This window comes from Cyprinodon tularosa, unplaced genomic scaffold, assembly GCF_016077235.1.
Source record: "Cyprinodon tularosa strain WSP-4 unplaced genomic scaffold, ASM1607723v1 ctg666, whole genome shotgun sequence".
NCBI classification, from domain to species: Eukaryota; Metazoa; Chordata; class Actinopteri; order Cyprinodontiformes; family Cyprinodontidae; genus Cyprinodon; species Cyprinodon tularosa.
This window is the reverse complement of record NW_024039414.1, coordinates 355,406-499,584: the sequence shown is the minus strand read 5'-3', so window position 1 is coordinate 499,584 and position 144,179 is coordinate 355,406. Positions and strand designations below refer to the sequence as shown.

General features: G+C 38.8%; 5 protein-coding genes and 1 pseudogene across 6 annotated transcripts; 4 read left to right on the top strand and 2 right to left on the bottom strand.

Annotated features, from left to right (window-relative positions):
* Positions 1-9,812: 9,812 nt before the first annotated feature.
* Positions 9,813-41,946, top strand: LOC119771343 (F-box/WD repeat-containing protein 7-like). The gene is made up of 13 exons (XM_038267211.1): positions 9,813-10,070; positions 20,399-20,481; positions 21,784-21,919; positions 22,708-22,842; positions 22,928-23,051; positions 27,587-27,723; positions 27,804-27,917; positions 33,969-34,150; positions 34,618-34,843; positions 34,931-34,997; positions 37,260-37,403; positions 37,555-37,704; positions 41,120-41,946. The coding sequence occupies exons 1-13, from the start codon at positions 10,032-10,034 to the stop codon at positions 41,257-41,259; spliced, it is 1,677 nt and encodes a 558-aa protein (XP_038123139.1). The 5' UTR covers positions 9,813-10,031; the 3' UTR covers positions 41,260-41,946.
* Positions 41,947-56,392: 14,446 nt separating this feature from the next.
* On the top strand, positions 56,393-71,737 carry LOC119771345 (tripartite motif-containing protein 16-like). The gene is made up of 2 exons (XM_038267213.1): positions 56,393-56,873; positions 70,331-71,737. The coding sequence occupies exons 1-2, from the start codon at positions 56,403-56,405 to the stop codon at positions 71,540-71,542; spliced, it is 1,683 nt and encodes a 560-aa protein (XP_038123141.1). The 5' UTR covers positions 56,393-56,402; the 3' UTR covers positions 71,543-71,737.
* Positions 71,738-75,185: 3,448 nt separating this feature from the next.
* On the top strand, positions 75,186-76,939 carry LOC119771342 (annotated as a pseudogene).
* A 4,039-nt stretch (positions 76,940-80,978) lies between these two features.
* anapc10 (anaphase promoting complex subunit 10) lies at positions 80,979-84,801 on the bottom strand. Of its 2 annotated transcripts, none has more exons than XM_038267223.1 (6): positions 84,642-84,801; positions 84,213-84,328; positions 84,045-84,135; positions 82,468-82,588; positions 82,326-82,379; positions 80,979-81,407 (listed from the first exon to the last, which is right to left on the bottom strand). In XM_038267223.1, exons 2-6 carry the CDS (start codon positions 84,325-84,327, stop codon positions 81,228-81,230), a joined length of 561 nt encoding a protein of 186 aa, XP_038123151.1. In that variant the 5' UTR covers position 84,328; positions 84,642-84,801; the 3' UTR covers positions 80,979-81,227. The 2 variants fall into 2 exon arrangements, with proteins under 2 accessions (XP_038123151.1, XP_038123152.1); XM_038267224.1 differs by having other exon boundaries at positions 82,326-82,376.
* abce1 (ATP-binding cassette, sub-family E (OABP), member 1) lies at positions 84,799-96,115 on the top strand. The gene is made up of 19 exons (XM_038267222.1): positions 84,799-84,956; positions 88,523-88,658; positions 88,733-88,818; positions 88,892-88,989; positions 89,446-89,563; positions 91,996-92,133; positions 92,207-92,276; positions 92,353-92,449; positions 92,535-92,624; positions 92,699-92,820; positions 93,213-93,337; positions 93,622-93,718; positions 93,832-93,891; positions 93,964-94,022; positions 94,103-94,213; positions 95,040-95,182; positions 95,339-95,461; positions 95,536-95,647; positions 95,730-96,115. Exons 2-19 carry the CDS (start codon positions 88,556-88,558, stop codon positions 95,775-95,777), a joined length of 1,800 nt encoding a protein of 599 aa, XP_038123150.1. The 5' UTR covers positions 84,799-84,956; positions 88,523-88,555; the 3' UTR covers positions 95,778-96,115.
* A 2,721-nt stretch (positions 96,116-98,836) lies between these two features.
* Positions 98,837-124,269, bottom strand: otud4 (OTU deubiquitinase 4). Its single transcript, XM_038267228.1, has 20 exons — positions 123,841-124,269; positions 123,486-123,569; positions 117,297-117,347; positions 117,169-117,215; positions 114,441-114,513; positions 113,985-114,066; positions 113,148-113,304; positions 112,755-112,897; positions 111,671-111,735; positions 111,481-111,578; positions 111,313-111,407; positions 110,739-110,904; positions 107,429-107,564; positions 107,173-107,235; positions 106,433-107,027; positions 105,328-105,909; positions 102,390-102,430; positions 101,638-102,304; positions 101,457-101,560; positions 98,837-99,288 (listed from the first exon to the last, which is right to left on the bottom strand). Exons 1-20 carry the CDS (start codon positions 123,979-123,981, stop codon positions 98,896-98,898), a joined length of 3,783 nt encoding a protein of 1,260 aa, XP_038123156.1. The 5' UTR covers positions 123,982-124,269; the 3' UTR covers positions 98,837-98,895.
* Between the last annotated feature and the right edge of the window lie 19,910 nt (positions 124,270-144,179).

Sequence of the window (144,179 nt, the reverse complement as noted above, 5' to 3'; positions counted from 1 at the left end):
GTTACTTGACCCTCAATTTGAATGACCTATTAATTGGCTATTATTTCCAGTTATAGTTATTTATTATATTCATTTTACAATTCTGGTAAAATTGCACAACTTGTACTGAACTCTTGCCGGGTTTTCTGGTGTTTATTATTTCAGAGCTTTTCACAACATCTATTTTCAGCCATTGTAGAAATGTGTTTTATTTGTTTCAGCATTTATTGATGCAATCTGTGACGTTTGGATTTAATTAACAGAAGCTTTAAATCCAGCATCTGCTGTAATCTGGTATTTTGGTTCATTAATCCGGCCTTAAACATATTTGCAAACACTGTTAAAATCTCTCAGAAGCTGCTGACCCCTAAAGGTCTCGCTGTCGACTGTGCTTAAATAAAGAAGCATGGAGTGAGCTCCCAGTAACTGACTGTGAGAATTTCCTCAGCTCCTACTGTAGTCCACTCAGAACATCTCCAGAGATGAAACATCATCTCCTGAAAATCAATCTTTCACACATTCCTGTGATCCTCTCAGCCTCGGCCGCTCTTTATTGATTCTGCACACACTTGTAGGATAATCCAGCCAACACACACATATCTGCACATGCCTTTGAAGTGTAAATGTGAAAGTCTTTGACTTTCAGTTTCCTGTCTCCTGTATGAATAAAACACAAAAAACAGACACGTGTTTTCCAGGTTGTTTTTTTCCTGCTAAAAGATTTCATAATTCAGACTTTCAGTGGAGTTTTCTTACACGTCAATTCACAGCTGGAGATTCTTTTCTTGAGATGTAACCTCACACTGTGAGAACAATGTCACACTCCAAACCGTGGAAAACCTACTGTTGGGTAGATGATAGATGCTTTATGAATAGATTTTTAGAATCAAACAACGAGGAATAAAATATGAAGCAGACTGCTATCCTCCTCAATGCTTCACAGGACCAGTTACAGTTAAAAATCCCACAGAGGATTTCTGTGACATTTCAACTTTAGCATCCACTCCCATTTGGTCGTGTGAAAACATGTTTAATAGGCGAGTGGAAGAAGAAGGTAGGAAAGTTCACCTTGACGGTTCAAAATGATTAGGATAATCTCGTATTTCACACTTCCAGATGTCAGGCAGGAAAGGTAAAAGGGTCTGATTTGGATGTAATTTGGGTCTCATGCAGACCACTGATTAGTATGGAAATGATTTCGTTTGCAAGAAGCTCATATCTCAGGCCCCGTCCACACGAAGTCAAAACGAACACGAAACGCTAATATTTTCCAGATTGTTTGTCGTAAAGACGGAGACGTAAAATAAATGTGATCGTCCACACGAATGCATGAAAACGCTGCAAAATGTATGCCAGGCCTGTAAGTGGCGCTGTGGTGCCAAAGCAAAAATAGGCGACGAAATGTTGGGCATGCGCACTAATATTTATACATGGTTGCCCTGCGGGTCCATTTTCGTGGTTCAGTCAAATTCAGGTGCTGAACTATGTCGTCTATATTGCTCTGTTCTTCCTGAAGATATTCCAGAAGAAGAAGATTCTGTTGTAAGCCCGACAGCAGGGTGAGTAGCATTAGCAGCAACGGTGCCATTGTTGTTGTGATACTGTGTCGCGCATGCGTGTTTAGAGGCGACGCTATGACGCATGCGTGTAAAAAAAAAAATGCGGTTAGAGCTTAAAGATGGAAACGCGAAAACGGCGTTTCAAAATCTTCCCACTCTGAAGGCTGAATAAAAAAAAGATCGTTTACAGACCCCCGAAACGCCGGCTTCGTATGGATGAGAGGCTGGTTTGGTGAAAAATTTGTGCGTTTAGGCCAGGGTTCGACTTCGTGTGGACGGGGCCTAAAGTAGGTACAGATAAAACTGGTAAACATTCAGCAGTAAAAAAACAAAAAACAACAGCCTTACTAGTGCCCAGCTGAGACTACAGCTGCTCTGGTCAAGAGTTCAGTAAAAGTGAGAAACTTCACACCTTCATTTGGCCTGGTTTCCTTCCAGATAACATCATGAATTTGCAATGGATTGTTTTGATGCAAGTAAGAAAAAAAAAGCACGAAGGAGAATATCTCATGAAGTTTTATTCCACATTTTCACAACTCTACGTAACCCCACGAGACTTTTTTAAACTTTTAGTCCTCAGATTTGTGCTCCCGCATTGATTTTCTTCTTCTACTCACACATGCTGCTCATTCATCTCATTCCTTCTCCTTGCTTTTCATACACCGATATGGGTGCAGGTTCACACTGCAAGTGAACCCCAGTCTAGATTAGGTGTCCTCAGACCGACAGCTGTAATCCTTCCAGGGGCAAGTTCCCTGGTCTGTTACAGGATGAGGGATGGGTTTACACCTGTGTGATTGGCACGGGAAATAGCGCCCTTAAGGTCTCTTATAATAGCTCTGTATAATGTTTTAATGAGGCTGAAAGGTTGGCTACTGGTTCAGAAGTCATCATCTGTATGATGAATCTAAAAACCTTTAATTAAACCAACATTGGGACGTTATAAATAAACTCAATGAAATGCATCTGTATGAACTGTGAAAACCCCCGGGCTGTAAGGATAGTTTTACAGATTACATTGGTAATTAAATATTTTTTTAAAAGCATTGAATTGGATCCTAATCAGGATCAGTCCATTCAGTTGTTAGACACATATATTTTTTTTATTTACAAAGGAGCTGTGGCAAAAAATACACCAAATTCAACATGATGCTATACTATGTCCTCAGCATTGTTGGGTTTTTTTGTTCAAACACAATAATAGAAATGAAAAAAACAGTAATATTTAATCCTGACATCTTTGTCAAGAAGAGAATACAAATGTTGTATTCTAACGATCAATCAGCCAGCTTATCTAAAATATGCGAAGAAACATTTAAACAGGATGCAAAATATTTCTTATTTAGTGAAGTTTTTGGTTAAATAATCCTACAAATGAAGTGTCTAAAACATTTGTTTCCAAAATATTTTTCTTTTTATACACTGCTTTTCTGCTCTTATTTTGAGACACGGTATTTAGGTGTAATTATACACTGCAAAAAATTTGAATCTCAATGAGTCATTTTTTCTTAAAATAAGTGCATTTTTTCTTGAATTAATGAGGTAAGTGTAACACTTTGTCAATGGAACAAGACAATTTACATTTAAAATAAGAAAAAAAGGATTACATTGTCTTATTTCAAGTGCATATTATCTAATTATCTAATTTTAAGAGTAAAAATACAAATTCCATTGGCAAATCATCTTATTTTTCTAGATTGTTTTTGCAGTGTACATTAAAGATCTTTGGATCCTTTCAACTTTCAGATATGTATTTATCTGAAAGGATGAATAAAACATTGTTTTGTAAGTTTAAAGTCCTAATAATGTTCTAAAGGCGCTTCGGGTGTTCACAGTAAGAAATAAATGTCCTTATATGTTTCACAGCCACCACTCATCCCTCAGCTGACTGCTCTTCTTTACATTTTTAATGGAAGCCGTAATATCTGCAGCCCCCAAACAACACACCTTCTGTAGTGGAATATTCCTCCATAACATCTACACACACTGACACTCTCTAAATGAAGGAAGGAGTCTGTTTTAATGCAGAGCAGCAGGTTTTACAAGGCCATCAGGGAAAGAGACGCTGGGGGGGTGAATGCCAGAGTTTGGGGGGGAGGGTTGGGGCGGTGGGGGGGTGACAACCTTCAAAGCTTTAAACCAGCTGCAGGGAAAAGAGATGAAGAGGAGATGCAGACTGGTACTTACTGTCATCTAAAGATGTTTTTTTTTAATCCAGCACACAGCTCAGTGTTCTCTCTGTTATTTCAGGCTCACTCCATGATAGTTGGCTCTGATAAAGAAGATCTATTTGGGATCTATGACATCTGCGGAAGGACGTCATTTGGTTTTCATTTTCAGAAGCCTTCTCAAAAGTTTTTTTTTTTTTAGGTCAACATTGAAGGAGAAGCTAACATCTGATTTAGTTTTATGAAAAGGGACACTTTTTGGTTTTGTTGTTTGTTTTTGCAAAGAATGCATCCGATTCTTTTGTAAATAATGGTAAATATTTTAGGAAATAACGCACACAACTCGAACAGATAATGTTTTAAACTGATTAGTACCAATTAAGAAGAAGCGTTATTGTTATCGTACAGAATCCAAAACCAAAAACCTCCTTCTCACATCTAAAGCCTTAAATAACCAAGCTCCATCTTATATTAGAGATCTGATCATTCATTATGTCACCAACATAACCTTTCACTCTCAATCTGCAGGTTTAATAGAGGTTCCTAAATGTCTAGAAGTACAATGGGAGAAAGATCTTTTAGTGATCAGGCTCCTCTCCTGTGGAACCAACAACCAGTTTTAGTCTGTAAGGCAGACACCCTGTCTACGTTTAAGTCTATGCTTAAAACACTCCATTATCCTTAGCTACAGTATCTCCATAATTATGCTGCTATACACTTAGGGCCGGATCTATCAAAGGTTTGCGTGTATTAAAACGTGAGCTAAAAAATGTACAAACTGATCTATCAACAGCGTGCTAAAAGGATTTGGTCTTTAAAACGTGCTAAATAGCGCCTCTTATCCATTTAGTACTTTTTCTGCAATGAATATGCAATTTGGGGCGTTTACACGCAAAAGTGCGTCTTGTGGGAGGAGAACATGTAAATATATTAATTTAGCACTCGCAAAGTGATTTATTAAACCTGAAAGCAATTTTGCTAATGGTATCTGACTCTATATTTAACACGTTTCAAAAGAAGGTGCAAATGTATGCGCACACATGGCAGCGGTTATTGTCGCAAGAAGGAGACATCGAAATGAAGCAAGGAGACGCAGAGAACGATTTTTTTCACTCCGTGTGAATATTTTTGCAATGAACGAGGAAACGACCATCCAAACAGATCGTTTATCCAGCATTGCCATTTTGGAGCTGTTGGGGGAACTCCGAATGGATTTGGAGCCAGCCACATGGAGGACCCACGCAATACCAGATATCACAAAACTCCTTGCAACATTGCACTTTTTTGCATCTGGGTCATTCCAGCGTACGGTTGCAGCGAGAGCTGGGATCTCCCAATCTCGTTTTTTCCAAAGTGCTGTCCGACGGGGTCGGGGTTCTCCCCCTGCGCCTGTGGAGCAACGTGCCAATGCTGCGGGGATGCGTACACGTAGTAATCTCATCCACAGTCACTTCTTGTGAGCCATTTGGTATGTGCATTTTTCTACAGGCCAATACAAAACACCTGTTTTTTTTTTTTTTTTTCTTTTTACTGCAGTGAAGTAGAAATTCAGCCACATACCACCTTAGGGAATATATATATATATATAGCCTATATATATATATATATATATATATATATATATATATATATATATATATATATATATATATATATATATATTTTTTTTTTTTTTTTTTTTTTTTTTTTTTTTTTTTTGGGGGGGGGGGGGGGGGTCACTGTAAGATTTTAATTTCTTAATGCACTAGTTTGTACAAACTACTTTGCCACAAACCACAACACGTGCAAAACCATCATTTAAATAGGGCGTCATCAACATTTTGCACCTTCCACCAGTTACGCAATCACTCTTGTTAAATCACCCCCAAATCATGGTTCAGCCCCTCGCGCAAAATTCTAGTTTGCGAGCGCAAATTACTGCACGCAAAATTGGATCTTGATAAATCCGGCCCTTAGACTGCTGGAGGACATAGTGACCAGTTTAAATTTTTGCTTCATTCTATCTCAATCCTGCCAATAAATAGAAAAGTTTGAACCAGTCCGGAACTATGATATGATTTAATCATCATTATAGAGTGTCTTGAGAACACATGTGTTGGTGCTATATAAATAAGGGGGAGAAAGATCTTTTAGTGATCAGGCTCCTCTCCTGTGGAACCAGCAACCAGTTATAGTCTGTGAGGCAGACAGCCTGTCTACGTTTAAGTCTATGCTTAAAACACTCCATTGTCCTTAGCTACAGTATCTCCATAATTATGCTGCTATACGCTTAGACTGCTGGAGGACATAGTGACCCCTTTTCATATTTTTGCTTCATTCTATTTTAATCCTGCCAATATATAGAAAAGGTTGAACCAGTCTGGGAGTATATGATTTAGTCATCATTGTAGAGTGTCTTGAAACTACGGAAGAGGATTAGGGCCACTAAAAAACAAAGCAAAAAGTTAACTGATTTTTTACTTTTTTTTATTTCAGTATAGTATGGGAAAAAAAGTCAGAATTTTGACTTTAATCTCAGAATTCTGACTTACATCTCAGAATTCTGACTTTAATCTCAGAATTCTGACTTTAATCTCAGAATTCTGACTTACATCTCAGAATTCTGACTTTAATCTCAGAATTCTGACTTTAATCTCAGAATTCTGACTTTTTTCTCAAAATTCTGACTTTTTTATTGTCAATTTTTTCCAGTGGCCCTAATCCTCTTCCGTATGAAACACATGTGTTGGTGCTATATAAATAAATAAACTGAATTGAATTGAATAAAAAATTGCTTCTTCCCCTGCAACAGTGTTTCTACAGTCATGGAGAGAAAGTGCGTTGTTGAGGGCATGTATGACTCTGAGTCTGCCAATGGCAGGGCTGGTGAGATGAGAGTGTAGTAAACAATTGTGAGAGTAGAGACCCCAAACAGTCTTCAATCGAGGGGCCCACATCCTTCAAAATCAGGCCCTGCCTATACTTCTACATATTGTTTTGACTATATAAACTGAAACCTAAGTCAGATAAAATCAGATTCAAAGCAGAAACACATATTGTATTGTACTATTATTGTGAAACACATTCAGGCAATGAGGGTTTAAGAGATTGAGATTCTGTCAGACATTAAATCCGATCTATAATCTGCCAGTTTGGATCATAATGCTCCTCATTTGACAGTCATATTTCAAGAGTGCAAACCACCTAGCTATTACTGGGAGCCAGTATTTCCTCCCATTGGAGTTCATCCACCATAAAACTGCAGTTGCCGAGCTTTCCTGCAAACAAGCAAACACTTGAAAGACTAACAAGGAGAACGTTAAGCTTTTAATCTTTGGCAAAGTTATGACGACCGGTTTTGCATTCATGTGGACTTTAGATTTTGATTAGAGCTTTTACAAACTCCCGGAGATGGAAGCGTCTTTTGTGAAGTTCTCTCTGTTTGGATTTGGTCGTAGACATCGAAAACATAAAGACCCTGTGTCTCTTGTGCCTTATTCAAACATCTATAGTGTGAAGTGGGATTATTGGTCATTTTCAAGCAGCTTCCACAATGGCGCACCTAGGCTGTTTGGATTACGCATGACTGTGCAGGTGCCTCAAGTCCTCCAGATGTCGGGTTTATTTTGCAGTTCCCTTTTTGTGTCGTGGTGGGGGATAAGATGGGGAGGCCCCAGTCTGAACTGAAGCCATGTTTTGCTCCGGTCCAGCGAGCTCAGACCTGCGGGTAGAAACAGAAAGGGGAGGGGGGGTAAGACAGGCTGAACAGGTGAGGCTGAAAGGCCTCTTGGATGTTTAGTCTCAGCAGGCTAACCTGAAGGTTTGACCTGCCAAATTACTCCCCCATCCACCTCTTCCGCCCCCTCCCGCTTCCCTAGTTTGTCTGTAGGAGTTTCAGCGTGTGAACCCTCAGGTCAGTCATCTGTGAGAACACTGCAACATCCAGGCCTCCCCTGCTGGGTGTTGCTCAGACTGTTTGTGTGGGTTAATTTATGGACCTGCAGTTAAACCTGCTGGTTTGGCCTTTCGTCTTTCATAGTGGTGGATGCTGGACAGTTGGGAACTCTAACACCTTTACAATACAAATTTAGATTTGCATTAAAACATAATTATTCTGCTTTGTGGTTTTTAACAGATTTGAAAAAAATCTAAAAGTAAATTGATGGTGTAACCTCTTTTATTAAGAGATATAAGTCGCTTTACTTTAAAGAAGTTACAGAAACACAAACAAAAATTTGTGTTTTCTTTCAAATTGATGTGTTCACTGTCTCTCACAGAGAAGGGAAATTCCCAAACCATCACACTACCTCTTCTGGCCCATCCTTTAATAATACTCCAGGTATACTCCCCAGGTAAGAACTAGTGAAGTAAAAAGAAAACATCATCTTTTCCAGGCCTATTTTGGTTCTGGTGCTGTCACAAAAAGTCCCAACAATAATAAACCCAGACTTCATTTCCAACTTCTTCCATCTGTCCAAACACTCTCAATCCTCCAATATTTCGTTTTTTTTTTTTTTTTTTTTTTTTTTTTTTTTACAAATTTAGCCAATCACAGTTGTTGTTTTTTTTAAAATCTAAATTAGCCTTTTTCGAGGTTACAAAGAAAAGCAGTTGTGTAGAAATTTTCCTCATGTTGGTTTTCAACAAAAATGACATCACTGTCACCTTTCTTTCAAAACCAATGTGCACTTTGTCACCAATTTTAGCCCCAGGAGCTCATGTGTGTGATGATACCACAAGGCCAGCCCTGTGACTAGTTCACTAGTAGGTTAACATGATTAATGACACCTGTAGTCCACTTTCTAGATACGTCTTGATCAGGCTCGGACTGGCAATCTGTGAAACCGAGCATTTGGCCCCAACACTTACTCTCCGGCCGAAGCTCCTACCTGTGACAGTAAATAACTCAAGGAGCTTAAGAAGTAAAACATTGTTAACTACCTAAATGATGCATGCAGTATTTATAGCCCTTCCTTGTCATGCACATCCTGGTGACGGTTGGCATATGCTGTAATGTTCTGTTTCTTCAAACTGTAGAATCCTTGCAACAAACCAAATTATAATAAAACTAAAATAAAACTACCATGTCCGTCTTATATTTGGTGAATTTATGTTTGAATACTTTGCAAAAATTATGTTTTGGTGCATAATGGGGTTTTGCATCCAAAGGCAACATAGCATTGTTGCCAGGTTGGGATGTTTCCCCATCCGGCAGTTTAGGATGGCCGTCTATGGGTAAAAATGTTTTTCTTTAGATTCATGGCCTGAGAGATCAATAGGCTTTGGTTCAAATTGGGCGAGATTTCATATGTCTAGGGGGTTTACGAGCATTTTTTGGGTCTGGAAAACGTGAGTCAGTGACATCTGGCATCCCTGCTGGACGTTATGCTGCAGCAGTCCGTGTTAATAACCAAAGCCAGTAAAACCGCGTTATAGAAGTCTCTGTGATGATTTTGTGTGATGCTTGAAGATAGATTCGGTTAATCCACAATGTGTATCCCTATTGTTATCTTTTTTTCTGGGAGCAGCGAAAATCGAAATGACAGGGCCAAAAATCGTTTCCAATCTGACCCTGGTCTCGATGCTCTAATCACAGCTCTCAATTTAAGACTGCCCTACCAAACTTTCTTCCTTCCACTCAACTTTTCATTAATCTCACTGCATAACAAGCCAGCTCCTTTTAACAACGATCTTTCTCCATCTATTATTTCTGTTTCACATAAGAAAACATTTTGAAAAGTTGTTAATTTGCTGTCAAATTTTCTGAATTTTGAGTTTTCTCATGTAATAAATTATATGCATTTTGTATAATCTGTTATTTTGCATTTAGAGTTATATTCCAATCTATTGAGATTTCATTTTATCTGGGAAGAAAATAAAAAATGTATTTAGTAAATTGCTATAAATCTCTAAGATGAATAGAAAGCCAATAGTAAAGTAAACATTTAGTCAACCATGATGTCATCTAAAGGTAAATATATGAGTAAAGTGTTTTCTATGTTCATTGCTCAAGTATAACCCTGCATTACACACACACACACACACACACGGTCCGTGCACGCGGCTCCACCCCTCTGTAGCACGCGGCAGAGGGAGGCATGTCCCTGCGTGTTCCTGTCGGAGGTCAAGCCACATAGATCCAGAACAGAGAGAGAGAGAGAGCAGGGCTCTCCGTGGATCCTGAAGCAGCAGCAGCCACAGCTCGAGCTGAGCTCTGCGTGGACTCTCATCAGCCCACCGATCCCGCTGATGGATCAGTGACGTGTCCGACCGTGGATCTGCGTGTTTCACTGTTTGTCTGTGTATTTCTGCGTGTTTCCCGGCTCATCGGTCCGGTTCTGCGGCCATGGGTTTCTACGGCACCCTGAAGCTCATCTTCTACAAGGTGAGAGTCTGTTATCGATCGGAGGGGGCAGTGCTTTGGCCGCGTGTCAATTCAGGGAACTAGAAGGTTGTCCGGCTCGTGCACCGGCCGGATGACGAGGCGTTTCTGCTTCTGACAGTGCGGCGCGTGCACGTGGTGGTGTCCGCGTGCACGTGACTGGACCACTGCGGAACCAGGAGAGAGAGAGAGAGAGAGAGAGAGAGAGAGGTTGTGGCTTCATGCAGCCTGCCCGATGCTCTGAGTCACTGATTACTGGCTATCATCTTCTGATTGGACCTTACAGGACACCGTAACCACCGGGTCCAATTGATCAGATGTGCTGCATCAATTAAAAACCATCAGTTCAATTAATGATATCAGCTCTGAACATCAGTATATAGGAAACTATCATCATCTCCTTTTATATCACAAGATGATGCGTTCAAAGTTTTGAGAAAATGTGTATTTCATATTAATTAATCCTTTTAAACTCTAAATAAAAATAATGAACCATTTAAACTTAACTTCTTGCTTTCCTGAATAAATGGGGTTAATTATGGAACATCTACTGACACTGTTAACCCTTCCTGTTAGATTGGAGTGATCAGAAAAATATATATTTAAAAAGAATATCACATTTCTTTATCAGATTTAATTTGTGTATAACTAATAGAAACATCATCAAAGCTGTATACTTGTGGCTTTGATTTATGAGCAAAATGTTAAAAAGAGGATCAATATTTTACTCAATATTCTTTGTAACTGTAGCCGATATCCATGATTTTATATAAATGCTTTTCTTTTCTGTTATTTTCCTATTTTTATTACTTTTCTTTTGAATATTTTTTGATTACTTAAACCTGTTCTAACCTTTCAAGTATATGTATGTAGAGTCCTACTCTATTTCAAACCATTTAAAAAGGGACTAGCTGTACCTTTCTGTCTTGTTAACATCATTAGAAAGGATGGAGGTAAAATTTTTGAGATTAAGTCCCGATTAGGCTAAATTTATAACTTCATTTACCCATCAGAAAAGGTAATGAGAAGGGAGAAAATAGCTCTGAGTAGTTTAGTTTGATTGTTTGGATCCAATTTCTTTCATTTTCTGGAACATTTTGTCTTAAAGTAAAACAAAAATACATTTAAAAAAGTAATTAAAGCAAAGCTGCTCTTTAAAACCTGAAGCTTCGACATTAAATCTTAAGAAAAGACTATTTTTCTGCTCTTCTCTGAAAATAACATGTAGATCCAATGGATTTGTTCTGTCAAGAGGGATATCTCTGCTACTATTTGGATTGTTTTTGGTCAATATTCTGGAAAAATTCAGCTGTAATAGAACTTATTTCTCAGCTAAAAATGGTAACTTTGCTACCAAATGAAATTTCTTTGTGCTTCTAACTTAACTTTACCTCTAAAATGTTATGGTTCAACTAAAAAAATCAATTTAATCATAAAGAACTCAATTATTTTTGATAAAATGCATCGGGGAAACATAAATAGAACTCATAGAAATATGTTTAAAGCACAGTAAGGCTCTTTAAAGCTTTAGAGCATAGTTAAAATGTCAATATTCAGCCTTTTCTCTCATATAAAGACACAAAGGAAAGAGCTATGCCTCCTGATTCAAACAGAAGAACATAAAACGTGGAATAAACCCTTCAATTTATAGCTTCAAAGATTCCAGATTTAAGCCATCCCTGCAGATAAAATTAATATCTCAAATTGCAGCTGCAGCACTTTGCATCGTTTCAGTCTAACATCAGAAAAAATGTCCACTGTGTCCAATTAGGCTCGAATATTTTTCATGCATTTATCATCCCAGATAATACGCTTTAATCCTATAAAACAAAGTTTTTACAAATGAAACTCAGCATAGCCTTTTTGCCCCACCCATCTGCTTAACCGCTTAACACAGGTTGAGAATAATATAAAATCTAATTTAAATCTTATTGCCTTTTCTAAGAGCTTTGATCTACGCGATTAAAGCTGTAAAGTGCAGGTTTTTCTTGCTGTAGGAGGATTATTACAAGATAGAGCCGCTGTAATCGTGATATTTCCAGGTAAATGTCTCATCATACCCCCAAACTGCAGGAATACAAGTGTTTGAAATAATGAAAAAGATGCTTTATTACAGGCTTCTATCTCCAGCTCTGACTTAGCGCCTGGTCATACTATCGTCTCTGAGATGAAAGACTCAAATCTGAACTCTGCTGCGTGGAAACCCTGCAAATTACAGCATCTATAATCTGCTCGGTTTAGGTCAAACCTCACAAAGATGAACTGGATTCAGGCGACATGTGATTATCTGTTGCTTGTTAGTCTCTGCTGATGCAAACCACCAGATTAAACTCTTGCAAACATGCTGTTTGCACAGAAATGCAAAGAAAAATGGAGATCAGCTCACTGTAAGTTGGTAAAATCCTGTTATAAGGACTAAACATGATCAAATAGAAATAAATCATATAGATGTAATAAACACTATTGAAAACTGTAGAGAAGAATCTGAATTAATCTGAATTTTATCAGCAAAATAAAGCCATGCAGCTGTTTTTTTAAGTTTAAAAAGCTGCAGAAGTTAAGATTAAAGCTTTGGAAATATGAGTTTTTCCCTCAGGAATTGGGGTTTTAGAGAGTTCAGCTGATGTAATCTTCACGGCTTAGATCCTGTATGAAGTACAAAGCATCACAACTCTTTCTTTTATCTGCTGCTCATTGATCTTTACAAAAACCTGCAAGTGATAACCTTAAGGTGAGATGCATTAAATGTAAAAACATGGCTGTCCCCCCGGTTTTATATAAGCCTAGTCTTCTGAAAACTGACAAAATCAGTTACATTTGCATTCAATTTAATCTTGAAATACTTTGTTGATACCAAAACTTTAACATAAAAAAATATGCTTTGGAAAATTAGTTATTCTTGCTGGAAAAAAGGGAAAAAAAAAAAAAAAAAAAAAATCTGCTTCTCGACTGAAAAGGGCAAACTGCTGAGCTTCAATAACTTAAAGGGAAAATATGAAAATAAAGATTATTATGAGAAAGAGATAAAAACCAACGGAAGTAAAATAATAGAGATATTTCATAAGGCCTATGAGGGGAATACATTACGAATTATTTCAGCACTGTACCAGGGACTGATAACAGGCAGGAAGACATCTACCATGTACGTTAAAGTAAAATGGGAGGACGAATTGAAGGAACACATAAGCAGGGAGGAATGGTTTTAAATTTGTAAAATACAATGCACAGTAGGGGTGTGCAAAATAATCGTCATGATGATGCATCGTGATTCTAATTTTTGTGATCTACTGCATCGATTCTTGATGCCAAGTATCGATTATTAATTAAAAAAAAATTAATAAACAAAATTGCATGAATGGTTGGCGAACATCAGCCAAAAACAAGTGGAATACAACTTCCAGTCCAGTAGATGTCGCTGCGGATGTGTTGACGCACGCTGCCTTGTGTCACAAGCATTTCCGGCTGCGCCAAGTCATTCAGAAACAAAACATGGAGGAGAAAATATTGCAATGCATCGCAATAATTCAAGTATCGTGATCCATCATGATAGAATCGCATCGTGGCCTCTGAATCGTGATTCGAATTGAATCGTGACTTCTTTGGCGATACCCACCCCTAATGCACAGCCACCTGCTCTCGTGTGTGGAGGGAATTTAATTGGAAAAACATGATTAGATTTTGTATGACACCAAAGATCAGGACCAGGATGTTATCCAGTTCACAGCCATGCTGGAGACTCTGTGGCCAGACTGATGAAGGCAACACGCACATATTCTGGTCTTGTCAAAAGCTAACCACATACTGACATAATGTTTGCCTTATTTTGAAAAACATATTGGGTTATGGAATACCCACATCATGTAAAACACTTTATCTAGGATGCCTCACACACGATGTGATTCAAAAGGATGATGAATACCTGCTAAAAATATTACTTTCAGCATAAAGGAAAACCATCACAAATCTATGGTATAGACAAGACTCCCCCGCGGTGGAGCAGTGGATGAGCATTGGGGAAGAGATTTTTGTAATGGAGAAAATCACACATAGACTGAGATTGCAGGAGGACAAGATTGATGTTAAATGGGAAAAATGGAGCGACTACAGAGGAGGAGAATACCATTCTTGTTATGGATGCACGATGTTGGGATTTTGGCCGATATCGATATGCCGATATTTTAAAGGAATAGTACACCCAAAACATGATTAGCCTTCATTTTCTACTCACCCCCATGCTGAACAACACTCTGTAGTACTTTTTTGATATCTCAAATGCATCTGGAGATCTGGGAGGCTTCTTGCTGTCTGCTGACATTCAAATAATGGAGGTCTATGGCGCCTGAGGCAGAAAGGTCCATAAAAGTCCACAAAAACGTGTCAATATTCCTCCATACTGCTCGTCCAATGTATTCCAAGTGTCCTGAGTTGGTAGCATCCAGAATTTACTCGAAACGAAGTCATTTAGAATGTTTTTAGAGCATAAACAGTAGTGTATAGGATTTCCTGAAAGCGCGCACATGCGCGCTCACGAGTCTATGGAAACCGCGGCAGACCAAACCAGATGAAAGTGCGCATTCAGCTCGGCAAAGAACTCATGCTCTTCCTCAACACTGAAGTCCTCAGACATTTTTCTTTCGTTGTTTCTTTCTTTGCACATTTCTTCTTCTACGCTTGCATTATCGTCAGAGCAGACGCTGAATGCGCACTTTCATCTGGTTTGGTCTGCCGGCTTCTGTAGCGTCATGAACGCGCCGGCGCGCGCTTTCAGGAAATCCTATACACTACTGTTTATGCTCTAAAAACATTCTAAATGACTTTGTTTCGAGTAAATTCTGGATGCTACCCACTCAGGACACTTGGAATACATTGGAAGAGCAGTATGGAGGAATATTGACACGTTTTTTGTGGACTTTTATGGACCTTTCTGTCTCGGGCACCATAGACCTCCATTATTTGAATGTCAGCAGACAGCAAGAAGCCTCCCAGATCTCCAGATGCATTTGAGATATCAAAAAAGTACTCCAAAGTGTTGTTCAGCATGGGGGTGAGTAGAAAATGAAGGCTAATCATGTTTTGCGTGTACTATTCCTTTAAAACTCATGTAGCCGATAACCGATATCGATACCGATGTTAAAGCTGGACAAAAATAAGTAGTCATTGAAAATAGCAGTTTTGTTATCCATTTCTGACACTTTGAAAAATAATATACTCAAATATATTTTCATATGCTGATATCAAATAGATTTTTAAAAATTCGGTATCGATCTATTTTACTTTCAAAATCTCGTGAAATTTCATCGTTCTGTTACAAACTCTCGTGATATTTTGCAAATTCTTGTGAGATTTTGTTAGTAAAATAGATCGATACCGCGTCAATATATCAACATATAAAAATATGGCAAAATCTCGTGAATTTTCGGGGGATTTCGTAGCATAACGATGACATATAGCAATATTTCATTAGTAAAAGAGATTGATATGGTGTTTTTAAATGGCAATATATCAGCATATGAAGATATTGTGATATTTTAATGTATCAATATTTTTTCCCTCGTCTTCAGAAGTTTTTAAGTCTGTAAAAAATAAGTTTTTGAGGAAGAAGAAGTAGTATTTTTTTTTTTTTTTAGACTTTAGAAACTCAGATCTGATCAAATATCGGGTTAAAAAATATCGGTGGGGTGGCCGATGTCCGATATTCAGTTTTAAGGCCGATACCGATAGGGGGCCGATTATATCGTGCATCCCTAATTCTTGTATCCAGATAAATATGGACACGGTTCTCCAACATTGTATATGAAGTTGAATGTATTGTTGCCTCTCCACTGTGTGTGTTCAGAAATGTTCAATAAAAAATAAGTATAAACAAAAAAACTGCTTCTCATGGAATTAGTCAATATCTGTTCAATAGGACAACTGGGCCTTTAGGATCCCAATATTTAGATGATGGAGGGAAGTGATGCCGCTCATTGATGGGGCCTGTAATGCTTAGATTGGCTTTTTAAATCAACAAAATGCCTAAAAATTAGTGTTGCGCCGATGCCATTTTTTGGCTCCGATACTGATACCCGATACCTGGCTGTGCAGTATCGGCCGATACCGATACCATAATAACGTAAAATAATTGCCATCACGGCTTTGTCAAGCTACTGCCTACCTTTGTGAAGCAGGAAAAAATCTAATACAAAGTGAATCCAGTAGAACGTTTTATTGCCTACCTGGAATGGGTGACAATAGTTGAATAAACTTATGGCTCTCAAAATGGTATCGGTGCTCTATTTGTTGGTACTCACTGATAGCGATACCAGCATTTTAGGGCAGTATCGGCGCCCCGTCCGATACTGGTATCGGTATCGGTGCAACACTACTAAAAATTAAAAATAGTTGTAGCAATTTATGATTTTTCATTATTATTGCTTTAAATCCCAAAATAGTGTAGCTTTAGAAATTGAAATCAGACAGAGATCAAACTATTTACTCATGATTGGCTCTTATGATTCATTTTCAGATCAGCAAAATTAAAAAAAAATTGTTTTTTTAACCTCTTTTTCCTAAATCTATAAACAAATAAACACAAATAAAAGTCTGATGAATGTTAGGGGAGCAACCTTTGATCCATACTCTTGTATCTTCTATCTTTCATCTATCTATCTACCACTTCTATCAGTAAACATGGCTGCTCATTTCTCTTCTCACAACATATATTTAGCAAACCAGGAATCTTAAAAAGCCTTGACTGATGCATCTCTAATTCTAAGAGATAAGGCAGCACTAATCTAGAGAAATGACTCAAAATCTGACGGTTTTATCTTCATACTGTAGGAATAATGTTGGTTTAACAGCAGCAGGGACATTAGGATGTGGTGCATGTTTGTAGTTGAATGAAAGGCCTGCCTGTCGACTCGGTTCGCAGTGAGGTCGCTGCATAACCTGGACTGATAACTGTGGGCTCTCTCTGCAGAGAGGCTTCAGCTCTGGCAGCACCAGAGTTAAAACATCAGGACTGGGTTATTCTGGTTTTAACAGGAAACGCATTCTTTTGGTTTTTACCACAAAGTCAAGTTTTTTTTTCTTTTTTTTTTAGCAGAATTGCCACAGATGTGACATCTGTTGCTGAAAGCCAGAGAGTCTGGGAATAAAAAGCAGATCCTGAATGAAATATATTCGTGTGCGTTTAGCCGCCTGTTAGCTCTATTTTAAAGCAGCGCTGCACCGGCGACATTCCTCCGATTTTCTGCATTCCTGCGTTCATTCACTGGCTGAGAGAGAGAGACTCTCAGAGGAGGGAGACGGCAGGCTGAGTCAGACCTCCGGGTGGCTGTGTTTGTGTGTTCCCCCTCTCAGCGTGGGTGTCTCCAGCAGAAACGGTTTATCTGCAGCTCCCTGTTACCTCTGGACTCTGCAGCAGCTGTTCTGGTCTTTTTGTTTCTGAAACCCACAGATGTTTACAGAAACTGGCCAACTTCTTCCACTACAGATTTCCCCCTGCAATGTGTTAAATTCTTAAAATCGACCCTGGAATTAGTGCTTGTATCCTGCTTCTTGCACCTCCATCTCTGACCTTGGGGCTATTTAATGCAAATATTTCATTAAAGTCCCTTTTTTTTACCTGCACAGTCAAATACACTGTGGTGTTTTCTTTATTTACTAAGCTACAGAAGCCCTCTGAACTGACCTTACTATGTGTGAACTGGTGGTGCCACCCTAGGATGCATCAAACATGTGTGATAACTGTCTTTTAAATCTCTGTGGGTTTACTTAAAGGACTCTGTGGGTCATTTTGAGTAAAAAACGCTTCAGACTTTGACTAGGACACTCCCAAACCTTGAGGGAAGGTTTGTTTAGGAGCCATTCAAAGGCAGCATAGTGCTTTAGCTTTGGATTTTTATTATTATCTTCTTTATTTTGGGATTGTAACTTTGCAATTTCCAATGACATTTTCCCAACGTTTAATCTCCCCCCTTAGGGAGCGTTGAGCTGCCATTGTGCAGCCCCAGGGGAGCTTAGAGTGGCAGTCTGTTGGAGTTAAAGCAGGGAGCTTACAGTTTCCCAGGATGCAAGCTTCCTGCTCTAACCACTAGACCATAACTCCCCCCCCCCCCCTCTGCCAGATAACCAAGTGTGCTTTATTTTTAGAGATGCACTATTAAAGGCTTGGTGTTCTCCTTCATGGTTCTATCAACCAAGACTGTTGATCAAGGTCCTGAAGAATTAAACCAGACCAAGAGTGGAAGTTTGTTGTTTTATGAACTTTTGCAGAAGGAGGTCAGGATGCAAAGCTTCCAAAATGTTCTGATGGATGTCCACGGTTCTTTGAATTCCTTAAAGTTGTTGTTTTTTGAGCTCTTTTAAGCAACTTCATGCTGCAAGACCTGTTCTGTTTAAAGGATTCATACTAGCAGACATTAATCAGGCGAATGTACTCTAAAGGGAAGCTTGATTAGATTTTTACACATCATCAGGCCAGTTCAGGTAGTTCTTATTTTAAAAAATCCTTGTTTGAATTTGAAGACATCTTTGTTCATATTTAACTTTTTTTGTCATAGAATAAAATTTGTTTATTGATCAGAAACATTATGGTTGGTCAAACAAAAGTAAGAAAAAATTTAATATGGTTAAAAAAAAATGCGGTTATTAAAAAAAACATTTAAAATGAAGGTTAAAAAAATATTTGGACACTATTGAATCATATATTTATTAGGGATGGTCACGGTTTTCGGTATATGTTGATTGTTAGCATGACTTGTTGGTCATATTGCTGTTAGCATAAACAAAACGTGTTGCACAATGCTTGCACACTGTTGCACTTTTCTCCACAACTTTCTTTCCGCCGTCATCGTAGGTCACTCTAAATGCAAAGCGCTCCCATACAGCAGACCTATAAAGTGCTGCTGGCGCGTCTTCCAACTCCTGTTCTTTCCCACTCGCCATTCCCACACAATTCTCCACAACAACTGATTTTTTCCCCTGCTACATCCGGCTAAGCTGCTTTGCTTCTTCTTCTTCTTGTTTACTACTGGTAGTTGGGTTTGGTCGCAGTACCGCCACCTTCTGCTCTGGAGTGTAAACGCTTAGCCTATGATAAAAAGGAGCAGCGCATGAACCGAACGCAACACACGCGAATCGAACCGAGACAGTCCAACCGAACGGTTCAGATGGTTTTCATAAACCGTTCCATCCCTAATATCAATCAGTCTTGTTGAAAGTTTGCAAATGCCCAAAGAAATCTATTTGCTTTGATTGGTGGAGGTTGGATCACGTAGGGGACATTTCCTGAAGAGCTAATTATGCAATCATTTAGTTTCATGTTACTAACATTTGATATGTTCCTGTTTGGCTGTGACCCCATCATGGAGATCAGCTGTGCTGCTGCCATCAACACCTTTGTTTATAGATCCTGGAGATCGGCCTGTTTTTCCAGTGTAGTCCTGTTTCTCTGACTGTGACTGGCTGGATGTGCTCTCTTAATCCTCTGATATGGGAACTGGCTCGGAGCTCGTCTGCCTGGCTGTGTGTTTCCTGGACAGGGAAACACACAGCTTGCTTTTTGTGTCTCTGCTTCTGTCTCCTTGAACCCCAGTCGGCCTCAGCAGATGGCCGCTCACACTGAACCTGATTCTGCTGGAAGTTTCTTCCTGTTAAAAGGGAGTTTTTCCTCTCCTCTGTCGCTACAAGCATGCTTAGTGTAGGGGATTGCCTTCAAGTTGATGCAATCAACTGGTTTTCCTTAGATAGAAAACTTTGAATCAATTTCACTGGATGATGTAGTGAAACGTAAAGTGCCCTGAGATGACATGTGTTGTGAATTGGCGCTATAGAAATAAACTGAATTAATATAAATACCCAAGAAAATATTTAACACTCAACAAAATTGGGATAAAAAAAATCCTAAGTGATTGAAGGCATTCAAAATATATTTTATGAACACGAGAAATTCACCTTTTTCAACCTCAACATTCTATTGAACTTTCTCAATAGAATCACAGATGATTGTTAAATAGATAAATAATCCAGTATGAAAATATTCTAGGGTTTTCTGAGGTATTCTTTCGGTGTGAAATTAACCTATAATTCTAAAAATTACAATGGTAAATATGTGACAAACTTTGCACTGAAACCTTATTAGTAGAGTTGTGTCCAGATACAGCGTCTGAGTGTCGACATTGATTTAAATGATCTGATACAGAAATATCACCTCAGAAAATTGGTAATAAATTCAATTTTTGATGTTATTCTTCATTTTGTGTGATAAACATATGATATTGTTACCATTTTTTACAACCTGCTGAGTTTTTCTGAGTTGTTTTCTCAGACTTTGTGTTTGTTAACTTCAGATGAAGAGGAAGCTGGATCATGGTCCAGATGGCCGACCGTTCCCCTCAGGAAAGAAGCACTGCAAGGGAAACGGATACCTCAGGTAACGCAGCTGATAGGGAAGGGCTTTATCACCTCAACCTATCCACAAAAAGATGGGATCTACTGTAAGATATTGTCTTCTCATCAAACTATGAAGTTTATTCTCTGAGTTTTTAAAGTTACCAATAGTCTTTATTACGGTGGCCCTGAAGTGCAAACTGCAACTAGTTGCGCTTTGCTTTATGTAGTTGCGCTTTTAGATTTGTAGTTGCAGTTTGCACTTCAGGGCCACCGTACTTTATCTTTGATTTCATCAGATTTTGTTTTGTTACAGCCACCAAATCTTTATTATAAACCAAGGAGTAAATATTTGTGGAGTTACCAAAGAAAAGTTTCCTTTTCTGAACAATCAGACCAGTGTGGTGTTCATTTGGATTCATCCCCATGATCAATTCCCTTCAGAAGCCTCCTTATTATTAAATAAAGTTTGCACATGTAATTATGTCTCAGACCGTCTTCTTAAACTGAGAGGCGGGGCAGGAAGAACATCCATCAGAGACGCAGCAAAGAAGCTCCTGATGATTATAGAGAAGCAGCAGAGATTCAAAGCTTAGTTGGTCGAATCTAACAAGTTTAGAGAACCCTCAGGTTATTGCACTTCATACATGTTGCAGGAAGGGAAGCTAACGTTCTAACGGTTCTGTTTGCAGTTTGCAACAAGCCACTTCAGAAAGTGACCCATAATAACCCTCCGTAAAGCATGGAAGTGGCAGCATCATGCTGTGGGATTGCTTTTTGTCTGCCGGACAGGATGTGAACAATTCTAGAAAAAGACACACACCTGTCTGAGGCGGTTAAAGTTTTAAGACTCAGATTTCCTCATTTAAACTCATTTATGTGTTAGAATGGCCTAGTAAAATTCCAGATCTATGGGAAAAATTAAAAACGAAGGGAAATAGACACTTTCCATCCAATCCAATCTAGACTAGAGCTAGTTTGCAATGAAAAATCAAATAAATATCCACTTATTAGACGTGCAAAAGCGGCTAAAGATATCACTCAGTTCTTGCAGCTGAAACTGCAATGAAATGTAAGTTTTTGATTCGGGGACAGCTGAACACAAATGCACAACACACTTTTCACAGTTAAATTTTTTTTCTTTTTAAAAGACAACTTCCTTCTTTTACTTCTTCACAATCATGCAGTACTAATTGTTAATCTCTCATATACAATCCTGATTGAATAAACTGAATTTTGTTCTATTTTGATCGGGAAAGAAAGCTTGATGAAGTTTTAGACACTACAAGATGCTGTAAATCATACATGGGCATCATAATGTATTTATTTTTTTTTAACCCTGCAGTCCCTCCAGTCTGGCTCAGGCCACGCCCACGACGTTCGGGGACCTGCGGCTGGCGAATGGCCATTCAGCTCAGCGGCGACGGGTCAACTCCGGCCCGCCTCCTTCTGGACTGCAAGACTGGCTTCTTACTTTTCAGGTTTAAGTCCTGATTTATTATTTTTCTACTACATTTAGCATCAGTTAAATGATCAGGAAGCTTAATATTTTTTTAAACAAGCAGATTTAAAACACTTGGTTTGGTCATTTTCACCTCTGTGGATTAAAAGCTCTGATTAAATACTGAAATCAATCCACCCTTTGTTGCTTACGTCATGTTTCCAAACAGTCGCACTTTCTTGTCATCTTTTAATCAACAGTTCTGAAGGCTTTCTGAAGGTCTTTCCCTTTTTCTTTTTCTTTTTTTTTCTTTGGGCTGTAGCTGCATGGTGGATGACTCACTCGGCTTTGAGCTGAGACTCCACCTCTCCTGTCCTGCAGCACTGCAAAATGCATCCACATTTCTTCATTATCTGCATTCTCTTTTTCGGCGTAACTTTGTGTGCGCCTTCCGCTCGGTGCACGCAAACAGAGAAGCATCTGGGTAGTGCCTGCAAGTTGTCCTGATGCAACTACTAAAGAAAAACATGAAGACAAAAAACTCACATAAAAGGACTCATCTGCACACAGAGTAAATGAAAAAAAAAAACCTATGGACCCTTTATTATGTAGCTTCAAGAAGAAGATCAAACAAGTTCAGATACAAATATAATGAACCAATAGCAAAGAAATGAAAGACAGCTGAACAAAGAAAATAGTAATTCACTAATGGATATAAGCAAATAGAAAAGACTTATTAGTAAATTGAAAAAAGGATTCAAACAAAAGAAGTCCTTAAACTGACTCTGACCATCATCCCTTTCTCTCCTCCTTTCTGTCTGTCTGCAGACGTGGAGCGGCCCAGAGAGGCTCTTGGCTCTGGATGAGCTGATTGACCGCTGTGAGACCAGCCAGGTGAAGCACATGATGCAGGTCATCGAGCCTCAGTTCCAGAGAGACTTCATATCTCTGCTGCCCAAAGAGGTACAGCCTCGGAAACGGGAGCAGGATTCCTCAGACTCTGTGACAGAACGCGCTGTTTTATTGCTGTTTTTGCTTGTGTCTGCAGCTGGCCCTGTACGTGCTCACCTTCCTCGCTCCGAGCGACCTGCTGCAGGCCGCGCAGACCTGCAGGTACTGGAGGATTTTGGCTGAGGACAACCTGCTGTGGAGGGAGAAATGCCGCGAGGAAGGTAAACACTTCAGACTAGACTTAAACCTCATTACATTGATTTTATTTGCTCTCTAACCTAATTGCATTATTTTCTTGTTATATTCTTCTTTTTAAGGGATTTTAATTAAAACAAAAATGCTAGTTTTTCTTTAGAACTAGAGACGCACCGATCCAGTTTTCTGATCCAATCCGATACCAGTACCTTTGCTCAGCATATTGACCGATATTTGATATCGATTGAATTTAACTGCTGAATTAATGAATCATGTCTTGCCATGTGAGTGAAAGCTTTAGCTTTGAAATAAACATAGTTAAATGAAAGGTAGCAAATAAGCACAAATATAAAGGGTTTTTTTATTATTATTAATTAACAAATAAGCATGAAAAAGATAGAAATAACAGTTCTATGTAAAGTGCACTGGATTGGATCTTATTAGTCAAAGTCAGGGCCGATATCTGATCAACGTATCGGATCGGTGCATGTCTAGTTAAAACCTCACCTCTTCTTCAGAAATTTTCCAGTCTAATTTCTTTTTTCACTATTTAAACCACCTTATAAATGATTCATCTGTAAAAAGATGAAAATTCCAATTGAAAATAGTGTTATTTCTGAGGCTTTAACTCTTTATTTTGTATTTATGTATTATTATCATGAAAAGAAATAGTTTCAAATCCTTTTTTATGAATTCCTGAACCATAATAGGAATAAATTTAAAATAATTCCAAATGATGAAAACGATTATCTTAAAACGATGATCTAAAAAACTGTAAAATCATTAGCCTTTGCCAGATGTACTTATAGTAAATGGAATATTTTCCTAAAACAGTCTTGGCAGAGTTTAGTAAAATGCAGATAGAAATGCACCGTAAACAAACGCATTCATAGCCTTTAGAAGGGAAGTAAAGTGGTTTATTTAAACGTACACATTTACTGTAAAGCAGCGTTAATGCGGTCTGTTTTCATGTGTCCTCAAAGCAAAGCAACTAGTATGTTTTTTCAAAGGATAAAACCAAAAAAGCATGACATCAGTGTGAAAAAAGCAAACTTTCTAGATGTAAAATGCTTTCCAACCTGGGGGTAACATGCTAATACAGCAATCCATCACTCCCATTTCATTCAGCGCAATGCAGTGGATGAGTGTGTGCGTTAGTGTGTGTGTGTGAGTGGCTGCTGGGCGTTCAGCCAGTCAGCCGAGATTCACTGCCAGCGCTCAGCAGCCATACCAATGAGGCTACCTAACATTAGCGCCACACCACAGCCATACTAATGAAGCCAGCGCTAACTACAGCCTACCAGCTTCATAAATAAGGCTAATTATTAACCCTCACACCATACCACTGGGAACACTGGTGCTGTTTTCAGGAAGTCAGTGAGAATACAAATGCAGCTAGCCTTCATTAGCACCATTCCATTTACATACTAATGGAGCAACTTTTCATGTACCGCTCCAGAGCTAACTAACTAAACTAAATCTACAGCAGATGGTGTTTTGCTCAAAGCATTTACAACAAAAACACATTAAATCAGGAAAAAATTAGCTTAAATGTTTGCAAAAAACAAAATCTTAATCCCAACATCAAAGCTTTAAAAGCTAGCGTCATCAATAAAGCTGCTAATGAAGCGTTGGAGTTGTATTATTAGAAAAATTAAAGTGCAGGGAATTATCAAGTGCAGGTTCTTCCATCCACATGTTTGTGAAAAATTATGATAAATACAAGTTTAATTAATGTTAAGTCAGATAACAGGCTTTTTAATGCTTGGCTTTAAGGTTAAAGTCGTAGGGAAGTCATATTTAAATGTCAAAATGTACTCTTTATAAGACCATATTGTCCCAAAAGTTAGAAAATTTCCTTTTTCTTTTGTCCTATCCAATTTTTTTTTTCTTGCTCTCTTATGCAGGCCAGTTAGTTATACGTCAGCTTGTACACCTAAATTCGGCCAATCATATATTTTAAGGAAATTAGTACCTAAAGTGAACCTCATGCCAACAATTAACTAAAATTAGGTAATTATCCAGATCATGTGTGAGTTTTAGCTATTGTATAAGTCATAATTAAAGTCGTAGGGAAGTCATATTGAAATGTAAAATCATTCTGGCTTAAACATGTATAGAAATGTACTTTTTATCCCACGATATTGTCCCAAAAGTTAGAAAATTTGTATTTTCAAAATAATCCTGTCTTAAAATCTGTGTTTTCTCTTCCGTAATCTTATGCAGGCCAGTTAGTTATATGTCAGCTTGTACACCTAAATTCAGCCAATCATATATCAGCGGTCATCTGTCAATCAAACTTTTTCAGTCATAGCATCTTGACTCATATCTCGCAGCTAATATACGCAACGGTTGAAAAAAGAATTAGGAATAATTTCCTTTCCCATTGAGTTCCGTCCCAGTGTTCACGGGGATGGACGTCTGTGTCTTCAGCAGGCGTAGAGCTAACAGAACTGGCAGCGTTGCGAGGCAAGGGCTCAAACATGTACGGCTGGAAGCCTTCTACACCAAACCAAGCTTCTTCGTCCCGCTTTCCTCCTCTATATAAAAAATGTATGACGAAGGAGACTCATCCACGACCTCAGACATTAAACTCTCCTCCTCTTGCATGTTTCCGCTGTCCATAGCGTTCCTTGACAGTGTCGTTTCTAAGTCACCAATTTGGTGCTACTTGGTCCCAATGGAATTTCCCATTGGGAACCTGCTAGCATTAAGCTAACTGGTTAGCAAGATGCTTCCGAGAGACTGGCCACAACCAAACATGCTTGTGAACCTTCCGCCACAACAATCCCGCCCCATTGATAAACGACCAATCTCATTCACTTTATTCACTCGTGTAAAGTCGGGCACCTCTCAGGAGAATTAGTAACTGCAACGGTTGGAAAGGCTGCTACCCTACGACAGTTATTAGCTTACCTCTAGACTAGCTAGGATGTCTCCAATCCTGAATAGGCCGAATTTGTAGACCAGTTATGTGACAGCATTTGACTTTACAAGCTCCAGTCTAATATTTTTATGTATTAATTTGTTCTCCTGTGTATAGAGACACTTCTACTGTGCATACTGTAGGGTGAGCAGATGTCAGTTAGAATAACAAAGCACTGATCACGTTCGTGACCAACGTCCGCAACATACTCCTAAAATAAAAACCTAAAGCCAGATCATCTATTAAATTAGATTCAACAACATAAAAAAAAGCTTATTAAAGTATTTTGTAATAAATCAATTCATAGATTTTGATATTTTTGTTGAAAATGAATTTTGTTGGACATTTAAAATGTATGTTTTGACTTCAGTCGTTTGATTAGTCATTTTCCAAATTGTGCTTCAGAAGACTTATAACACTGTTATTAAACATTCAGAGGATGACTAAAAAGCCCAGCGGTGGTCTTTCAGCTGCAACCTTTCAGAAGTCGGGCAGCTTTAATCAGAGGTTGGAGCCTAAAGAAGTTTTTTTTTTTATGTGTGAATGAAAAAATTAGTGCTGTCAATCGATTAAATTTTTTTAATCGCGATTAATCGCATCAATGCCTGAGTTAACTCGCGATTAATCGCATTTTAATCGTGCCAATGTTCTTTTTTTTAAATGAGAACAGGTCACAGATACTGATTTATGCCATAGAAAACATATGGCAAGAAGATGGGGAGGCATGTAGCAAAAAATAACAAATATGTAGCCAAAAAAAAGGCCCTGAAAACAGGCTGATGTAAAAGACAGTCTTTACAGTTAATACAGTCTTTTGAACAAAGACAAGCATTTTACCCTACTGCTATAAAATGTAGTACAGTTAACATTAGATGTTAATTAACCAAGATAATAATGAACAATTTTCAATCAATACATCAAAATCAATAGACCGACATCACTAGATGGAGGTAGTCTATGAAAGTTACTTTTCAGACTCTTAACAAAAATGAGAACACACACACACCCACACACAGACACACCCACCCACACACACGATACCGACCTGTGACAGCAAGAGTGCCGTAGCAGATTCCATTTCCCCTCAGTAATCTGTTTTCTCAGCGTATTTCAGGTTGCTACTAGTTACCAGACACTCAACTTGTTTGTTGGTGGTGGGGCTTAAAGAAAAGGCACTAGCGTCACCCAGTGTATGAGCGTCTTTTTTCCTTGAGGAGCTCCGCTCTGGAAGCCTATGAGAAATGCATAGACTGGGGGAAAATAGCCCCGCCTTCTCGCAGGCTGCAGCGGGATGTATTTGGAAAATTTTACCATAAAACCACATAGCGTTAATCTCACGTTAAAAAAATTATCGCCGTTAAAATGGCCTCGCGTTAACGCGATAATAACGCGATAATTTTGACAGCACTAGAAAAAATGCTTTAAATAAGGGAAGTTTAGATGATTCCTGGAGATGAAAAGACAGAAAATGACTGAACTGGCTGTCACTTAACATAGTACACATAATACATCCCTGTTTGAAGGACTCAGCTGAAACAATTTGTGTTTCTTTTCTCTGGAGTCACTATGGTATATCTTCTATAGTAACATTACAGCCATAAGACCTTGATTTATCGTTTTATTTCCTCTCCTTAGGTATATCAGACAGAATGCCATACCATCGCAGAGACTGTGTGCATCCCGACGCTTCATTCAGCCCTTGGAAATCTGCCTACATTAGACAGCATCGCATAGAGACCAACTGGAGGAAGGGGGACAGGAGGGAACCCATGGTACCTTTCAGCACAGCTCACATCACAGAGTTTTATAAGCGCCAATTAAGCGAGGGGCTGACTCTCCCATGTTTTTATAGGTGCTAAAAGGTCACGATGACCATGTGATCACTTGCCTCCAGTTCAGCGGAGACCTGATCGTCAGCGGTTCAGATGACAACACGCTCAAAGTGTGGTCGGCCATCACTGGAAAGGTAGGATGGGATGAATAAAAGCTTTACTGCAGCTTCATTTTCAGCCCGAATCAATGCATCTGTTTGGGATAATTGCTGAGGCCCTCTATGGCCTTAATGAGGCAGGTTTCACTGAGCAGAACAGAAGAAAGTGGAGGCAGACGGACCAGTCGTGTTGGTCCGGGTGTGTCTCTGAAATGCTGTTCAAACACCATCTGCAAGCACACAAACACAGAGTAGCTCACACACAGCCTGCAGCGCCGTTGGTTCAATGCACAGCTTATATAGGATGTGTGTTAAAGGTGAACAGAGAGTTAACAGTGATCATCTGTGTTTGCTCAAAGTCACATGCTGTTTCTTTGTACCGTCTCATCCTGCAGCAAACACCTGCATAACCTTAAACACACACAGACATGAAATAAATATATTCTGAGCCCGTTTTCACTTCGCCTCAAAAGCAATGAAAGATTTAAAAGAAACAGAAATAACTGAGCTGAGCTCCTCTACCTTAAGGTAACTCACTTTAGTATAGACATTCTCCATCTATAGGTATATAGTGTCACTCTCAATAGTAGGAGTTAGGTACATACTGATCACTGGTATGAAACTTTACATTTTTTGTTAGATTTATGAGTTTAATACATCCAAATTCTCCCTATCTTCTTGTATCTATGGATTAAAGTTATTCCAATGAAGTGAAAAATACCAGGATGGACCAAGTTGATTACCGTAAGCTGTATGTAACAAACTGTACCTCAGAGCAACCCCTCCTCTGTAGTATCTCTTTTAATAGGCGACTGTACGCCGTCTCCTTTTTATCTTTTTTAGATCAGTGAATGCATTATACAAAATATCCAATACATGGTGCTGGAAAAAAAGAAAGAAAGAAACACTCTTTTGTGTAGAAGTCGGTCCTGGGGGAGGAAAGTAAAAAATGAGATAGATCTAAAGTAGTAGGAAGCTGTTAAAAAAAATGAGGCTGATATAACACTGAGACTTTCCGTAAAAGTTTAGAAAACAATCCACTGGATTTGGTTTCCAAGGTTTGACGACGTTTCGCTTCCCGTCCTGGAAGCTTTCTCAATTTAGATGTGACAGAGAAAGGCTCTCTTTTAACTTTTTATCTATTTGCTTTGTTAAAAATACGACATTGTTGGCAGGGCTGTAGAAATGCACAAGTTAATATAACTACCAACATTCTCTAGGGCTGTGGTTAAAGTGGGAGCCGCCAGGGGGCGCTAGTGGGAGCGCAGGTAGATGAGAAAACAAATCTTTATCGTGAAACATATATCATTATCTATTAAATACGTATTGTAATTAATATATCATATTAGCATGAAAAATGAGAAGATGTAAAATAAAACTCTTCTTCTGTCTAAGGACTCTAGTCTGACGACTAACCCACTGAGGCTAACGGGGTACTTAAAGGTATTTTGGAGGATTTCCACTTTAAAAAAATGCTAGATTCATGAGCCCATTTCTCCTCGTGCACACCGTGTTTAAAATGTGCTCTTCTCATAGCTCATACAAGCCTACTGTGTCCACTTACAGCAGACTTTATAGTAAGGTGACCAGATTTCTACAATCTAATCTGGGGACATTTCCAGCTCATGGATAAAAATAAATACATTTTATTAAAAATTAAAATAGGAAATTGGGACAGTGATGTTTTCATCCATTTTTTAAATATTTGTTAATATTTTAAAAAAAAATCAAGTATGAAATCTAGGAATCCGCCTCTTCCATATCCTAAGATAAATAATATCAATCAATCAATAGTGTTTATTAGTACCATCTGGTCATAAAGTCTTCTCTATCTTCTTCCCTTTTTGCGCCATATTTGTTATTGGTCGGGACAGCGGGCTGCTGTGACAGAAATATTTGGTACTGACACTCAAAGGTTAATGCTAACTCTGCTAACCATGCTAAAGCAGTTTAAAAACTCCAAATATTATCGTTTCAAATGAACGAAACATTGTTTAACACTGTGTGCTTTCTTATTCCCAGTGTTGCTGCTAATATAACTAATAAGTACTCACAGCGAAAAGCTAATATTTCTGACTTTGATCTTAAAGCAGGAAATATAAACGGCGGGGCCGGGGTCCCGATCCAGCACTAAAATGGTGGTATCGGTATTGGCGTGTACCAACAAATAAGGCGGTATCGGTATATACCATTTTGAGAGCCAAAACTTTATTCAACTATTGTCGCCCATTCTGGGTAGGGAATAAAAAAGTTCTACTGGATTCACTTTGTATCGGTCTTTTTCCTGCTTCACAAAGCTTGACAAAACCATGATGGCAATTATTTTACATCTAAGTAGTACACTGCAAAAACGATCTAGAAATAAGTTAAAATTTCTTAAATTAAGTGTATTCACCCTTAATTTGAGTAGGTAAAGGAGGTAGTTTGCCAATGGAATGAATATCTTTACTCCTATAATAAGATAATTAGATAATATGCACTTGAAATAAGACAATGCAATTGTGTTTTCTTATTTTAAGTGTAAATTGTCTTGTTCCATTGGCAAATGGTCTCTTTTACCTCCTCGATTCAATAACAAATGCACTTATTTTATGAAAAAAAAGACTTATCTAGATTTAGATTTTTTGCCGTGCAGTTTTTCATATATACACACACACATATTCATTTCAAACAGATGGTATCGGTATGGTATCGGTATCGGCCGATACTGCGCAGCCAGGTATCGAGTATCGGTATTGGGACCAAAAAAAACCCTCATAAACTAGCCAAAATTGGTATCTCTAAATCTGTTAAAGCTTTACAAAAAACAAAGAACTAAATTTTGACCCTAAAATTTAGGTTAGTACTTTTCTATTTTGTAGGATAAAAATAATAAGTGTATTTTCTAATATTATTTTAACATCATTACTAACAGCATATTTTATTGTATATGAATGAGCTGTTTTTAAATAAAAGGAAAAATTCATGTTATACCTTGAAGTTCATAGGAATAGAATTTGAGTCCCATGACTTGTTGGTGATAGTATTTATTTAAATCATGGAAAGTCCCTGTCAAGATAAGCCATGTCGTTAGAGGGTGGGGACTGGTTTATGGATCCCAACAATTCCAAAAATGTGCAAAACATATTTCAAAACAACCATAAAGTCAGATCAGTATCATTTGGTTTCCCCCGCCATCAGGACAGGTGAGAGTTCAGAGTTTATTCTCCCGTTTCAGTTCAAAGTTCACATGTTGAAATAATAACAGCTGTCCGTTGTGATGCTTTTAAGGTTGAAATGTTTTTTTGAACAGATTTCTGCTGCTGAGGCCTCCTTAAAAACTCCCGTTATAGAATTATTAAAGCGATGCCTAGATATGAACATTTAGTTAAAGGAAAACCAACAGGTATGCTTTCTGGTTTCGGTTGAACATTCCTCCAGGTGACACACCTGCTCCCTGTCCAGGCCTGCCACTGTGTACACATTAATTACCCATGTTGTGAGGACCTTCCCACCTTTTTTGGAAGCAACCATCAATCTATAGATACTTAGATTTTAAAGGTCAGCATTTTGGGTATGGATTCAAAATGATTCAAAGTTGGTTTAATGAACTCCAGTCCAGTGGGTGATGGAATCTGAAGTGAGTCTGCAGTGTTTTGGTTTTTGTTGCCGGTGGAAACAGACACGCCTTCATTTGTAGCCCGAAGTGACGAAGAGCTGCACGCTTCATCATCGGGGCTTCAAGCATCGTCTCCTTTTTTAAACAAACAGCAGAATCAGAACGTGACGAGTGAAGGCCGACGTGACCTCCTATGTCTCTCCCCCCCCCCCCTCTGTTGCCATGGCGACCCCCACCACAACACTCATGAGATAAAAGCCGGTTCTATCTGTCCTCACGTCCTTCGACTGCGGCTATGAAAATAAAATAAATATTGACACAAACTCGCAGGTTTGAGGAGAATGTGGCAAGACGAATACTCACAGAGGCGGGACATTTTTTTTTCTTTTCTCAGTCTGTTTTTTTATATATTTTGTGGAGGTCAAGTTCATTTTGATACTTTTTTACCTTATCTTCTTCTGTTCTTTTCAGTATATTTTAATTATGTTCAATATGTTTGCCTTCTGTCTGTATAAAATGCTTCAAATCAGTGCTCCTTTTACACCTGCTATGCAGCAAAAAAAAAATTATTACAGGTCAATTTAAACAATGATGAAGACAGTATCTTGATAAATATAAATTACTCTTTATAATAAAATTTTTGACTAATAATTAGGCTCATGGTCATATGTTGTCTGCAGGGTTCACCTCTGTCCTATATCTCTGTGTAACAGCTTTATAGGAAACCAACAGAGATCTAATGTTGCTTATAGTGTGTAATATGTTACGTTCTGTAGAATGAAGTTTTAAAAAAATTACCTGTGAAATTAAACTTAAAAAGCAAAAAAATAAAAAAGTTAAAAAGTTAATGTAAAAAGTCTATGAGCTACGTTTAACAGTAAAAAGAAAAATGAATTTATAATTGATAAGTTAATGTAGCATTAATGTTCAAAGGGTTATGTTGTAAATTCAATTTTTTTCTTTAATATTTTTCTATTTTTTAAAGTTTTCACAATTATTTTCTTGAAGCACTCTCTCTGTATATATATATATTAGGTCTGTCAAACTATTTAAAATAATTTAATCGCGATTAATCGCATAATATCAACAGTTAACTCAAGATTAATCGCAAATTAATCGCATATTTTATCTTTTTATTTTATTTATTTTATTTGGGCATTTTAAAAAATGCAAATGTGCAATAATGTAAAAAAACTTGCTTATACAATAAGTTTTTTTTTATTATTATTTTTTTAAAGCACTTTTAAAAAACTAGAATAAAAATATCCTGGTTTAAATTCCGGCCAATAATTATTCAAAAATTGTAAAAAAATTACAAAACTACAGAACAGTAAACAGTACTTCAAAGAACTCCATAAAATTACGTTTTTTCTCAAACATAGGACAAAAATAAAGATGTACTGTTAAAATAAAGTGCACATTCCGTTATGAAATTCAGACTTAATTCAAATAAAATGAAGTTACTCACAAAATAATAAATAAATCAAACGAATTTACAATAACTGGGCTTTGCAGTCATCTCAACAACATAACATTTTACATGTAGAACATTTTCAAAATGCTTTAATATTCCTTTGGTCTGAACAGGAATTGCAGCAGCAGTGCATTCCACATGACTTAATTAATTTCTTTGTCTTGTTGGCACTAAGCCAGTGAGACGCTCGTTTCTTCTGGACAACATAGACATAGGACTTAGGTTTTGTCAAGACAGCCTTCTGGGATAACTTTAAAATGAAACGTATCATTCAGGATACCTTGTCTGCTGGCCATTTTTGCTCATTCAAAGCACAGGTCTGTTATGCTGCGGTCTCTCCCAAAACTTAGCGTTCCTGAAGCTATGGAAAGCGCCGAGGGTGAATTTTGATGCGCGATTAACGTGCGTTAAAAAAAATGTCAGCGTTATAGTCTAAAGCAGTTAACGCGTTAATAACGCTTTAAAACTGACAGCCCTAATATATATAAATATATATAACATACTGCTGGAGATAGGCACCAGCCCCCCTCGCGACCCCACTTGGGACAAGCGTGTAAAGAAAATGGATGGATGGATGGATATATATAACATTATTATTATTATTTTTATTTTTTATTTTATTTATTTATTTTTTTACCAGATTAGGGAAAGTGACTGTTGTTGGTGATTACACTGACCTTTTTTTTAAGGTTATTTTTTTGTCAATGATTTTGGTTTATAATAAGTATTTCACTGCCCTATAAAGTGTTAGAGTGGCTCAGAGTATCTTTGAGTCAAATTATATTTTCAATCTACAGAAACATGAAGAGGTTGATAATTAATTCAGATACCTTCACCAACTTCAAAAAAGAAATATTTCAATTAAAACATTTTTTTACAGAATAAAGGTTTAATTTCTCATTAAAGGCTGCATTTTATAAAAGACTGTTAAAAAGCATAAATGTTGGCTTTGCTTCTAAACGTGGTTTTAAAGATGGATCATTTCCTCTAACGTCGTCTCATCCCTGCCACTCAGTGTCTGCGCACGTTGACGGGTCACACCGGTGGCGTGTGGTGCAGTCAGATGACCGGCACCACTGTGATCAGCGGCTCCACTGACCGGACGCTTCGGGTGTGGGACGCCGAGAGCGGGGAGTGCGTGCATGCTTTGTACGGGCACACGTCCACCGTGCGTTGCATGCACCTACACGGCAACAGGTAAGTGACGCACATGCGGGAACATCTCGTCCCCATGACAACCACAGGGTCCCTAAAAGACTCGCTCTCACACACAGACACAGGACTGTGGAGCTGCTTCCTATCTCCATGGTAACCTGCTGATGCAGGTTTTTTCTTTTTGTCGTAGCATCATTTATCATGGTCCTGCATGCAGGAGGACACTTAAAGCAAGCAGAGCACAGCAAGAGGCGAATATATGAGCATAAAAACATGGAGTCATCAATTATGTATTATAACTCTGTGAAAATGAAGAAGAAAGCAGACACTGCACCAATAAACACAGAAACATTTACAGTTTGTATGTATTTAGATTTTACCTCATATCCACCTAAAAGAGTTTAGAAGCTTAAAAGCTTAGAAATGATTTTAAAGAGCCTCTATTTTCTGTTAAGAAACACAATCTTATTGGCTAAAGCTGCAGTGATGTCATGTCTCTTCTCTGACAGGATTGTGTCGGGCTCCCGGGACACGACGCTACGCATGTGGGACGTGTCGACGGGCCAATGCGAGCACGTGCTGACGGGCCACGTGGCGGCGGTGCGCTGCGTCCAGTACGACGGGCGCCGCGTGGTGTCAGGCGGCTACGACTACATGGTGAAGGTTTGGGACCCCGAAGCTGAGGTGTGCCTGCACACCCTCCAGGGACACACCAATAGAGTGTACTCTCTGCAGGTAAACATAAATACGCCCATTAAGGCCTATTGATCTCACTCTTTTGCCTTTAAAGCAACTACATCTGATTCCTCTCTTTCTATGCAGTTTGATGGCGTCTTTGTAGTGAGCGGCTCGTTGGACACGTCAATCAGAGTCTGGGATGTGGAGACCGGTAAATACACATTTACTGTACCTTGTATTTATGCTCAATTTAGTCAGGAGTTAAAATTCTTTTGGGCCGAACTGCACATGCAGAATCATGAAAGAAGTGAAGAAAAACAAAACATCCGTTAGCAGAAGATGGTGGAAGGTTCATGCTGTAAGGACTGTTTTATACAGGGACGGGGGAATTTAAAGACCTATTGAGATAAATGAAAAACAATCTTCTTAGAAGCTGCAAAAGGTAAAGCAACTTTATTAAAAAAATAATAATAATTGAACTTGATTGATCTCACACTGGTGAAATTTACCTCTGCATTTAACCCTCCCGTTGGGGAGCAGTGGGCTGCCATTGTGCGGTTATGCAGGCTGTGGGGATCAAACTGGGTACTTGCATCCGTCTCAGAGCACAAGTGCACTGCAACTCAGGACAAAGATACTTTGAAGTGCTTTACATGAATGAAACAGTAAAATAGAAGGAAAATAAAAGCAAGTAAAGATAAAAAAAAAATGATAAAAGCAGGTAGCAAAGCAAATAAAACAATTGGACCATAAACGTAAACCAAAGATACCTCAGATAACACTTCAACAGTCAAAGGCAGCTCTAAATAAATAGGTTTTTGTCTGGTCTAAGCACCTAAAACATCCTACATACATACAGGGAAAGAAAGAAGGCACATAGATAATTAATTTAGTTTTACTCGCGAGGAGAATAGGAAGAGACTGCGGAGTTTAAAAATCTCCAACCCACTCTGCCGGTCTTCAGCTTTCTCCTCGCTATTTATTAAAGTCAGAGGGGGGAGTCCCTAGTTACACAAGATGAGGTTGCACTAAAGGAATAGGAAACAAGAAATACAATTCAATTTGCAGCCTAAGTAAAGCGGTCAAATGGTCCTGGTTTCGTTAAGCTTGAGCAATACTTCCTGATAGTTGACCTACACTGCTTGTGCAACACCTCTCTAGAACAGTAATATGTCACACATTATACCTCATAAGAACAAACATTACGTATCTTATACATGATTATTCCAACAGTTTTTAACTTTGACTTAAAGCTACAGTGTGTAATAATTACAGGGATATACAGTCAGAAATGTAATATATTATACATAACTATGTTATTTATCATCATCTACGAGCTCAGCCTCTTAACCTTAATATTTGCGTTGCCTTAGAATTCGTTATTTATAATTACGTAGGAGCGGGTCTCGCAGCCATGGAGGCAGACATCTTTGCGCTACGGCAGCGCAGAGCCAACAAACTAGCGATTGCGAGATCGCCCATTACGCTCTAAAGTAACTACGGCAAGTTGAGAGAGATGAACTGAGACGGTACTGAACAATAGATGGCAGTATTAAAATTATCTATGTAAACAAACCTCATCACTTGAGAAGGTAGGTGATGCGGACATCGTGGAAGACATTTTGTCCCGTAACGCTCGCCGTACTGTTGGGGGGGAGAAGCGGTGAGGGGGAGATGTTCATGTTGCTGCGGTCTGCAGTCTGACCGCTAGATGTCGCTGAAAATTACACACTGTAGCTTTAAAAGAACTCAGGCTTTAAGCAATTTCCCAGTCTTTTGGGAGTTTGTTCCAGATAAGTGGAGCCTAGAAACTAAATTTTGCATGTTTGGTTCTAGTTCTGGGTAGACAGAGTAGACTTGAACTAGAACACCTGAGTTGAAACTGGACTCTAGGCTCACCCTTTAGGTTTTAACTCAACACACATCAGGGTGTTAGAAAGTCTAGATCTAAATCCATTGAAAAATCGGTGGTAAAACTTTAACATTGATCTTCACACAAGTTTTCCAAATAATATAAGCAACATTCAGTCTCTAGATGTCTAGAGTTTATAGAGGGATAACTTCAAACAGTTGTGGCTATGATTGCATAGAAGTGAGGTACTATTAGGTACTGACTTAGGAAGGAATTACATATGCTTCTCTGATTTTTATTAGTAAAAGCATCAAAACTAATATTTTTCTTTCACTTCACTGTAAATCACATACAAGGTCAACAAAATACATTCCCTTCTGCGGTTAGAGTGTGACCATAAGTGAATAATTACCATTACGTGCTATAAAAATGTTATCAACTGGTGGAGTTTTCAGCTGGTTTAAGTCCTAGAGGTAATTTATCAGATATGTTAAACCAAGACACCCTCAAATGTCAACTTAACAAACCAGAGTTAGTAAATTTTCTTCATATGTAGTGAGTTTTGATTCCCTTTAGGATAAAATGGTGTCATGCTAAAATTAACTTGAATTGTGTGTTTAGGTGCCTGCGTCCACACTCTGACTGGCCACCAGTCGCTGACGAGTGGGATGGAGCTACGGGACAACATCCTGGTGTCTGGGAACGCCGACTCCACCGTACGAGTGTGGGACGTCCGAACAGGACAGTGTCTCCACACATTGCAAGGTGAGGCTTTAAATCTGGGCTGAATGTAAAAAAACAAAAACAATGATAAAACAGACATTTGTTGTGATCAAAGCCAGATGTCAGCGGGATTTGAAGCTGACGTATCACCAGTGTTGGACGCACGTTTTTGACTTTTTGTTCTGGTTTTAAGGTCCCAATAAGCACCAGTCTGCAGTGACGTGCCTGCAGTTCTGCAGAGGTTTAGTTCTGTCCAGCTCCGATGATGGGACCGTCAAGCTGTGGGACCTGCGAACCGGAGCCTGGCTGCGGGACGTGGTGGCGCTGCAGAGCAGGGGATCAGGTCAGGAATAAACATTTTACCAAAACAAGTCAGAATATATTAGCATTAAACAATGGATGTATAAATGGAGTCAAAATGACATGTTGAGATGCAGCAGTAGATATCTGCTGTGGCTCCGTCACTCTGTGGCATATCAGCAAATTTAAATTCATTAATGCAGGAGTTTAAACTAGCAGGGATGAATTAGACAATGATTCTGTGTTATTCTGATGTTAATCTGACAGTACAATACTTTGCAAATCACAGTTTTTGTTGTTTTTTGTATTTAATTAGGTTGTTGACATGGCATATATTGGTCTTAATGAGCTCAGATTCCATTAAAAGCCATTCTTTTCTTTGGCTCAGTTTAGAGTTTTGACTTAGAGTAATCCTGCCTTTTAGAGCTTATTGTTTTGGGTTGTCCAAAAATAACTGATTCTCAAATGTAATAGAAAGTTGTGTGTTTGCACCTTCATGCTTTCTCTCCCAGACTCTTATCTGAGAAGAGATCACTCAGAACAAGCACTTAAAATACCTCTTTCCAATATACAGCATATGGATTAAATGACGATGTGACATGACGGCATTATTTAACAGAGTTTATATTACTCAGACCAGAGAAATAGCTGAGGTTAGAATGTTTACCATCAGGCTAATGGTTAAAAGAGGCAGTTTAACACATCATGACATCATAGACATGTTGTATGTGAGTGGAGAAACATCCCTGGCCAACACAAGCAAGGCTCAGAGACAACTAAGTCGTCGGAGCCAGTTCAGAGATACATTATTCTCTCAAAAAATGCCCTTTATGAAAATCAGTTTATGAATTTGATTTTAAATAAATACAGATTATCAGAAACCAGCCTTACAATCCCTAAAAGATTTCTGATATCTACCAAAAAAAAAGAATTTCTGCAACGGAAAGAAAGTCATTTGCTTTATATTTTTAAAGCTTTAAATTTGAGCTTTAAGTTTAATCTGCTTAATTTTTTTTGTTTTTTGAGTTTTGGGGGGGGAGTTTTTTGTTTTTACGGCACTAGAGTTTGGGTTTTTTTCGACAGTAGACTGACAGGAGAGGGGTTATTTATTTTTTTTTGTTTATTTATTATTAGGATCCCCATTAGCTGAGCTTTACACCCAGCTACTCTTCCTGGGGTCCACATCATTAAATGACAGTATACAATGCAAATTCATAAACATGTTTGACAGATGACAAATATCATATAAATATTAATAGGACTGAACATTCATAGAAAAGGGGAAAGTTGCAATTTAAAATTTTATGAGGTTACAATAAATTAGAATATGAAACTATTTCATTTATAGATAAGTTGCTCCTAAAAACTTCTTAAGTTAAAGTTTAAAAGCAAATTTATGTACAATTTTAATGAGAATTAATGGCGATGAGTTCCATTCTTTCATTGTTCTGTAATTAAAGGTGCATTTGAGAAAATTAGTTTTTCGCCCTGGAAATAACAAATCGTCCTTCAGCTGCATGTCTCGTGGCATAACCATGAGAGTCCAAATTATTCTTAAATTGAACAAACAGAAATAGTGGACTCTGGAGTTTTAAGATTTTCCACGTTGAGAATAATAGTGAAGCTAGAGCCCTGTCATGAACCTTTAGCCAGCTTAGATTTGAATGCATGGTATTTATACTGGTCCTGTAAGAACAATTTAATGCACCACGGGCAACTTAATTCATTATTAAATGTTTTCTTTTTGCATTTGACCATATTGTTTGACAGTAGTCAAGTTGAGAAATTATTAATGTTCTTACTCTAAGTTTAGTCAAATCGTCCGGCAAAAATTTGCTACATCTTCTCAATATAGCTGAAGCTCTGCCCATGTTCTTTACAACAGCTTCAGTGTGTCTTTACCAAGACACCAAGTTATGAGAGAGTGGGAGCATGGATGAAGATCGACTCAAACCCGTGTCGGCCGCGTCGAGGACTAAGGCATACATACATACCCGTACATGGGTCGTGCGTGCTGACCACTGCGCCACCTGCACACCTATGGGAGAATTATCCTGCCATAATGCAAGAGCACATAATTTCAATTTGAGAAACGAACTTCATCTTCTTGCTCTCAAAACTTATAATGCTCACACTCAAAACATGCGCTCTCTCTCAAATATTTTCTCTTCTCTCTCAAATATTTGTTTCTTCTCTCAGATTTAATGCTTCTTGCACAGATATTTTCTCCTCTCGCTTGCCTCCTTCTCTTCGCGCACAAACCGCGCTCTGCACGGGTCTCAGTTATGCTCGCAAACCCGTAGGCTCTGCTTGCGGATTTTTTTTTTGCTCTCTCTCAGATTGGATCGGATCGTCGCCTAGCAACCTTTCCAGCCAATAGAACGACAGCCCCAGAAAGGGTGCGCTTGTCTAACTCTACTGATGTGCCTGTGATAAACCTTACCGACAATAAAATGGCTTTTTAATTTAAAAGCTATCCATTTTCAGACGTGACGTGATGTGAACAGAAAACTCCCGCCTCAGAGTTGCTTGTCAGAAAAAAAAAAAAAAAGTTTGCTAATCAGGGCAGATGCTAATTCTGCCTCCAGCAGAAATTAAGTTACTTTTCATTGGTGATTATTGAATCGCCCTTTATTATTTCCTTTGTTATTTTTCTGATTGTTGTTGTTTTTCAGGTTCTTATTTTAATAGCTTTTAAATTAAAAAGCCAATTTATTGTCTGTAAGGTTTATCTCAGGCACACTCAGTAGAGTTAGACAAGCGCACCCTTTCCGAGGCTGTCACTCCATTGGCTGGAAAGGTTGCTAGGCGACGATCCGATCCAATCTGAGAGAGAGCAAAAAAAATCCGCAAGCAGAGCCTACGGGTTTGCGAGCATAACTGAGACTCGAGCAGAGCGCGGTTTGTGCGCGAAGAGAAGGAGGCAAGCGAGAGGAGAAAATATCTGTGCAAGAAGCATTAAATCTGAGAGAAGAAACAAAGATTTGAGAGAGAAGAGAAAATATTTGAGAGAGAGCGCATGTTTTGAGTGTGAGCATTATAAGTTTTGAGTGCAAAAAGATGAAATTCTTTTCTCAAATTGAAATTATGTGCTCTTGCATTATGGCAGGATAATTCTCCCATACAAGCCCTTTATCTGCTTCTTACAATCACGGCTTATTTGAATCATGTATGAAGATCGATTGTAAACATTTGATTAAAACGTAGGAAGGCGTGAAGTAAAGTGAAAGCTTCGATGGTTTATGCTTTGATGGTGTAGAGCACAATAACATCTGCAAAGAAACAGATATAATGAGCAATCTAAGGGTTAAATAATGATCCCTGAGGAATATCTGCAAGTATTTAAGGTTTATTTAAAAATATGCCCCACATTCCAGCAGAACCTACCTAAATAATAACTTTAAAAACCACTTTAAACCTTAACACTTATGTTTTATCTGTTCTACGTTGTTCCTCAGGTGGGGTGGTGTGGCGGATCAGGGCGTCTGACACCAGGCTGGTGTGCGCTGCAGGAAGCAGGAACGGCACCGAGGAGACCAAGCTGCTGGTGTTGGACTTTGACCTGGAAGACAGGAAGAAGGACACGGATTTAAAATGAGAGAGAAAAGGAAGTGGGCGTTATTTTTTAACAGCCACGCTACGGACACAAAGCGCATTTCTTTTGTTGTTGTTGACCAAAGTCCCGACTGAACCGATCAGTCACCTGTGAATGTTACAACATGAGCTGATTGGCCGACAGAGACAGACGGACAAAAAAAACCTGCTGCTGTTTTTGATTAATCAAAAAGTGACTCAAACCATTTGTGATGCTCAGAATAATGGATGTAATATATGAATGTTTGACAGATTTATTTCAGAAAGAAAGCTCGAAGTTTTGAATGTAGCCATTTGAAGAGAAGCTACGAGGGCATTCAGACGAGGGCGTTGGCTCCTTTTCTTTTGCTGCTGTACCAATGAGCTGATGATGCCGTTCAAACTAACCAAACCGAAAAACTCAAGCGATGGAGGAGAGCGATTTTTGTTTTTTTTCCCCACTCATATTTAGTCAGTGTTGGTTTCAAAGTGGTGTTATTTCAGGTTGCTTTCTGCCGCTGTCTGTACTCAGCCTGTTCTGGTTCAGAACTGTTACATGTTCAGAAAACAAGCTGCTGTTTGTTCCAATCATGCAAAGTGGGATAACTAACCCCCGAAAAAAAACACAACCAGAGCCTCACATCTGCAACAGCTGGAGCACTTAAAACATTTGTCAGAAATAATGCAGTGAAATGACTTTGAGCTGCAGCAGTTTGGCAGGTCTGGCTAATCCATCAGCTGCTAAAAATAGAAGGAAAGAAAGAAAACAGAACTTCTAGTAAAGGATGATTTTACCTGATGAGTAGTGTAAAGCAGTTATTTATTACAGACCTTAATTATGCTGGGTTATTGCACACTTCATCTTTTTCCTATCTTCCAAACTATGTCAGTCAGTCATAACTTTTTTTGATGATAAATCTGGAAAAAAATATAAAAATTAAGATAGGTACAAGTCCGATTAAAGTTAAGGAAGTTTTTTTTTTAAATGTTCTACAAAAAAAACTAAAATAAAATTAATAAAAAATTCACAAAATGATTTAAAAGGAGCGTTTAAGGAGTGAGAATCCATCCATCTTTAGAGCTCCACAACTCAGCCATACTTAATAGAGACACCATTAGGATCAATACGTCTCTAATCGCCTTTTTTCATAACTTCTATGGTTCTTAAGCAGTTGCACTTTAACTCAAAAGTTTTTATGTCTTAAACCTTTAATCTGTGAAATAACTCATAACAATACTTTTATCTTCTAATGTAGGACTTAGTTTTCTGTCAAATCACCTCCTTGTGCTGATTTTACAAGCCTTAAGTTAACACTTTTTTTATACAGCAGTTTGTTTTTTAAGAAATTTAAGTTTTTTCTGTTTCTAATGCTTATTTACCTGACTGCCAAAGGTGCTTTTTTTTTTTTTTTTTTACAATTGGTACAATTGAAAACAGGTTCTAGATTGTCATTCTTACAAAAAAATTTTTATAATTATTTATTATTTAGAGTATTTATTATTACATTTATTAAGCTTTCTCACTGAGAAGCCCCAGCACATGTGCAATATGGATTAAATCAGTAGAAATTACTTCCCAAACTCATAAAATCAAGACTAGCAACCAGTTTTAAGACCCACAGAGGACTATTATGTGAACAATATCTTCCAACTAGTGGTGGATGGGGGAATTACACATTAATAAAATCATATAAATCATAGCAACTGTTAATGCCAATGTAGAACTCTAGCTCCTCCTCTTGCCTGTTGCTCCCCAAAAAGGCATTTATCAGCTTAGTAATTAGATATTACATTATTGCTTCATTTTTTTTTCTCAACATTTTTAAGTAACAGTTGAGTTTGGGCAAAAGTACACTTGGAAAAATAATATATTTACCTTCAAAAAAGTTTTGCTTTTTCAAATGTTTGACTTTAGAGTACATACGATGTGTATGTATGTATATATATATATATATATATATATATATATATATATATATATATATATATATATATATATATATATATATATATATATATATATATAGGCCTATATCCATAAATAGAGATTCTGTAAATGTTACAGAATAAAGGATAAAGGCCGGTCATTTTTTATCTCCTTTTTTAGGAGGATAGGGAAAAATAAAATCATAATTGAAATTGAAAAAAATTGCGTTGTTGTACCACAAAAATCCTGTGCAGCAGCAAACCTTCGAATTGCTGCTGATTTATTTTATTCAGCCTGATAAGCTTGTTGTTAAATATAACAAACAAAGAGGCAGGATAGTGGTACATTTTATGAAAACAGATGGCATTTATCACCTTGTGCCTTTTTTTTTTCTTTCCCTTTTTGTAGCCAAACCCACATTCCTTACTGGATAGAAAGGAAGAAAAAAACAAAATACGCAGCAATAAATTTTCATCTACTTCTTCAGTTAAATATTTATCAAATTTTTACAGTTTTACCCCAAACTGGTTACTTAGAAATAGGACATAGGGTTACATATTTTGCACAACCATTTGTACCTTTTTTCTGTCTTAATAGTTCTTGCTTAATGTTCTAAACATTACCAATATTTTTATCCGGTTATTAAAGCATTGAACAGCAGATGTAATGCAGGACACTGTTTTCAGTAGAAATACAAACATTTAGCAGCAGAGAGGCAGATTATCTGCTTTCATATCTGCCGCTTTATTTTTATGGAACTACAGATACATTACATTTACTTCTCTTCTTTAGAAGCAAAAGTTAACTAAATTGTGTTATATGCAAGACTAACAAAATTAATCTTTTTATTCACAAAACCACACTTTGGAACGGAATGTAATCACCCATGCATTCAGGGAGCTTGGTTTATTTATTTGTTGTTTTGTAATTCTGCATTAATGATGTCCTTTTTGTGTATTTATTTATGTTTGCACTGCTAAGACCTAATTAGATCTGTCTATATGTTTATCCCTAGATTATAAACTAAATCCCAGTAAACCAGATTTAACTTTAATCTAATGAACCCAAGAGAACACTTTATACATTTAGCATCACCTCAGCCTGAATTGGTTTAAAATGCAAATATATTTCCTGACAGTGGTTCAATGATTTATATGCAGGCTTCTAAATAAATACATGTGGCTTCAGTTTCTAGACTTTGCCACTTTATTTCTATTTTTTCATTTACAGGAAGCATACAGAGAGAAAAACTGATTCTGAAAAACGAAATATTTCTAACATGGGTACTTTAGGTCTCATGGTTAATTTCAGTTTTATGGTGTAAAATACTCTTCTTTCTGTAATTATCATGTTTCCCCTCGGCTATTGAAACACATAAAAAAAAGGATAAATAATTGAAACCGGTTGCTTGCTGCAGACATTAATTCAATAAGCCGGTGTTGCCAGGCAACTCTTCCAGCCAGTGAGCAGAGTTTGGACTGTATCTTCCCCCAGCAACAAGTGGTATTTCAGGCAGGAGGGTTGACCTTTTGCAGGTGTGAGGCTCTCTGACGAACATAATCTGTGAAATAGTGTACATAAAGAGAGGATGTACATAATGAACTTTTTTATAATGGAAAAAAAAGAGAAAATATTGTCCTGGTTGAATGAAATAAAAAGTACTGGATGAATGAATATGGATCAATAAACATGAGTTTTCTAAAACAGACTGCTGCTCTTTACTATGCTTATATACTCTCATACAGTAGATCTTATTACACAAATATATAAGTCCAGCATGTGTGATTAATAATATTTCAGGTTTTACTTTTCATCCAATTATATTATCTACAAATTAAGATCCTATTACAAGCTGTCTAATTCCATTACAGAAGAAAACAGTGAAATTTAGTTAATCAAATGGCAATTAGTAAAAGGCCAATTATATAATGAAGTCCAACTGACAGCATGAGGCAACAGTAGAGAGGAAGTATTCCCTTTAGACAAGAAGAACCCTCCAGCAGAACTTGATTCAGTCTAATTCGACATTTTTAGCAACTAGCTACAACTTCAAAACCTAATAAATAGACACAGAAAGGAAAAAAAAAATTACATTCACTATAGCAGTTTCTATGGGGCTAACAGAGTTAAAGGCACCAATAGCTGGTAGCTTTAAACACAAATTATTTTCATCCAATTGGTTTTTCATTCTTTATAATTTAAATATTTCAAACTTTCAAGGTAAATAATTGATAAAAAGACACACTGCAAAAACAATCTAGAAATGAGTAAAAAAAAGTCTTAAATTAAGTACATTAACTTAATTTGAGCAGGAAAATAAGATGATTTGCCAATGGAATTTGTATTTTTACTCTTAAAATTAGATAATTAGATCATATGCACTTGAAATAAGACAATGTAATTGTTTTTTCTTATTTTAAATGTAAATTGTCTTGTGTTACACTTACCACATTAATTCAAGAAAAAATGCACTTATTTCATTGAGATTCAAATTTTTTGCAGTGCAAAGAAAATGACTCTTCTTAATTTTGAACATCTGTGACTGAAAGGATCTGGGCTCATAAATGTAACAGCAGGGATGGTGGAAGCAGACTTTGTGGCTTTGGGCCCCCATCAAGCACAATGAGCCCCAAAAAGAACTTAAATCACACAGAACAGGCTAATTAGAGGTTGTAAATAAAGTTATTTCTCCACGGATGCTTATGAAGACAAGATGAAACTGCCCTTTCCTCTAAATCTACAGCTGGTGGCAGCTTTAGAAAGCAATTATTTCATTTTTATTCTCTGTTATTTCTTCCCATTATTCCTTTCTCATTATTTTTCTTAAAATTTAATGCTTGACAAGAACACATTTTGACACATTTCTTATATGAAGGGAAATTTGTAAATTTTTATAAAAATATAATGAATAACTTAATGTTATTAAAGAGACCTTTTATTAAAGTAACATGTCATATTGATGAATTACACAGATACCAATGTTTTCAGTTTGCTTTTCTTTGTTATGTTTTACAGAGAATAGAAAACATGACACTTAAGTTCAATATATTACATAGGACCGATGAAAAAGCTAAAGAACAGTATTTAAAACTGCAAACTTAAAGACACCATAAAAAAAGCAGATAGGTGGCTCTGTAGTTGGCGGGCCTGCTTCAAATTCTTGAGCCAATGTTGCTTGTTTTATAAACTGCAAAGTGGTCCTGCATCAAACTTAACACTTGCATTCAGGAGACTATAAATGTTTGAGTCTATTTGTCTTTTACAAACAACACTGCTCCTTGAGAATCTCTAATTTTACCAGGATTTATTGTATAAAATATGCATAATATAGTTAGAGGGAAATGTTGGCAGCTTAGTGAGGACACTTAAGAAAAGAAGTGCATCAGTAGTCACAATGACAGTGAAGTGCTGTCTGAATAGTGCTGGTACTGTATTAAGGAAGGGGTTTGGAAGAGAAGAATAATCCTATCTATTGTTTGCTTAGCATAGTAACCTACCAACTGTCACATCCACTAAATCGTTTAAATATAAAAAAAAAAGACTTTTCTGAATTTTTTGTGCTTTTTTGCATAATATAATTATGAATCTTTTTATCAGGAGCTGTATTGTTTCCTACAATCTTTTATGTAACAGGATTGTGAGGGACTGAGGTAAGAAGCCTGAGGAGTCACCGGGATCAATTCAAAAATAGGGTTTTCAAGTTTGTTCTAAAAAGCAATCTTAAAAAAAATACATGGGTTCAAGAGTCATAAAAGACACCAACCAAAATCACAAAATTTAAGTCAAGCAAACTGTGCTCAAACTAACTGACTGCATAACCAAACACAACTTACCTAACAAAGAAATGGCAAACAACGGCATATATACCCAGGCTGACCAGACCTCAGCAGGAAAATTAGCGCTTAATTTTGATAGATATGCATGAACAGGAATAAAGAATATGGCTGTTTCCCCCCCAGGGCTGAAACTGGTGGTGGAGTGGAGATAGATGAAGTTGGTCAGTCTGTGTCCATGATGAGCAAGCATGAAGAAACAGTGGATAGGAAAAATTCCCCATTGGGATGAAACCTTTATTTATTGATAAAAATAATATTTTAAGTAGCAGTCAATATGGATTTAGAGCCAAAAACTCGACATCAATGGCTCTTATGGAACTGATAGAACAAATAACAAATGTAATTGATCAAAAACAATATTGCGCCAGTATTTACGTTGATCTAAAGAAAGCATTCGACACGAATGACCATAGAATTTTACTCAAAAAACGTATTAAATACGGGATTAGAGGGCCGGCATTACAGTGGATCTCGAGTTATTTGGAAAAAAGAAATCAGTTTGTACAAGTACATGATACTAGATCCGAATTTTGTGAAATTACATATGGAGTTCCACAGGGTTCAGTACTTGGACCAAAGTTGTTCATCCTATATGTTAATGACTTGGTAAATGTGTCAGGGTTTTTCAAATGTGTCCTATTTGCGGATGATACCACTTTTTTTTGTCAAGGTACAGATATAGAATGGATGTTAGAAAAAATGCAAACAGAATTTATGCAAATACAAAAATGGTTCAAACTTAATAAATTATCTTTAAATTAAATTTGGATAAAACAAATTATATATTATTTACAAGGAGACAAAGAACTGTTAATATTCCATTTAAAGTTGATGGTGTAGAGATTTTTAGAGTTAGTGAGGTGAAGTTCTTGGGTGTTATTATTGACGAGAGATTAACATGGAAATCCTACTTGAATTATTTAAGAACAAAAATAGCCAAATCAATTGCAGTGCTTTATAAAGTAAGGGATTTTCTGAACGATCATTCACTGTATGTGTTGTATAATGTATTAATTGTTCCACACTTGGTCTATTGTGTTGAGGTATGGGGAAAGGCATGTTATACTAGTACAAAATCTGTTTTTGTTTTGCAAAAAAGGGCTATAAGAGTTATTACTCGAAAAAATGGCAAATACCCATCCAATATATTGTTTTGTAAATTGAGGTTATTGAAATTCTATGATTTAGTTGATTATAATATTTTGTTAGTTATGTATAAGACACACCTAAATACATTACCCTCAAACATCCAAAAAATCTTTGCAAAGAGAGAGAGCAGTTATAACCTTAAGGGGACAAATCTGCCTTAAGATTTTTAAGAAACCCAAATTCAGAACCGGTTTGAAAGAAGGATGTACCTCGATACAAGGAGTCAAACTGTGGAACGAACTACAAAATGATGTTAAAAATGCCAAATCACTGCACATGTTTAAGAGAATGTTAAAGACTGGATTCTTGAAGAAGTATGAAATAGTATAAAGTGAGCTCATACTATCGTTGTTTAGTTGAGATTGACGACTGACTTTGTTTTTGTTGCAGAAGATAACCATTTTTTTCCCTGTTTAGTTTCAGAGCTGAGAAAAAAGGGGCAGATATTATAAGATTTTTTTCTTCTTTCTGCTGCCTTTCATTTCATTTTTTTTTTAAATTTTGAAATACATATGTAGTATGTTTTTGTGTGTATATATGTATGTAATGTATACAGATGGATATGTAGGTATGTATGGATGGAGGTGTATTTTTATTTTTTAGTATATCAAAAATTTGATAGGCTGTTTTTTTTTTTGGTATTCAATGAAATGAATGAATAAAAATAAAAAATAAAAAAAACGCAGCAAGAGTCCAGGAGGAATTACACTCTGATGAAGCTTTAGCTACGATGGTGGAGGACGGGATCGAGCGAATCCGCCACCTGCGCACAGGAGAGAAACAAGTGATCGGAGGCCTTTTAAGATGAACTTTGGATGCTGACTGGCTTTCGTGGAGGCGTGGTTTAAAGCTGATTGGCTGCGTCGCAGGTGGATGTAAGAGAGCAATCAGTTTCTTCAGTTGAACTTCCACCTAGGCTCCATTAAAACTAATCAAACAATCACAAATTACTAAACAGCAGTACAGTTAGGTCTGGAAAGAAACTAATTTACATCTACGAAAAAAATGAAAACAAACCAACTGCAAAAGAAATCCTAAATGAAATGCAAAAAAGAGAAAAATAAGGAAAATTCAAATTCCCCACCTCACAAAATAAAACAAAAATGTCTTACTTCATACTTTGTATTACAGGTTCTATTTTACACACCTTCATATGATTTTGGTTTTATAATGGAGAGCTTCAGTGTTTCTCTACATTTGTGTAACTTTTCTTGTTGGAAGGATGTAGTGCCAACTTAACAAACATCCCCCATGTGCATTTCTTTCAAATAATAAATTATTTTCTGTCCAAAGTTCCTTTCCTGCTCTGGACAGTGTTCTTAATGTTAACCCGATGAAAGGTGAAGGAAAAGGAGCTTCGGCTTCAAATATAACGATACAGAATCAGCCTCTTTTGAGACGGAGTTATAGAAAAAAACTACAGCTAGTCAATCTGATTGATATAAATCCCTTAGAAAAATACCTTTTGATTTTAAAACATCATCCAAGGTTTTCTTTGCATTTTATTCTGAAATCATACAGAAAATACAAAAAAAATTAGACTGAAACAAACGGTTGGATAAGTACTTAAATAAACGTTAACTTAATTCAATTGTAAAAATGTAATCAAGCAGTATGTGGAATTTTATTGAGAGATTTTCATTTTAAAATAACTAAAATTTTGAAGTAAATTTTTAATAAAAAATGCAAAAAGATTTGAATGTATTCATTTTACACTAGAATGAAGTTCAGCTCTAAGCCTTCGTCTTCCCACGCATTTCCTGTCTGAATCTCAGAGCAGAGCTTGGTGTTTTGGTACGTGGGAGTTGGTGGGAGAGTGGAGCGGATAAGTTACGCAACAAGAACTGGGCTCAGAGTCCAGAACAAGAAGCAAAGACGTAGGAGGTGTGTGTATGTTTCTCTAAGCTTCATTAATAAAACAAAGCCCAAATCCCAAACATCCTCCTGCTCTTGCTTCTTAGTATTCGACATGTGTGCATTGTTTTCCTCCTGCTTTCTGCAAACACTTAGATGGTTCTTTTATGAGCTTTTACATATGAAATATACAAAACACGATGCATCATGGTAAACCAGAAGAAGGAAAAGAAAAACAAGAATAAAAAAGGCTCTGACAATAAAAGAAATAGAGAATGGAGGGATAAGTAATACTAAAAGAAAAGGGAATAAAACAATGTATATGGTTAAAGAAAACTAAAATCAAATTTAAGTATAATTAAAAAAAGTTAATTCAAGTGAATAAAGCACAAATGAAGTGAGTGAGGAGATAAAGGAGAAATCGGATATAATTAGTAACTTCATAGTAGATGAGTTCTGCTGTTTTTGTTTATCATCCAGCTCACTTCTTTCCTCTGGAGTCCATGTTTCCATGTGAGTTACTGTTGCTACCCGACAGGATTCTGTATTGTGCTGTCAAACCTCCTGGGTCATGGATCAGAGATGTTTTAGAGATGTTAGAACAACATGATTATTCTCAAACATGCTCACAGAAACACATGGACTTTAGAGGTATACTGAGAAATAAAAGGTTTAAGCTTGAAATGGACAGAACCTTATATATCTGTGGACAGAAATGGAGCACATATATAAATCATGAATAACAAGGGAAAAAGCATTACATGTATGGATTTAATTAGTATGATTTATTCTCTCTACAGTTTTCACTATTGCATTGTTAGCACCACGTAAAGGAGATTAACTACAGAGCAATACAAAAGCACTTTTTTACGTAGTTTGAGTGACCCGGGTTTCCCTAAATATTAAAGACCAGGGGACACAGAAGAAATATCGCGGTAAGGTTGCAGATAAGTTTTATGGGAGTTTTTTAATATCTCTCACTGCCCTGTTCAGTCCATGTTGTGAAGTGAAAAAAATGACCAAGATGTGATAACCACTGGTAGCTCAATTCACTGCCGACAGTGGATAATCGGTTGCAGTGCCATACAGTGAGAAAAATAAGTATTTGAACACTGTATTTTGAACCAAGACAGTTATAGTACTGGAGCTGATGATTAGGTGGCCAGTTTTGCTATTCTTTGTTTCTGTAATGTTATATTTCCCAGCCTACAGTATAACAGCATCTATTAAGACCCTTCTACACCAGTTCTTCAGATAGGAAAACAATATAAATCAGCATGTGCAATATTTGCTACATTTATGCTTAAATAAGTCTCCCCGAATATAAGTCATAAAAAAAAACTCTTCCTCACCCACCGCCTTTTTCTACCAGAGGCCTGGGAGCTTGAGGGTTCTGCGCAGTATCTTTGCTGTTCCTAGAACTGCACTCTTCTGGACCAGAGATGTCTGATCTATTTCCAGGGATCTGCTGTAACCAATCTTCAAGTTTGGGGGTCGCTGCCCCAAGTGCCCCAATGACCACAGGTACCACTGATGCCTTGACCTTCCAGGTTTTCTCCAGCTCTTTTCTGACCCCCTGGTATTTCGCTAGTTTTTCACGTTCTTTTTTCCTGATGTTGCAGTCACTTGGTATTTCTAGTGTCAACGCAATGGCTTTCCTTTGATATATATATATATATTAGGGCTGCAACAACGAACGTTGGCAACGAATTTCATCATCGATTAGTTGTGTCGCGCGATTAATGCTGCCGTCATCATCACTGCCACTTGATTGAAACGGGGGAAGAAAAGAAAATACGGCAGAGCGAGCCAGCGCCGCAGGTGAGCAAAGGCTGTTTTCAAAAGGCAGAAACGTCAACTGTTCTAATGACCGATACCGCAAATGCAAGCTGCGTCTCAATTCGCAGACAGCCTGCGCTTTGTAAAGCGAAAAAAGTTGTAACATGCAACTTTTGTAAAAACAAATTAACATGGCACGGAAGCACCACTGTTATGATCCAGCACCTGAAAAGAAAACACGTTGGAGCCTTCGATGGCAGTGAAGATAGCTGATCAGCAGGTTGAGCGACCATGTTTGTTTCGTTTTAAAGTGGGGAAACGTAACGTTAGTTTCTCAGGTAGCTCATCTGATGCTTTCCTTACCGTGTTAGTAGGTTACAGACAGTGATAAGGTTGGCTACTTAGTTTACTTTTAATTTCATTTGAATTAGCTTAAGCAGCGTTTATATTTTCTTTATAAATAAATTAACTTGCAAATTATGAGGGCAAGGCTTTTAAAGTTTAAATCTTCTGGCAAAGATAAAGCAAAGAAGATCCTGCAATTTATGGAAGTAAATCAGAATAAAATCCAGCAAGATCAGTAATATGTCAATTAATTATATGCCACATTCCCATGTAAATATCTGTCTTTGGAGGATGTGTTTTTTAGCACCCCTAGTTCTCTTATTTCTATTCCAAATACAATTTATAATTTGAATCACAGGGCTATTTTTATCTCTATGGTTCAGTATTTTCTCAAGTAGGAACTTTAACTGTTATACTTTCCTGTCTTAAAAGGCAGAACTCTTCTAGTCTAAAAAAAACTCATTTGTTGAAATGGGGGGACGTATTGTTTGAACCCCTTAGGGGCTTTTAAAAAAAAAATGCCTGTCTTTTTTTGCGCTTTATGAAATAAAGTAGCCTATATTTAGTGGATGTACAGCTACATTTCTCATGTAAGTTTGCGTAGTTTTAACACAAACATTTATTTTTCATATTGCACCAGTACAGTTAATGAGCAACCTGTACTTGTGTGCTTGTTTGTTCTGTCTGACATGTTTATTTTGGAATAAAGAGGTTAATATAAAAAAATGTTTTGTCCGATTCATCGATTAATCGGAAAATAATCGGCCGATTCATAGATTTTTAAAATAATCGTTAGTTGCAGCCCTAATATATATATATATATATATATATATATATATATATATATATATATATATATATATATATATATATATATAAAACTGTTTTCTCACCCCTCGTGGGGTGGTATGTGTCATCCTCAAGCTCGGGTCCTCTGGGAGTTTGAGGGTTCTGCGCAGTATCTTAGCTGTTCCTAGGACTGCGCTCTTCTGGACAGAGACCTCTGATGTTTTACCTGGGATCTGCTGTAGCCACTCTCCCAGTTTGGGGGTCACAGCCCCCAGTGCTCCAATTACCACTGGCACCACTGCTGCTCTTACTTTCCACATCTTTTCTAGCTCCTCTTTCAGCCCTTGGTATTTCTCAAGCTTCTCGTGTTCTTTCTTCTTGATGTTGCTGTCGCTTGGGATTGCCACATCTATCACTACTGCCTTCTTCTGCTGTTTGTCGATCAACACGATGTCTGGTTGGTTAGCCATCACCTGTTTGTCAGTCTGGATCTTGAAGTCCCATAGGATCTTAGCTCGGTCATTCTCAACTACCTTAGGAGGTGTCTTCCATTTTGACCTTGGGACTTCCAGCCCATACTCATGGTAGATGTTCCTGTACACTATGTATGTAGAGAACTAGCAACACCATCAACAAAATCATAATCCTGTGAAGTGGAATAAGCTAAATAAAAGGGAATATCTTAGGTATGCTAATCGTGGAATTGTTGTTTCATTGTGCTACGGTCACAAAGAATGTGGTGCCTAACCCAAATGATCAAATAAATGTGTTCCAAACTGACAGAGATGCCCCACATTTAGCAGAACTTCTAGAATCATGAGATAAACTGTGATTTTCTGTCAGAAATTATTCCCATGGAAGTTTGTGGAGGAGGAAAACCTCCTGAGCCAAGATTAACCTTATCTCTTTAGCTAAATGGATCTTCTTACCCACTTCTTGGAACATTGCTGGGGCATTTCTCAAACCAAAAGGCATATGCAGATATTCATAATGACAAGAAGGAATATTAGAAGCAGTTTTCCATTCATCTCCTTTTGTGAGACTAGTCAGATTGTAAGCCTTATTAAGAACTTGTTTGGGGAGAAAATGCACCATGAATAAGATCAAAAGCAGGGTTAATGCAGGGAAAGACAGTATGGATTCTTAACAGTTGTACTGTAAAGACCCTGTAAAAAAAAATCTAGGCCTAGTAAAAGATAATGCCAGCATCAATGCATTTCCTCAGGTCTTTGTTTTCCAAAAAAGAGAGAGAATAATGCCACTCTGGGATGTGACATACCTGGAAGCAGGTGTGTCCGCAGCCATATTATCAGTGAGAAGGAAGGCTGGAGCCTGAATCGTATTAATCACCTCCTTAAAGTAATAGAATTCAGCAAGGATTTTAGACAGTTTTGTGTAGGTATAATCGACTGAGCATATTTAAGGCCAACTTATTCATTCATTAGCCTATCAGTCAAAATGTGAGCTATCTTTCTTAAGCCAGGTGGTATGTGGCTTTATTCATTGAAAACTGCATTTAATAAATGGCAGTAAACAATCTTAGGCCAGATCAGTAACATTTGAAGGGAGAAGGAACTGTTGGTGCTTGGCAGAATCTAGTGGATGAGCTATAGAAATAAAGCCACTAACCTTATTAAAATAATCACTATTGGGGATGTTGAGCTTTGGTTGCTTAATGTAGTGGTGTGGTGACAGCAGATTGAGATTATTGTAGACCTGAGATTGTAGACCGGTCGGCAGGAATATGTGGAGAAAAAAAACCTGGTCAGTGCACAGGAAGCAAAGAGGAACAGAGGGAGGCAGATTTAGACTGACAGCTCCAGGGGACTGTCAGGAGGTGTCAGTCAAGAAGTAGAAACAAGGTTGATGTCCAGAGATCAGAAGCCAGGGGAATATCTGACCTGGGAAAGCAGAATAAGGAAACCCAATAGGAAGAGACGTAATCGATATCATGCAGGCTGAAAAATAACGCTGGATATTTTCCCAGATGATGGTTTTTGATAATCTGGCACTGTTTTTCAACCAGAGACCACTCTATAAAGCAGGACAACAGTTGCAGTGAATGAGCCATGATTAGAGTGCAGGATGAGGGGTATCATTAGGCAATACTAGGCATTTACTTTGGGTCCCCAAGTTCCTAGGGGCCCCATAAAACTCTGGTTACGTGTATGGTAAATTCAACTATTCCTTATTTGTGCACAATAATAGGAATAGGCTAAGATGCCATGAGAAGATGCCATGAGAAGAAGGCTTATAATATTAAGTGTGTCCCTTCAGTGTCCACCATATTGGATCAGTCCATTTGCTGCACATGTTCAGAAAAGTCCAAACAGACAGCAGCAAACCATTTGAAAACAAACGGTGCGAAGAGCAGTGTTGCTAACTTACCGCTTTTGTCGCTATATTTAGCGACTTTTCAGACTCCTATAGCAATATTATTTTTAAAAAGCTCCTAGCGCCAAATCTAGCAACTTTGTTCTGCTACTGGAGACTTGGAGACAACATCTAAAAGCAGCAAACTCTGCTCTCCAGAGCAAGTAGATTGGTAACCCCGCCTCCTGCTCTCCTCTATCTTGTCTGCTGTCATGATTCATGCAGCTATTATTTCATGCAAATATAAAATGGAGAACAGATAAGAAGATCATGGTTTATCTACAGTAAAAAGAAGGACTTTGTTATTTACTTTTGGTGTGGCCTTTTTGGAATCACAAGAAGGAGCAAGCCAAGTGAGCTTAGTGCTTGAATAAATATTTCATTAATTCCTTTTGAGACAGCATGAAAAAAGTCAGCTGAGTAGAAAAGATAGAGAGGAAAACAACCTGCAAAGGGACAAGAAGAGAGGGACAAAACATAAAACAAATAATCTATGTCTATTCTATTAAGTTTTCTGTATCTGTATAATAGATCTGTTTTTTTATGTGTTGTCTTCTCAGTTCAGAGGGCCGCCTGCCTGTCTTGGCTTAGGGCCCCAAACTTACTAAATCTACCCCTGAGTGCATGCAAGGCAGATGCAGGTAGAAACAATGACCCAAGTTGATCCAGCAAGACAGGAGCATATTGACCTGAATAATGGAAAACAAAACTTTATTTAAACATTCTTGTGACGTGAAACTTGCTAATCAGTACCCTTTTAATAAATAGTTCCAGGATACACAGTCAGTATCTTGATTGTTGTTTTTATGTTACTCTGCAACACCTGCAAATTATTTAGCAAGTGGAAATATGATTAATATAAAAATAATGGCGGATTAGTAAGTGATGTTGGCTTGTTGTTGTTTTGGTCTGCATGTATGATCATACAGAGAGAGAGGGAAATGTTCCGTCCTTTCTGTTGCTAAGTTTTGAAGCTCCTCCTTCTTCTTCATATGAAACACAGAAAGCTCAACCTTTGAACGTCAGGGTGCTGCCTTCAATGGCTATTTAAAGCTAATCATAAAACTAGTTCCAGGTATACGGAAGTAAATCTCATAGTTGTTACTCAGAGCTAAAATGGCAGGGAGAGGAGTTAAGCTGGAAATAACAAACTTCTCTTGTGCCATCTGTTCTGATTTATTTAAGGATCCGGTGACTATTCCCTGTGGACACAGCTACTGTATGAACTGCATTACAGATCACTGGGATGTAGAGGATCAGAGGAGGATCTACAGCTGCCCTCAGTGCAGGAAAGAGTTCAGCCCGAGGCCTGTCCTGGTAAAAAACTCCAAGTTAGAAGTTTTAGTCGAAAAGTTTAAATATGCTGGAAACCTATCTGCTGATCACTGCTATGCTGGACCTCAAGATGTGGCCTGTGATGTCTGCACTGGAAGGAAATTGAGAGCTGTCAAGTCCTGTCTGGTCTGTTTGGCTTCTTATTGTGAGAACCACCTCCAACCTCATTACAGTGCTCCACCATTAAAGAGACACAATCTGGTCAACCCCTCCAAGAAGCTCCAGGAGAACATCTGCTCTCATCATGATGATGTGATGAAGATCTTCTGTCGTACTGATCAGCAGTGTATCTGAAACGGCTGCTACGGTAAACAAAAAAGCAAGCCCGAAAGCGGCTGCCACAGAAAACAGAGAAAGCAAGCCCGAAAGCGGCTGCCACAGAAAACAAAAAAGCAAGCTCGGAAACGGCTGCCGTAGTAATTAACAAGCTAGTCGGAGTCGGCTAACACCGAGGCACCAGCAACAGGGAGTCACGGTGAGAACGCGTCCCCGTTCGCCGTCGATAAGAGAAAAAAACTTACCAGACGAAGAAACCCAGCTGTATATAATGAAGAGCTTGCCCTGGTTTCTCTGAGAGGTTTCCTGCATGTGGGTCAGATCACTGAAAAAGATCATGACAGAGCTAATTGATGTGCAATTTTACTAGCAGATTATGAATATATTAACTAGAAATAGAAGTTACAGTTAAATATATTTAGTTAACCATCAATATGAAACTTACACCTCTTTGGATTCAGAATTGCTTAATTCATGAAATACTATCAGCCGAATGTGACAAAATGTGTATGTGAGTCGAAATGTTAACCCATAAATGTTGAACAGCTCTCCAACTTTTTAAATTTACCTGTGGTTTCAAACCTATGGTTTTAATTAACCACTCTATAAGTTGTTCTTTAAACTGATTATCAAAAAATACAGAAAAGGGGCAACGTAAAGGATTAAAAGAAAAGTGAAATTGTTTGTAATTCAAAGAGCCATCATGAGGGGGCAGAGGGTCTCCAGAGGGTCTCCAAATGGGGAAATGGGGAAATTAAATGTGGTTGCACTTTGCACGAGTAATTACACATGAAGGAGACCAGGTTTTTGAACCTAAGAAATCTGTGAACTACCTGCTCTGAAACGTTTTAAATGAGGCTCTTTAAAGGGAAACAATAAAGACAATAACCAGCTGCAGTTTAATAACCAGTACATAGATTTTGGTAGGTGGTAAAATTTTTAACAGTTAAATTATTTCAAACCAACTTCACTTAGCAGCTGCAATTATTAAAACAAAAAGGTTTATCAAGTAGGATTGTGTTGTAGCTAGATTTTCTTGAGTAGCAGCTTTTTGTCAAGGTGCCCTAAAAAGTCTTAAATGTGTTATTTATAAACAGTGACCTTTGTCATTTTTAGAGGCCCACCAAGGGACGCCAATAACGTTGTGCAATTTCACCAGCAGATTATTAATATCTTATTTATTGAGGTTATAGTTAGATAATATGACAATAAAATCATGGGTAAAACCAAGTAATTATCTTCAATAAAATGATTATAACTGATACATTTCACAATTACCAGGTGTTATTAACCTCTCAGCTTTATGGCTTGACGTCTTCAACCGGCTGTTTAAATTCAAGATGTCTTTATCATTAGTAAATGTTATATATGTTGCTTTATTAATTCAGCAGAGTTATTAACCCCCCAAACCCAAGATTGGCAGCAGTGACTATTGACAGCTCCAGCATCGGACTAAAAAAAGTCTATACCGAAGACAAAAAAACGGTGAAGTTAAGCAATGCCTCACTCAAAGTCTTGATCTGCTGATTAAAGAAGAAAGCAGAGTGCAGAGTTAATAAAGAAGGTGTGACCAGAACAAACACCAGAAGCTACACACTATGTGCCTTATTCATCAACTTATAAAAGGATTTTAAGGAAATTGGTACCAAAAGTGCACCTCATGCCAAGGAACAATTCATTAAAATTTGGTAATTATCCAGATCATGTGTGAGTTTTCGCTATTGGTATAAGTCACAATTAAAGTAGTAGGAAAGTCATGCTTAAATGTCAAATCATTCAGGCTTAAACATGTGCATAAATGTACTCTTTATCAGACGATATTGCCCCAAAAGTTTGAAAAAATCTGTGGGGGGGTTTTCGTTATCTTATGCAGGCCAATTAGTTATACGTCAGCTTGTACACCTAAATTCGGCCAATCATATATCAACCTACATCTGTCAATCAAATTTTTACGGTCATATCATCTTGATTCATATGTTGCAGCTAATATACCCAACGGTTGAAATAAGAATCCTTTCCCATCGAGTTCCATCCCAGTGTTCACGGGGATGGACGTCTGTGTCTTGGGCAGGCGTAGAGCTAACAGAACTGGAAGCGTTGCGAGGCAAGGGCTCAAACATGTACGGCTGTAAGCCTTCTAGACCAAACCAAGCTTCTGCCGCCCTGGCGTCCTCTTCCACAACATCTTCATCCCCGCTTTCCTTCTCTAAATAAAAAATGTATGACGGAGGAGACTCATCCACGACCTCTGACACAAAACTCTCCTCCTCTTGCATGTTTCCTCTGTCCATAGCGTTCCTTGACAGTGTCGATGCTAAGTCACCAATTTAGTGCTACTCGGTCCCAATGGAATTTCTCATTGGGAACCTACTAGCACTAAGTTGCTAACTGGTTAGCGAGATGCTTCCGACAAACCAGCCACTACCAAACTTGCTTGCAAACCTTCCGCCACAACAACAACAATCCCACCCCCATTATAAACGCCCTCACTTTATTCACTCATGTAAAGTCCGGCACCACTCGGGAGAATTCGGAAATGCAACAGTTGGAACAACTGTTTCCCTACGACTTAAAAGGACACAGGTTCGAGTGCCTTTTCTAGTTATTGTTATTGTTTAAACAAATAAAACTGAGTTTAAGAGTGAGTTATGTCTGTCAAAGTGAGCATGGGGGGAAAAAATTGTTTAAAGCTCTAGTAGAAAAGTTTAAAAATACTGGACATCAACTTATGCCAGCTGATCACTGCTATGCTGGACCTGAAAATGTGTCCTGTGATCTCTGCACTGTGAGTAAAAGGAAAGCTGTAAAGTCATGTCCGGTCTGTGTGGCTTCTTATTGTGAGAATCACCTCCAACCTCATTATGATGCTCCACCTTTAAAGGAACATAATCTTGTGAAACCCCAGCCCCAGGAAAACATCATTATGATGTCTCTACTTTAAAGAAACGCTGGCTGGTGAATCCCTCTGAGAAGCTCCAGGAGACCATCTGCTCTCATCACAATGAGGTGATCTGATCTGATCAACAGTGTATCTGTTATCTCTGCACTATGGATGAACATAAAGGCGGTGAATCAGTCTCAGATGCATCAGAAAGCACTGAGAAGGGGCTGCTGCTCAAAGCATTCCTGTTTTATGTCCATCCAGTATACACACAGACGCCTGCTCCACCTCTTGAGTGTAACCCATGTTTTATCCTTATGCATGGCAAGCTTTTAGCTCTGTGCTCTGTTCATGAGGGCTTGGTTCATCTCATCCAACCTCAGCTTTTGCTGAACATCTTTATACCATTGTGTTGTGGTCGTAAAAAACATCCAGAGCCATGCTTTTAGTGAGATGAAACTATTGATGATGGTATGTGTTTTACAGTTATTACATTAACAGGATAAACAAACAACCCCAGCTGATTATCTAATAACCCTTTGTTATATCATGCCTCCTCCCTCTCATCTGCTGACCAGCAGTTGCTGCTATAGGGATGGAGCCATCGTGGATGTGAGGAGTACTGGTTTAAGAGAGGAGTAAAGGAGGCCATTTTAGTTTAGAAGAAACCATATATTATTGAATAGTAATGGAGAACTTAGGGTCATTGTTTTAAAAAGCTGTCATTGCTAGCATGACTCACTCTTCTAAAACTGTGCTTCCTAAGCGCTGTGTTATTATATGGTTGATGTTTGAAGACCCCAGGAAGAGTAAGAGGATGCAAATAAACATAATAACAATCAATCAGCTTTTATTTTCAGCAATAACTGGTCGATTAACTCAAAATGGAATATGTCAGGATGAGGTGTATTTAGGCTGCACCTGCTGACACAGTGATGACCTATCTTTGCCAGCCCGTCACACTAGATCAGGGGTCACCAATTCAAAATCAGCAGGGTCCGAATAAAGAAAATCAACAACCAGTAAAGGTCCGGAGACATTTTAAATTATAATCTGTTATTTTTTATTTGTTATTTGAGTTTTTACAGTTCTAGTGGTTCGTTTTTTCACAGTAGGCTGACAGGAAAGCACGGGTCGCCCACGTCGAGGACTAAGGCCTCCGTACATGGGTCATGCACACTAACCACTGCGCCACCTGCACGCCCATAATCCGTTACTTTAAACAGCATGTTTTTTTTGTGTCACGTGTTGCCTGGTCCCGGATGCTCTGGAAGGCTTTACCATACAAACAAGAGAAGTTAGACACTGGCATGGAACAACATGCAGTAATTTATAAATGTTTAGATCAGGTTGGGTCCGGATTAGCCAGCAAGTGGGTCTGGATCCGGACCAAGGTCTGCTAATCCATGACCTCTGCAGTAGAGTGTTCTCCATATTAAAGCAGAGTCATTCACACAGTACAAACACTTGTTGGCTGAGACTTAAAAGTAGACAAGGTGTCTGCCTCATGGACTAAAATTGGTGGTTATTTCCACAGGAGAGAAGCCTCATAACTAGACACTTGGTCTGCTCCCAGCTCCTATCCCTTCATCTTTTAAGGCCTCAAAAGTAAGAAATGTATTTGGGGTAGGAAAGGAGTTCCTGATTGCTGTGCTAAATTCAACCTTCAGCCTTACAGTCGTCATCATGTGGCAAACATGGATGAGAATTGGGACGACAGCCTTATGGAAAACAACTACAAAAAAACTAAGGTTACTAATATGTAGTGAATGGATGAAGCTCTCTGTTTTAAAACCCAGGACAGATGAAAGTGAGGACATTTATTTCTCACACAGAGTGCACTTGACAAAATTATGTATTTTTGTTCAACTGTGAGAGTTGGGCTCTACCTATAAAGTCTGTCACACAAAGGATTGTGGGCAACTATAATTACAGGGAGCGGTTAGGGGCATCAGAAGGTCCCTGGGCTGAATTAGTTGATACTAGAAAGCATAGAAATCTTCCTGGTCCTGGCTCTGTCCCTAACTGTCAGCACTTATTTTGGCACTTATTATGACACTTGAGGTATTCACAATGATTTAATCAGTGCCAAGTGTGTCCTTGTCTCTCTTGATTGACAACCTGTAAGACACGTTCCAAAAGATATTAGATGTCTTTATTCCTTATTGCTCCTTTAAAATGTTGTTGCAGACCCACCATCTGCCACTGCCCACTTGGCCTGGATTGCATTTTTCCATCCTGCCCAGTTTAATTCATCTTCATCTTTTACTAATTTTAAACAAGCTCTACTAAAATGGCCAAATGATCTGATTGCACATCACCCAGGAAGAAACAATCATGCTGCTTTCTAGGCACTCTTTAACAACCAATTGTTTTCTCACCTACATCTGAATCTAACACCATGAAGATCTTAGGGATCCAGAAAACTGTTCTGTAAGCACCAGTATTGTTTGTTGCTTAATACAGATGTTAGCTAAATCTGCAAAATAAAATAAAATAGACACAAGTGGAGCATGCTTTCAAGATTAACTTTCCTTTCAATAAAAAATATTACTTGATTGGTCAACTTGATTGCTTTAGACTTGACTGCGTCACTTCTTCTTTTGATGATACCAAATGAAGTTAACTGATCTGTTTTATTTGCTCTAAGCTAATAAAACTTCAAGCAGGGAGGTAATATGCATCTGTGTATTATGATCTTTAACAACAAAGGAATTTTTTTTACCACAAAAACAGGAAGAACTACACTGAGTCTTTACTCACCACTTGCAAATGACCTTGTTGATACAAATGACACAAATACAAGCTAGGACACTTTAAGAAATTGGTATAAGAGATTATATTTTAGGTTACAGGTTAGAAGAAAAGCTTTGGGTTGGTGTTTTTAACATTTCTGGGGTGCGTAAGGAGAATTAACAATAAAAATATCTAAATTATTTCCAGCTGTTCCTTTTGTGTGTTGTAAACAGCTACTGTATGCAAAGAAGCTCTGTAGAGCTTTAAGTATGGATAAGTACTTTGCTTCTCTGTGTTCCCACTAAGCTGGATTCAAACTCCAGTGTGATTCAATAAGGAGCCACAATAATTGGTAGTGACCGACCCAGTTACCTCAGAAACCAGACCTGTCAGACTAAACCTCCTCTGTGGTTGCTGGTGGTGTTTGTGTGCAGCTGTTTGGCTTCTCTGGCTCCCTCTAGTGGCCAAAATGCAAGAATCAGACATGCTAGTAGTTTACTGCCACTCTGGCATGGAGTCCAAAGAAATAACTTACAAAGACATCCACTTATCTTCTCCCGCTTTTTTTCATCACAGTTCCAGTGGAGATGGCGCCTCTCTCAGGCCTTATATGGACATAAGGCTGGGTACAGTCTATCACAACACATAGACACACAACCATCTACAGACACACTCAAACTAAAGCACAATTAAGAAAAGCCAAATACCTTGACATGTTGTTGGACAGTGGGAGGAAGCCGAAGTATCTGAAGAAAACCCATGCATGCACGATGAGAACATGTAAACTCCACACACAAGTCCCCGGGCCAGGAATCAAACCTGGAACCTTTTCTGCCCTGGGACTGTCTTGCTGCAAGGCAACAGAGCAACAAACTGCACCACAATGTAGCACATTTTCAAATAAACGTAGTATTATTATGTTTTCATTTCAAAATGACAAACTTTATTGTAATATTTAACAGTCTGGATCAGTTGTTCTTGACTCTGAATTGAATATATATATATATATATATATATATATATATATATATACTATCTGTGGTGGCTTTTACTTAAAAACAGCTCTCTATAGTGCCGGCTGGAGGAAAAAGTTGTCATATATTTTTTGTAATGTACTACTTTAAGGGCGTGGATGAGTCCATAGAGACGTTAGCTGCCCATATCCTGATCTTTTATCTTAACAACCAAAGATCAAGGTCAACCTTGATCTTTTCTGAAGAGCTGAAAGCTTTTTCGTTATTTGAACCTCTCCTGTTTTGTACATGAGCCAAATCACTATAATGATGGAAAAAATACATCTTGACAATGTTATCATAATATTATTATTGAGCCTACACATTTAGCTTTATTTAAATGCCATCCACATCCTGTTGATAACTTTAGATTCTTCTATCCTGTTTTAATAATTAAACTGTGTTGATATTCTTTACTTGTGGTATTCCTTGCATTTTAAAAATATCTGTATGGTAGAATTGTATTACAAGCTCTGATTAAAAATAAACTCAAATGTAAAAAAGACAAAACAAAACAAGAATTTAAAAAACAGCTAATATCCAAACCTTCATTATAATAAATATAGCATCAGGTTCTGTACTTCTACTTGCTGCTATGTGTTTTCTTTTTTATTTCCATCCAGTACACATGCAGCAGCCTGCTCCACCATGCCCTGTGTATACCTCATGTTTTATGCTCCCAATGCTCACTATGAGCTGATATGTTATGTATGCTGAGCTTGTGGTATTGTGCTCTGTTTATGTCGGCTTGTTTCATCTCCTCCATTCTTTAAACTCCCTTAGGTCACAAATAAACCACTACGCAGGCTGATACATATACACATATATATATATGTGTGTGTTTGCCATACATCAATAAACAGCATAAAATACAGCGTACTCTGTGTGAGGAAGAATATTCAGGTTTTGTATGAATGTCTCTGGAGCTTTGAGCTGAACATCCATTGTGTTATGGTTGTAAAAAACAGGCAGTGCCACGCTTTAAGGTTGATGAAACTGGTCTCATATTAGAGTGCATTTAAGAGCTATTATATTAAGAAAATCATCTCACCAATCATCTAACCAATCTGAATTGTGAATCTGACTCTAAAGGGAAGAAAGTAAATTATTTAACCCAGTTTGATTAAAGATTTCTGTCATTTTCTTGCCTAACCTGGTTTATATATATATATATATATATATATATATATATATATATATATATATATATATATTACTACAGTGTGTCTTACCATTATGAAAGCAAAACTAAACTGTTAGATGATCCTCTTACTTAGAGAACATTTTAATCCCATTATTTAATTGGAGCCAGACGGAGATTTACCATTAGGCAATACTAGGCTGTTAACAAGGGCCCCAAGTTCCTGAGGGCCCCATAAAACTCTGTTTACATGTAGGGTTAATACAACTATTCCTTATTTGTGCACATTTGTTATCTTTTCGATAAAAATCCTTTCACTAAAGTGCCATCATAATGTTAATACTATTAAGTGTGTAACAGCCCATGCTTTGAAGAACATCTGTCCTATCTACAGAAATCTTTCTGAATTGGGTAGCTTGATTGGTTTAGGTTTGGCTCTGCATCACTTCTTCTTTTGAGGATATCAAATGAAGTTAACTGATCTGTTTTATTAGTTCTAAGCTAATAAAGCTGCAAGAATAGAATAGAATAGAATAGAAAATCCTTTTATTGTCCCACAATGGGGAAATGTTGGTGTTGCAGCAGCAAAAAGATTATAGCAAAAGTGGTCTCACAAGTATGGACCTTAGAAAAGTGTATTGCATAAAAGTGAAGAGTTAAGAAAAAAAATTTATTAAAATACTGTAGTGTTAAGTGTTTTAACAATATAAATACTTTGTATGTGGAGAATAAATAACCAATATACAGATGTGGACCTTTTTACAGAAATTGATATTTGAAAATAGCAGCAACATCAGAGATGTGCAAAATGACAGCAACAGACTAAGTTAGAAACTGTGTAAAATCAGCATGACTTATTGAGATAGTTGGCAACAGTGGTGGTTATAGAGTCTTACAGCTGCTGGGAGGAAGGATCTGTGATAACGCTCCCTGGTGCTGCCACGGTCTTGGTTCTGTTAAGTTTTCCTTTGAGTATTCAGTTTTACTTTACTCCATGTTTTCTAGTATTATTGGTTTAATTCCTATTTTGTTGTGTTTTCGGAATATATATTTGAGTTCTTAGGTTTCTTTGTAGCCCTGTTGTGTTGGTCTCTTTCTTCCTAGCTCCCTTCTAGAAGCCTCTGTTCACACCTGCTCCCAATCAGCTCATTAGTCCTGCCATTGTTCAGTCAGCCATAAATACTCTCCCTGCGCAGTTCTTCAGTCTGATTCCTCCTCTTTCTTCATCTTTCCCCAGCTCCTCGTGCTTGTTTTCCCTGATGTCTCCATGGTTCTGGTTTGTTTTATATTTTTAAGTCGGAATTTTTAATTCTTCCCTCTGTTACCTGTGAACACTCAATTAAAACCCAAATGCAGAGGCCTCCCTGCCTCTGCATTTGGGTCCTCAAAACCTAAACCAAACCCTGACAGAAAGAAAACTTAACAGAACCAAGGCGGCGACAGGTGCATTTAGGGTGCAGCAGTCTGTCATCATAGTTCACCTCTGCAATGAGATGGCATTCATCCAGGGTCACTGGTTGGCATGGGTGGTGTTTTTTGTGATGCTGACAACCTCAATGCATTTGTTGGCTAGATAAAGTCAAACGGACACATTTTTCGCAACGTGCCAAAAATGCTATTTAAAGCTCTCTTTAACTATTCATAGCAGTAAGGCAACACCTTATAGGGTATCAATTTCCTTTGATATTTCATGTTACGTTTTGTCAAGTGAAACCACAAACTCAATTCCTTTTACTGGGATAAGTAGCAAAGACCTAAAAACTTGAACTTTCTGGTCCACATGCTTTAAAAATTAACATCACGCTTCTGCCCGAACACTTTATGCCTACAGTGAAACATTAATTTCTTCTTTTACTCAGTTCTTTTATAGACAGTCAAACTCTTAAGTCATTAAAGCCCAAAGCTTGTTCTATTTAACCACATAAAAAGTTATACAGTGCTGGATCCATTCTGCAGAAGTGAAAAATAGAATACTTTTCTGCTTGAGCATGCACAAAGGTATAATAGCACTATTCTGCAACTGTGTAATAGTCTGGACCTGAAACGCAATGCACTCTATTTAGCCACCTGCAAATATCATGAGCAGGCCTGCCTTTGCACACACTAATACTATTCACAGGCAAATGCCACAAAGGTGTGTGTTGATTCAGGCACGTACCTCTTGCATCTGACCTAATACAGCTAAAGAATTTTGCATACTGTCTTCTATCTCAATGGTGATGTGAATACAAAGATAAGTTACATGAAATACCATAACACTCGCAAATTGTGGACACACAGACTAAACAGTGCATGCCTTATATAATTAGAGTTAAAGAGAATAATGCAAAATCCTTCAGTCTAAGCCTATAGCAGCATAACTATAGAGATAGCTCAGGATAATCTGAGCCACTCTAACTATAAGCTTTATCAAAAAGGAAAGTTTTAAGCCTAGCCTTAAAAGTAGACAGGGTGTCTGCCTCACGGACTAAAACTGGTAGTTGGTTCCACAGGAGAGGAGCCTGAGAACTAAAAGATCTGCCTCCCATTCTACTTTTAGAAATTCTAGGAACCACTAGTAAACCTGCAGATTGAGAGCAAAGCGCTTTATTACAAACATAAGGAATGACCAGATGTCTGATAAATGACAGAGCTTGGTAATTTAGGGCTTTTTATGTGAGAATGATCATTTTAAATGTTAGTTTGTCAAGTGAAACAGGAAGTCAATAAGGAAAAGTTAAGATAGGAGATATATGGTTTAATCTCTCTTAAAAAAAAAAAAAGGTTACTCTAACTATGCTTCAGTTTTTATTATAGAATGCTTCAGTTTACTTTTGTTTTGTTTTTATAGTTCTTCTCTGGAAAGATGTAGTCCCAGATTGAGAAGCCCCATCCATGTGCGAGCCATCCTGAAGCCTGAAGGCTGTCTGATTGTGAGGGGTGTGACCAGAGGTGTCAAGTGACGAAGTAAACTTTTTAAGTATCTATACTTTACTCCATTACTTATTTGTTCTCCTACTTCTGACTCCTACTCATTACATTTTCACACAAGTATCTGTACTTTCTATTCCTAACATTTTTAAAACAAACGTTACTCGTTACTCTTGGCTTCGGTTTAAAGCAGAGGGCCAGATTAGCGGTCCGGATCCGGAACCCACCTGCTGGCTAAGATTTATCCTCGGAGCTTGAGGAGAGCATGCGCGATATTATCATTAAATTCATAGGAGCAAAACATGCAGGAATGAACACTTAATTTAATATGACAGATTAAAAAACTCCCCATCAGCACCCAGCATATGTGCAGTTGCTAATGCAGATGAGAAATCTGCATCCTGGTCTGTTGAAGTACCAATAGTTTGCATCCAATCTTTTAAATAAACGGTGTTAGTTTTTTGAAATGTATAAGAATTTGTCATGTTTGGTTTAAGGTTTCTAACCCACATGCAGAACACACGGACTCAAGGGAAAAAGTTCAAAGGTTTATTGAAACAACACAGAGAATAAAGAACTGATCCAAGGGGTTATTAGATCCAGGACTGGTCACGACTGGGATCACTGCAGAGGGGGACAGAGTGGTTAGCTGAAGTCCAGGTAATTTGCAGAGTTAGAGAGTGCAGGTCTGTACCTGATCTGGAGTTGAGCAGAGCGGCAGAGAGGGGGAACCAGGAGGGTCCAGAGGCTGTTGGCAGGCTGAGGGCTTGGCGGAGGCAGAGCTTGGTTTGAGAGTTTGCAGGTAACAGGTTTGAGTTTCCCTTTTAGATTCTTCTGAGAGCGGGCAGGCAGGTCTTTGACAGGTTTGATTCTCCAGGGTTCTTCAGAGATCAGTCTGACAGATTTCCAGCAGAGAAACTCTTTCAGGTTTCAGGCAGGTTCAACCTGGGAAGCAGAGAGGACAAAAACAGATTAGGTTCAGGCTTTCTGGGAGTCAGAGATTCAGACAGGCAGGTTGGCTCAGGCTTGCTAACCATAACTGGCAAACACTCTGGCGTCGGAGTGATGTCCTCTGCCTCCTTATATACTGGTCTCCTGATGAGCAAAACGAGCCGCAGGTGGTGAAGTTAGCTCCAGCTCCAGGAGACCTAGAACGCCCTCTGGTGGAGAAAGGTGGACAGACCTCCAGATCCCAACAGAATTATGCTCTAATTTGTAGTAACCGATCTGTTGTTACTATAATTTAATTTGACAAACCACATCTTCTCACCATTCTTTTCCCTGTTTGGTGCGATTGCAATAGCGGATCTTAACCTGGCCGGACCAGTTCAGGTGTTTTAAAAAATATGTGAATCAGGGAATTGTCTCTATACCAAACTGAAAGATTGTTGTTCTCTACTTCAAAAAACACTTTAGATTTTAAAATGGAAAAAAAGGTTCACATTTTTTTTTTTATTCAATGTATAACATGGATGCATAAACACCTCCAGTGTTAAATTCTGTTTAAAGTAACAGATCATTAAATATGTCTCCGGACCTTTACTGGTTGATGATTTTCTTTATTCGGATCCCACTGATTTCTAATTGGTTTATTTCACATCATTGGTGTCATCCACATCTAGTGAAAACTAGTGTCAATGGATTGGTTAGCTATTCGTCAAATTTGTGCCGACACCAAAGGAAATCAACAGAAGAAGGTGAATTGTCTACGCCATGCTACAATGTCGGATTCAGAAAAAGATGTTGAAATGTCTGAAAGGTCGGGCACAGGCGAGAGCGTATCGGGAGACGGAGACCAACAAGACCTCCCTCATTCTTGGCCCTATCTCAAAGAATTTTTAGAAATAGTCAAAAAATTGAGTTTTCAATTCATATAGTGGCATCTGGCTGTTTTTTTAAAGGTTACTTTATACTTTTATACTTTAAGTAGTTTTTGGAGCGCATACTTTTTTCACTTTTGAGTAAAAAGTATGTTCTCTACTTCTACTTATGTAACAAATGTGTGTACTTTTGACACCACTGGGTGTGACCATCAAGTGTGTCCTGGTGCTCACAATGGCCAACCCATTCCAGGAGTCACATGCCTTCCTTGTTTAGGCTACATCACATCAGTTAGGACAACTGAGCAGATATCACAGCCCCTCCTTCTTTTTATAATGAAACATGGAAAGCTCCACCTGTCAACATCAAAGTCCCATAACTTTGAGATCAAGGCCATGTAGACTTAAAGGAAGGAGGAAGTTTAACTCACACAGTCATTGTTATTAAGAGCTGAAGTGGCGCAGACAGCAGGTGAGCAGGACCAAACAAACTTATCTTGATCCATCTGTTTGGACCTACTTAAGGATTGAGTGACTATTCCCTGTGGAAACGGCTACTGCAGGAACTGTATTAAAGACCACTGGGGGCAGAGGACAGGAGGAAGATCCAAAGTGCCCCTCATTGCAGGAAAGAGTTCAGAACAAGACCTGTCCTGGAGAAAAACATCATGTTAGCTGAGACAATGGAGGATCCAAAAAAGACTGGAGAGAGATTTACACCAGCTGATCACCGCTATTCTGGACCTAAAGATGTGGCCTGGGATGTCTGCACTGGGAGGAAGAGGAAAGCTGTCAAGTTCTGTCTGGTCTGTATGGCTTCTTATTGTGAGAATCACATTCAACCTCACTATGATGCTCCACCTTTAAAGAAACACAAGCTCCTTGGCCCCACCAAGAATCTCAAGGAGAACATCTGCTCTCGTCATGATGAGGTGATGAAGATCTTCTGCCGTACTGATCAGCAGTGTATCTGTTATCTCTGCTTAATGGATGAACATAAAGGCCATGAAACAGTCCCAGCTGCAGCAGGAAGGACTGAGAAGCAGAAGGAGCTCCAGGAGAGACAACAACAAATCCAGCAGAGAATCCAGGACCAAGAGAAAGATGTGAAGCTGCTTCAACAGGAGGTGGAGGCCATCAATGGCTCTGCTGATAAAGCAGTGGAGGACAGTGAGAAGATCTTCACTGATCTGATCCGTCAGATCCAGAAAAGAAGCTCTGATGTGAAGCAGCAGATCAGATCCCAGCAGGAAACTGAAGTGAGTCGAGTCAAAGAGCTTCAGAAGAAGCTGGAGCAGGAGATCACTGAGCTGAAGAGGAAAGATGCTGAGCTGGAGAAGCTCTCAATCACAGAGGATCACAACCAGTTTCTCCAGAACTACCCCTCACTGTCAGCACTCAGTGAGTCTACACACTCATCCAGCATAAATATTCGTCCTCTGAGATACTTTGAGGATGTGACAGCAGCTGTGTCAGAGCTCAGAGAGAAACTACAGGACATCCTGAGAGAAGGATGGACAAACATCTCAGTGGCAGTATCTGATGTGGATGTCCTGCTGTTGACACCAGAACCAAAGACCAGAGAAGACTTTTCAGAATATTTTCGATACATCAGTCTGGATCAGAACACAGCACACATGAACCTGTTGCTGTCTGACGACGACAGAAGAGCGACTTTAGTGAAAAGAAAGCGTACATATATTAACCATCCATACAGATTCAATTATTGGATTCAGGTCCTGAGTAGAGAGAGTCTGACTGGGCGTTGCTACTGGGAGGTGGAGTGGAGTGGCAGAGGTGTTGAAGTAGCTGTTTCATACCAGAACATCAGCAGAGTAGGTAACTCATATGAATGTGCCTTTGGATGCAATCCCAATTCCTGGGCTTTAAGATGTGATGGTAAAAGTTACACATACAGATTTAACAAAGTCCAAATCAAAGTATCAGGTCCAGTTTCCTCCAGAATAGGAGTTTATCTGGATCACAGAGCAGGTATTCTGTCTTTCTACAGCGTCTCTGAAACCATGACTCTCCTCTATAGAGTCCAGACCACATTCACTCAGCCTCTATATGCTGGGATTCAGTTCTTTTACTACTACTTTTTCTATCTAAGAGGGGACACGGCTAAGTTTATCATACTGTAACAGCGACATATTAAGCAGGAACGGGTAGCTACTGCGTACCAGTAAAAGACCTAGGGGTGCCATGCAGACCAGCTATTTTGTGCCACCAAATTCAGCTTACAGCTACCAGTTTAAGAAGACAGATGTGCACAGGTGCTTGGTTCCAGGTACTCAGATTCACTTCCATACAGAAAGCCCATATTCTTATCTTCAGGTAACACAGAGTACATGTCAGATTATATAATACTACTTCAGCAATAGTATCTAGGTGTTACTTTATTGTATGTCTCGTACCATGTCTGTTGGTTGTGCTGTTCTTTTTACTTCTCTTTGCAGGTGATGAAGCAGACTGAAAATGTTTTATTGTTATCTCCCTTTTATCTCCTCTTTTTTTCATCTTTTCTCCTTTTTTTCTGTTTTTCCCCTTCTGTTATATTTACATTGCACTTTCCATGTGATCTGTAAAACTCCCTGCATAATTATAATAAAGCTATTTATATGCATAAATCAAGCAGAACAATATGGCAATAGCCGTACTGCTCCTCTTGTAAAAAGTAAAATCTGTTGGGCTCTTTTTGGCATCAAGACAATTATTCTTATTGCCACATTGCCAGACAGGACACTGTTAAAAAAAAAAAAAAAAAAAAAAAGGCAGGTGTGTAGTGTATAAATCTCACACACGCACTTTCAACTCTGACTCTTCTTCGCCGGCTTTGCTCATATGCGTATTCATCTTTCCTTTTGCTTAGCCTAGTGTTGCTTCTGCCACACCTAGGTGGAGCTCTGCTTGCTCTCTAAACAAATGTTTGCACAGCTGTCTCTGACCCTGTGACTTGATAACCTTTATGTGGCTGAAAAACACCATCTGCCAAGCATAAGAAGGGCTTTTGTCTACGTTTCAGGATGTTAGTTCCTCCGAAAAGAGAGGCAGTACTTTCTTTAATTTATAACAAAGAAATCTCTACATTTTAGCAAAATTAGATATTTAATTATCTCACTCTTTACTTTTGGATAAAGATCAAAATGAAGAGGCACATAGATCTCTTTTGAAATTTCACACTCAGTTATTTTGTTTCTATCTATTCAATTAGGATGTGAATAATTGTATTTCCATAATGATGTGGTCTCTATTTCTGTATAATATTTGTAACTTTTTTTTCAATTAAGTTTTGGGTTGTAATGTCATTTTAAGGGAGGATATCTGGGTTTGTTTGTTTTTTTTATTTCAAATCCCTATGAGGTAAATAAAAAAAAGTTGATATCATGGGTGAAACTCTCATAGGTTCCATTTTTGTTAATCAAAAGTTAAAAAAAAAACTGCTTATCTTTTTCATGTCTTTCTTTACACTCATACTGCAAGTGCTACTTTAGCTAGACCAGCTAATCAGATCCATAATTCACTGTTTTTGGAAGATATGCAGAAAGATATGCCAAAAGAAGACAAAACGTAGAGCTCAGCTGGGTAGACACAAGAGGGTGCTGGAGAAGGAGAAAAAGCATCATCTTCATATGAGAGCAAGTCATAAGAAAGGTTGAAACCACTGCACCAACAAAACCAAGGGTTGACACAATGGGAAAAGGGGCTCTAGAGATAGGGAGAGGCTCGGAATAGAGCCGCTTCTCCCCCTAATCCCCCTATTCAATACACGAGTGAATAAAGTGAATGTGATTGGTCGTTTATCAAGGGGGAGGGATTGTTGTAGTGGAAAGTTTGCAAGCATGTTTGGTTGTGGCCGGTTTGTCGGATGCATCTTGCTAACCAGTTAGCAACTTAGTGCTAGTAGGTTCCCAATGGGAAATTCCATTGGGACCAAGTAGCACTAAATTGGTGACTTAGAAACGACACTGTCAAGGAACGCTATGGACAGAGGAAACTTGCAAGAGGAGGAGAGTTTTGTGTCGGAGGTCGTGGATGAGTCTCCTCCGTCATACATTTTTTATTTAGAGGAAATCGGGAACGAAGATGTTGTGGAAGAGGACGCCAGGGCGGCAGAAGCTTGGTTTGGTGTAGAAGGCTTACAACCGTACATGTTTGAGCCCTTGCCTCGCAACGCTGCCAGTTCTGTTAGCTCTACGCCTGCTGAAGACACAGACGTCCATCCCCGTGAACACTGAGACGACATTATTTCTTATTTCAACCGTTGCGTATATTAGCTGCGACATATGAATCAAGGTGCTATGACCGAAAAAATTTGTTTGACAGATGACTGTTAATATATGATTGGCCGAATTTAGGTGCACAAGCTGACGTATAACTAACTGGCCTGCATAAGATAACAGAAAAGAAAACACAGATTTTAAGACAGGATTTTGTTTAGATAGAAATTTCCTAACTTTTAGGACAATATGGTCTGATAAAGAGTACATTTATATACATGTTTAAGCCAGAATGATTTGAAATCTAAATATGACCTCCCTACAACTTTAGGCTAACCAGATGCTAGTACTAATGGGAATCCCAACCAGAGGCGTAACCAGAAATTGTTTATAAGGGTGGGCAGGCAATAACCAATGTACACTGAGGGGGGGCTGCAAGCGGATAGGCACCAGAACCTCAGGGTCAATCTACACTGTTCCAAGAAAAAAATTAACGAGCAAAACATCCCTATTTTCTAAATAAAGACTAACTATACTTTCCTACAGCCTTTGCTAACAAATAGACGAATATATTTATACATCCATAATTTCTAGATAAAAGGTATAGTGAATAAAACTCAGTTTTGAGTTCTGAGTCATACTGTAAATCAGTCATCATTGTCATTACTTACCTACTTGTATCAATAAACATCCTGCATAAAATTGATGTTTAAAGGCACTAATATCTACATAAATTGATTATTTGCTAAGTTTTTATTAAAATCATTATTTATCTTTGATTTCACTGAAGACTCCTAGATGATTTGCAGAGACACATCATTTTCTCTTTACCCCATAAAACACAAAATCTAGTTCTGAAAAGAGCACTAATTCTGTATTTATCATCTTTACTGTTAGTATATAGATGTGTATATTTAACCACAAAAAATAAAATGTTTTGAATATTCCAGTTGATAGTATTACTGCTGCCACCATCTGTATGAGAGGTAAAAAAAAATGGCAACCCTTAGCCAATCTGTGGCCTCAGCTGATCTCAGTTTGGCTAGAGTACCCAAAACTGGCAAACACTCTGGCGTCGAGGTAGTGACAGCCCGCTGCTCAAATATTCCTCCGGTGATAACCCAACGAGCCGCAGGTGTGAGAGGAGGCCCAAACGAGGAGAGGGCACCATCTAGTGGTAAAAAGGGAGAACAAAAGAAAACACAAAAACACCCACACAAACTGAAATCTTTACACAACCCACAGGGTTTAGGGAGGCATTACTCTGATAAGTGTATTTTCAAAATTATTATTGAAAAAAAACCTTCTATACTGGAAAGTATTTTGTGTTTTATTTTATTTAATAAACCGGTTAAAGCAAGTAAATTAAACACACCTCACATGACCTCTTTCATCTTTTAATAACTCCTGTTTGAGGTGTTAAAGGCTGGCACCTCCCTCAACTATGTAGGCATTTTTCTGTTGTTTCCTATTTAGTCACAAGTGGTTATGTGGGCGTGACTATTATCTGTACAACAGCTGACATTCCATGCATAACATACAGTAACTAGTTTCTGTTGTAAGTAACTGGGACTTACACCGTCATTCTTACTCAGAGGTAAAATGTCTCACGGAGGGTTTCAGTTGGACCAAAAATATATTTGCTGCTCGATATGTTTGGATCTACTGAAGGATCCAACAACTATTCGCTGCGGACACACCTACTGTATGGACTGTATTAAAGACCACTGGAATGGAGAAGATCAGAGGAGGATCTACAGCTGCCCTCAGTGCAGGAAGAGCTTTAGACCAAAGCCTGTACTTGTGAAAAACATCATGTTATCAGAGTTGTTGGAGGATCTGAAGACGACTGGACTCCAAGCTGCTCCAGCTGATCACTGGTATGCTGGACCTGAAGATGTGGCCTGTGATGTCTGCACTGGAAGGAAGATGAAAGCTGTAAAGTCCTGTTTGTCCTGCCATGCGTCTTACTGTAGAGATCACCTCCATCATCATTATGATGCTACACCATCAAAGAAGCACAAGCTGGTGGACCCCAATAAGAAGCTCCAGGAGATCACCTGCTCTCATCATGATGAGCTAATTAAGATTTTCTGTCGTACTGATAAGCAGTGCATCTGTTTTCTCTGTTTAAATGATAAACATAAAGGCCATGCAGCAGTCCAAGCTGAAGTAGAAATGACTGAGAAGCAGAAGGAGCTCCATGAGAGACGATAACAAATCCAGCAGAGAATCCAGGACCAAGAGAAAGATGTGAAGCTGCTTCAACAGGAGGTGGAGGCCATCAATGGCTCTGCTGATAAAGCAGTAGAGGACAATGAGAAGATCCTTGGTTCAGTGATCCGTCTCATCCAGAAAAGAAGCTCTGATGTGAAGCAGCAGATCAGATCCCAACAGAAAACCAAAGTGAGTCGAGTTAAAAAGCTTCAGAAGAAGCTGGAGAAGGAGATCACTGATCTAAAGAGGAAAGATGCTGAGCTGGAAGAGCTCTCATGCATAGAGGATCACACCCAGTTTCTCCAGAACTACCCCTCACTGTCAGCACTCAGTGAGTCTACACACTCATCCAGCATCAATATTGATCCTCTGAGATACTTTGAGGATGTGACAGCAGCTGTGTCAGAGCTCAAAGAGAAACTGCAGGACATCCTGAGAGACACATGGACAAACATATCAGCGAGAGTCGCTGAAGTTGAAGGTTTGTCTTCAGAACCAAAGACGAGAGCTGAATTCTTAAAATATTCAAGTAGAATCACACTACATCCAAACACAGCAAACACATATGTGTTATTATCTGAGGGAAAGAGAAAAGTAACATTAATGAACCAACGACAGCGTTATCCCGATCACCCAGAAAGATTCACAGATTGGCTTCAGGTTCTGAGCAGAGAGAGTCTGACTAGACGTTGTTACTGGGAGGTGGAGTGGCAAGGAAGAGGAATCGATGTAGCGGTTTCATACAAAAATATAAGTAGAGAAGGGAAATCAAATAAATGTGCCTTTGGATTCAACGAAAACTCCTGGTCAATATCATCACAAAAAAGAGGTTATACTCTTTGGCATAATAGTGAAGACACACCACTGCCAGGTCCAGTTTCCTCCAGAATAGGAGTGTATCTGGATCACAGAGCAGGTATTCTGTCTTTCTACAGCGTCTCTGAAACCATGACTCTCCTCCATAGAGTCCAGACCACATTCACTCAGCCTCTATATGCTGGGATTCAGTTCTTTTACTACCAGTTTTCTTATGAAGGTGGAGACACTGCTGAATTCATTAAACTGAAATAGGTTTTGTTTTACTTAAAGCTCCAGATTGTAAAAATACAGGGATTTTCTTACAGAACTGTAATATATTATACAAGTACCGGTATTTGATTTATTATAGGCTACGAACTAAAGGTCTTAATCTTTGCATTGCCTTAGAAATGGCCATTTATAATTACATAGGAGCAGGTCTCACATTTATGGAGGCTGACATCTTTGCATTAAGGCAGCACAGAGTTGACAAACTAGTACCTGTAGAGGTGGCTATTACGCTTAAATGTGACAGCAGTAAGTTGGACTAAAATAAATCTTTATCCTAAAGTAAAGAAAACTATCTTTAAAAATATGTAAACAAACCTCACCCTCACTTGACAAGATACAGACTTTGCTGACGCCAGTTTTCACCATCGCATGTCCCTGAAGATTACACTTTATAGCTTTAAAGTGGCAAATAATATTTTTTTGGCGTGAAGTCATGATTGTGCAATGCACTATTTTTTTTGTTTGATGGTAATTATAACTACCTCTCCTTTTTTTCTTTGACGCTAGTCTCTGGTGCTTCCTGTTTGCTTGCATTCTTTTGCCACAACTACTAGTTGGGATAAAATGACGATGTATTACTGAAGTGAAGCATTTTGCTACCTTCTATTAATGAAACAACAGAGGCGAGTTAAAATCTAAGGAGTAAACCAGCTGGAAATATTTGAATTCTTCTACAAATGTTGTTTATTCCACTTCAACAACAAAAAATAAAATAAAAAAACATAAAATATTCCATCTGAAACAATCAAAGGTGAGAACAAGCCTCACTCTAAGGGGTCTTCTCTAAAGCCTCCTGAGGAGGAGTCAGCCACTGGGCCATAAAACCCTTATATTGGACAGTGGAGGAGATTTAGCATGTTTGCAACAAGAAAAACTCTAAAGTAATGATCTCTATGGTGTCTGATATCTAATATGTACATAGGACTCAGGTCTGTTGGGTGTGTACTGGGGGCTTTTGAGGTAGCTGTACTTACTTTTTCCCTTGAAGAACTACTTAACCCTAAATCAACCTTTTTTCTAATAAACTGTATAAACAAATGTCTTATAGTCCTGTCAACATGTCTGGCGCATTGTTTTGACACTTTACTGCACATTTGTTGAAATCCTGCTTCTGTGCCTCAAACCTTGATGTCCTCTTCAGGATAGAAAGGTGTTATGGTTGTACTTTAATGAACCTCATGACCTGAATGATTTGACCAGTTAAAAACCCATATCTAATCCTCTCATCTAAAATTTTTGAGAAAATATTACCTACCGGTAATCAAGTGTGTTACCGCTTACGCAGTAGAGATTTTTGAAAAGCTTCATTTAGGTTTTAGAGCTTATCATAGCACTGAAATAGCACTGCTGAATGTTACTAATGATATTCAATTTACCTGAGATGTAACACTGGAATTGTCTGGAATTTATTTTAGTAATGCATTTGATACAGTCGATAAAATTATTCTTGTAAAAAGGCAGGAATGTGCTGAAGGAGGGCTCATCCAAGAGGACTGGACTCTCCCAACTTAATGACTACAAGTAACAAAGTACAAATACTTCTTTACCTTACATAAGTAGACATATTGTGTCCATCTATACTTTACTGGAGTATTTATTTTACTTTTTACTTCTATTCCTTTCATTTTTTTTATCTCTGATTTCTATTCCACATATTTTAAAAAATTGACTTGTTATTTCTATTTCATTTAAGATCATTCTCGTTATGGCCTGTTGGTATTTTAAAAAAATATAGATACCATCAAAAACATTTGTTTCATTCAGACATTTTTCTCTCTGGTTAGACTCAACTTGTTGTTTGCCACAAATAAAAAGATAGTTTTTCAAGATGATGCAAAGTTAAATGTGACACTGTTTCCATGATTTATAAAACTAAGAAAATGAAGTGTAAGGAAGTTATCATCCAGTATTGTAGAAAGATTTTCCTTTAATGGGGTTTTGCAGTAATCTGTATGAGGTTTAAGGCATATGTCCTTAACATTCCTTTTCCTGCATTTCTTTTTTATACTTTAGGTAGTTTTACAAATGTTACTTTTAAACTTTTACTTGAGTAAAAAAAGCTTAAGTTGATACTCCAACTACAGAAGTTATTTAAATTTAAACATTAGGATTTATACTTCTACTTGAGTAATAAACATTAATGCTTTTGACACCTCTGCAAACTGTGTGATCTGATTAAAATTGTTTCTGTAAAGTGTCTTGAGAAACTCAACTGAAATATCTTCTTATAAAAATTTGCTACAGTTATGAACTTGTTGTTGAATCTAATCTAATCTAATCTAATCTTGTTACTTGTCATGGTTTTAGGGCCATTGATGCTTCAGAGTACAAACAATTAAACTAGTAACATTTATAAATCGATCTCAACAAATTAAGCTTAATGATATTAAATGAATTAATTTATTTAATTTGTTTTATTTCTTTTTTCTTTGTTACTTAAATTGATGTTAAGTATAAAATAACTTACAGTAATGAAATGGATTTACCTTGTCAAAAATGGTGTATTATTATACCAGTAATAAGTTTAAAGGAACACTGGAAAAGAGAGCATAGCAGCACAAACTAAAATGACACTAGCAAACAGAAAAACAAATGCAGAGTAAAAATGAGATGAATGCTGAATAGCAGGAGCTAGCAGCACAAACTGCATGCTGTATGGATTGATTATCTTAAAATATGAAGTGGGACCAGAACCAACCTTTGGTCATGAGGAGAGGCGCCATCTGGTGTATCCTGGTAATCCCAATGGTCAGTCTTTGACAGGAGCCACATAAACACTCCTTTATTATGATGTATCAGTTTAGAAATTTCAGCAGGTTTCATAGATCTTCCTGGTTCTATTTTATGAAACAAAGAAAGCTCAATGTCCCCTACCTTTCTTATTAGGGCCATTCAAAGGTGTGGTTGCTGAAAGGGCTCAAACTAGTTTCAGGTAGGAAGAAGTGTAACTAACACAGCTGCTGGTACTAAGAGCTGAAATGGCAAAGAGAGTTCAGCTGGACCCAACAAAATTCTCTTGTTCTTTAGTTGGTGCATGCAAAACTGCCGGATAGCAATTTACCCCAAAATGATCACCAGTGTGTTGGCCCTGAGGATGTAACCTGTGATATTTTTTAGCATCACATGACAGAAATGCACACATGAATGATGCTAGTCAAATTAGGACTATAGCATTTCTACAAATAACTGCAAAAAATGCATGTTACACAAACGTGGAGAATGGCTGACGCTTTCCATTACACAAAGCAAAGCACAGTAAGGAAGATAAGTATTGGAACACCCTGCTATTTTGCAAATTCTCCCACTTAGAAATCATGGAGGGATCTGAAATAGTCGTCGTAGGTGCATGTCCACTGTGAGAGACATAATCTAAAAAAAAATAATCCAGAAATTACAATATATATGATTTTTTTAACACGTGTTCCTTATCTTAGTTCTTTTGATGCATGACAGGAGCTTCCACTTTGTTGAGGGACGGGTTATTTGCAGATAGTTTTATATTTTTAGGTCGTTGAATGAATGTTTAATGCAACACAAACGTTTTATTCAACAATTTTTCGTTTTTCTGAATAAATTTGCCTTGTTTTCTTTAATGGAAAAAAAATAATAATAATAATAATACTCTATATTAATTAAAGCTAATATAAATTTGCATTAACATCAATAAAATTAGAGAATCTTCCTCAAAACAGAATGAAACCAGCCTTCCTGTGAAACAGCAGCAATTAAGAAGATATTTCCTCCACTTCATAATCATAAACTTTTTTTTTTTTTATCTTTGACGTATATATATATATATATATATATATATATATATATATATTTTTTTTTTTTTTATAAAATATGGTTTTGTGGATTCAACATGAACAAACCTTAAAGGTTTAACAGGTATAAATACTTAAAAAAAAAAAAACAAGCACAACAGCTTAAACTGGATCAGCGCATGTGGAATGGTTCACTAGCTTCCAAAGAAAATAATATAGACTTTTCTCTACTAATTGAAAAATGAAACTATGAATCTTGGAATCCTTTTCAACAATAAGTGAGAGTCACATATTGGTTAAAAATATTTATTTCACAGTCAAAAAACAATCCAGAAGAACTGTTGGCACCAGGGTTTTACTCCAAACCCAGTTCGAGTCCCTTTATCTTTAATATTGGCAACTTGAAATATCCCAACTAATGAAAACCAGTGTACAGCTGATCGATGACGACCATTAGAGTCGTCTCACAAGCAGCTCAGTCTCCATTTTCTTTCTCCTCGTATTGCGATTCCCAAACCTGCCAGGTCAGCCCCTGGGGATCACCTGATGGTGCGGTACATCATGAAGTCCACTGTGGTGCATCGTGGGAACTTGCCGATGGAGCTCTCCTCTACGGGGGTGTAAACCTTGATTTGACGCATGTGTGTGTCCCTGCCGTTCTGGTGGTTGGCGAGTACAGCGATCTGGATCATGAAGGTGCTGATAGGCTCATTTGTTCTCTAAAAATAAGAAAAAATGTTAACCATGATGAAAATGCAACGCAAAAAAGAAAATCTAAGTAAATATAACAATACATAACGTTTTAATTTGTGCAACAATGAAAAAAAAAACCTAAATAATAACGTGTTTGCATAAAGATTTGTACTTTTTTGTAATGTTACTGTTTAAACAATGCTGCCATCTGGTGGTGAAACCTGAAACTACACCTGTGTGCATCCCAGGAACAGATCATTACCAGATTAAATATCTAAAAAAATAGACCACATTTAAGACTGTCGAAGATTTTTGCATTAAAAAAAATTTTTTTTAAATCAAGGACAAACTTAGTTGAAATAAAAAAAAGCATGTATAGGATTAAAAACAAACTATACAGTGGGAAAACGATCTAGAAATAAGTAAAAATGTCTCAAATTAAGTGCATTTACCCTTAATTTGAGTAGGTAAATGGGATGATTTGCCAATGGAATTAGTATTTTTACTCTTAAAATAAGATATTTAGATGAAATACACTTGAAATAAGACAATGCAATTGTGTTTTCTTATTTTAAATGTAAATTTTCTTGTTCCTTTGGCAAAATGTGTCTTTCACCTTCTCACTTCAAGAACAAATGCACTTATTTTAAAAAAATAATGACTTATCTAGATTTAGATTTTTTCCAATGTAGATTTTGTTATGGACTGTAGTTGTAGTAACAGCTTTTAACCAAATGATTCAAATACCTATAAACCCCGCTTTTTACTTTAATCTACTTTCATATCGCTAACAAACTAACATTTATAACATTCAGCATTTTGGTCAATAATAATGAGGAAGTAAAGAATAAAAAAATAATTTCAAAACTTCAACTCCATATGAGTTCCTTGAACGCAGAAACTTGAGGATGCATTCATTAGTAATACAGATTTCTGTTTTTAACCTGATTTAAAAGAGAGATATGAATCCAGCCGCTGGGCTCCACCATCTCCAGCTGCTGCAGAGGAAACAGAATCAGACTGTTTTAAAATCAAACATCCAGCAGCTGTCATAGCCTGAGCTTCACAGCAAAACTAATCAGTTACCCTGATCTCCTGAAGATTGTGGAAATTGTTGCCCACTCTGACGGAGATCTTACTCGGAGTGTAACTCTCGTCTGATTTATAATCGGCGTAAATACACAACATCTTCACCGTCGTCCTCCTCCTGCAGATGAGCAGAGGATCAATTAGCAAACAAAACTACTTCCTAAAACAAGCCAGTAAAACTGGAAACGTCTCTGTTGTAAAATCCACCTTTTACTGTGAAAATATTGACTAACTGATTGTAAGTAAATGTTTTCCTGTTCAATAAAGAGCTGTGAGATTACAACCAGTGGAAAAACTGTTTTTTGCTCGCATTAAAACAAGTCACTGCCTAAAAACGTTGCTTGAGGCTCTGGGAATGAAATGTTAGGTGCATTTTATATGGAAGCCCATTTCCACCACTCTGTTAAATATAAATAAATAAATAAATTATCTTATTATAATGGGACAGTAACTCAAAATAATGAAACAGTAACTCATTATGAGATAGTAACTCATTATAATAAGATACTATCTCATTATAAATCTTCTTCTCTATCTAATCTGAGTGAATTTAAACTGTAAAGACGAATCAACAAAACTTTGCCCACAGGGGTAAGGACTTTGGTAAGAGCCAGACTTCTGTCTCCGTACAAGCGAAGCAAGAGTCTGGTTTGCATTAAAGCTGATCATTTTTCATTCCACCTTGGACTCATTAAGAACTTTATTACTAATATTTCTTGTTACCATAATAAAATATCACTTTGTTTTTCCTTCTCCTGAAAAGACGGATTTTTTGGAAAATTTATGTTAAACTAAGTCTATAAACTTTAGCATAGGGACTTTATTGACATGTGAGGATGTCAATGCAAAGTGAAATCTAACAGAAATTGAAAGTCTTAAGCCTTTAAGCATATAAATTCTTAAGAATTATATTCTCATCTGCCTGGCTGTGTGTTTCCTGGACGGGGCCGCCTTTTACAGCTGCTTTTTGTGTCTCTAAATCCATCTCTGTGACCGTGATATCTTACAGACGCTCCGTTGCTATTTTGGAAGATAAACACTCCTGCCGGTGCTGCCGAAGTTCTCGAATAGGCTCCCCCTTGCGCTTTGGCGGCAGTCTGCTGTGCGTCCCTAGAAATTCCAGACCGACGGTGCAGAAGCATACCAGCAAAACTGGATCGCAACCAGACCCAAGCGACATTCGATGTGTGCGGTTGCAGAAATATAATCTGCCCTTTAGTGTGAAGGATTGTATTCGACTCAACGAGTCGATGCAATCAACTGGTTTTCCTTAAACAGAAAACTTTGAATCAAATTGATTGTATGATCTAGTGAACTGTAAAGTGCTTTGAGATGTGTTGTGCATTGGAGCTATATAAATAAATTGAATTAGATTGAAATGAATGAGAGGGAGGTTGTGCCATAAGAGGTAGATCTATAAAAAATCCACAACCAGGCATCACTTTATATAAAGTGGCTGCATTAAGGTGTAATGTGATTTGTTGTTTTTGTTTTTTTGTTTTTCAATAAAGGCTAAAAGCAACAAAAAAGAGAGAAAAAATGTTTGATTTTTTTTCCTTCCTGGTAGCAAATACCTAAACTGAATGTTGACCAGGTGAGGCTGGGATCCATCTGACTGCCAGTAGGTCTCCAGGTTATCATCCCTCAGCTGATCCACTCCAAAACCTGCGCAGAGGATGATCCTTTTCAGTGGAAACTCCTCAGAGTTATGTTTCTAGAGGTGTAATGCAGAGCTTTAATACCTGGTTTGCATGAAGACAGGGACCACACCGCCTGGGAGCCGATCTCCCGGACCGTCCCGGTTCGCTCAAGCTGCTTCGGGTCAGCCCCGGGTGGGGTCTTACTCGGGGTGGCCATTCTGTAACCATGGAGACGGAGAAACGTATGCGATCACAGTTCAAAAACTCAAAGGAAAAATTAATCTCTTGTACATTTTGAGCTTAATCCATAAAATCATGTAATCGGGTTAAATAGCCGATTTTAGGGATTAAAATAGCTTCACCAGGAATGTGAGAGACATAAGTAATAACGTATTTATCGGAAAAAAAACCTGCCAAATAAACATTTTAAAAAACGCCGCAGCTAGCTTACTGTAGCTAAAGTTTTTCACCTCAAACTCCTTTAAAGGCTCAAAATTTGAGTTTAGAATAAAGTAAAAAAGCAAAACTTACAAAAAGAGTTAAACCAACCCTGTGTCAGCTCATGTGATGATGATTTGGCTAGAAATTTTGTAATAAATCCTCCCAGTAGAATAATTTTTTTTCTGTAGATGGTATATTTCTTTTAATCCAGTTCTGTGTCGCCTCTTAATGACGTCAAAGCAGCATCCCGTCGCATGAAAATGTGCATCCCTCCCGCCATCTTTCTAGCCGGCTTCACTTGAAACACGTTGCGAGGAAAAAATACGTTTTACTCCTTAATATTTGTTTCTTGTCGTCGGTTCTACTTTATTTCAAATCGAGGCGGGTTAGGGGAGCCGAAGAGGGGTGAGTTTCCGCCCTGGTGCTCAGGGTTGTAACAGAATGTCTGTATTTGTTGCTGTATTTGAGCAGCTGTCACGGTGCGGGCCTACAGCTAACGGCTAACCTTTAGCATCCCCTGCTGTCTGTATTTAAGGAAACTGTTCAACTTCGATTTTAGGCTTTAAATTAATCGAATGTTCGTCTGAATACTCACATTAGAGCTTGTTGGTTAACAGAAAGCGTAGTTACCACTGAAAAATGTATTAAAGCGAAGAGGACTCTAATATTCTCAATGTTCTCCATAACAGGAGGATAATGGTCTCAACTACGTTTGATATTCAACTATTTTACAATTTTTTTGCACAAATTACAGCCAAATGGATATATTTCAACACACATCTCAGTTTTTTCCACCAATCCGTGTCTGTAAAAGATATCGGCTTATGAATAGATTAAATGTCTTGAACGGATTAAGAAGAAAATCCACATTTGATGCTGGTCGCCACCGCCCGTCACGTTTCATCAGGACGTGTAAAACCAGTCTGTGGTTTAGAGTTGGATCTTGGTAAATCCTGTGTGCTTCTGGACAGTTGGAGGCCTGACCGTACACGTCTGTGACGCACACTGCAGATAACATGGATCCACTGGAGTTAACACCACTTATTAGACACGTGTTACTTGAAAGTACCCTTTAAATATTTAGGTTTCTATGGTTGCAGGTTTTAGATGGGTATATGTAGTAATCCCTACTACCAAAAGTGTTGTTCAGACAGTACCTGTAAAGTAGGACCTTCAAATTCTAATAATACAGTGAAAATCCCTGGTCAGGCCTTATATTATAAGCTTTGAATTGTGAAGTTAGAGATCAAATTTTTAAGGTTTCACCATCATGTCACAGTAGGAGATAGTTGAAGGGTGCCTCTCCCATTTAAATGCACCAGTATGGCATGCATGAACCACATTTGGTTGTTGTTTTAATCCACAAATTCAGCTTCATATTTACATTTTTGATGAAAATATTTAAACATTTTCATTTTTAATTTACGCCTTTTAGCTTCTAATTTTCCCTCCCCGAAGTTGAAAGTGTAATTTTGTAAGAAAAACAATTTTGAAGGAGTTGTTTAATGTAAACAAAGTGTAAATGTAAAGTCCCATCTCTAGCATCACAATGCTTTGTCTGCACCCACTGTCTCTGCCATCTGTACTTTACTTTTTTATATCTATTTAGGATATAATGTTTATGTCACACCTTTCTTTTTTTGCACCAAATAATGTATATTCTATACTAATATTCTTTAAATAGTGTCATAGATTACAGCTTTTGTTCACTTGTGTTGTCAGGAGGCTGAGAGTTATATTTCAGTTTCTCAGAATGTCTTATATGTATTGCAGAAATGTACCATAAACCATACTGACAAAGATACAGAAATTAAGACTTCTTTTAAGGATGTAAATTTAATTAAACCTTAAATATGAAAATACTGAACTGAAAATAAGGACTCAGTTTGGTCAGGAATGGAAATCTTAACACTTATCAAAATCTATTACCTCATTTTGGTAATAGATTTTTCATTATGTTTTTTGAATTTCTTTATTTGCGATACCCATTTATTTTGAAAGCCTAACAGATCTCCTGATATGAGCTACAGGGGGATATTATTGAAGATAAAATGGCACCATGATAATAGATGTTACAAACGTCTCAGTTTAAACACAAGAGAAACATTTTTTAACATATCAAACAATAATATTTTTAGGGAGCAGCAGTGCCTGAGCCTTGCATGATCTCAAGGCATGGCAGCTGATTGTGCCAGTAGTGCACAAATATCGGCTGATGCATATATCTGCATGCTAACGCTGATATAACCAGACTAAAGTACGGTCTATCTCTACATCTGTTATTTAAAAGGTGAGAGTAAAGATAAAATCCACACAACCATCAAATAATAGTTTAGAGAATCAATATAATGCTTATATTTACCATAAATCTTTTGTATTCATTTTTGTCCTGTGTTGTTTAGGAAGCCCATCCCTTCCACAATCACACCCCCCAACCTCCAGCTAAAACACATAAAAGGTTTGGCCGCGCTGACACAAGCGACTTTGGCTACATGGAGCCGCTCTAGTAAAGCATAAAGTGCTGCAGACAGAGAGAGGGAAATAATTATGCAGCTTTAATCTGTTCCTCCGCTTTGATTAAAAGAACAGAGCCATGGCTTTAAGCTGTAGCCTTCCTCCGCTTTGCTCTCCTATCAACGTCTCTCCAATCCCACCTCATAGTTTCCAGCAGAGACCTGTGGTAGATATTTGCTGGGGGGAACAGGTCAGATGGAAACTATAACAACCCTCCTACCGAGGGAGTTGTCGCTGCTACACCTGTAAGCAGGGTTATTGGCTGCTGGTTATCAGCTTCCAGAGGGATGGTTCAGCCTACATGGCGTCTAGAGATCAGGTTTAAAAGTAAAACCAGCGTGAGAACCTAAATGATCTATGAGCATCTATAGAGAGACAGAAGGGGATAAGATTATATTTCTACGTGGAGAGATGTTCTATTAAACTTTAGATGGAGATGTGACATAACTTAATGCACACATGCTTGTTACCATTTGCTGCTAGTGCAATTTTTTGTTATGATTTTGCTGAGTATTGTTATTCTATAGTGAATGTAGTATAGGCCTATTTCTGTTACTTAATCTGCTAGTGCACTTATGCACTCGTTGCAGTATTCTTTGATGCAAGGCCTTTCAGAATCGAGAATATAGAGGCAGTATTAGGTGGAGTACGACTTTTCTACTTCTGTTATTTGCTGTTTTTTCTCAAATAAAATGCATAAAGATATTACAGCTTTCATTGATTTATTTCAAATTTGAAACATTGTCAAGCCTCTAAGGTTAAAAAAAATTATTGAGCATTGAAAAAAATCGAATCATTGGGTTATGAAATTGATAATCGCCATGATGGGTGTGATTTATACCCCTAAGACAGACTGAGGCAGAAGCTTGAGAATGGGGCGAGAATATAGGAGGAGAAAGGAGTTAAAAGGCAACATCAGCCATGTCTTTAAGGGGTAACGATGAATGAATGTCCTACTAGTCACAGGATGACTGAGGGTGGGGGCCAGTTGAGGTTATCTTGTCTCCGGGGCCAAACCAGGCCGTCGGCTGTTCTGAGCAGACTGATAATGTTCCTAATTTTCCAGATTATATTCAGTTTGTTGGCGAACAGCGAGATTAACCCCAGCTGTGATCTCTGGGTAATTTAGCTTTAGCTGCTGATTGGTTCTGGTTCTGCTGCTGGAAATATTGGAGCCTGACAGTCAAACCAAACTCACACAGGACCCTCCTGCTAACCTGGTTTAAACAATATGTGCTGTTTTTTTTGTTTTTTATCTGGAGAGATTAACTTGTGGCTTCACACCAAATTAAAAGCTGCACTGATGTGTTTGAATTTTAATCTTCTGTTAAATCAGCTCCTCATATATTCCACTTTATCCTTAGAGGCGTTTGGGTGGCTGAAAGCTCTAATAATAATTTTTAAACATCTGTCCTACGGCCAGAGTAGATATTAAAGTTGGATCATCTCTGTTTTAGCTCCGCAGACGTCCGTCTTTTCAGCCCTCCATCATGGCGGACAAGAACACCAGGATCGCCATCGTCAACCATGACAAATGCAAACCTAAAAAGTGCCGCCAGGAGTGCAAGAAGAGCTGCCCGGTGGTCCGCATGGGTGAGTGTTGGGACAGCGGGTGATCAGACAGCAGCGGTAGGACCATAGAAAGCTAACCAACTGTGTTTCTACAGGCAAGCTGTGCATCGAGGTGACGCCTCAGAGTAAGATCGTGTGGATCTCAGAGTCCCTCTGCATAGGCTGCGGCATCTGCATCAAGGTAGCGGCGGCCATAGAAGGAATGAAAGGAGCTTTCTGTTTTCCTTTTGTCTCACCACCGTTTCTCGTCATAGAAATGTCCGTTCGGAGCGCTGTCCATCGTCAACCTTCCCAGCAACCTGGAGAAGGAAACGACTCACAGATATTGTGCCAACTCCTTCAAACTGCACAGGTATGCAGCTCTAGGTCTCCCTACTTTGGGCACGAATGGGTTCTTTTTGTTTTTCCCATCGTTGGAGAAGTATAGAAAATATTAGTATTGCTATATTCATCCTTTCAGTGTCTAAATGTTTCTCGTCCTCCTTCCTTTCCTGTGTCCTTCTATATTACCTTCTTGGTCCTCCTCTGCTCATGTCCTTCCCTCTTCATGTCCTGCTTTTTTAATGTTTGGCTTTCTTTCCTGTTTTGTGTCTCCTTTGTTTCTTTACCTTATCCTTCCTTCTTGCTGTAGATGTGATTCTGCAGCTTAAATGTAAATTTGGAGATTAAAGAAATGAAATCTGTTATAAAAAGTCAGGGATCAGAATTAGATGGTAATCATTACTTTGTTCCCTTCTCGGTTCAGAGGCTGATTCTTTCGTTTCTGAATAGTTTTTGTGTTTTTGAGGTTTGCTTGTTGCTCTTGCAGGCTGCCTATCCCCAGACCCGGAGAGGTGCTGGGGCTGGTGGGGACCAACGGTATCGGGAAGTCCACGGCTCTGAAGATCCTGGCTGGAAAACAGAAACCCAACCTGGGGAAGTTTGATGTGAGTTTTCACCGCAGGGATCTGACCTGATGTTCAGCAGGAGCTTCATGTTTTCATATCTGAAGGAAAGATGTCAGATCTTCAGTCTGATGCTGTGGAGAATGTGTCACATCAGCAACATAACTGCTCAACCATGTTTAATTTAGTTTATTCTCCCAAAAATTTTAAGACAGAAGTCCTGCTCATATTTTAGTCTCATGTTGAATAAAGAGACACCTGAGCAAATATAAATGCATAGCGATGCTAGTTACAGATTAATGCAAAGTCCATCCATCTTCAGAATCAAGTTTATTGCCAAGTAGGAATTTGACTTGGTGTTGATGGTGCAGACACATTAGATATATATACAGAATACATCATCTATAGCTATCAGGGATTAAAGTATTCCGGCTCGTAGCGATTGCCTGTGGGTAAAAATAAATCACTGGAAAATAAATTCACGATAAATAAATTTAAAAAAGACGAAATCCTTCTTACGTTTGTCAGTCAGTGGTAGCAAAGGAGTGCTCTGAAGCTAACAGTATTGGCCAATCAGAAGAAGAGGATGGGTCTTAGAAAAGCATGTACCTTCTCCTCTCATTTCTTGCTCCAGTCGCCAGATAGATTGTATTTCAGTGCTGAAGGAAAAGTCACCTACGCCGTTTTTGGCTCTATTCAACAGAGAGACGTGTTAAAAGTCAAAAAATGAATTAATTAGACTTTGTGTTTGGTGAGAAGGACGATAGAGAGAACGGAATTGAATGGAAAATGCAGTTCTTGAACTCCGGCACGCTGTGCTCCAGGAAGCTTATTTACACAGCAGCTAAAAGGTGCTAAATATGATTTAGACCCTGGTCATCAAGCTGCTGTTCGTCCGGCTGCGCACACTACACGTTTAACGGGAGCTATGGCAACAGCTGATTTACCATCGTCAATAACTGGCAGTGTATGAGAGTTAAAAATAAGGGTTTAATCCCTGAGCTATATACAATATAAACGTACAATATACTATATATGAGTATGCTGTGTGCTAATGTAACGCAGAAAGTCTGGAGATGTTATGTTGGTGTAGCTTCTAGGTCCTGAACAGAGGAGGCGGAGTCAGTGTCACGGGGGTCTCTGGGCTTTGTTGACGAGGCTGGTAGCGGATGGGATGAAATTGTTCTGTGGCGTGAGGTTTAGGTCCTGATGGACCGCCGCTTCCTGCCAGAGGGAAGTGACTGAAATAGTTTTATGAATAAACGAACCATGAGACCATTTTCTTAGTTTAGTTAAAAGCGTTTTTTTCCCCCCAGTTTATCATGTTGCCTGAATAAACAAATATTATCGTCTACATTATTATTAAATGTATTAGATATAATAAAACAGGAGACTATTAGCAGGTCACTGGGTAAGAAAATGATCATTAAAATCTGAGAAATACTTCAGATTTCCAATGAACAGAGAAACCGCCTATAATCAGACGGGGCGCATCGCTGCGACTTGCTGTCAGAGTGCTCGCTGCTTGCTTTCATGGAGTGGATGGTAATTTTGGGTCATTACACGAGCTGGCAATTCGATTTCAGCTTTGCAATGACAAATCCAAAATTGCAATACAAACAGATTTCTAAATAGAATAAAATATATATAAAAAAGAAGCCAGCTTAAAGTTGATTCTGCATCTTTGTCACTGTCAGTGTGATTAATATCCCAGAAGTCAGATCATTAATGTTTTTGCTCAAGCGTCCACTTTGCCAAATACTAGTAACTCCATCCATGAACAGTGGCGCCCTCTGGTGGATATGGTAGCATTACAATTCTGAGAGTACTTCCTTTTAAGCAGACATCGTATGATTCTAATAAACCACTAATGTTTAGTAGATCGTTTAAATCCATAGTATGAATCTAGAAATAAAATTTCTGGAATTAGGACCTGGAATCAGAGCTGTCCATCAAACAGTCCTCCAACCTTTCTCTCATCCACAGTTATGGTGAAAAGGATGTCAATATTTGCAGAAAAAAAACAACATTTTAAAAACGGACATAAGATATTAAGAAGCAGGTTAAAAAACAATAGAGTTAAAAGCAATAAAACAAGGTACCCAGAATTGTTGCTTCATTTTAAGGTCTTAAATGCCTGATTTAATGGCTCAGTTCTAGATCTGAACCAGTGGCAGCTGGTTCCAGGGTCCTTGGAGGCCCTCAGTCCATCTGAAGGTTGTACGTTGTGTGAGGAACCAGGAGGAAATGTTAAGTCTTATTATAGGATCTGCTATGGAGAAAAAAAAGCGAAATAACTGATAAATACGGGCGGAAAGGTAATTAAGAGCTTAGAAAAACAAACAAAAATAGAGTTTAGAATCTATAATAAAACATGCAGGATGTCAAGTAGTGAAATTTAAGCAGGTAATATGTTCCCGTCCTGAAGCACGGGTGAAAAAGTGAGTAAGTTTATGCATTCTGGTTATTCACAGAACCCTCCAGACTGGCAGGAGATCCTGACCTACTTCAGAGGTTCAGAGCTGCAGAACTACTTCACCAAAATCCTTGAGGACGACCTGAGGGCCATCGTCAAGCCGCAGTACGTCGACCAGATCCCAAAAACCGTAAAGGTAGGTGAGGTTTATTAAGTTTCAGGTCCGTTTTGTTCCTTGATGTGCTGTAATGGTTAGTTTCTGCTTGCAGGGGTCAGTAGGGGCCATTCTGAGCAGGAAAGACGACACAGACACACGAGACATCATCTGTGATCAGCTAGGTAGAAACGTTTGGTTTAAAACCTAGTCCTGCTCCTGGTTCCTTTTTCTCTCTAAACAAGTTAAATTTGTTGGCAGATTTGAGTCACCTGCAGGAGAGGAACGTGGAGGATCTATCTGGAGGAGAGCTCCAGAGGTTTGCCTGCGCTGTGGTCTGCATCCAGAGGGCCGACATGTGAGTCCGACTCTGCTTTTATTTAACTGGACCTCAGAGTTAAGCTCAGTAGAACTCAGACCTGATTTCTGCTTCTCTACTCTAGCTTCATGTTTGACGAACCGTCCAGTTACCTGGATGTTAAACAGCGCCTGAAGGCCGCCATCACCATCCGCTCGCTCATCACCCCCGACAGGTGAGGACCCCCCCCCGTTTTATTGGTGTCTGTCAGCGTCAGGCATAGTCAGTCATGTCTGCCGTTTGTTTTAGGTACATCATCGTGGTGGAGCACGACCTGAGCGTGTTGGACTACCTGTCTGATTTCATCTGCTGCCTCTATGGAGTCCCCAGCGCCTATGGAGTGGTCACCATGCCCTTCAGCGTCAGAGAAGGTGCTACTAGAACCCCCTCCTATCTAGAACGGTCTTGGTACAAATATGCATCCCTTTAAACATCAAGTTTTTTTTTCTCTTTTTTTTTTTAGCGAGACAAAATGAAAAACAAAATCAATCAATCAATTTTATTGATGATTTTATGAAAAGTCATATATGTATTATATTTCCTATCTCCTATTTTGATGCAAAATGATTTAATTTTCTAAGCAAAAAAATTTAATTTGGGACGTAAACTTGATGATCTCAAATTTAAGAACATATATTTTCTTAAATAGACTTAAAATGTAACTTTTAAACTATTCATTGAGGAGTCTGATGTTATATCAAGATCTATTGTATCAAAGCTCATTCTATGTTTTCTCTGCTCCCATCCCCTCATAATTTTTCAGGTATCAATATCTTCTTGGATGGTTACGTTCCCACAGAGAATCTCAGGTTTAGAGAAACCTCACTGGTCTTCAAAGTGGCTGAAACTGCCAATGAGGAAGAGGTGAAGAGGCTCAGGCACTACCAGGTCTGTATTTACATTAGATGATACTGATTTATTTCTCACCATTTCCTTTTAGACATTCACACTGTCCATCTACTTTTATGTAATCTAAACCATTTGTTAATGCATAATTTCCTCTTGATGTTAATCCCGGACGAGCCCCCATAAATCCTTTTTGGCTGCCTTTTTATCTCTTAATTGATGGTTTGATGTTCTTTTCTTTTCACCTCACTGATCTAATGTACTCTCAGTATGTTTGATTTACTCGGGGAAAACACAATTTAATAGTTTGTTTCTGCTGATTTCAGTACCCAGACATGGGGAAGACGATGGGCGAGTTCTCTCTGGACATCAAAGGAGGGGAGTTCACAGACTCTGAGATCATGGTGATGCTGGGAGAGAACGGTAAGCTGCTGGTTCTTTCTGAATCCCGAACCAGGTTCCAGCAGATCAGCAATTTGAACATTTTGAGGGAAACAAGGATTTAAGCTGAGTGGCTGCATGTTTGTTGTATTCAGGGACGGGGAAGACGACCTTCATCAGGATGCTGGCTGGAGGACTCAAACCAGATGGTGGAGGTGAGATTATCTGTCATTAAGCATCACTAAACTTTACTGAACCAAATGTGTGACCCAGCTTGTGCCTTTCAGGGGACATTCCCATCCTGAACGTCAGCTACAAACCTCAGACCATCAGCCCCAAATTTAAGGTGAAGCATTCTGCAAAGTGCATAGAAAATGAAGAAAAGGTGTTTTTGTTGGTGTTGAATGTTTAACTTTGCGCCTTCAGGGCAGTGTGAGAGCTCTGCTCCACGAGAAGATCAGAGATGCCTACACACACCCGCAGTTCATCACCGACGTCATGAAGCCGCTGCAGATAGAGAGCATCATCGACCAGGACGTAAGAATCAGTTCAATCCTGACACTGTCGATACAAACTACACGAAAATAACTTTGCTTTAATCTTATCTATTGAAATGCTCAGTTCAGCTTTTTCAACGTTAGTTTGTCCAACAGTAATCCTTTTTTGTTTACTTTTAAATTTTTGGGGGGTTGCAGAGAATTGACAGGACATTTACAATACTGCACACATTTGGTTTTCAGAATCAGTCAATTTAATTCTTTCCAACCTGAATTAGAACGCTGAAATAAAACTTAATAACCATGTTGTGGAAATAGCCTTTTAAGAGAACGACAGCCCTAACTTTTAATGCATTGAAGGGGATAAAATGATCCTCTACTATGAGCTTTTGAAAAAAGAGTCACTAAATCCTGGGAGGTTTCAAAGGTATATTGCTTTTATACATTTCAAAGGATTCACATATTGACCAGAATATCAATACAATGTTGATTAAAAAGGCTCTAATCTAATAATCCATAATAGTTGTGCTTTTCTTTCCTGGCTGAGTTTATGCTAACATCTTAAGGGTTTTTCACTTTTTTTATGGTGTAATGGACACTTTGATCACTGCAGCATCTTTGCTTTTAGCCACATAGATCAGCTGAAACACTAGTATCTGAAGTTCATTAATAAAATTAGGTGTTTTTTGCAGACATACTTTTACTGTGAAAATCTCATAAAAATAATAAATTAACCCTATGCAAATATTGCTGTAGTGTTGAGCTCCTAAAGATACGCAGTTTGTCTTGGATGAAAATGGTCTCCTGTAGGAGACGTAATGGGGACACCATGATTAACCCTTTGTCTTCTTTTTTTTAACCTGCAGGTGCAGAACTTGTCTGGTGGTGAGCTGCAGAGAGTAGCTCTGACTCTATGTTTGGGGAAGCCAGCCGACGTTTATTTGATCGACGAGCCATCTGCGTACCTGGACTCCGAGCAGAGATTGATGGCTGCCCGGGTCATCAAGAGGTGAAACGTCAACTTTCACTCTCATTTCCTGGAGAAAATCCTCCCTCTGCCTTTTTCCTTTTGTTGAATTTATCAAAGCTTAAAAAACTTTACTAATATAGAGATATTTTTAGCTTCCTGTAGGTGGAGCTGTTGTCTAACATTTGTTTTTCTCAGATACATCCTTCACGCCAAGAAGACTGCGTTTGTGGTGGAGCACGACTTCATCATGGCGACGTACCTGGCCGACAGGGTCATCGTATTCGACGGTATTCCATCCAAGAAGACAACTGCTAACACGTAAGCCCCGCCCGTAAACGTTTAGAGCTCGACGCTTTTCTTTGCTATTTTAAACCTCGGTTCTTCCCTATCAGGCCTCAAGGTCTGCTGGCTGGGATGAACCGCTTCCTGTCCCTGCTGGAGATCACCTTCAGGAGAGACCCCAATAACTTCAGACCAAGAATCAACAAGCTCAACTCCATCAAGGTACATTGGGTGATGACGCCTCTCCCTCTATGCAGACGACATCATGTTTAGTATAAATACACTTTTACCTCAACTCTTCCAGGACACAGAGCAGAAGAAGAGCGGAAACTATTTCTTCTTGGACGACTAAGCCGCTGTCCTCCCAGGCCACCCGGGACCTCCTGGCTGCAGGCTGACGCCCGTCACTGCGTCGCCTCCATGTTTACAGCCAGGCTGCGTTCACCAAATGTGATTTATCCATAAGAAGCAACAAAAATAAAACGCATCAGCCTTTCTGTACCGAGCTGCGTTCAGTATCCAGCGATGTTGTGACATGTAAGATAAACATGAAGTGCTCTGCGTTGAGTGGGCGTCGGCCCCGACCGTGTGGGCGGAGTTCATGTGGCAGCAAGGTTGTGGAACATTCAGCAGCAAATTTTATCACTCATGCATTTACAAAACATAATGAATAAATGCTTCCTGATCCAACACTGACTGGTCTTTTCTTATTAGGAACGTTCTTATTTTAAACTGTTTCAGATCTTAGCTGACCTGTAGATCCTCACTCATTACCTTAACTTTGATGATGCCACCTAACCATCTATTAACACCTACACAGTCTGAAAGGCACCCAGTTTATCTTTTATTTGGTTTAATGAGTTTACCTGTTATATAAAATGGGTTATAAAAACAAAACCCTGAATGTTGGAACTGTAACTATACATTCATTTTAACAACACTTCTTTTCATCAGTGTTTTTATCACTACTTACCTTTATCAAGGCTGCACTTTAAAAAAAGTTAGTCTAGAGAGCTTTACTAAAAGAAATTTATTTTTGTTTACACTTGTGTACAAAATGACAATCTTTATATGCATTTGATATGCATTTAAAATATAGCATTTTACTTCTAGAATTTCCTAATTTCTTCTCACCTTCAGTACAAAAATACTTGATTAATCCCAAAGGGAAACCAAATGGAACCTTCAAATGATTTTTAGCTTTCTTCTGTTGTAGATGTAGATTGCTGCAGGTAGGAAGGATCTCCTGTAAAGCTTGACTTCCTTACCAGCTCCAATTATTCCTCCTCAGATCCAGTATGTCTTCCTTTATTCAACCCCTGCTCCTCCAGTTTCCTACCTTAGTCTAGTTCTTACTTTTCCTCACATCTTTCCACCATTTATTTCTTGCCAACTCCAGTGTCTTGCTCAACCAAGCACTTTTATTCCTTAATCCAATCCTTCCCTTTACTGTTTTCCATTCTTCAATCAATGGACTCTATGCACAGCTCCACTGCTTCCTGAATTTTAATAAGCTCTTTTGTTTCCTGTCTTTCATTACTGAATGGACTGATTAATCCAGGTGTGTCTGGCCAATGTTACTGGGGTCTGACACACCTGGATTAATCAGTTCATACAGTAGAGAAAAAGGAAGAGCTGCTTTAAGTTCAGGAAGCAGTGGAATTGTGCATAGAGCCCATTGAATAATTTTTTCCCCCATCCACAATCAAATACCTTCTACCTCCATTCCAGTCTATATATTTCTAATGTTCTATTTATGATAAAAAATGGGGAAAAGATTTTGAACTTTTAGACCGTCTTCTACCTGTATCGCCCATAATTAACTGTCATGATGCAATATATCCTTTCACATTTGTGCTCTTATTTATTTTTACTATCTTTATATATCAACTAAAAATGACTAAACACTCCTGCAACTGAAAAAGGTGAAAATAGTGAATATTTGAATAATTGAATATTTTAGTTCTTTTTAATCTTAAATAAGATGTGTGTCAAGTTTTACTTAGAAGCAGAGGACTGATGGGATTAAATTAGAAATATATACCAGGAAATCTGGGTTCAGATGCCCCTCATCAGGGATTGGAGGAGCAGACAGACAGCTATCCAATCAGAGAGCAGAAATGAAAACACTGAACCAACCAATCAGAATCTAAACTTAAAAAAAAAACTTGAAAGTGTTCATGTCTTATTTTAAATGGTTTTGTAATCATTTTCAGGCAATAATGGTATAAAAAAAAGTTTTATTTAGCTTGACAGTTTTGGTTTACCTTGATTAAACATCAGCAGTCATAAAAATGATCAATCCTAATAGGAATAAAGCTCTTTTTATGACTAACTGTAAAATTAAATAGGTTTAAAAGTAAAGATTAATATGTAATTATTTTCTGTTTAAAGAGACTCAACATGAGGTTTGACACAGAAAATACAAAAACTATTCTCTAAAAATATGTTTCAATTTTACCATCCCAGACTGATATTTGTTTTAATTTCGATTTCAAATTTAGTCAAACTAATGATATAGTTTAGTAATATTGTAAAATTTCCCCATATAGTACCGTCATCTGCAAATAATCCAATTTTAAATAGATTAGGACCCTTAAAAACATTTATCCACATTTTGAACTGAAGCAGCTTCCTGGATAGGAAGCGAAACGTCTTCAAAATTAAAAACAAAGTCAAATGGATTGTTTTTAACTTTTTTTTGGAATGACACAATCTTCACCTGCATGTATTTTTATCCTAATGTACTTTATGCTGCTTTTTAACAATTACCCAGAAAGGAAACACCCGAATAACATGAAAAAAAAGAAACTAAAGATTTGAACCAAACTTTTATTTAACCACATAGAAAAATCCAAGGCAGACATTCTTTGTTCTGTACAGCAGTGTTTCTCACCAAATAAAAATAGCAAACTTATAGCAAATAGGCACTGATTCCTCAGAGGTTAGACGATCCAAAGGGAAGAAGAAGGTGAAACAAGCAGCAAACGCACAGAAGCAAACTTCCACACGCGTACAAACACACACACACACACAGCACAAAATAAAACCTGAGCCCTGCCAACCCATCCAGAACTTCTGTTCTCACAGCGGACCTTACGCCGCCTTTAGTTCAAGTTCATCCTGTACCGACGAGGCGTTACGGTCAAAAGACGGCCAGAAATGGCGGTTATGAAAGGATTTTTCTCTCAGTGAAGAGATGCAGCAGTGCTTTATATTAAACATCGGGGTTAACATGAAGGCCTTAAACATACGGGAGCGATTTCATAGGTTTTCCAAACTGAAGGTTCCCCCCCCCCGCCATAATTTAATCCGCCATCCAGCCTGTAACCTCCATGTTTGATTTGTTACATTCAAACGTTCAGAGATGTAAACTTCCGATTGTACATGCAGAGCCAAAGCAGAACAAAATAGTGTTTGAAGGCGGCTTTTTTTTTTTTTTAAAGATCCTCCTCCCTTATTGGCTGAAGCTAGTATGCCCGCCCCCTCCCCCTAAGGTTGGAGCTATAATATTGAGTCACCGCCCCCTGGTCGCCATGCCGCCGCCTCTGCATCCCTCTCCCAGGATCATAGCTGCTCCGTCCTCTTCCTCCCCGCCCCCTGTAGACCCTCCTTTGCCCCTGGTAGCCAAACGGGTCCACATCAAAGTCGTCTTCAGTGCTGCACGCCACCGACAGCGGCTCCGCCATGCCCAGGCCCGCTGCTGTGTAAACCATATGGCTGTGATCAGGGGCGCTTGGAGCGGGGTATGGTTTGGTGCTGGGGAGGTGTTTCCGAGGGCCTCTGTAGCCTGATGGAGAGCCGGGGTTACTGCTGGACCTCAGGGAGGCGTCGCTCATGTCGGGGTCTGAAACCACAGCCAGCTGAGGGAGAGAGAGAAACGGCCATTACTGCTGAAAACAAGTTAAAGCATCTGACAGTAGTCAGATCGTAAAGCTTCAGGCCAAAATCTCTGATGTATCAGATGAATCAGACCTCCAAAAAAAAAAAATATATATTATTCTTTTTGCTGATAAACTGTGTAAACAGATGTCTTTTAGTGCTGTCTGTGGTTTCTTAACACTGTTTCGGCAACTCACTAACCTGACTCCGCCAGATGGATTTGCTCCGCATATCCATCTGGAAACCTTCCGTTGAAGAAATTTTGGGAAGGGGCGAAAATACTGGTTAGCTGATTGGCCTATGTTGGTGATAGACGGGCCAAAAAAACCAATCAGATCAACAAAGCATATGACGTACTAACAGCCAGGCTACTCTTGTTACTCTTGCCGAAACCAGTCGGGAGAAGAGCAAAAACATCATTTCCTCTGAGAAAAGCCTCCAGAGCAGTGTTTTGCTCTTCTTTCAGTGAAGAAATACTCTGTAATTCCGATAAAACTTGCTCAATAGCCCCGCTAACGCTAGTTTCATCGGCTGAAGCCGCCATGTTCTTTAGACTGAACTGTCGCGCTTCTTGTTGCGTCACACCTCAACCCACCTCAAAGCCAACGCTGATTGGACGTTCGTTTAGTGAACGGCTCCAAATTTTCTTTAATGGAGAGTCTCCAGACTGATTAGCGAGTGAAACCTTGAAAGCTCACGAGATCAGGATGTCCTCACGAGGCTAGCAACTCACTGCACGTTTGTTGAAATTGTTTAAATGATTTTGTATTTAAAAACCCTTGTTTTTAGCGCCCTCCTCAGGTTTAAACAGGGTTACTGCAGCCAAGTTTTGCTACTAGCTTCATACAAGTTCTGATCTCAGTCAGACAATCTCACGTTAGCAGAATTTGCTCCTACTACATAAAGATGTTCGCACTATTTCAGATGAAGTGTCGGCCGCTGACTGGACTGGAGCCATGAGCCGCCCGTCCTCAGCCTGCCCCCGTCTGCCGGGCTTCCCAGACCAGCCCCGGAGCCAGCGGCTCGGTTCGAGTTCCCGGTGTGTTTCGACTACATGCTGCACTGTGGTCGACCAAAATCCCAGACGATTTCGAAATTCCCTCCAGGCATTTTTCTAGGTATGAAAAGTAGGACATGTCCGGGAAAAAGAGGACGTCTGGTCCCCCTATCATATCAACAATGTCGATGTTTCAGTGAGTGAGTGCTTGTTGCTATGATGCATCTTTGCTCAGCAGCTTCACTCGTTGTCAACCAGCCAATCAGCGCACAGCTTATCTAAACATTCATGAGCATACCATAAAAGGAAGGAAACCTGTCCTTTCATTTTAACCAGGCCTGAATTAGAGCTCATAGAACAGCAAATATACCATTTTCAGCTCAACCAATGTTACACTATTCAGAGACAATAAGGACCAAATACCCTATATAATCATTCTATGACCCCTTTAAAGAAATGATACAAGACCAGACAGATGAGGTACACTCATTTCATCCAAATTATTTGCATTTCTTAGTTTTTTAAATAAGAAATATTAATGATTTCTTTCATTTTGTCTATATTATAAAAATAGAAAATGTTTAAAAATGCACAAAATGAAGTCTAAATGTACATAAAAATAAAATAGTCATAGACACCCTGAGAAACCACAACAACAGGCACTTCTAAACTGTTTCTCTGTCTGGGATAGACTCTGAAACAACAGGTGTGATAGTAGCAGCTACGCGTACTTTTACCAGCGTTTAATTGTGTCCGGTGGTGAACTCCAACTTTCGTCATGCTGCAGTTAAGGTTGGCCACCAAGCTCACATTTCTGTATTAATCTTCGTCTTCAGACTCCCTTAGATACTAAAGTTAGGTTCTATTTAGCAGGAAATAAATCACAGTACTTGTGATAAGGCTAAACAGTAAGTATGACTTTTTAACTGAATTACTAAAACAAACTGGATAGTGTGATTTATTGATTATGAGGGAAAATCAAAAGAGGAACTGACAGCATCTAATTATCTATAACCAATTAACTATCTATAAACTATATTTTCTAAACTCTTTCTAAGGAATCGATGCTATAATTAAAACAGAAAATGTGCCTCTGTCAGACACACAGCAGTGAGAACACTGCATTGCTACAAGCTGAGATGCTGTACATACTATAGGCTTGTTATTGAGTGGGGGGTCCACCAGCAGCACTGTCCGGGTCAGAACCTCCCCCGGCTCCTTCTTCAAGGCTGATGGGGAAAACGTTCTGTTAAAAGCTGCATTGAGAAAACTGGACGTTAGCACCCCCTTGTGTTTAAAATGTGGAACTTTTAAATAAAAACAGACGACGTACCGTAGTTGGCAGGGAGCATATTGCCTCTGTTGTTGTTAGGGTTGACCATGTTAGCAGCAGGGGGGGTCTCCATGGGACCCAGGACTCGGACGTGTCCGTGGCTGTGAATGGGGTCCGCGTTGCCGGGCGGAAGCTGCTCCATTGCGCCCTGGCTCACCTGGAGCTCCTCGGGGGCCGACGACGGCTGGTATCTGATGGGGAAGTGGGGGTACGGGGGGGCAGCTGAGGGGTAGAGGGAGTGTACCGGGGCCTGTCCTGGGTGGTACCCCTGCGAGGAGGGTGAGGGGTTGGAGTACGGTGGAGGAGGGGAGGGATACGCAACAGGACAACTGGGGTTTCTGGGTGGAGGGACCTGTTGCCAGGGCAACGAGGTACAGGGCATCCTTTGGGGAGGAGGCTGGGTAACCCCTTGGTACAGATTCGGGTTGAAGGAGGGTTCAGTGTTGCGCGGGGGCTCAGCGGGCGGGGTCTGGTGGTTGAACTGAGGGGAAGCTGATGCTGGGGGGTAAGGGGGGCCGGGTTGGTACGCCTCCTGCGGCTTGGCCGGGGGGCTAGGGCAGGCGTAGGTGGGGGACGGGGCGTGAGAGGGGGGTTTGAGTTGCATGGTGTAGTACTGCTGCAGGGGGAAGAGGTAAACGCAGGGGGGGTACATGGCCGTAGAATACGCCTGGAAATGATTCCAACAGCAAGAGAAACACATTAATGATCTGAAACCATCTGAATCTACTTTAACAGGAAACTGATTCTATTACCTTTACGCCCAAGTTGAAGAAAAACCTCAGGACGTTAATATCTACGGACAAAAGAAACAATAACAAACATTCAGAAAAAAACAATCCTGCTGATACTTTTCTGGACATTATTCTTTGTTCTTATTAAAAGTAAAAAAACATTCAAAGCCTACGAAAAAAAGAAGAAAATGTAAGAATACCTGAATATAAGCAATATTGAGAGATATATTATCATACATACTTAATGTGTTTTATCATTAACTCTTTAAAGCCTGAATTTATAGATTAGTTTTATAGATTCAACAAAAAAGGAGGTATATTACAACTGTGTGACATTTATAATGGTACCAGATGTAACGGCAACAAGCACTTAGCAAAGGTTCCTAGGTGAACACAATGTGAAAAACTTCCCCGGGGGGAATGTTCATCCTGGCTGTGTACGTAATATAAAGTTGTTGTTTTTTTCGCATATTTGCAAAAAGGTTAAATGTTCATGTTTTTATTTATTTGTTTTTAAAGAGACGAATCATCTCAGATTATTCTTCCCTTCTTTCTGTTGTTCCAGTTAGGAGCTACCTTTAACATCATCTTCAACAACCAATGAAAATCAGCTCAGCCATCTTCACGCTTCGATTTTACAAACATATTTCACTTTTTTTGGGAACGTATTTCCCCATAGTTGTGGATTTTTTTTTTTTTTTTTTTTTGTGGCTTTTAGGGCACTAGTGGCTCGTTTTTAATACAGTGGGCCGACAGGACAGAGGGTATGAGAGAGGGGTGGGGGGGTTTCAAACCCAGCTCAGCCACATCAAGGACTAAAGGCCAATTTATGTTTCTGATGCATAGCCTCCGCCACTGTCAAATCTGACTACGCGTCGGACGGTAGAAAACCCGCGCAGACCTCAACAGGAAGTGTGCAGATAAAAAGCAGCTGTGATTGGTCCTTGCTATGTCTTTCCGGCTGTCTGTGTGGTCGTCCTTCTCTATTCGGTGCTGGGGCGCGCCATTTTTAAAAACCAAGGAACAACTACAATGGACGACTACAACGAAAGGTTAATCGGTGTTTTTGCTAACTCCATTAACAGAACCAGTTACTTTAACTGCCTCTTCCTCAATTCCTCTCTAGAATGCAACACAAATCCTCCATGCTGCCGTTCACCTAACCTAACCTGACTATACATCACAACATCATCTGCAAACAGTGTGATCCATGTAGGCTCCAGTCTAATTTTGTCATCTTCACACAGAAACAAGATGAGCCTTAGATATTATCCCAGATGCAATTTATTATCACATCACTGTAAATCTATCATCCCCTTAACCTTAACTGCTGTCTCTGCTGCCCCTTTTACACTTGCTCAGACAGGACGTGTAAAGGGGGCTCACGTTGTTGCATGGCGTAAGGAACAGTAACGAGCTCTGTTTCCTTACGACCGTATACGCATCACGCTAGCACGGTTCTTCACCTCCTAGCGCCGATCTACAGTACTACTGCTCTCTAGAGGGAAAGAAGCAAATCAACATGGAGGCACCAGTAGCATTCAGGAAGTTTGTGATATTTCGTTGTTTGCGGAGAGTCAGGCGAAGAAGGCAGCCTATGGTGAATTTATCTGACAGTCGGCTTTTGGGAATACGACAAACGATAGTCTAATCAGGGCTTCCCGATGTAGGAAACAAAAATCGATGTTGAGGCTCATCACACTGCTGAGCAGAATAATCACTGGAAATCATGTGGCACGGTAGGGAAGCTAGGGTCTGAAATTTCATGAATACAGAGGCTGACTGTAACCCCCAGATTCCACCATACTCAGTCAGTGCTCTGCTTCGCTAACATACATCATGTGGAGTACTTGTCTGTCGTGTTAATCAATAATAGCTGTTCCACATCCACCGCTACACCTCCGTACGTCTCTGTCAAAATATAGAGTCGAGCAATTTTTTTGCTCCAGTCCAGCCAGGTTCAAGATCCACCATTGTAATCGAACCAAACAGGAAAAAGAATGTCGAGAAGATCGGTTTGTCCAATTAAAATATGGTAACAGATCTGTAACTACATATTAGAGCATAATTCTTATATATTCCCCAAAACTAAGAGTGTTTAATTAAACGATTGGATGGAAAGTATTGGTTCTTCATCATACCAGGAAGCAGATTTCTCATCTCCATCAATTTTTTTTTAATTTTATACTGAAAAAGTTTAATCAAATCCATTCAAAACTTCTAAAATCGTCTCTCACAACTTCAAAAGAAACTTCTTATTTCAGGCATGGATGAAGAGATGCTGAGTTTGGAAGTAGAGAACAAACATAGTTCATACATCTTATTATCTCTGTTACAAAAATCTACAACAAAAGGAAAATATTTCGGTAGAAACTGAACATATGCTGGATGCTGATGGGGATTTTTTAATATGTCAAATTGAGCGCTCATTAGCGTGTGTTTTGCTCCTTTGAATTTAACAATATCGCGCATTCTTTCCTTAAACTCAAAGGAAGTCGAAGTGGAGCAAGATGGGAGGAAGAGCGGAGGCTGTAGGCTGAACCACGGCGAGCCCTACTGATCAACTGCTACCATGTTAGAGCGGTTTAGCGCCGTTTGTATCTTGTACTACTATCTGCTGATTTGTGCATATGTTATCAGCTTCATTGGTGCATTCCATTGAGATCTCCAGAAGTGTGTGCATTGCTGCCTTCTCCATATATTACCACAGAGAAAGAGAAAGGAAGAGCAGAAAACAACGAGGGTTGGTTAAACTTTTGTAACAATAATCAGTATCAATATTGGCTTTTATCGGTTGATCCCTAAAACAAATATTCAAAAGGAAACTTCAAGAACTTTTAACCTCCTTTCAAATAAAAATTCCCAGATTCCTGTAGTTTAATTAGAAAGTGAGGATTTTGATGACAGGTCTAAAGATGTTTAGTAGATTAGCGCCACTTTAACTCCACTTCCAGCTCACCTTTGGGCAGGTCGTCTCCAGACTTGCTAGTGGAGAAGGAAACGCCCTGGACGGCCTCTCCTTTCTCCCCCTGAGGGAAGCCGGGGTACAGGGGGTCCTGGTAGAGCTGGGTCAGCTGCTGCAGGGGGACGGTCCCAGGGATGGACTGAGGGTGAGGAAGGTGAGGGTGTATCTGTGGAGCGCTGACAGGAGGAGGCGGGTGGGAGTGCTGGGGATCTGAGGGAGGAGAATCGGACTTCGGAGGCAGAGGCTCTTCTGAACTCTGAATGCTGGGAGACTGTAGGACCTGAGGAAGCTCTGGGGGCTGAACTGGAGTGCTCTCAGACTGAGGTGGGAGGAGTGTTTGAGGCTCTGGGGCCTCCTCAGCGTGGGCCTGTAGCTGGTGCTGAGGGGCCTGGATCTGGTTTGGTGGAAAAGAGTCGGTCTGGATTTCTTGTAAAGAGTGTTGGGTTGTTATTTCTTGCGGGGACAATGAAGCCTTAACCTGGTTTGGAACAACTTGGGGAAGATTCTGAGAGGCAGATGTCTCACTTTGTGAGGTCTGATATGCTGATAGGCTTCCTTCAATCTTTGGCAAAGCATCTAGAAGATACACACAAAAAAAAAAAAAAAAAATCAGAGTAAGATATTAAAACATCATCTGCATACAAGGACATCAAATATTCAATTTTTTTCAAACAAACCTCTACAGTAACAGGTAGATCAATCAATCAATCATTAATGTCAACTACAATTTACATTGTAATCGAGATTTCAGTTGCAGTACAAACTGTTCATCATGGGGAACAATTTACTGAGGCCGTGCATGCCCCAGAGCGCTGCCTTTAGCGCGTTCTTATGGCTGCCAAGGGCCCCCCCCTGAGGCGGTTCCCTTTAGTAGCTTTACTTATGTTATTTCATCAAATAAAAAACAAACAACAAACATAAAATGACCTTTTCTGAATCATACGGTAGTTGCATTTCCATTAACCATCAAATCATAACTATGAGAAGAAATTGCGCTGAATGGAGACACTAAATGAAAAAGAACTCATGTTTTTCTATAAAGAAATATTACACATTGAATCAAGCTCATGCTTGTTCATATAAATAACTTTAAACTTACGAGTCGGGGCCGGTAGAGCTTCTTTGACCAGAACAGGAGGAGGGATGATGGTGGAGGAGGAGGAGGGAGGACTGGGTGAACGAGGCAGAGAGGTCAGCGGGGAGAAGGGGCGTTTGAAGCCCTGAGCACCCGTCGGACTCGGAGCGATGGGGGCGATGAAAGTTGGAGCTGCAGCTAAGGCCTGAGGTGGAGGAGATGCAGCCGAAGAGGAAGACGAAGGCGGAGCTGGGGCCGAAGCGGCAGGGAGGATGGGGGTGATGAAGGAGAAGAGGCTGGCGGAGGACGGGGCAGGGGGCTTGATGCCCGGTGGAGGGGAAACGGGGACAGCAGCGGCGGAGGCATAGGACTGGGTGCTTGGTTTGGACTCTGCAGTAACACTGGTGGGCAGCAAGAAGGAGGCGGGAGCTGAAATTGTTGCGGCGGCCATGTTTACATTTAGAGAGCTCGGCCCAGTGGGGTCGGAGTTAGCAGCGGGTTTTGCGCTGTTGGTGTGCGAGGTCACATTGACCGGAGGTGCAGCTGGAGGTGGAGTGGAGGATTTAGGTCTGTCGCCTGCAGTGGGCGACGGCGCTCTGACCTCATCAACTGGACTCCTCTGGAAAGGACAATACTCTGAATCAGACTTCCAGGATATAAACTAAACAAAACTTATTTCCTAAAATAATCCTTTTCTTTAGTACTGGTCTAATTTATCGACAGGAAGACACATTGGCAGCACTCTGCTTCAGATATGAACTCACCATCTTGTTTCTCTGGGTTCGCCTCTTGTCTCCCAACTTCTTCCTCCCAAATTCAGACTGACTCTGAGAAAGAAAAACAAAAAAAATCAATGGAAGAAAAAAAAAAGAGTAAAAATCTGATTTTTAGCCACCAAGTGTGTCACAGTTTGACCGTCATCTCCCAGTAAAAATATTTAACCATCAGGATGTACTTAGAATACACTGAGTTTAAATGTTAAATTTAATCAATCTCTGTTGGCAAATATGATAAACTGACCCCAAGAGCAGGGAAGCTCTCTTCATCTTTGAGCTGGATCTCCACCAGCGCAGCGTTTTTCTCCTCTTCCTTCTTCATAGCCAAACGTTCCTCCTCAGTTAAACCGAAACAAGGCTCTGTTGAACTCAGCGACTTCCTGCAGAGAAAAGACTTCATGAAACCAACCGTTGGAGCTCAAACATTACCTTTAAAATCGAGGAATCAACATTTTTTAATCACTTTTCTGGACTGTATTTATTTGATCCATTTTTTTTATCTCAACATCAAAGTTTAGATGCAAATTAAACCTAACATTTGTTGGGTTTTCAGATTTCAAATATATAACGAACAGCTACAAACTACAACAGCCCAGAGAGTAAATGCTACTTATTTTAAAAGGTAGCTGAAAAAGTTGGGTTTAGTGACATTTTTTTGCAAAATCGGATTTGTTTTTTGTTGCCGTTCATATTTCCAAATATATGCGACTTGTCTGTAATCTCCTGTGTGAACAAAGTCATACAATGCAAGTGTCCTGCATGCGCAGTAGTGGAAGCAATGACGTTAGCAATGACAGGCCAGCATGCTCTTTTTTTCCGGAAGTAATCATGGATGGTAGTGCCAGAGCGCATCTAGCGATCTTTTCCAACCATAAAAACACAATCTTTTCAATATGGTTAAACAAATACTGCTCTCCGCATCATCATCCGCCATGGTTGTTGTTTTTCTTGCAGCTTCTGCGTAGCAAGACGCAGAATAGTGACCTTTGTCGAGGATTAATGACGTTAAGGTCGGATGAATCCGACCTGGCCGTTCACACACAGGTCGCATTTGAAAAGATCAGATTGGTATTGGATTCAGGACCACAAAGCCAAGTGGCCTGGGTCACATTGGAAAAAATTGGATCTGTGTTGTTCAGACAGCCATGAAAAGATCACATCCAGGTCGCATATGGGCGAAAAAATTGGATTTGGATCACTTCAGGCTGCAGTGTGAACGTAGCCAAAGTCTTCTATCCCAAAACCCAGGAAGTAAATTTGTAATGAATTGATCTTAAAGTCGTAGGGAAGCGGCTGTTCCAACGGTTGCATTTTCGAATTCTCCGGAGTGGTGCACGACTTTACACGAGTGAATAAAGTGAATGTGATTGGGCGTTTATCAAGGGGGCGGGATTGTTGTGGCGGAAGGTTCGTAAGCAAATTTGTTTGTGGCCGGTTTGTCGGAAGCATCTTGCTAACCAGTTAGCAACTTAATGCTAGTAGGTTCCCAATGGGAAATTCCATTGAGACCAAGTAGCACTAAGCAATGACACTGTCAAGGAACGCTATGGACGGCGGAGTTTTGTGTCGGAGGTCGTGGATGAGTCTCCTCCATCATCCATTCTTTATTTAGAGGAGGAAAGCGGGAATGAAGATGTTGTGGAAGAGGACGCCAGGGTGGCAGAAGCTTGGTTTGGTGTAGAAGGCTTACAGCCGTACATGTTTGAGCCCTTGCCTCGCAACGCTGCCAGTTCTGTTAGCTCTACGCCTGCTGAAGACACAGACGTCCATCCCCGTGAACACTGGGACGGAACTCAATGGGAAAGGAAATTATTCTGATTTCTTATTTCAACCGTGTAGCTGCAACATATGAATCAAGATGGGACAATATCATCTGATAAAGAGTACATTTATATACATGTTTAAGCCAGAATGATTTGACATTTAAATATAACTTCCCTACTACTTTAAGCAGTGAGCTGGGGGCTCCTACTTGCATGGCTTTGTTTTCATTCAAATGGATGACATATCAATCCATTTATTTTACAGCCAGCTTAATAATCTAAAGAGTTATTCCTTCCAACAGTTCAGCTAAATAAAACCAGCTTAGAGTCACTTAAAACGACATTAACCTTTTAGGAAAATAGATTACATTTTAGCAAGCTTTTAGTCCTTTAATGCAGTGGTTCACAACCTTTTTTGACTCGTGTTCCCCTTTGGGTAATTTTGTCTTCCATAAGTTCCACTCTCAGTTAAAAGAGCGATGATTGTCCAAAAGTGGAACGTACAATAACTGAAATAAAGGCCGTTTTTAGACCGATCTCTGTGAGAAGCAGAACAGAGATGCAGAAGATCTTTGGTCCTGGCTGCCATTAGACAGTTTAATGAAGGACTGAGTTTTTCATGATTATTATTATTTTTAAATCTAATTTTGAGTTCTTTTTACCCTTTTTTATGTTTTTCTCTTTGCTATGGGGCAGGTGAATTTCCCCTATCAGGGATTATTAGACTAACTAACTCTTAATTTTAGGATCTATTTTTTTATAATTTTATGCTTTCCATCTGAAATATAAAACATAAATATGTTGCCTGGAAGTTATTATGAAAGCAAAATAAATGCCAAATAAAATCATATTTTAAACCTGTATTTGTAAAACTGGAGCTCCTCTAAGTAACTCCCATATAATCATATTTAACTTGATGAATTGAGAACAAAATTATAGTCAGATAGACTTAATTAGTTTTACTTTGCTTTCATCAAGATACTTGAGCTGCTTTGATGATTTCCGATACATTTGTGTTAAAAACAGCAGATCCCAGTCTGTTCCTCTGCTTGGTTTGGATGTGTGTCACAGCTGAAGGTGAAAACACTAAAACATATAAGAAAAACATACTTTTTGGCTTATAAAAGTTTTTTTTTTTTTTTTTTTTTTTTAGTTGGGTCCTCAGAAAGCAGAACAGATCCCAAGCCTATTTTATTTTACTACCTAAGAAATTAAATATTTTCATGTAAGCCTTGCAATACATTTAAGGACCACTAGGGGGACACAATCCCCGGGTTGGGAATCACTGCTTTTATGAACCACTACTTAATTTAAGGTCTTTTAGTGCCCTCTCCAAAGAAAGCAAAAAGATGATAGATAAATTCTTCTATAGGATGTTGATTTGTCGAAACTTATCTCCTAAAAAAAAAAAATGCTTTTAGCCTTACGGAAAAAAACAACCCACATTTATCAATATGACTATATTTACAAACCATTATCTTCAGCTATAGCTAAAGAGCCATTTTTTTTAAAGATGACAAAAATAATCTGCTTTTAATTTTTACACAAAATCCTAAATTTGTTAACTTTACTTAAGAGAAAACAAACATTTGGAGGTAAAATCCAGTTTCAAAAACAGGACAGAAATATAATGGGAAATCAGTCCAAGAGTCAAAAGAACATTTTGAAAGACTTTTTCTAAACACTTTCATCACTGATCACCTGCTATTTAGCAATCTAAACTTATTAAAAAGAATAGAAATTAATTTAAAATGTAATGTAAATGTGATTATTCTCCTAACACCCACTGACCTGTTTGACTTCCCCCCTCCCTGCTCCTCTGCGGTGGCCTGAGGGGGCCATGAGTGTTGCTTCTGCATGCGCCCAGTGGAGCCGACACCCGTTGCTGGGGAAACAGAGGAGGAGGATGCTCCAATGGTCTTCCCTCGTCCTCTCCCTCTTCCCCTGCTCTCCCATTCTGAAAGAGTCAGAGAGCCTCATTAGTCGTGGAGAGGAAGCTCCTCAGCTGCAGCCTCTGTGGGATGCTGCAGGCGTTCACACAAACATCTGCTTCGACGAGGACTGTTTTTATTCCATCACTAAATTAGTTCATTTGAACAAATGCAGATTAATTTGATTCTCTCCGCATTAGTAAGATCATATTGAGTGTTTGCTGTTTTTTTTTTTCCATTTCACGTGTGCAAAAATGTCTGTTTATCGACGTAGGTTTATTAATTGAGGATCCCTTTTAAGATTGATTAAAAGAAAAATATTGCTGTAAACACAAAATAAAAACGTTTACAGCTTTTTTTTCTTTTTTTACACATTGGGTCATGGGGTTAAACAGAGTTTATCTGAGGATGAACATGTCTCCCCTGCGTCCCACCTCCGTGTCCGTTGCTCAGCCTCTTGTCGCGGTTGGTGACGGTGGTCCAGCTGTTTTCTTCGTTAATCGGTCGGAGGTACCATAGAGGGACCTTCCTGCACACCAACACACCCCGTTAACAACATCACCAGCCGTGTAATCTGAATTATCTGCAGCCCTGTGACCTACTTCTCCCCGAGCTCTTCGATGTAAACAGTCACCAGGCCGTTATCAGCGGGCACGTCTTTGATGGTGGCCTTGTAGCTGCGTCCCTTCTCTTGGCGAACCTGGATGGGTTTTTTCGTAAACCGCACCAAAAAATTAGGTATAAAAAAAGAAAAAGAAAAATGAACTAACATAAAGGGTAAATCCCACAAACCTGACAGCGATCCCCTGCAGAGAACTGCATCCCTGCAGCGATGGAGTAATCTATCTTCTGTTGGGCTAAAGGAACAAGACAGAAAACAATAAAATCCCACATTTTTTAAATTTACTTCCACATCCAGGATCCCACAGATCTAAACTGAGGATGTCATCAGGAAAATCTGCAGCTGATGTTAATTTTTATTATCAAAAAAAACAAAACAAAGCTGAGTTTAATTAAAGCTTTTGAATTGCTAATAAATCTCAGCCCTAAATGTTGAGCTGCAGCAGTTGTTAAACTCGTTGCTTTTGCATTTTTAAAAGCTTAGCCCGATCAGATGGTGCACAGATGGAGGAGGAAGGTGGGGATGTAATGTTATTTGCTCCGGCTGCTTGTGCCGGTTCGTCTCATCACCGACGATGGAGCTGATAAAGAGCCACCTGGAGCCGAAGCGATGAAGTAACGTGATTTGGCTACCAGCGAGCTTACATTTGAATCACATTAGAGTTAAACCTGCATACATTCTACATTCAGACAAACTGACCTCCTTTCAGTGCCAAGGTTAGGAGCCTTTACAGTCTTCCATTATGCCAGGAACACAGCTGCACTGAAATGTTTCTTCTCAATAAGGGATTTCCATATAAATACAGAAGGTGGTTGCACCTCTAGCATCAGTTTAAACCAAACAAAATGACATCACGTTTTATCAGCAGCGTGAACGGCTGCAAGTTATGGGCTCCCAGTAACTGGTTCAGGGGCAATTTGGAGGTGTGTGCACTAGGGAGGCACTATATTAGATTTCTAGTCAATATTCGATATTTTAAGAATCAACTAGCGTTTTTTTTTTTTCTTTATCAGTTCTAGCTGACAGAACTGATAAGAGTCCAGGATAGGCGTTGAAACGTATCCAGAGAACCCAAAGCCAAAGTCCTGCTGTTTCTGATTTAAGGCTGTCATGTGTTTTTTTTGTAGCAACTTAAAAGTTCACTGTGTCTGAATTGATTGGATGTTGATGGTCTGAGGTTCTGATTCACAAACTGACTTGATTGAATGATGCAAACTTGAACAAATAAAGACTTTGTGTTTTTAGTTCTCTCACCTCTTTTGGTCTTGTGCCAAATGTCGTAGTCCACATTTCGGAGCAGAGTCGGGTTCAGCGATCGCCTCACCCTCTCAGGCAGCAGCCGGCCACGGCCTCGGCCCTGGCCCTGAAACGGAAACATTATGAGAATCGTTCTGATCCTCAGCAGAGCAGGGAGGTACGGGACTTTGAAGACCAATCAGATGTTACCCTGTAGCTATGGTTGCTGGGCCGTGAGGAAGATGAGGCGGTTCTATTTTCCACCCTGTATTACAAAAAGATGCAAAGAGCAGGAGTCTTATTTATACGAAACCAAAACTGTATCGATGTCTTTTATTAAACCATTTCTCAGCCCAAAGGCATTTCAGAAAATCTTAATCTTGTAATGAAAGTTATTTTTCCCACCAAAGCGGCTCTTCAGTTTCCAGGTCGGACTCGTCACTGCTCATGCAGACGTTCATGCAGTCGTCACTCAGTAAGTCCGACGCCCGGCTGGTTCTCTGACAGGAACCCAAAGAGTTGCGGTCCACCTTAAAGACGCCTTCGTACAGGAGCTCGTAGAGGATGGCTGCAGGACGCAAAACCCATACAGACGAAATTAGACTGAGTGGTACTGGAAAGATTACCCATGAACTACAGCTGTTAGGTTTTACATTTCGACCTAATGGAAGAAAGAATAAAGAGTACTGGGAAGGAAGGACAGAAAGAAAAAAAGGAAAGAAGGAAAAAATAAAAGGACAAAAAGACGAAAAGAAAAATACAAGAAAGACGAACCAAAAAAGAACACGAGGAAGAATAGAAAGGAGAAGCACAGATAGGCAGAGGAACAGTTGAGGAATCTTTTTAGTATTTTTTTTACTTCAACTTACTAAATTATCTGCACATAACTGAAAATCTTAGACAGGTTTGTCATTTTAAAGACTATAAATCATCTGATGTGAATTATAATCCAAACTGTTAAGTTGCTTTGCAAAATATCCAAACACTGAACCAACAAAATCTGAGGAGAAAAAGGACAGAAATGTTCCTACTTATGATTTATTCATACTGATATATAAAATTAGTTTTATATGGAAATATCTCGTTTTTTTTAGATTTGTCAATCATAGCATAAAAATTTTCTTTATGATATTATGGACAATTAGCGCCTAAACACGTTGGAATAAACACAAAACAACACAGGGATTATTTTCTCTAAATCAGCTCCTGGTTGAAACGCAGGATGACGATTATGATGATGATGCTTACACTGACAGATCGCAGCGCTCTTAATGCTCTCCAAGGGATAAACACTGTCGTAGTGATTTCCATTCAGGAAACACAGCCGGACCTGCAAGGCGAGAGAAAAGCATCAGATGTGGTTCTGGCACGGAACGGACATTCAGATCTGGGATCAGGAAGGTCAGCCGAACATCTACGCTTTCCTGCTAGTTAAAATAAACAAGATGGCCGCCTACCTCACAAGAAGAAACTCAGCTAGCCTAAAACGAGCAGCCAAGATACTTCTAAAATACACTCCATTAAACATTCTATGCTATTTTTGTTTTAAATATTTATTATGGGTAATACAATATTTCAGCAATGCAAAGATCAGATCTAATTTCTGCCACATATAGGTTTAAATTTTAGCTTTACAACAGGAGCTGAGCTGCATTAACCGGCTGCGAATGAATGAATTTAACATCAGGATGCGGTCGGCCTCACTTTGTCCTTAAAGTTGTTGTCTGTGATGCTCACAGCCGGCTTTCCGGGCTCCTGGTAGATGAGGAAGTCTCTCCTAATGGAAGATGAAGAGAAGCAGAGCAATGAGAGGTGGAGGGTCCTCACAGAGGGAACCGTTCACAGCCAGGAGGAGCATAAACCATCCATTAAAGCTCCTTCTACAAACAGCTGCTGGAACTTTAATCAACAAAGTTTGTAAAGTGAAACAGATAAAAACAGAAAACAATTAAAAGATTAGGAAGGGCTTTTTTTTTAGTACATTTCTGATGTAATGTTCTAATTTAAAATGTTTTTACTTCCTGTAAATTCAGAACTAACTGAAATGAATGCTTGAAAACATCAGCATGTGTTCCCTGATTCTATAGAACAGGTTCCAGCTTTAAACTGAGCTCCTGAAATAAACAACCTTATAAAAAATTCTGATTCATCGGTTAAAAGATAAGATCTGCTACAAAAAAAAAATCCAAATAGTTAAAAACGTTTTACATGATAACCAAAATTTTCAGTTAATTGATTTTGTTGATTAATCGACCAGCCTTAGCTGAAAGGTAAAGCTTAAACTTCACATATTTTCCACTTAAAATGAAAACAAAATCTCCTTTCAGAGTAAAACAAATGTTCACATTAGTTTCACTTGGTTCAAAATCCGTAAAAGTAAAAAAAAGGCTAAAATCTAAGGACCTTTTAATACTTTGTTATTGATCCTTAAACTAATTAATCAATCCGTAGATGAATCCTTATTAGTAATAGGGATGTAACGATATTGACATTATCGCGCTATCGCGGTTGTAAACGTGTCTCAATATCGTCGTGGTTGGGTTACATTAATGAAAGGACAGGTGTCCGTCAAAAAGCAAGAGGATTAAACACAGTCCCGCGGAACAAATCAATGTTAACTAAATAGACCATGATCCTTTGCGCTGCATCGTCATACCAACCGTTCTTAAGCCAATAGGATTGCACGCTGTCCCCACAAGCTCAAAGCAAGCTAGCATGGCCGACAGCGATAGTTGTAGGATGAAAACAACAACCCCGAAGTTGAGCTTGTGCCAGCCCCTGCAGCTTTTAAGTCAGATGTCTGGAAACATTTTGGTTTCACCGTGTCAAAAAATGCAAAAGGAGAGAAGGTGGTGGAAAGACAATGCAGGGCGGTATCCTATTCTGTCTTCATTAGCAAAGACCTACTGTGTACACTAGGGATGCAACGGTTTATGAAAACTGTCCGAACAGTTTGGTTCGACTGTCTCGGTTCGCCTGTGTTTCGTTCGGTTCATGCGCTGCTCCTTTTTCTCATAGGGGAAGCGTTTACACTCCAGAGCAGAAGGTGGCGGTACTGCGACCAAAGCCAACCACCAGTAGTAAACAAGAAGAAGAAGAAGCGAAGCAGCGTAGCCGGATGTAGCAGGGAAAAAAATCAGTAGTTGTGGAGAATTGTGTGGGTATGGCGAGTGGAGTGGAGCATTTAGTGACCTACGATGACGGCGGAAAGAAAGTTGTGGATAAAAAAAGTGTGCAAGCATTGTGCAACACGTTTTGTTTATGCTATCAGCAAAACGACCAACATGTCAGGCTAACAATCAACATATACCGAACCGAACCGAAAACCGTGATCATGAAACCGTGAACTGAACCGTGGATTTTGTGAACTGTTCCACCCCTAATGTATACCCGCCACCTCGGTGCCCAGTGAAAGGGTATTTTAAACAGCAGGCGATATTGTAAATGCCCAGAGGTCTCTTCTTCTCTCTCGCAATGTAGATCTTTTGATCATTCTGATGAAAAACGTGAGCATAAGCTAACAGATAGAGGCTTTTTGACTGACTATTTTATTTAAGTTTAAGCTATGTTCCTAAATACCAGTTTTAAAAGGCTGCTTTTACTTGTCTTGCACATTTAAACCTGACTTAACTTGATATTTGTTTGCGCTTAAAGGGAATTAATTCCATATTGTTTACAATTGTTCTGGTTGCTTCTTAACTTGAACGTTGCACAGAAGAATCGACAGAATATTGATGTTCCTGACTACAACCTGCACTTTAAAAGCACTATGTGATCAGCGTTTTATGTTGTATTTATCCATAAATACAGCAATAAATTTACTGTTGACTGGAAAAGCAGAAAAAATGTCTGTATTTTTTTGCTATTATCATTACAAACACTATCGTGAGCAATTTAACAGTACTGTGAGCTTTTCCACAATATCGTACCGTGAGGTCAATATCGAAATTGTATCGTACCGTGAGATTTTGATATTGTTACATCCCTAATTAGTTAGTGTATATAAACTATCTTATAAATTAAATTTCAATCTTGTTTTTTTCAATAAGTTCAAAGCATTTGTTTATTGAGGAATGGCCACTGACTGAAAGTAGATAAAAGTTTAGATAAAAAGGTATAGATAGATTTCCTAAATAAATCAAACTGCTGCATTCCTCAGATCATCAGGGCAGCAAATGTGATTCATTGGTCAGAAATTCAGGTTTTAATAAAGGTGTAATAATCTCTGAAATGTAGTTAAAATAGATTTGAATACAACATCAAGACACTGACTGCCTCTAATATCGCTTCAGAACCCCAAAGGGATCAGTTATAAGAAAGAAGCTAAAAGTAAACGAACTATAAAAACAGTATAGTGAACAAAAAACGTTTTTGTTTTTTTTAATCAGTGTTTTTAAAGGATGGTGGACATGTTTACGTTGATTTTACTCACTTGTACATGACGGCCAGCGCGTTGATCTCCACCTCTCCCACCCATTGCTGTAAAAACCAAGCGTCTCATCAGTCTCCCTCTAATGAGACGTTACAGTGAGCAGATACGCTGACGACGCTGAGCTTTACCTGAGGGTCCTGAAGCTTGCAGAGATACTCCTCAAAGTCCCCTTCAATAAACTGAAACAGAAACGGAGATGAGCTCAGAACAGGAACCAGGAGAACATGTCGGTTAAAGCAGAACCCAGGAGAACCGTAAACATTAAAAACACCTGAACCAAAAAAACTAACGTGTAACCAGATAGCAACTATGGTGTCATCCACTCATGTTTTGAGATGAGATAAATTCATATTTTCATGATAAACAAAGTTCAATGTTTTCCCCTTTAGATTTGTTTAGTATGAAAACAAAGGTCAGTGCAACTGACCTGATTAGGTTTTAAAAATGTTCATTTCTCACAGGAATTTGGATTTAAAATTAGGAATAAAAAAAAAATACTTCATAAACTTAAGATTCATATCAAATTGTTATAAAAAAGTGTCAGAAATGTTTTGAGTTTTTTCCCTGTCATGGACTCCTCTGCTTTCAGTCCGTCAGGCTTCATAGCAGCTATCATCAGGTTTTAAGCAACTATTACAATCCAGAACTCATATCTTTAAACATTTCCAGTGAAAAGGAACTGAACGGCTAGTTCTACTAGAACCTGTTGGATGTCAGGTTTAATGAAGGATCAGCTGATGACGGATCAATCCCAAAAATAAAAGAGTCTCCATCTTGTTGCAGTTTGTGCCTCTAAAGAGAGAGGAGAGGTTGTTTGGTGATGTGACCCTGATAATGCTTTAAAGAACAGGTCGGGAAATAAATATATGAATAGTTGACCTCAATTGGTCGACTAATAATATTGATATTTTCACATCAGAGGATCCAAATGTTTAAATGCTTCAGGGGTAGAGCTGGATCGCAGGAAACAAAGACTGTTTGCATATAAACCCCACCAAACGATCCTCTTTTATGTTGTGTGTCTAAAAGTTTTGTCACAGCAAAGAACGCCAGCTGTGAGAAAACTTCCAAAAGAAAGAGGAAAAAGAGCAAAATGTCTATAAATGAGCCTCCATTCCTGTCCTTTTCTGTATAAAACAATCACCGCTTTGAGAAAGGGAACACAGCGTCCCTCTTTAAATAAAGACGATTGTTTTGTTTTGCTCGGATGGACCTTTTATGTTTCCGTCGGTGATCTTCGCTTAATTAACCAGCTAGAGCTGCAGGCAGCAACCCGATCACTTCCTCATTTTCCTTCCCTCTGCTGCAGAGAAACTAAGAGCATCTAAATCTGAGCACCGATTTCTGAGCTTTTACTAACTGGTATCAATCAGATCCCATAATTACGGAAGAGGATTAGGGCCACTGATTAAAAAAAAAAAAAAAAAGTTAACAGATTTTTTTTTTTTTTTTCAGTATAGTATGGGAAAAAAGTCAGAATTCTGACATTAAAGTCAGAATTCTGACTTTTTTCTCAGAATTTTGACTTTTTGTATTGTCAGAATTCAGTCAGAATTCTGAGAAAAAAGTCAGAATTCTGACTTTTTCCCCCATACTACACTGAAATAAAATTTAAAAAATCAGTAAACTTTTTTTTTTCCCCACTGGCCCTAATCCTCTCCCATACATAATAATAAGCACATCTTTCTGCTTTGATTGCATCATTATAATAAAATGTCAAGCTTTGCTGCTTTAGACCATCAGATTTATTGACTAAAACTGCTTCTTAAAACAATAAAGAGAATATAAAAAGTTTAAGCTAAAAAGAAAAATTATGTTATATTTCTCTTTAGAAGATCTGTGACGGCACTCACTGAAGAACTCAAACTCCCAGCATTCAGTGTGGATAACTCCCAGGAAACTAAGCTCAGGTGATTAACAGAGCGAAGGCAGCCGAGCCCTGAACGCTGCAGCTCAGTCCTTCTCTGCAAGAAACCGAGCAGCATTCCTGCAGAAGCGGTTCTCCAGGACAATGATCAGATTACGGTCATAAAAACAAACATTTCATTTTCAGTCCTGATTTCCATCATGGTGACAGATTCTGATCTGTCTTTTCGGAGCGCTCCTCGTCCAAAAATGTGTTTTAAATCTGATTAAACTAAGAGACATTAAGGTGCTCTAACAGACTCTCTGACCTCTTTATAGTTAAATCCTAAAATATTCCACCAATAATCTGTGCAGCTGCTGTTAAAGTCCTCCAAAAGTGGAAAACAGGCGGTTTTTAGAAACTGAAACTCGATAAACGTTTAACTTGACTTCTGGGAACACAATTAAAGTCGTAAAAAGTATCGATGCGTTTCAACCTTTGGCCTCTCTGCCCCATTCGTGTTGTGATCAAATCCTGATGACACGAGTTACGACTCACAGCTTGGAAAGAAGAGCAGACATTAAACATGAGCTGCAGCCAGACTCAGAGGGGAAGAAAGAAAACTAGAGAAACTGTCAGCATATAAAAACCTCTGCAGTTCATAAAGCAGTTAGAACAACAAGGGACCGATTCATAACGGATGCATCTGTTTTATGCAAACTAACATCTTACCTCATAATGGGACATTTCTCCTGCTGGAAAGAGTCTAAAGGCAGTAGATGCTCAAAAAACAGGCCCCAAAAACAGGCATATGCTGCAACTAACATCCTCACCTCATCAACTAACAGAATTATCTCCACAACAAGATTTACAAAAATCATTCCTGAACATATTTGCTTCAAAAAACAGACTCTAAACGGCTCAATTCTGTCTTATTCCGTTATGGATCTGGTGTTTATCCATTAAAAACATTTTCTAGGGACAAAAATGAAGAGTTTAGTCAATGAAAATTACATAAAAATATAAGTTTTATGCAAAATGTTCATGAGATGTTTTGCATTTCTTTTGGAAAAAAGGTGATCTGTAAAACTTAAACTGCCGACCCTTTAATAAACAGACTTTTCTTTCTGTTCATACATAAACTAAAGAATAATTTCTGTAAAAACAAGAAGGGCTGAGCAGAAGGGAAATTAAAGCAGCGCCCTCTGTCAGCAAGGCTGACCTTTAAAAAACACAGCTAATGTCTAATGATGCCCGCTGATCATTTTTATGACATATTGACCGTGGAAATAAGTGCATTACTGATAAATCAATCAGCTATTGATAGAAATGAATGAATATACGACTTAGTATCAGTCAATATGATCAAACTTCGCTGACGGTGTGACTGGAGGGATTTTCGGTTGCAGCTTTTCCACCTGCTTCCTGTGTTTGATGTGCGAAGGTCGTACAAACACAGATCAGCGTGACATCTATCTGGACGCTCTGCTTTGATGCTGAATCGAGTCATTTAATAAAGTAAATCAAACGGCTGAGATGCAGCCTTGAAACGTTGATTTGTCGAGCGCAGCGGCTCTGACACATTCAGCCAACCAGCTGCACTAAACCGTGATCCTGAAATACTGCAAGAGGAGAAACTCAGAAATATTTCACCCAAAAATGAAAATTTATCTTAATTTATTTGTTTGTTTAGGTAACTTGAACACACACAACTAAATAAACCTTACATCATCCATTTTATTTCAAATACCTTTATGTTTATTATTGGAAATGCAAAAAGGTAGCCTGATTATTATGCAATTCAAACAATACACTAAACTAAATTAATGAATATGCAAAATGTAAGGTTTATTTAATAGGTTTATGGTGCAACTATTGAAAAAAAATCTATAGTAAAAATTACATAAATCTTTTTGTGAAATATTTTTGGAAAATAAAAATGGCTTCTTTTATCCTTAAGGTCCTATCAGATTCACCATTTAAGCCGTTTATAGAAAATACTGACTTTAAGGTTGATTCCTGTGGGAGTGGGGCTCAAACTCAGAACCTCTGGATTCCAAGCTCTATGCCCTAACCACTAGGCCGCCACTCCCCAATAAAAATGTTTATTATTAAAACATTTGACATAATGTGGAAGATCCGGCAGAAGGTTAAGATAGCTGCTACAGACGTAGCTTATTAGGGACAGTGTGGAAGGAGAAACTTCTGCACAAGTCCAAACATCTCTTTCTAAACAAACCAGTCTTTTTCTTCATGTTAGCCCGAAATCAGGAACCCAGAGGCTCTCAGGTCCAAAGTCGGTTCATCGTGCATCCTACTGCTGGTTTCATTTTCCTGCAGGATTTGGAACCAAACAGCACGCCAGAAAAGTACCCGCCTTAAATCCCCTGTCACACCTTGACGATTTAGACCAGCGCATCCCTGACGTAGGAAAATTCGGGCAAAAACACTGGCATACGTTGGATAAGTTATGACTACGTTTTATTTAAGTTATGGGCATGCTGGTACACATCGACATACAGTGAGTACATCGAGTTAATTCCACCGAATGCCATACGTGGGCCATAAGTTACAGGTAAGTTATCCTATCATTAACATACGGTTAATGATAGGATAACTTACCTATGAGTAACTTGTGCATAACTTATGTGTAACTTATCTCTATCTTATCTTATTTGACGAGTTCCAGATGACAGTTGAAAGGTGTTTCTAACTAACAGCCACTCTATAATGGCAGCGTTTTGGTATAAAAGTGGGTTCACAGGAGGAAACTGTCTGTACTCCTCCAGACTGCATCCCCATCATAAGGTGAGCGTGAAGCTGAGTGTGATGGATCCTCCCCACGACCAAGACTAACAAACTTCTTAGCAGACATGATGCTGAATCTGCTTTTTATTTTTAATTTATTTATTCTTTTTTTCTGGTGGGTGGTAAACAGCAGCTAGGTCAGGGGTCTGCAACCTTTCATATCCAAAGAGTCATCCCCCCCCCCCCCCCCCCCCGAGTTCAGACCAACTAAAAGTTGTTTGGAGACACAAAGTAGCCTATGTCTTTTTCAAAACAAAAACAACCCATTTGTTTTTTGTTATTATCTGGTATAGGAAATTAGTCGTCATCTTAGACAACTAACAGAGTTTGAATTTTTTGTTTTGTAAAATAGTTTTAAAACACATAAATTCCAAGCTAATTAAAAGAAAAAATGGCTCTAAAACATATTTCCGGTTCTTTTAATTTCCTCCTTATCCATCGTATAAAAACCATTAAAGCTTTTAAGACTGGTATTTATATCCTAGCGCATTATTTAGCTCTTTATATACATTTTAGCCTTTATTAAGAGCCGCTGCAGAGGGTCCAAAGAGCCACATGTGGCTCCGGAGCCATAGTTTGCAGACCCCTGAGCTAGGTTAATACCGCAATCAACTCAATCTTTTTATGCAGGCCGGGCGCATCGTTGCCACCCTCAGGAGGACACTGGTTTGTTAATTTCATGGCCATTACGCTGCCGTGCCTTATGCATAAGTTAGGCCGTCTTTGGTCATAGGTTCTGGACTCATAAATATGCTATGCATATGCCCAAAATTGGAAAAAATACATAGAAAGTTCCGCGTATGCCAGCATTTTAGCAGATTCTGGGACATCAGGCATATGCTGTCTAAATCGGAGATCTTCAACAGGGGGTACGTGACCCCTAAGGGGTCAACGGAGGTACAAAAGTTTTGGTTCGTTACCCTTTTTTTTTTTATTCCACCCTGCAATGTTTTCCAATAACTGAAATGTCTTTAAATCCACATTAACATGAATTCAACAAAGTAGTAAACAGATAAATGCAGGCAGATGTCTTTCAGTCATCAATGCACACATTCAGAGACACACAGGAGCTCTTTTAATCTGGGCACCGTTTCATTCACAACACCTGTCCCATCAACCAGGAATCAGAAATACTTTAATAATCCCAGGGAGAAATAACGTTCATTACATGACTCCATATGTAATAGTGTAACTATAGGACCAGTTTGATATAACACAATTTTATACTATATATATATATATATATATATATATACAGTATATAATTAGGGGGTCCCTGCTCCATCTTGCCATCAGATTGGGGGTCCTTGGCCTGGAAAACGATGAAGATCCCTGGTCTAAATCATCAATGTGTCACAGGACCTTAACCTCCATGTTTCTTTATTCTGATCCTTTCAATGAACCCCATTCTGCTATTTGATAATATGCTTTTAAATACGTCTAAACATTTCAGGGTGCATTTCTGCATTTAAAATGTTTAGTTTTTACAATATTTATATATAATTTGTAGAAAAACTGGATATTTTTTGGGTGTAAAGAAATTAAATGTATAAAGTCGCCTAGTTTATTTAGATGCAGCTTCATGCTTCAGTGCCAGTGTGATAAATGGTTTGATAGTGAAAGTGTCCTGATCTTGTGGAGTCTTGTGAAAGGTGATCCTTACTGCTTCATAGCTGTCCCGGTTCTTCTTCAGAAACTCCACACATTTGGCCCTGACTTCAGTATGCAGGCTCTGGCAGTGCAGCACCTGAAGGCAGGGGTCAAAGTTCAACACTTAGAAACAGACAGGCTGCAGCTCATATGAGTCCCAACTAAAACACACACAAAGTGTTTATTAAATATTAAATATAAGTTAGGTTTTAGTGTGTATGACGCCAGGCAGAGGTTTGCTAAATTGTTCCCGGTTGAAGAGAGTTGAATTTAAAGTTGTTATCCAACAACAAACACAGCTCACCTGAGCTCACTAAGCTAACTGAGCAACTTGACATGAAACGTTTTGACAGATTTCCTCCTCTTACCTGCTCGGCTACGGCTCGGAACAAACAGGAACCATCTTTGGCGATCTTCTTCCGATGGAACCCCTGAGATTTCAAATAGTTGTCCATCAGTTTCTCCGCGTTTCTTTCCTCATTACTCTGCATGTTTCCGCCGCTGTCCATGCTAGCGGTGGCTAGCCGCTAAAGCTAGCTGAAAAAAGCGACGGTTTAGGAGGCGGTCAGCGGAGGGGAGGTGGGGGAAACTTTAACACTAACTGTTAATATCAGCCTTGAAAGTGACCGCGGAGGTACATCGGTGACCTTGCGTCGCTCCGACAAATCTGGATCTAGTTCTTGTTTCGTTTCCCCCGAAGTGCCAATTCTTCAAGCTAGAGGATACTCATCAGCTACAGAAAGTGAAACTTTAGCCTGCAGTTAGCGGCAGGCGAGCTAAGAACTGACAACACGCCCCCTTCTTCTTCTTCTTCTTATGGGGTTTTATGGCGGTTGGCAGACTTGTGAATTGTGCATTACCGCCACCAACTGATATGGAGTAAAGCAAGAAAACAGAAAACGATTCACCCCCCCCCCCCCCCAAAAAAAAAAAAAAAAAAAAAAAAAAAAAAAAAAAAAAAAAAAAAAAAAAAAACCTGTGTAACTTAAACCAACATAATACTAAATCACATTTGCCCATATAATTTTTAATTTACTCTAGGTCATCTTAACTCTGCCAGTTTCTGATGGTCCCATCGGTCCTCCCATCATACTTCCAACCATCTCCCAGTTCAAATCTTTAATGTCCAGATATTTTTCTGCAGCCTTCACTATTATTTTGATTTTTTCCGTTTTTTTTGTTGTCTGTGCAGTACAATTAATTACTTCTACCATGAAAAGAACAAAATTTGTTTTTTTAACAATAAGTGAGTCTTCATCAATTTTTTGATTCTCTAGAGGTTTGGAATTTGCCGTGTGTTGAACTGTAGGTTTGGGTTTTTCTGACTGAGATGGGATCCTTTTTGCAGCTTCAGCGTAGGTTATTCCGAGCTCAAATTTCATTTTTTTAATTTCCTCAGACCTTTTGCTTGCTTCACAGCCGCGATAGGCAGCAGTATGTTCTCCACCACAATTACAGCATTTTATTTTAGCTTCTTTTCCACATTTTCCGTACTCATGTTCTCCTGCACACCTTCCACACCTCTGTTTCCCTTTACAAACTGCTGCAATGTGACCGAATTTTTGGCATTTGAAACATCTCAATGGTGGAGGATTGTAGATTTTGACATTATAGCTTATGTAACCGATGAATACTTTGCTTGGTAATTGCTCTTCCTCAAATTTAATTAGCACTGATAAACTGTCAGATCTTTCTCCGTTTCTTGTTGTTTTTAACCGTTTTACTTCTTTTACTTTTGCACCGCTTATGTTTTCCAGAATCTCTTTTTCAGAAATTTTTAGAGGAACTCCTCCAATGACTCCCCTGCTGATCTTTTTGTTCTCCATTAGGCTGCACTGAACTCTTATCCCGTCAATTTTGTTGATCCGTATTGCTTTGCCTTGCTGGGCGCTGTCTCTGCAGTTAATTAGCAGGTCTCCACTGTACAGAATTCTGGCACCTCTGACTTCTCCGACAAGTTTATTGATGGTTTTTGTTAAGTGAACCGGATTCCAATTTGTAAAAGAGTCTGCCTGATTAACGACTTTGAATATGACTTTGAATTCATTTTGTTGTGCTGTGGAATGTATGGAATGATCATCACTGGATTGTTCTGAACTAGATTCCCCTTGAACTGATCTCTGTTTTTTCCGCTTTTTCTCATTTTTTGATGTTGCTATCTTCCAACCTTCATTGTCACTATTTCCCTCTTCCATCCCACAAGAATCGCTTCCTGTTTCCTCACTACTCACGGCCCAAGACATTTCTCCATAAGCAGCTTCAAAACACGCGCCATGCACCAAACGACCATCCACATGCCAAAGGGCAGCCAACACGCCCCCTTCTGGCCAACGAGTGAAGTCACACTTAATGTTTCATTTCTTCTTCCGGTTTGATTTCAGAGTAAAAGCATGGAAAGGAAATTAATTTATTATGAAATATGTTACTGTATCTTAGAGGTAAATTACCGAAGTAAAAAAACAGATTTTACACCATAGACATTATATACGTATATAATGACAGTTTTTAACACAGACAAAGTAAAAAAAATCAACGTATCCTTTTCCGTTTTGTTAGTACATATTTACTATAAAACTTCAATAATGCGGGATTTTCAAAATAAAAGTTTATCGTAACATCCGCCTAGTTTGAGGCGACCTTTATAAAAATAGAAGCTTGATTACTGTCAAGGGTCAAAGTGCCACCATTCAATTCCCGGGAGTATTTTGATGGAAAAACATACATTTTAAATACATTTCAAAATAACATATTAAAAATGCATGCATATATTTATTTTTTTTTAATTGTCAGGTTGGGGTCTGAACTGCTCCCTCTCCCAAGAACATCTAAAGTCTCCGCTACGCGTGGAGCCCATTCTCCCTGTCCTGCCCCCCCCCTGCTGGAGGGCCCTTTGGCCTGCCGCTGCATTTGTGGTGCTTGGCGTGGTTGCTGGCTTATTCCTGGCAGCTGCTTTCAGGGGGCCTGGCCTGAGGTGCCACTGGGTTCTTGGGTCGCCGGGATGGGATGCTGGCTGCCGGCGGAGCCCGCGGCTCCTGGGGCCTCTGGCATTGCGGCGGCTGGGGAGGTTTCCTCGGGGCCATCTCTCTTCTTCCCTTAGTGGGAGGTCGGATTTCCTGGGTTTGCCCCTCATGGGAACCTTTGCTCTAAGAATCCTTTTGGGCATCTGGGGTTTTGGGTCCCCCAGCACTTGCCTCGGCGCTCTGGAGGGGTGGGTCTTTGGCTCCTCACAACCACTATTGAGCATTTTTCCTTTGGATAAACTTTACAAGCAGCAAGTGCACCCTCACAAACAACTACAGATGCTTGGCTCCAGGTACTCAGAGATTCACTTCCACACAGAAAGCTCACATTCTTATCTTCAGCTACCACAGTATACCTGTCAGATTAAATAATACTACTTATACTTTAGCAATAGTACCAAGGTGCTACTTTACTGTATTTCTTATACTATATCCGCTGGTTGTGCTGTTCTTTTTACATCTCTTTGCAGGTGATGAAGGAGACTGAAGATGTTGTATCGTTATCCCTCTTTTATCTCCTCTTTCTTTCATCTTTTCTCCTTTTTTTTGTTTTTCCTTTCCTGTACTTGCATTGCAATGTCCATATAATCTGTAATACTCCCTGCATGTAATATAATAAAGCTATTTATATGCATAAATCAAGCGGAACACTACGGAGATAGCCTTACTGCTCCACTTGTGAAAACAAAACCTGTTGGGCTCTTTTTGGCATCAAGACAATTATTCTTATTGCCACATTGCCAGACAGAACACTGTAAAAAAAAAAAAGTTTGCATCATCTCTTTGAATCATTGATGATATAGGCATATATTTATTTTTGTGTTTTATTATGACCTTGTTTCAAGAGCAAAAGGTGTCACAAATCCTTTAAAAAATAACGTGATAAATGGAATATTTGTTTTTGTTGTAAAATGAATAATACTGTTAAATTTAATAAATTCATAAATCAATTGATGCAATAAACTAAACATGATTTTGATGATTATGAAGATATTTCATATTGTACTATTTAAGGTCTGTAGTAGATGTTTTTTCACTATAACAGCAAATTGGTCTTTTTAAACAATCACAAATTAGTTTCTATTTTTTGAGCCTGCATTGATGGCTAAATTATTTAATATAAGCTCATATGGCACAGATGATGGAAAATGATGAATACCGATATATTATATTAAGTGACAAATACATGATTTTATTAAATAAACATTTGCATTTGTACTTCAAGTGTCAAAAATACACTTAAGGGTTAGTCGTATTAGTACCTTAGTGTAAAAAATAATTTTAATAATTTTTTCATTAACTTAAGGTTTTTATTACAGTTTTTACTTCACTTTAATCCATTTTTAATTTATTGATTGTATTTTGAAGAAAACAAAACTTTGGTCAGAGTCAAAACATTTGGCTTCAACTATGCTGCGTTTAAGTGCACTAAAGTTGTGGGGAAATACCAAGTCAAGAGTAGGAAGCCACCTGTCTATAAACAGAGAAGGTTTGCTGTGGGTTCAATAAAAGCTCCATAAAGTAAAAACGGCAGAGAAATTCTCTGTTATACAATAAAACTCTAAACTGACAACATCTCGGTGGTTAGACAGTCTTTAAATAAGATAATTATTACCCCCCAAAAAAGTGAATCCTTAAACCTAACATTCTTCTTTAGAAACAGAATACTCTGGAGATGTTTTTACTTTACATCTTTGCAATTTCCTGTTTCCTGAAACAGGCCATCCTTTCTCAACATCTATTGTTCCTCCTTCTTGAAGCAGCAGCAGCAGCAGCATTGATTTTCAGCCTTCAGTGGCCAGGGTGCTGAAGGGACGGTGAGGCTGACTGCTGCTGCTGTTGCAGTGCGATTTCTGATCAGCTAGAACATATTGTTCTTTTCAGGATTTCATCATTTGGTTTTATTTTATTTTTGAAGCATCAATTAGTCTGCCAACCATTTAAATAGTTGTATATTGAGATTCTGTTGATGAACACCACAGACATGATGAGTGATGAATGGATCCTGGAGGAGTCCTTCCTGACATGAACTTAGACATTATGCTTAGATTGGAGATATATTTCTTCCTTTAGATTACACGAGCCTGGAAAAAGCCCCAATGCATCACCTGCTCCCCATTTTCTGGAGAAAAAAAACTCATTAAAAATGCCTCATAGGACTAAATCATCTAGATCCATGTAACTCATTTGGACTCACTGCACAACCAAACTCCCACAATGCCCCCAGCAACTGTAGAAGGGTCCGGCTTCATACACTGTAACTGAATCAGTCAGAGGTTCACTCTTAGCTTTATTCTTTCATAGCTGGAATGCATTCTCCATTCCTGCTTCCATAGAAGACCATCCTGTTCTGCAGCTCCAGCAATGTCTGGATAAAAAGGTCATCTTTTATCTTTCAATCATTTACATGTCTAAAGTTTAAAATAATATAATCAAAATGTTCAGTCTAAATGCTGCACATCTCAATTGCATTAAATAGTCTATTTAGAATATTGATGTATGAAATAAATATATAACATTAAGGCACTCAGGCAGCAGTCTGGAAGCAAAAGTTAGTTAGATTCCATATGAAGTATTAGCTGGAGTGACATCTACTGTCCAAAGCTGCACATTACAATGAAACTGAACAATAGAATAGAATTCAACTTTATTTTTATACACTGCCACAAGTAAAAAGCAACAAACTTAGACAACTTTTATTGTCATCTTGTATACTCAGAGTGTGTACAGAACAAAATTTTGTTTTGTAAAGCTTTCAGATTATTTCCACGCACTGATCAAATGTAAATGAAACGTAGTTTGCATCTATCCAGATGTGCTACACAGGATATTCATATTTATTTACATGTGCACAGAATACATGTATATGGTAAATATATAATGGAGTAATTGTAAAAGGCTATTAAATAAATTAATTAAATAAACCTGCAAGCTATATATAGATTAAACAGGAAAGTTAGGATATGGATTATATATATATTTGTGGGGTTATAATACAAGGTAAACAATGACAAATGGTAGCAGATAAATGATTTACAGATTAAATACAGCTATAGTTGAGAAGTATGTGTTAATTGGTGTTGGAAAGCGACTCTATCCTTCAAACAAAACCCTTTTATTGTTAAACCAGTTCTTAAAATGGCATCACTAGAGGGATAATATAATATAAATGAGTGGACTGTTCAGAGTTTTCTCAAAATTAATACAAATAAGCTTGAAAAAAATAGATTTTTGTGGGATAAAAAGCTCAATTTGATAGTAGTTTTGGACTTGGATCTAAATTATGTCAATCACATAAAGTCTGTTACTTAATCAGATTAAAAACATCACAAAAAATTATCCATCCATTCATCTGCTATCACACTTATCCCAAGTGATGCTTGAATTGTATATGTTTTTTCTTATGTACTTGCCTGCCTAGGGACTACGGATGGAAACTAGCTTTGTAGCTATAATCCGGCATATTTACATTTGTTTTTATACTGATGTACATTAATGTGCATTGTCCCTATTCAAATAAATAAATAAAGTGGGGCCACAAGCGGTGCTGTGTCTATCTCCAGCTGTCTATGGGCGAGAGGCGGGGTACACCCTGGACAGGGCAACACAGCGACAAACAACCATTCGCAAACACACACCTAAGGAGAATTTAGAGAAGCCAATTAAGCTAACAGTCATGTTTTTGGACTGCGGGAGGAAGCCGGTGTTAGGAACCCAGTTTGTGTGGTTTGTTTTTGTGTTTTTCTCTCTCCACCACCAGGTGGTGCCCTGTTCTCGTTGGGCCTCCCTGCACACCTGCAACTCCTTGGATCATTACCGGAGGAGTATTTGAGCAGCGGGCTGTCACTACCTCAACGCCAGAGTGTTTGCCAGTTTTGGGTACCAAGCTGAGATTAGCAGAGTCTAACTGAAGCTTTGTTTCTCTGAGTCTTATCTTATTTTTGTCTTTGCTCTTCAGCAGGAAGTCTTTCCTGTGTAACTGGATATCCTGGACCTTCTCCCCCTGGAAGCATTACTGAGCACACACTGAGCAGGGGTAAACCTCCACAAGTCCTCATCGGAAAACCAAATGACAGCCCGCTCCTTTACTCCTCTGGGTCCAACATATGTCTACCTGTCCGCTCTCGAACGAGTTCCCTCTCCTCTGGATTAATTCCCCACAAACTGGATTCAAGGATTAACAAGAGCCCCTTCAAATATGAGTTTCTCTCCAGCTATATTCAAGCCTCCGTCAATTTTCCTACGGTCCCAGAACTAATCACTGTGACCTCTCCTTCAGACGTTCCGGTTCACCAGTCCACTGAGTTCCAGCTCCTACTTCTGTGTTTCATCAACATTCAATAAACCTGTTAAACTTTTTTCCCTTGGTCTCTGAGTGGTTCTCTGCATGTGGGTCAGATCGCTTAAACCAAATATGACAGCCGGAGTACCCAGAGAGAACCCACGCATGCTCAGGGAGAACATACAAACCCCATGCAGAAAGACTCCAGGCCGGGAATCGATTGAAAACGATCTTCTTGCTGCAAGGCAGTACTGCTACCCATCACTTCACTGAAAAAAAATCATGAAAATTCAGATAACAAAATCTTTCCCGGTTCCTGTAGAAACGTCCTAATCATTATCAGAAAATTGATCCCTATGTATAACTGAGATGGATCCCTGTTCCTCAAAAAAATAGAATCTGCGGTTGCTCTATAAAGCACTAAAAAAAAGAAAAAGCTGCCTTAGGAACATACACAAACACATGGATCTCCCTGTCCAATAAATGGTCTACTGAACTATTAGCATTAATATGAACACAGCTTGCATATTAAACATTATATTAAACTGATAAGATTCTGCTAAAACAGATGTGTTCAGGTGTCATATTGAATCACCCTGTAGAATGACAACACAGATCTTCTCCTATAAAGTTTTGGGTTGAAACACATTTCTTAGTTACTCCTAATGATTTGGATCCATCAGATCTCCAGAGACCTTTTTAGTAGGAAATGGTTCCAATATCACAGTTTTTATTTGTTTCTTCTATAACTTTAATATCTGTAATTTAACATCCTTATCATTTTTATTCTTTCTGTTTTGTTCCTTTGTTGTCATGTAGTGCTTTGGAGCTCCCTGTGTATAAGTGGTACTTCATAAATAAACATGGCTTTAAGAGCATTTAAACTGTTCAAGGCGAGAAAGAGATTTTTACAACATTAAACAGTTTCTAGAGCATCTATTTCATACACCTTCTAATTAAAAAATGCCCATGGATTCATTTACGAATTGTTAATATCTTATGCTTGGTTGAGATAATGAGATTGGATGATAATCTCAGACCACTTAGCTGTGCAGCAGGAGCCAATTCCAATACATTTTTATACCGCTGGGTTATTTAATCTATAATTTATAGGGTCGGCAGGGGGACGGTAATGAGGATATGCAGCAGGCTGTACGTATGGAAACACAGTGTCTGAGAACTGTTTTCTAAAACAGTTAGATAGATGGCACTGAGAGGGGACACAAGGGTCTCCCTGGGAGACTGATCAGCATTTAGCGTTTCCATCATGTCGAAGGAGCAAAGGTGATTGGATCTGTCACATAATACCAGTGGATGCTGTTTTATTATATACAAAAATAAGGCTTGGACCAAACCTTGTAATTGTGAAATACAACACAGTGAATGAAGTACAATTTGATCCATTAAGAAGAAAATAAGGAACAAAATCAGCAAAGATATTCAGCTCAGAAGTGTTTAAAAAGCCTTTGGCTTTGACAGGGACAGTTGTGTCAGATGTGGTCAAATAAATGTTGATGGTTTCTAAAACTTTTGAGAAAAAAAAAATGTTGACTGATACAAAAACACACAAAAGTGAAGCTTTTTGGAAGGTTTTATTCCCTTTACACATCTACTACAGCTAAAACAATAAGGTCAATGATAATACCAAAGCAAAATACTGCATATTTGCACCATATATATATTTGCCTTTAAATGCTCTGAACTTCCATATCAATGTGTTGTGCAGCATGTGCAGCATGTTTTTATATCACTGCTGCACTGTATGAAATGAAAATGTTTATTTTGCTGCTAAGCTGCTGCTCATTCATTGTTTGAAAGCTGTACAAAATGTTGCATACACTCTGTGTATAAAAATGACAATAAAAGTTGTCTAAGTCTTAGTCAAAGTGACCTGACCGAGGTAGTGTGATAGTGTGCTTTGCTGCTTCTGACCATGAATCTTTTCATTGATCCAAAGTTCTTTAGAAGGTCCACCTCAGAATGACTCAAATGAAAAAAATGAATATTTTGAATTTGCCTGTTCAAAGTCCTGATGTAATGCTGCAGGATCCTTTAAACCCCCTGTCCAGTGTGGGTCTTTAGGAAGTGAATATAGAGGGAAATTCTCCAAAGAAGATTGGATCAATATTGGACATGATCCTTGGTTGTTGTTTAAAGTCATTATCTCCTTGATGTTATCTTTTAAATGGTCTTGCTGTATTCTGTTAATGTCTGTTTTATTGTCTCTAGGGTGTTGCAATAGTTCAATCCTTTGCGTTTTTCCTTAGTTGGTCCTTAATTGTTAGTTGTTCACTTATTCCTTATGTCTTTATTAGCTCCTCTGTGTTAATTGGCCCCTTTCCCTTAGCTACCCTGCTTACCTTCTGCTTCAGCTGCTTTCCATCGTCCTCTGATGATGACACCAGCCTGCAGCATTATTCTTCTCTCCCACTAGATCCATCCATCCATCCATCCATCCATCCATCCATCCATCCATCCATCCATCCATCCATCCATCCATCCATCCATCCATCCATCCATCCATCCATCCATCCATCCATCCATCCATCCAGGAGCAAATCTAAACTGTTATGTCCTTAAAATACCTGTAATTACTTGTTGCTCACTTGTTCAAAAGCCTTTTAGAGCCTTCAAATTAATAATTTGGAAATGACCTTTACTCAGCCATGCTTTAATTGATCTAACTTTCTTTGCCACAGTAATAGATCTAGATCTTTTTGTAAGACATTTTGTGGCATTAAGCTCTTCCGAAAGTACCGTAATTTTCAGACTATAAGCCGCGACTTTTCCCCCATTTTTCGACCTTGCGGCTTATATAACAATGTGACTTATCTATGGACTTTTACAGCTAACGGCCGCTAGGGTAATATCTAAATCTATGGGTTTACCATCCACTATGTTGACGTCACATTTGCTTCAACACACAAGTACGGTATCCGCGCACGCGGGAATGCGGAGGTCCTCTGGAAGCAGACTTCTACCGCGAGTGGTACGAGACAGAACGGCAGCGAGAAAGACGGACATTGTGAGCGCAAGACAGTTTGTGTTAACCATAGAAAAACCTGCGGCTTATAGTCCGGTGCGGCTTGTATATGTACAAATCATGCAATTTAGCTTCTGCGGCTTATATTCAGGTGCGGCTAATAGTCCGAAAATTACGGTAATTGCTGAAATCATCCCCAAATTGTAATTAGTTTTTTTTTTATTTGCCTTCTGTATTTATTTTTCAAACTCCTACATTTAACAGTGGCTTTCGATGAAAGATTTTGCCCTGCAACCACAGGGTTGTTGGTTCAAGCCCCAGCTCTGGCTTTCAGTGTCATTGTGTCCTTGGGCAAGACACTTCACCTGCATTGCCTACTGATGGTGGTCAGAGGGCCCGGTGGCGCCAGTGTACGGCAGCCCCGCTTCTGTCAGTGAGCCCCAGGGCAGCTGTGACTACAATGTAGCTTGCCACCATCAGTGTGTGTGTGAATGGGTGAATGAATATAGTGTAAAGCGCTTTGGTCAAGTCTTCTGACTTAAAAAAGCGCTATATGTGCTGCTTATTTAATTACTAACTATATTTATGTTTGTAAGTTACTTATGTTAAACCATGTGACCTACTCTACTTGTAAGCTTAACTCGTTGTATATACTTTTAATGTTTTTGTTTTTTTAAGTATACCGTATAGAGCAGCAGACTGAATGTGGGCTTGTATGATTTTATTTTCTGGCTGTTTTCTTTTCTTAATTTGCATATACTGTAGGCGATTTCTCTTTTTAATGACGAGTTTAAGCTTTACCCCCCTGCTTAGGCCTTTTGCACCACCTTTGCCCCTGATGTAGAAATTTTAACACCCGCCTCTGCCTCTACCTCTTTTCCATCAGGGTCACATGTTGGGTCTTCATTTAATATGTCATTATTCCCTGTTTTTCCATTGTCTTGACCTCTTCTTTCCTGTTTTATTACCGTTTAAATTTCCTGATGCTCACGAATTTGTCTGTGTTTTGATCCTGCAAACAACACAACATTATACCTCCACAGTGACGTTAAAGTGATGTTAGGTTAATGAGGTTTCAATGCATTTGCCCTTAATAACTGAAATCATCGTTTTGAAACAACTTTTTATGTTTGTTCAGGTTGTAATTTTAGTTGATGATGAATTCACAGCTCAGCAGGCTATCTCTGTCCAATGCTCTGCTCTCTATATTCCAGTCAGACCTGAATCATCCCATGCTTTTCACATTGGGCTCAAATCAGTGGCGGCTGGTGAAAAATATTTTTGGTGGGGCTGATATAGCCTAGTGTATGTCTCCAACTAATCCGGAATAAGAATTCGATTAAACAATCGGACAATACATACAATTTAACAGTAATGATTTAATTTACTATATAATAACAGTGATGATTTGGGTCACTGTGACGGGGTTCTTTGGCCTCCAAGAATCCAGGCTCAGTCGGGTTACCGGTGTTGCTGATTTATTGAGCTCAAAAAATCAAAACAGGGTGCAAAAGAAACTAAACATATACCAGATACTCTGGGCCTCAGCCTCCCTCCAGTTACCAGCAATGTAACAAAGAAACAGACAACAAAAATTGCCGCTTTTCTTCCCACAGCCCTCATTAAATAGTTTAAGCCCCTCACCTCAGGCTCTCTTATTTCTGATTTCTTCTCATTAATCAGTTTTGTCCATATATTACCTCCACAAACAATTAATTTACAAAAACAAATAATTTTTACAACTTAATTCTTTTACACAGATTCGTTGACTTATTCAATTACACCAAACTGGATTTGAACCCAGCAAAGATGCAGCCAGACTGAAGATGACAAGTCCCCGTAGCATAAACACGTACACACCCACACCCCCCCCCCCCACACACACACACACACCCACACCCCCCACATACCACACACACACACACGGCTAACCCCACTGAAATATTAAGTGTGCACCCTCAATACGCCAGCAGGTAATCAGGAACAGCTTGTGTGTTTTAAGTTCATGGAGCTACTGATCTCAGCGCGAGTGTATTGGTCCTCACAAACACAGTATAACAGGAACGTGTGTGTGGCGCGCAAAGTTAGAGAGGTTGTTTTAAGCGAGGAGGTGGATTCGTCACAGTCACAATAACCATGACATGAAATGTTCATATCCTACAACAGGGATGTTCTTCCGGCAAACGGGTAGATAAATAAGGATCTCACCGAATTTGGTGGAAGCTGCATCTTCCTTGTTACGTTCGCCATCTTCCCTCTAATTGTCTGCACCTGCGCTTGGGTTCAGAAGCCTGTAAAAGTGCAGTATTTTCAGAGCCCCAAGACCATAAAGTTCCGAGACGCTGATTGGCCATTAAATTCACCTAGCAATAGTACATGATTGGCAGATTCTCTGCAAATGTGGGTCAGTCTGATAGGCGCCCCCAGAACAGAGACGGTAGGAGTCTGTCTGTGGAAATCCACAAATTAATGACAGTAGATAGGGAAATGTAGTTTATATAATTTGTTTTGCTTATAGGTACACAGTCTAGAGAGTAAAACTGACATTTATGATTTAATTTCTAAAAATATATTTTACGTTTCTCTCTTCTTATCAGGGAGGGCGGTGCCCCAGCGCCCCCTATGGGCCGGCCGCCACTGGCTCAAATATAATTCCTGGATGTGTGTAACCAGCAAACACAAAAGGACGAACCTTGTGCAACATGGTTGATTCTTCCCCTGTATTTTTTGGACTTTTGAATGAAAGAAGCATCCCTGATATATATAGTAGTTCTTCATCTTGAGCTCCCACCTTCCTCCGCACCACCTCCCAGCTTTTCTTCTCTCTGCTCTGCTGCCATTTACTCAAATCTAATAATGACCTTTGTGCGCGCCAGAGTGCGGCCTTCTCGCTGCTCGCCGAGTCCAGAGCTGCTCCCGCTCTCTGCGGCGGGGATCTACAGCATGCCAGGTAGCCATGGCAACGGGTGAGGAGGGGACAGGACCCATGGCGGCTGACACTTATCCTCCCACTCGCGTGGTGAGTGTGGTGCGTGACCTTCATCCCTGGTTTCTCTCTGAAATGATCCGTTTCTCTCTGCTGTAAAACAATCTGAAGCATTTATTTTCTGTCTGCTAAAAGCCTCAGATCTCCGTGGTGTCACCCAACGGCTCATCTCTAGAAATCTCCTGCAGCCGGCAGCAGGCTACGCTGCTTTTAACACCCACTTGTGCACAGTAACATGATCCTAAGACGTGCGCACGTGAGCACATTTGAGCAGGGAAGACCCGGGAGCTGAGGTGAGTCGGATGAAATTAAAGTTTATTGATCATCGCAGCAGCAAACAGTTACAGGATACAGCAGAGAAAACCAGGAAATGAAAGTCAAACCACAGACAGAGGTCTTCAAAGGCTTATTTTCTTTACTATTTCATGCATCTGTGAGTGAAAAAAAAAGTGATCAAAATGAGACGTGCAGGCAGAAACTCTGCTCTCAGGCTCTGCAGAGTCCAGCACCATTGATTAGATTTCATATTAAAACACACGTGTTCAGGTTTGTCTTGCAGACATTAAAGGGAGGCGGTTAGTCTTGTCACTATCACTACATCCCTCCTGCAGGCTTGAGAAAAATCACACTCAATGACACAGATTATCGCTACCGCACATGCTTTCTGTGCAACAAAAAACATGAATAAATAAAGGTTTGAAAATATTCAGATTGCATCTCATGAATCTGCTGCAAACCACAACAACATAAGCATTAAAATGTGTTTTTTTTTCTTTAGCAAACACTTAGCTGGTGAGCTGAGACATGTTAGGCTCACATTCATATGATCATATCCAGGCTGTTTCTCTTCAAAGGTGTGAAATATTTTCATTATCAACCTGCTTTTAAGACATGCTGGGTCACTTTCCAATTAAACAAATAGAAAAAAAAAACACTTTACATTCAGTCTAAGCAACATGACGATGAGGCTGATAAGTAAAAGGCAAAACAAGGGTCCAACAGAAGATGCATCAAAGTTATTTAAAGGTGGTTGCAGTTCATCCAGAGAACTAACCAACCTTTGACTCACAGCGTCTTTCCATAGGTTGAATTTGGAAGCGTCAGACACCTGAAAATGTTGAATTTTAAGCATATTTCTTTGCACTACTTACAGAAAATAAAGCAACAAAAATACAAATGTTTGAATCATTAATATATTAACCAAAAGGAATAATTCAAACCCATGTGTTTCCCCAAAAACAAAAACAGAAAAAAAAAACAAGATGAATGGGAGCACTACCTTCACTTTGAGCCATTGCATATCAGTTTATTTCTCTAGGCAGCCAAGGATTTTAATTACTCATCCAAGTAAAAGCTCAACTAAGTCCTAAAATCTAATGAAATATTTATTCTATTGTCTTTTTCCATTCGGATCGGTCGATTTTTGAAAAAATGACAGATTGTGATCAGACCAAAATAACTCAGAGGGACCTCCTGCTGATAGAGATTCACATCATCAGTTCCTTACAGAGAACTATTAGCAGTCCATTGAAAACACTATAAAAACCCAGGAGAAGAAAGTTTGTTTTTGGAGTTAAAATAAAATTTTGATACGAAAACAAGAAAAGCAGGAAAAGAAGAGAATGTGAGAAAAATGGTGGCGATGTTTAGCCCTGCAGTCTTTACAATCCAAAGAGCCCTTTTTCATCCTCAGTCCAGCTTAGAGACGTTGATGTAAGATGAGGTTTTGATCAAATATGCACCAAAAAACATGGTATAATTTCTATAGATTTGCTATTTTAGTTCTACGTTCAGTTTAAAAAAAAAGAAAAACTTATGCAAAAGATAGATGGATATGTTTTCCTCCATGGAAAATCGCTATTTGTGGATATTTGTATAAATTAAAAAGGGAAATAGTTTCCAAACAAATGAGAAGATAACATACTATTAGTGTCCTGCGTTGTGTAAATTCAGTGCAAGTATTTCATTACCTTCTTTTTTAACTTCAGATCAAACTTATCTAAAGCGGTTGATGGAGGTTCAAAGACCTGCAGGTTTAGATTTAATGTCCAACCTTCTTTGGTTCATAACTGCAGGAAGAAGCAACACCATCTTAAATGAACTTAACCCGTTAAGTCCAGCTTATCTCTTTATTATCAGAACTGAGAAACCTGTAAAGACTTTCCCCAATTGGCTTTTGAGGATTAAATTCATAGTCAAAGACACTCGTGTTTTTAAAAAGAAGAAGTTGAGTTTTACACAGCAAAAACTGAAAATCTAAGAAAGTCAATTTTCCTTAAAATAAGTGCTTTTTTTTTTTTTATTAAGCAGGTAAGTGAGACTCTTTGCCAATGGAATAAGACAACTTAAAAAGTTTATAAGCCTCGTTAACGATTGTTTTTACATTTATTTATTTCTATCAGCATTAATGCCTCTAAGGTTATGTTGTACCAAAAAAAAGATTTGTTTCTTTTTCATGAATTTCTTATAGAAGCATTTTTGTTATTTTTCTTAATATATTCGGGCAAATTGGCGTTTCTTATTACATTGACATTCATTTTTGCGATCAAAATATCCATATTTTTTGAATGTTAGAAAGGTAATAAGATCTTGTCCAGGATTCCAATAAACTATTGGCTTGAAATTTTGATTTTCAAAGTATTTCACAGAGTTCCCTATAAAGGGTTAACAGCAGCAAGGCCTCAGACACGGCGTCCCCCCATGTAGAAGGTCTGTGTTTTGTCTTTTCTTTGAGGAGCTGTACTGAAAGTGAAATTTCACCCACGCTGCTTCGGGCTGGGTAACAAATAAAGCAACCATTGAACAATCAAATAAACAGTAAGGCTCATAACGGAATTTTTTCTAAAAAAAACCCCCCAAAAAATACTTTTTAAGACATCATAGGACTTGATGTCCTTTGAAAAATGGCAAAAAAAAAAGTTGAGAGATAAAACCGCAGGAGAAGATCTAAAAAGCCTGAAATGCAACTAACCTGAACTAAACAGAAAATAAGTCATTTTTATTATCATTACATCGAGTTTTACATGAGTGCAGAATCTGTGTTTGATGAAAACATGATACAGGAATCTTAAAACGAATAAGGCGAATATATGATAACAATTTAAGCAAGTTTTAGCAACATACCTTACATTATTATAAGGTAAATTAAATAGCAAATTACTGATGATTGTTTTACATTTTCATTTAATAAAACAAATCTCTCTCCTATCTTACCTTCCAGTGAAGCTACATTCTTTTGAGCCACTCCGTTTAAAAGGAGTAAATATTTAATAAGGATATTTGTCACCTGATGTGTTGCCCTTTGCCATTCTGTATTAAATATATGAGTTTTAATAAAACCAAAAACGGCTGCCTGGTCTTTGGATTTATGCTCACCACATTGCACCGAGGTTTTGAAAGGAAAAAAGAAAAGCAGAAATGTGTTTTCTGAATCAGGTTTCCGATCACATCCGAGGCGATGCAGCTCTGATTCTGTGAGGGCGGCACGTCCCTCCAGCTGTGGGTCACTCAGCTTTCTGCACCTCTATTTCTCTGACAATCAAGTCTTATGATTGAATATCTAAACGAAAACATGTAAGAAGGTAAATTGCACAAGCCTCGGTTTTAAAATGTGTGCGGTGATCAACAGTTTTAAAGGTTAAAAGGATGCAGCGTGCTTCATCCTGTTCATTTCTCCTCGCCTTCAAGCTGCAGGTGCTTTTGTTTCCTTCTGCTGGGAGGAGATAAAATATACCTTAAAATTAAGCTTGTGATTCAGCAAACGAATGTCCATGTTGTCCTTAAATTCTTGCCCATCCAATAATTTTCTAATCTAATCATTCCTCCCTGTTGCGGCTCAACCTAAAACACGATATCACGTGTATCCCTGGATCTATTTGGCTCTTTGGGGTTCCACCTTTTCCGTCTGTGTCTGCAATAAAACAACAACATAAAAGCAGATGTCTGCTGTAGAGCAACTTCAGGATGTCTGGGACTCATCTGAGCCTCATATAGATTAATGTAAACACAAATACATCATTAATATACAACACAGGTATTAGAAATTTCCTCCCCGTCCTCCAGAAACAACAAATCCTTAAAAATCCTTAAGTGGAAAAGAGAAGGCTTGGACTGAAAGTAGGAGAAGAATCAAAGCCCAGGATAAGAAAATAAAAAATATATTGTTGGAGTTATTATGATTCCTGTTGTTTTTATCATTTTATTCATTTATGTATTTTATATTGCTTTTAATCATTTATATGTTCTATATGTTACTCATTGGAAATAGTGTAAAAAGGCCATAAGACGGTCAAATGTTTTGTAAGAATGCTTTCCTGTTTTTCATTTGAGAAGCACAGAAGTGAAAGTTCATAACCCCGACACCTTGTGTAAAGCGTATGCTGACACCAGGCAAGTTCCCTATCTTAAAAGTTCAAATTGATTTAAAATAACCTTCTCTTTAGGGCACCAGTTATATCAGAAATGTTATTTAAATCACTAAAAATCCCATAGTAACCACATTTTATTCAGATTTTTCATTCTCCCAATGGAAAAAAATAAAAAATAAAACAAAAAGCAAATATAGAAATTCAGATAATTTACCCATTTTTTAAATATTTTTTAAACATTATTCTTATTTATAGTTTAGGCGATAAATCAAAATCAAGAGAATTTTCTGGACAGTGATAAACACTATGAAAAATGCCCAGGAGTGTTTGAAATGAAAAAAAAAAAAAAACTAAATGGAAACATTTTAGGAAATAAAAATCCTCCTCAGCTCTCGAAAAGCAGGATTTTTGTCAGTGTGCTGCTCTGGTGCGACACATAAAGCTTAAAGATACCAGCAATAACCGTAGAGAAACTATTGTAGATTATCAAACTGGGATTTATAAGGCTATATCTAAAGATTTTAAGCACTTTACTTCAGTATGAAAACGACTACAGCTCAGTGGAAAATGTTTCTTTTCTTATTACTGCATCAAATGTGGGACCTTGGGTGTTACGGCTGTATGCATAAGTTCTCTCTAGGTTCTCCTGCTTCTTTCCACAAACCAAAATCCTGACTGTGAGGAATTGGCTCTCTAAATTACCCTTAGGTATAATTATGCTTGTGCGTGGTTGTCCAGGGTGCACCTCGAAGACAGAAAATGGATGAAGAGTCAAGTGGCAGTCTTTGATTATCCCAACAAAGTCGACCCAAAAAAAGGAACAAAAACAACTTGGCATCAAGCCTCAGTTAGCGTGTTGAACGGTAAAATTCATGTTAGCGCAAGTTAGAGGACGGCTGAAGGTGAATGGCTTGTTAGAGGCGGTTGATCAGACCAAATTAGGTTTATTTTTATAACTCACTCAAACCAGTTAGGTGAAAACCGAACCCAACGCTTTGGCATTGGATCCTGATGTCAGGAACGGAGTAGGAGGAATCATGATGTGGGCTTGTTCTAACCACACATAAGCCCCATTTACGCTAACCCTTTTAAACCATGCAGAGAGCGGTCTGAACACGGGAACCGAGAGTGTTGAGGGTAAACGGCATGCACAACTGAACCGAACCGCACCAGAGACAACCAAACCGCACTTCCATGGTACTAGTTCATCAGTAGGTCTCGGCGTGGTTCAGTTCTGCCTCAGTTCTCAGATAACAAAGAGCACATGAGCAGACGGCGTCATCTCCTTACAGTCAGCCTCCATAATCATGAAAACATTCATAAATAGGGGCGACAGTGGCGTTGGATGTAGGAGTTTTACCCTGAAATCGAAGGATTGACGGTTCAAGCCCCGACTCCGACTTTCAGTGTCGTTGTGTCCTTGGGCAAGACACTTCACCTGCATTGTCTACTGATGGTGGTCAGAGGGCCCGGTGGCGCCAGTGTACGGCAGCCCCGCTTCTGTCAGTGAGCCCCAGGGCAGCTGTGGCTACAATGTAGCTTGCCACCATCAGTGTGTGTGTGAATGGGTGAATGAATGTAGTGTAAAGCGCTTTGGTCAAGCCTCCTGACTTGAATAAAGGCGCTATATAAGTGCATGCCATTTACCAAATATACTAGCTTCCCTACCATGCCACACGATTTCCAGTGAGTATTCTGCTTAGCAGTATGATGAACCTCAACGCCTGTCATTGTTTCCTGTGTCTGTAAGCTCTAATTAGACTATCGTTTGTCGTATCCACTTCCCAAAAGCCGACTCTGTCAAGAAAATTCACCAAAGGCTGCCTTCTTTGCCTGACTCTCCGCAAACAACAAAATATCACAATGATAACAAAAAATAACTCCCTGAATGTTACGGGTGCCGCCATGTTGATTTGTTTACCTCTAGAGAGCAGTAGTACCGTAAATCGTCACTAGGAGGTGGGAAACAGTGCTAGCGTGATGTGTAAACGCTACGGTTAACTGATCCCAGGTCGGCACGGATCGGTGTTCAGAGGGTAGAGTAAAATGGGGCTATAGTAACTTGAAGTCAACTTGAGTTCAACGTGACCTCCTCAGTGTACCACAGAATCTAGGCCCAAATAGGAGGCCATCTGCTGGCAGCCCCCTGCTGATGACCCTGACTGAGTCATCAACAAGATAATGAGTCCAGACTGTGGCAAATATACCACAGGGTTTACCAAAAAGAAACAAAACAAGGGTCCAGAGAAAGCTATGGTTGGACAAAGAAGAACGTCAGCTAAATATGTTCTACAAGCTACTGAATCATGAGCTCCTCTTTGCTTTTCTCTTTTGTTTAGTTTTTTTTTCTTTGGCTTTATGTTGGTTTAAAAATGATGAGTTTTTCCCACCAAAGATTTAATTTCTATTATTTGCAAACCTTTGAAAACATCAGACATTCCATAATGTCGTGCTATGAGACAGTAGCTTAAAGTGAGGGTGTGCTTTCTTTTTAAAGTCGTAGGAAAGTTATGTTTAAATGTCAAATCATTCTGGCTTAAACATGTATATAAATTTACTCTTTATCAGACGATATTGTCCCAAAATTTAGAAAATTTCTATAAAAATGTGAAGTTTTTTCGTTATTTTATGCAGGACCGTTAATTATACGTCAGCTTGAACACCTAAATTCAGCCAAGCATTTGATCATCTGTCAATCAAATTTTTTCGGTCATTGCATCTTGATTCATATGTCGCAGCTAATATATGCAACGGTTGAAATAAGAATCATTTACTTGATTGAGTTCCATCCCAGTGTTCATGGGGATGGACGTCTGTGTCTTCAGCAGGCGTAGAGCTAACAGAACTGGCAGCGTTGCGAGGCAAGGGCTCAAAAATGTACGGCTGGAAGCCTTCTACACCAAACCAAGCTTCTGCCGCCCTGGCGTCCTCTAACACAACATCTTCATCCCCGCTTTCCTCCTCTAAATAAAGAATGGATGATGGAGGAGACTCATCCACGAACTCAGACACAAAAATCTCCTCCTCTTGCATGTCTCTGCTTTCCATAGCGTTCCTTGACAGTGTCGT

Excerpts from the sequence above, each read along its gene's own strand:
- LOC119771343 (XM_038267211.1), top strand. The coding sequence starts at position 10,032 with ATGGGTTTCTACGGCACCCTGAAGCTCATCTTCTACAAG. Across the intron at positions 37,404-37,554 it reads GTGTCTCCACACATTGCAAG|GTCCCAATAAGCACCAGTCT; the intron begins GTGAGGCTTTAA and ends TCTGGTTTTAAG. Across the intron at positions 37,705-41,119 it reads GCTGCAGAGCAGGGGATCAG|GTGGGGTGGTGTGGCGGATC; the intron begins GTCAGGAATAAA and ends GTTGTTCCTCAG.
- LOC119771345 (XM_038267213.1), top strand. The coding sequence starts at position 56,403 with ATGGCAGGGAGAGGAGTTAAGCTGGAAATAACAAACTTCTCTTGTGCC. Across the intron at positions 56,874-70,330 it reads TCTGCTCTCATCATGATGAT|GTGATGAAGATCTTCTGCCG; the intron begins GTGATGAAGATC and ends CGTCATGATGAG.
- anapc10 (XM_038267223.1), bottom strand. The coding sequence starts at position 84,327 with ATGGCCACCCCGAGTAAGACCCCACCCGGGGCTGACCCGAAGCAGCTT. Across the intron at positions 84,136-84,212 it reads CCTGTCTTCATGCAAACCAG|GTTTTGGAGTGGATCAGCTG; the intron begins GTATTAAAGCTC and ends TCCTCTGCGCAG. Across the intron at positions 82,380-82,467 it reads ACAATCTTCAGGAGATCAGG|CAGCTGGAGATGGTGGAGCC; the intron begins GTAACTGATTAG and ends TTTCCTCTGCAG.
- abce1 (XM_038267222.1), top strand. The coding sequence starts at position 88,556 with ATGGCGGACAAGAACACCAGGATCGCCATCGTCAACCATGACAAATGC. Across the intron at positions 93,719-93,831 it reads GGTGATGCTGGGAGAGAACG|GGACGGGGAAGACGACCTTC; the intron begins GTAAGCTGCTGG and ends TGTTGTATTCAG. Across the intron at positions 94,023-94,102 it reads CCATCAGCCCCAAATTTAAG|GGCAGTGTGAGAGCTCTGCT; the intron begins GTGAAGCATTCT and ends TTGCGCCTTCAG.
- otud4 (XM_038267228.1), bottom strand. The coding sequence starts at position 123,981 with ATGGACAGCGGCGGAAACATGCAGAGTAATGAGGAAAGAAACGCGGAG. Across the intron at positions 117,348-123,485 it reads ACCGGGACAGCTATGAAGCA|TTTATTGAAGGGGACTTTGA; the intron begins GTAAGGATCACC and ends TTTCTGTTTCAG. Across the intron at positions 102,431-105,327 it reads TGGAGACGACCTGCCCAAAG|ATATTAACGTCCTGAGGTTT; the intron begins GTGAGCTGGAAG and ends TTTTGTCCGTAG.